The 144,179-nt window shown below is 31.6% G+C and overlaps 6 protein-coding genes across 9 annotated transcripts; 4 read left to right on the forward strand and 2 right to left on the reverse strand.

The window, feature by feature from the left end:
- Positions 1–20,186: 20,186 nt before the first annotated feature.
- On the reverse strand, positions 20,187–37,818 carry LOC143085241 (vesicle-associated membrane protein 7-like). 4 transcript variants are annotated; one of them, XM_076261480.1, is made up of 10 exons: positions 37,705–37,751; positions 35,933–36,016; positions 33,867–34,257; positions 32,405–32,462; positions 31,401–31,450; positions 29,997–30,084; positions 24,263–24,353; positions 23,666–23,733; positions 22,832–22,924; positions 20,187–21,653 (listed from the first exon to the last, which is right to left on the reverse strand). In XM_076261480.1, the coding sequence occupies exons 3-10, from the start codon at positions 34,010–34,012 to the stop codon at positions 21,585–21,587; spliced, it is 663 nt and encodes a 220-aa protein (XP_076117595.1). In that variant the 5' UTR covers positions 34,013–34,257; positions 35,933–36,016; positions 37,705–37,751; the 3' UTR covers positions 20,187–21,584. The 4 variants fall into 4 exon arrangements, with proteins under 4 accessions (XP_076117595.1, XP_076117596.1, XP_076117592.1 ...); XM_076261481.1 differs by lacking the exon at positions 35,933–36,016 and having other exon boundaries at positions 37,744–37,818; XM_076261477.1 differs by lacking the exon at positions 35,933–36,016 and having other exon boundaries at positions 37,705–37,803.
- Positions 37,819–51,515: 13,697 nt separating this feature from the next.
- LOC143085244 (uncharacterized) lies at positions 51,516–62,327 on the forward strand. The gene is made up of 2 exons (XM_076261484.1): positions 51,516–51,589; positions 57,808–62,327. The coding sequence occupies exon 2, from the start codon at positions 58,139–58,141 to the stop codon at positions 59,693–59,695; it is 1,557 nt and encodes a 518-aa protein (XP_076117599.1). The 5' UTR covers positions 51,516–51,589; positions 57,808–58,138; the 3' UTR covers positions 59,696–62,327.
- A 3,005-nt stretch (positions 62,328–65,332) lies between these two features.
- On the forward strand, positions 65,333–96,763 carry LOC143085246 (uncharacterized). The gene is made up of 20 exons (XM_076261487.1): positions 65,333–65,785; positions 66,874–66,996; positions 67,846–68,007; positions 69,868–69,940; positions 70,213–70,295; positions 70,914–71,099; positions 72,487–72,705; positions 76,174–76,293; positions 77,326–77,490; positions 78,747–78,862; positions 81,057–81,216; positions 81,578–81,654; positions 85,046–85,199; positions 86,073–86,242; positions 88,923–89,034; positions 90,788–90,983; positions 93,080–93,149; positions 94,073–94,302; positions 95,134–95,284; positions 96,298–96,763. Exons 1-20 carry the CDS (start codon positions 65,578–65,580, stop codon positions 96,529–96,531), a joined length of 3,009 nt encoding a protein of 1,002 aa, XP_076117602.1. The 5' UTR covers positions 65,333–65,577; the 3' UTR covers positions 96,532–96,763.
- Positions 96,764–106,516: 9,753 nt separating this feature from the next.
- LOC143085242 (uncharacterized) lies at positions 106,517–111,255 on the forward strand. Its single transcript, XM_076261482.1, has 2 exons — positions 106,517–106,609; positions 108,994–111,255. Exon 2 carries the CDS (start codon positions 109,014–109,016, stop codon positions 110,391–110,393), a length of 1,380 nt encoding a protein of 459 aa, XP_076117597.1. The 5' UTR covers positions 106,517–106,609; positions 108,994–109,013; the 3' UTR covers positions 110,394–111,255.
- A 758-nt stretch (positions 111,256–112,013) lies between these two features.
- Positions 112,014–114,276, forward strand: LOC143085243 (uncharacterized). Its single transcript, XM_076261483.1, has one exon. The coding sequence runs from the start codon at positions 112,035–112,037 to the stop codon at positions 113,412–113,414; it is 1,380 nt and encodes a 459-aa protein (XP_076117598.1). The 5' UTR covers positions 112,014–112,034; the 3' UTR covers positions 113,415–114,276.
- An 11,950-nt stretch (positions 114,277–126,226) lies between these two features.
- LOC143042979 (uncharacterized) lies at positions 126,227–136,729 on the reverse strand. Its single transcript, XM_076215480.1, has 5 exons — positions 136,650–136,729; positions 131,614–131,718; positions 131,261–131,365; positions 129,406–129,510; positions 126,227–126,272 (listed from the first exon to the last, which is right to left on the reverse strand). Exons 2-5 carry the CDS (start codon positions 131,685–131,687, stop codon positions 126,227–126,229), a joined length of 330 nt encoding a protein of 109 aa, XP_076071595.1. The 5' UTR covers positions 131,688–131,718; positions 136,650–136,729.
- Positions 136,730–144,179: the final 7,450 nt, after the last annotated feature.

Below are 144,179 nucleotides of genomic sequence, written 5' to 3' on the forward strand. Positions count from 1 at the left end.
TGGGAAATTTCGTTTTATTTATAAAAAATATAACTTTGTGTTGGTGAGATTTAATCACAACATAACTGCATCTTGGGATACCGTTCATGTTTGTTAAATTGTTTACATAAAGTTAATTATCTTAGATTAGAAAGATACTAACTTTTGTCACATTAATTGCTGATTATGTAATGTAATGTATTTATCATATGTAACAGATACTTTTTATTATGGCATACACATAAGTGTTTTTATTATCAATGATTCTTCAGATAGAAATATTAGGAGTAGATTGGAACTTGTTTTTCGATGAAAATATGAAACAAATAGCCATTATAAATCAATAAGAAATTCAGAAAAAAACTATATACCATCAATTGAAAATGGTTAAACACAACACATGAAATAACCTTTGTATCGTATGGCACTTTCAGCAATAAAGTGTAGGTGATTGATGTTAATATATTTCTAAGAATGAATTGTATTTATTCAGATGTCAATAATAGGTAGAACTTTTAAGTGTAAATTAAAATATCAATGGGGATGTATCGTTGTCTTATGAAAAGAATTGATAGATATATCACATATGGAGTCATTTTCTAAAAGGCATACATTCTTTACTAAATAACTGTATACTATAGCTTCGAACTTGGACTAAGAGGTTTTAACAACATTGTATGGGCTTTACAGAATTGTGATCAAACTTTTGATTCAAAAGATTTCTCGAAATTGCAATTTTGCCAAATATTTGCCAAACTATACTTATTGGACGAAAACAGTACTAGTGTATTTTAACCAACACCTAAAAATGTTGAAAGCAATTGTATTTGCAATTTCTTTTAGTATATAAAATTCTGTGTTACAAAAATATTTTGATTCTGATTTACAATTTCATTCTTTTGAAATATGTAATATAATCGACAATGTTTTCAAGTTCATTGTATAGCATCTTAAAATTTAGAATTTACATAGGTTTGAACGACTTTCTACTTAGACGATATGGATAAAACAAAGACAGGTGATATGGCCGTTCAGGTCCGTCATTACCTGTTTTGCGTCATTTCTTAGAACATGTTATCGTAAATGCGCATGATGACAAAGACTTACTGTTTAAATGTTGCTTTTAATATACGAATAAACTAGTCAATAACACATCAATCCAAAAACAATAACTACAAATAGACATCCACGTTTGGAGATACTGACGCCCCTTCGTTGTAATAACTCTGGGTAGCAAATCCACTAGAATAAAGGAAAAGTTTACAAGTTCTATGCTAGAAGTATAAAACAAATATAAAGTGAATACTATTCAGATATTGCAAATGATACTTTTCAGATATTGCAAATGATACTTTTCAGATATTGCAAATGATACTTTTCAGATATTGCAAATGATACTTTTCATATATTATAAGGTAAACTATGTTTTAGTAATACCAGTGAAAATATCTAGCGATGGCAAAGATGGGACAAACAAAACTCATTTTTGACATTTGAACATTCATTTGGTATCTTTTGTATCACTTTTTATGATTCATTTTTAAAAATTGAATGCTCTTTTTTGTAAATTTATTGGGGTGTAAAAGCGTTGACCGAAGTACATTTTGTATGAAGCGCGGAAGCGCTTTATACTAAAAATGTGCGCACGGTCAACGCTTTTACAACCCTATAAAATTACAAAAAAAAGCATTCAATACTTATAATTACATTTTTACCTATAGGATCATAAAATCACGCCTTTTATCAAGTTTTTATTTCATTTACCTGTGCACTTTATTGTGGGACCTCGTGTCATCATGAATGAATAGTTGCATTGTGTAATGCAATTGATTAAGGAAAATCACGAGACTGCTAGTTAGCCAATCAGAATAACGTATTATAATGAAACATACATCTAATGTAATTATATTACTATGAAACAAAAAAATCTAACGTTATAAAACAAGCAATATCTATAGAAGGTTGGAAATAATTGAAGACATTTTTTTCATTATTTACTTTTTTGTAATTTCAGATGCATCGACTAATTCCACGTCTAATATTACGATACGCATACTTTGTAATGATTTTGTATTCCTCTGAAGGCACCACACAAACACTTTCTAAAAATACACAAAACATGCAGGACCTTGGACACACAACGGTACCTATAGCAGCAGAGAACACTACTAGTACAGATAACAATCTGTTGTCTGGCAACGACACTATAACAACATCTCATTCAGGATACGAAGAAACTGAGGTCAGCAGTCTAAAAGGAATATATGAGACTCTAGAATTTGCACAAGACATGTATGTTTTACCTGTGGTTTGTACTATAGGTATTATTGGAAACACTTTAGTTGCTACATATTTGTACAAACGGCGCGGTACTAATTCCTCGTTCATCTACATGTTTGCTTTGCTTTTGGCTGACACGCTAAGTCTTGTATCTGATTTGTTTCTACCGTTTGCAACATTACTTTACATGACAAAGGTCGATTCAATTATGAGAACAGCAGCCAACGTATACTTCTGGAATAAAAATTTCATAACATACATATTGAAAGGAACTGCTTTTAACACTCTCTGTGTACTGTCTGCAGAACGTCTAATTGCAATAAAATATCCTCTGAAACTGAAATCATCAATAACAGTCACGAAACCTCATATATTTTTGTTTTTATCATTTGTAATAAGCGTCTGTACAAATATCCAAATCCCGCTGTTCACAGAAATAGGTGGTGTGACGGACAGTACAACCAATGAAACGTCGTATAAACGAGTGTATACCAGTCTTTACTTTGAAGATAAGTCAAAACATGACAGCATCGTCCTATTTCTTCATTTTTTTGCAGGACCAGTCCAAATTATCTTTTTCTGTGTCATGAACGTACTCATTGTTCATGGCATTCACCAAAACAGGAAAAGCCTTCTTGCAATGAACATGAACAACATCGATCATCTGAAGTCTATTAAAAACCTACAAATCAGGTTATGTAGAATATTTCTGGCACTGTGTTTCACTAATATCCTTGCTTTTCTGCCTAACTCAGTTACAACTATCATTGCAAAAATGTTCCCTGAACTAGGAATGAGTGTCAGATCGTACTCCACACAGCTTCTGCTCCATGGCGGTAATTTATTAAGAGTCTTGAACAGTGCTAGTGATTTCATTATAATGCTAGCTATGTCAAATGAAATTCGTCAAGACGTGAAGAGAAGAGTGATGTGTGTGAAATCATCGAGTATGTATGAAGAAAAAGAAAGTATGTCTAGAACTTTAAGTACAACAGTTGGGCGAACAGACGTTTCTGTTAATGGTAAATCTTTCATAAAGAAATTTTGAATACGAGTCATCTGCAACAAATGTGCAATAAGAGCCAATTTTGATTAAACTAAGCTAGTCTTCAGATTTAAATGACATGCTTCATTAATTTATTTTGATGTTAATTGAACATCTCTAAGATGTAAACAGTCGTTTGCATTACCTGTGTTAAACCATTTTGCAATGACTCAGACTTTACAAATACAATAAGACACATCTAACTTAATAAAATGCAAGTGTATGCGTGGCCTGCTGTGTGCGACGGCACAAGTATATAGGACGAGAAACTAACTTTGAAGCTAGAGTGAATAACAATGAGGCGCCTATATTATTATTATTATTGATATAGAACAGCAGTGAGATTTTTTTCTTATACATGAATACATGGAATACTTTGAGTTTTGACTTTTTGTTTTACTTATTCATCATCAAAATGCATTTAAACTATCTTATATTGTGGTTTCGTGGGTAGTCATTTCCGTGGATTGAGTATAACTTCATGGATGTCTAATTTTGTGGTTTCGGCAAAGTCTGCATTCACGCTATTAGAAAATGTGTAATTCGTTGAATATTTAATATCGTGGTTCTCCTGTACTCACGAAATCCACGAAAATTAGTATCCAACGAATATTAATGAATCCACAGTATTGCATTGTTAATAAACAACTAAAACAATCTAGAAATTTGAAGAATAGCATTTTATGTACCATCCGCTTAGAAAGGTATTTCATCTCAATAATGATTATGTATCCTTATTATATGTTATTTATATCCATCATGCTGCAATTGTGTTTCAAAGATATCTTAAAACTGTATCATGTCATACTGTTGTGATGAAATGGATACTTTAATGTCCAGTTTAGCTCTAATGTAATACCAACCTTTATATTGTTTTTGTTGTTGTTAAAATATGTAAATGCTACTACAATTTTTCAAAATCTGTCAAAATTGCAATTCTAAGCCTTGTTGTTCAAAATGTTATGAAACTGTCATACATTGAATATTAGGACAGATAGGAAGATTTTAAAAAACGGCCGTTGAATGAAATACATCCAATGAAAATTAACCGTGCCCTCACAATAATTAAATATATAAAATATTTATCATCTGTAAAAATGAATTCATATATTCATATTTAAATGATTTGTATGTGTTGCTCCTTTCAATTCTAATGTTAAATTATTTACAACTAGTGTATCATATTTGTTTCATATAAAATACGTTTTGATTGTTTAGTCAACAAAGGAATAGTTATAAAACAAGCAAATATGTGGGTGAATTTCAAAGAGGTAGAATCCAGAGCAGAGATATTCACAAAGCCGAGTCTCTCGAGTCTTTACCGGCTTTGCGTGATGGTCATTCGGATCAGTAATAATGTTCTCCTCTTTCACTTAAACTGCGTCCCTGTTTGATTTTGATATGATAGGAATATTAAGAAATATACCATTCCATACAGTGACCTATAGTTGTTAATTTCTGTGTCATTTTGGTTTATTGTGGAGAGTTGTCTCATTGGCAATCATACCACATCTTCTATTTTTACATTTAGAAAATAAAATGAAATCATTTGCTGAAGCAAACTGTCAATCACTTTTAACTTGTAAATACATCATTAGTGTTCGACATAACACAAGGTGTTAATGGTTTTTCAATGCAGTGTATCATATCGAGTGATTTCCGAAAATTGTTAAAAGATTTAAAACGCTTCTATTTGATATGTTCCGAGTTCCGCAATTTATATAAATTTATAGCATACCATACATAGCCTTCAAACGGGAAAAGTTAAACACAAATAACGTGCATAACAAGTATAAGAGGTAAATAGCATTTAACATGCATTTTAAAAAGTTATTAATTGCAACGGTTTCATCTAATGACGTTATCAATTAGATACATTAGAAATTGCACTAATTATAAAAACAATTTTAGAGAAGAAAAATTTCTCCCTTTGCGTGGTAACGTCAATATTTAATCTTTAAAGATCGTTGAGGAATAAAATCAAGCATTGGGTTTTAATGACATCAGACATTACTAAGGTAAGCTTTATTTATTTATCTGTAAACACTGACACAACATCTATGTAACAAATTGCTATCTAAAGATGCGTTTTAAAAATATTGTTCTTTAATTAATATTTTTATTTATTTGCTTTTATTTTCACCACAAACCTCAATCTGGTCTATACTTGAATGTTTTAATGGGCATTAATTGTCTTCGTCTTTTGTAATTGAAGACAGTTTATCTATTATCTCGCTCTGGTAATTTCCGTCCAATATAGTAGGTCTTTTCATTAACATTAACCTCCCAGAACGCCTGATGTATCTACCGTGTTTGATACGAATTTGCAGCTTTGAAAGTTTTAGTTTTTAAGGGCACTGTTTGAGGGTATCTTATCGTTTTTAATATAGTTTGGAATACCTTTGTCATCATATTATATAATTCCCTGACGATGGTTCTACAAATTTCAATACAATACAATGTTTGTAAAGCAGAAAAAAATGGTGTAGTTTTGTATAAACGACTTGAAATGCAATTAAAGACTTGAAATCATCGGTGGTCGATATTGACAAAATTGAAAGTCCACAGTGCTGGGCCAAGATATTATTCGTATTTCGTTTCTTAAAAGAAAATGAGTAATGTATATGTATCATTTCACCTATTAATTAAAAACCAATGTATATGTAAAAAAAAGAGATGTGGTATGATTGCAAATGAGACAACCTTCCACAAGAGACCAAAATTACACACAAATTAACAACTATAGGTCACCGTACGGCCTTCAACAATGAGCAGATCCCATACCGCATAGTCAGCTATAAAAGGCCCAGAAATGACAATGTAAAACAATTCAAATGAGAAAACTAACGGCCTTATTTATGTAGTCTCATTCATCTATATTAAGAAATAGATATGATATGAGCGTCACTGATGAGTCTTTTGTAGACGAAATGCGCGTCTGGCGTACTAAATTATAATCCTGGTACCTTTGATAACTATATATGCACAAACATCTCAGTCAATCACTGTCTTGGACTGCCTTTATATGGAATTTGATATTAGTTATGTTCATAAATATGTATGACACAACTTTATTTAAATGCTGTTGTTTTATTTTACTTAGTCTTATTATTTACTGTCTTTAAGGTCGATGGGGTGACTAAATTGTAATAATAATGTCATAATGTAGTTTATATCATGCTTTTTTCCAAAAAATAATAATTAAAAAAATGGGTCACGGGGCTTCTTTTCACGCTACAGGTTGTGCAAAATTGACAGAAATTGTATAGATTATGCATGGAAAACCCATTTTTCAGCCTTAAAAAGAAAACTGCATCATAGAATTGTGAGATAAAATATGAGAAGATAGCTCTAATATTAATCTTTCATATAAGAAATTGAAAAAAATACGGTCACGGACTCGTTTTCTTGCTTCATAATAAAATCGATAAATTCCTAACACATTCTATCGTAAAAGTAACTTTATCGGAATTACCTGCCCTTATATTTGAGTTGTCTCCTCTTATGTGGCAAATTTGGATAAATATTGAACCAAACAAAATTATTCTGTTTATATGTAAAATACAGTCATAATAGATTAAACATGTTATTTTCTTTATCAAAATGTGTTTTTTTTTTACACATGAACTACCTTCTTCTCTCGAAAGGAGTAGGTTCAGTAAGACCCCTTTTTGGCCCCAAAATATAGCAGTTTTACAAAATTGTTAAAATGTAAACCTTTAGTTATTTATTGGACAGTAGAATGCTTCTGCTACGTAAATATGGGCTGTTTTTGACAATACAATGCACATATATCCGGTACTAGCACCATTAAGTCATGCTAAATTACTAAAATCCTCATAATTCTAGCATTTTAGTTAAATTTTAGACGGTTTTCGTGTAAAACGAAAGTGGCCGCATTCGTGTTCATCCTTAATATTGAAATGTAAGTTGTATTTTATGATAATACATAACATATATAAAGGTTGAGGATGAACACGGATGCGGCCACTTTCATTTTTACCAAAAACCATCTGAAAAGTGACATTTTTCGGCATATTAGGTAGATATTTCATATTTGAGCTTGAATCGGATCGTTTTTAATGACTAAATTTATTAAAATCGTTCACATAAACTAATTAATTCAAATAAAATAGACACTTAAGTGTTTAAAAAGTGGTCAAAATCTTTCGTCAGATGAACCTGAAATTTGAGGCCAAAATCGGTCCTTACCGGACCTACTCCTTTGCACTTTTTATTACATCTAGACCGATTGTTTTCTGATATTTTAAAATCCATGATAGAGGAAGATACCCTAACTACCTTAACGTATAAACAATGTAGATTTTAAAATTATTTAGATGAAACTGTTACTACAGCGAAAGTAAATTATTACTTCCCCAATGTGGATAATAGCTGACATAAAGAATACCACAACGAGACACCAAGAAAAAACAAGGTCTAAAAGAAATAATTGAAAAAATAGTTTTTTTTTCATACTAAAATCATCTCGCGATGAACAAGCGTATCTACAATAAATCCCCTCATAACTCATAGTTTAGAACAGTTATCTTTAAAATAAAAATATGGTCAAAACTATATCATTTAATCTTGATGACAATGAAAGATAAACGAAGTAAATGCGCATAAAGTTGTATGACCTAGTATGCATTGCAGATTCACTGTAAGACTTTTCTCTTTGTGAAGACATGCCATCCAGTCATAATGACGTCCTCCGACGTTCTAAACCTTGATAAGGAATATTAATAAGAACATTTCAGCAGTATCAGATGATTATGAAATTGATGTCTTGTGAATTGTTATTCGTTCATACAAGTTATACTTCCGTGTTAAACCATAATTTTTTTACCAATCTAAATAACAATCACGTGGGAAGTGACAAGCATAAAAAATGAGCTAGTGCGGAGTTTTAATTTTAATTAAACTGATTCTTACTAGCTATTTTAGATAAAGAAAACACACTTTTCTTGCATGTTTTTCAGTCATTCTGTTGATGCTTGTTCATTGTATTGATTGATTAATAATAACTAGCGATACTCTTCAAGTACGTAGGAAGATAAAAAGACATATTGACTATATGCTGCACCTAACAAACAACAAACTTAATTTCTTTGTTCTCTCTACAAACTCAAGTTCATATATTGCAAGATGATTTTAAGCTTCATTTTCAACGACATCCTTCATTCTAATATAGCATTGTTAAAAATTCAACAAATGAAATATTTTATGGAAACTGTTTTATGCATTTGTTTAATGAAGAAAATATTTGCTTCTATTTCTTTAAGCCCATGTTGTATGAATAATGTACATACCTTTACTTTGGTACAAATGTAGCTCATAGCGACGTTTCTTCACACAAAATAAACTAATATGTATAATGCAGAACATCATCCTTTGTTGTAGTAATATAGTAACAGGATTTTGTAAATGCAAAATTGTTCAATACATGTTTATTTTTTGGTATGTTTTGAATACGGTAAGTGTGATAACACGCAATTTACCTGAAATCTACTCAATATATAATTAGATGTATAGCAAAGAAAGTATCTATTTTGAGTTATGCATATGAATGGAAATAATTTAACTTGTCAAACTATCTAAAAAGAAAGGATATTCACTACATTTATTCAATCTATATAGTTAAAAATTGATAAAATCTTCAAGCCGAGCCTACGGGATGTGACAAATCCCTAGATATAACTGGTTTTAAACTATTTTTGTTAAGGAAACAAAAGGAAATGGTGTAATTTATTCAGGACTAAAATTCACTACACGTACACGAAAGGCAAATAATGAGCTCTTAGATTGTTAATCATCTGATAATTTTGGTCGTTGTGTCGTAAGGTAGTTGTTCACAGCCTTTGATACACCTTATCGCTAATCCCGGCTGACCAGGCCGCTTGAACTTTTGACGTCAGCAACAATCACTTTTCCATTGTGGCGTCAGATATTTTGTTTTATGACGTCAAAATTTTACGGGAACCTGTGTGATTTCCAGCAATGGCGGACAAATAGCGATAAGGTGTATTTTTGACCTATAATATAGTAATCTTTGATAGGTAAAAGTGCTCGAAACTTACAGTAAGATATAAGAAGCCGAAAAGGCAGCCTTTGTATGTGATTAATGTTTATATAAGTGAAATAATTTGCTCCATTGCAAAAAGATATCAACAAAGCAGTATTCTGTGATAAGGGAAAAAGCTCGCGAATTACAGCAATATATTGTAAGGTAAGGTTTTAATTCTAATTAATGCAGTACTCCTTGATACATTGATGTGTTAGCATCTGTTGGTTTTGCTCACACATTGTTGTCAATATAACGAAATTCAATGCGATAATCAAAAGTGAGAGGTTTTGCTAGTTATCTAACCAAGTCTGAGCCACCATGTTTTTACATATAGAAATGCCCGTACCAAGTCAGTAATATGACTGTTGTTTTCAATTTATTAGATATGTTTGAGCTGTTGACTTTTTCATTTTATAGAGGCTTTCCGTAATTCTCCTTGCTATCAGTATTTTTGTTATTATATTTATTATCTAACAGCAATGTTGTCATAATTCGATGGGTTGGCGTAAGTGATATCGTTTTGATTGTCACTAGTTATGCAGCTGAAAAGACGTATATAAACATGGAAAAGTGATCAGCAAAGCATATAAAACAAATAGTGAGTTTGTTCTACGAAATGTTTAACAGTAAATACGTATTCGTGGAATTTATACTGGTATGCATTTATGTAAGAGATTTTCTGATTATATACAAAGAACAAAAGACCCTTATTATTGATATTTCATTAGACGTACGTTCTCAACCATTTGGGAAATTTCGTTTTATTTATAAAAAATATAACTTTGTGTTGGTGAGATTTAATCACAACATAACGGCATCTTGGGATACCGTTCATGTTTGTTAGATAATTACATGAAGTTAATTATCTTAGATTAGAAAGATACTAACTTTTGTCACATTAATTGCTGATTACGTAATGTAATGTATTTATCATATGTAACAGATACTTCTTATTATGGCATACACATAAGTGTTTTTATTATCAATGATTCTTCAGATGAAATTTTTAGAATAGGTTGGAAATTATTTTTGATCAAAATATAAAACAATTAGCCTTTATAAATCAATATGAAATTCAGAGAAAAACTATATGCCCTCAATTGAAAATGGTTAAACACAGCACATGAAATACAGTTAACTTTATATCATATGGCACCTTCAGCAATAAGTGTAATGTTATTAACGTTAATTAATTTCTAGGAATGAATTGTATTTTGTGCTAAGAAGTAAAGGTTGACTACATATATAGCAAAAATCAAAACGCCTTAGATTTATTCAGATGTCAATAATAAGTAGAACTTTTAAATTTAATGCTGAGTTCACACGTAATTCGATTTCGATTCGTATTAACTAATTCGAATAAGTTTAATTCACATTCGAAACGTTTTACGTCCTAACGTCAATTCTAATTCGAATTACAATGCGCGTCAAATTCGTTTTACTGTCCAAATGACGTTAACTTTTAATTCGTATTAACAAAAGCGTATTTCTAATGCGAATTGGTGAATTCGAATTAGCCAATTCGAATCAATTCGAATTAAAAAGAAGAGTGTGTGAACGAGATAAGCGAATTCGATTCGCATTCGATTCGAATTCAATTCGAATTAAATGTCCGTGTGTACGAGGCATACATAATAATATCAATGTGGATGTATCGTTGTATTATGAAAAGGATTGATAGATATATATCACATATGGTTAAAACAAAGACAGGTGAAATGAACGTTACGGTCTGTCGTGAATTGTGTTGCGGCCTTGCTTGGGAAATTTTGTCGTAAATGCTCACGACGACTTAGACTAACTGTTTATATGTTGCTTTTAATATACGAATAAACCAGTCAATAACACATCAATCCAAAAAACAAAAACTACACACAAATAGACATCCACGTTTGGAGATACTGACACCCCTTCGTTGTATTAACTCTTGGTAGGAAATCCACTAAAATAAGGGAAAGGTTTAACAAGTTCTATGTTAGAAGTATTAAACAAATCTAAATTGAATACCATCCAGATGTTGCCAATGATACTTTTAATATTATAAGGTAAACTCTAGTAATACCAATGAAAATATATAGCGATGGCAAAGATGGGACAAACAAAACTCATTTTCGACATATGTTTTTTTTTTGTGTACTGTTGTTTGTTTTTTGGGTATTTTGATATTTGTATGGCATTCTTATTTTTTTTTTCGACATTTGAACATTCATTTGGTATCTTTTGTATCACTTTTTATGATTCATTTATTACTATGAAACAAAAAAATCTAACGTTGGAAAATAAGCAATATCTATAGAAGGTTGGAAATAATTCAAGACATTTTTTTCATTATTTACTTTTTGTAATTTCAGATGCATCGACTAGTTCCACGTCTAATATTACGATACGCATACTTTGTATTGAGTTTGTATTCCTCTGAAGGCACCACACAAACAGTTTCTAAAAATACACAAAACACGCAGGATCTTGGGCACACAACGGTACCTATCGCAGCAGAGAACAGTACTAGTACAGGTAACAATCTGTTGTCTGGCAACGACACGATAACAACATCTCATTCAGGATACGAAGAAACTGAGGTCAGCAGTCTAAAAGGAATATATGAAACTCTAGAATTTGCACAAGACATGTATGTTTTACCTGTGGTTTGTACTATAGGTATTATTGGAAACACTTTAGTTGCTACATATTTGTACAAACGGCGCGGTACTAATTCCTCGTTCATCTACATGTTTGCTTTGCTTTTGGCTGATACGCTTAGTCTTGTATCTGATTTGTTTCTACCGTTTGCAACATTACTTTACATGACAAAGGTCGATTCAATTATGAGAACAGCAGCCAACGTATACTTCTGGAATAAAAATTTCATAACATACATATTGAAAGGAACTGCTTTTAACACTCTCTGTGTACTGTCTGCAGAACGTCTAATTGCTATAAAATATCCTCTGAAACTGAAATCATCACTAACAGTCACGAAACCTCATATATTTTTGTTTTTGTCATTTGTAATAAGCGTCTGTACAAATATTCAAATCCCGCTGTTCACAGAAATAGGTGGTGTGACGGACAGTACAACCAATGAAACGTCGTATAAACGAGTGTATACCAGTCTTTACTTTGAAGATAAGTCAAAACATGACAGCATCGTCCTATTTCTTCATTTTTTTGCAGGACCAGTCCAAATTATCTTTTTCTGTGTCATGAACGTACTCATTGTTCATGGCATTCACCAAAACAGGAAAAACCTTCTTGCAATGAACATGAACAACATCGATCATCTGAAGTCTATTAAAAACCTACAAATCAGGTTATGTAGAATATTTCTGGCACTGTGTTTCACTAATATCCTTGCTTTTCTGCCTAACTCAGTTACAACTATCATTGCAAAAATGTTCCCTGAACTAGGAATGAGTGTCAGATCGTACTCCACACAGCTTCTGCTCCATGGCGGTAATTTATTAAGAGTCTTGAACAGTGCTAGTGATTTCATTATAATGCTAGCTATGTCAAATGAAATTCGCCAGGACGTGAAGAGAAGAGTGATGTGTGTGAAATCATCGAGTATGTATGAAGAAAAAGAAAGTATGTCTAGAACTTTAAGTACAACAGTTGGACGAACAGACGTTTCTGTTAATGGTAAATCTTTCATAAAGAAATTTTGAATACGAGTCATCTGCAATAAGAGCTAATTTTGATTAAACTAAGCTAGTCTTCAGATTTAAATGACATGCTTCATTAATTTATTTTGATGTTAATTGAACATCTCTAAGATATAAACAGTCGTTTGCATTACCTGTGTTAAACCATTTTGCAATGACTCAGACTTTACAAATACAATAAGACACATCTAACGTAATAAAATGCAAGTGTATGCATGGCCTTCTGTGTGCGACGGCACAAGTATATAGGACGAGAAACTAACTTTGAAGCTAGAGTGAATAACAATGAGGCGCCTATATTATTATTATTATTGATATAGAACAGCAGTGAGATTTTTTTCTTGTACATGAATACTTTGAGTTTTGTCTTTTTGTTATACGTATTTATCATCAAAATGCATTTAAACTATCTTATATTGTGGTTTCGTGGGTAGTCATTTCCGTGGATTGAGTATAACTTCATGGATGTTTAATTTTGTGGTTTCGGCAAAGTCTGCATTCACGCTATTAGAAAATGTGTAATTCGTTGAATATTTAATATCGTGGTTATCCTGTACTCACGAAATCCACGAAAATTGGTATCCAACGAATATAAATGAATCCACAGTATTTCATTGTTAATAAACAACTAAAACAATCTAGAAATTTGAAGAATAGCATTTTATGTACCATCCGGTTAGAAAGGTATGTCATCTCATTAATGATTATGTATCCTCATTATATGTTATTTATATCCATCATGCTGCAATTGTGTTTCAAAGATATCTTAAAACTGTATCATGTCATACTGTTGTGATGAAATGTATACTTTAATTTCAAGTTTAGCTCTAATGTAATACCAATCTTTATATTGTTTTTGTTGTTGTTAAAATATGTAAATGCTACTACAATTTTTCAAAATCTGTCAAAATTGCAATTTTAAGCCTTTTTGCTTAAAATGTTATGAAACTGTCATACATTCAATAAGGACAGATAGGAAGATTTTAAAAAACGGCCGTTGAATGAAATACATCCAATGAAAATTAACCGTGCCCCTCACAATAATTCATTACTAGTAAACGTTGAGAATTGTGAAATGAAAAGTTGCAAAAGCTTATGTTTTTTTGGTTTTATTCTGCATTTACTTAATTGTGGTATTTGTTTCTCTGGGCCGATGTTATGACTTGTTTTAGAATAAAAATATTAAACATATATAGTGTTGCTATCGTTATTCCTTTAATCAACACAGCAAGGATGAAGCTGTGTAGGATACAAGAACAAAATACATTAAAACAAAATGGCAAATTTATAACCAAGAAAAAATATTCAAAATAGGTAAAACAACAACTACAAACCAAATGATACTAGGCACATAATAAGTAGCAACCTGAGTGCGGTAGGCGGAAAATAGACAGAGATCTATGCATCTGTCCTTATGTTGAATGAACCTTTTAATGATCTTTTTCAACAGCATTATGATCAACACAAAGTGGGGCAGCTTAAACTTGTATATCTTAATTAAACAAATATTAACAATAAACTCATCATAGATACCAGGATTAACATTTGTATTTGCACCAGATGCAAAATTATATGATAAACAAAATACAATATTTCATATTGCTGATTACTTATGTAAACGTTATTGCAATATCGATTTAAATTTAAGATTATCAATGTACATGTGTATTAAACGTTATACGTTACTTTCACTATAATAAATGACTATGTACTCATCATATCTAACACAGTCAGCATAGAATAATAGCAGAACATCTCCAAATTCAAGACAGGATCATCCTGTAACGTGAAAGTACAACTGATGAAATGTATAGATGTCAAGGAGAAATTCAAGCGCACTGTAATTCACGACGATATCTTTTCATCGAATTTCCTTAATTGAATGTAAAATATTGGAAATAATCATCCTAATCACAAAACAATCTTTTACACAAAAGCAAACCAAATACATAATATGCTACATTTCCAATCAATTTATTTAAATAACAGAAATTGAATTAAACCCTTCAATAGTGTAGCAAAACTAATTTGTTTATTGTGGATACTTAAAAAACTGTTTTGCTACACTATTGAAGGGTTTAATTCAATTGCTGTAACATTTGCGTACGATGATGGTATAGTGTAAGTATAAATTTTGTCGTGTATTAATTAACTATTAATAAATAACTCTGAAATATAGGCCTATATGCACTTTCGATAGAGGGACCGCAATCTTTTTAAATATTTTCTTTTTTCATTTCATGTTTTGACTTGTTGCAGATCATTGGTTGCCTCTTTGGACTTTTTATCGCGTTCTTATATGCATTATCTTATAACAAAACCAAGCTACTTCTTTTGATTCTATTACTTTTTGCAAGATGTATGTACTGATAAGAGGTCATTGGTTGTCTCTTTTTCATATTCAACTTTTCATCTATACGTGTCCTTGTATACGACAAGAAGTTAGATCTTAAATTTTACCTTTTATTACATTGTGTAGTCATGAAAACTTTATGTCATTTGTCTGCTTTTACGGTGTTCATGTGTCCAAGAACCCTTTGTTTTGAATTAAAGTTTAAACAACCTAAATATACATGTAAATGGTTGATAATTGCGCAGATTCCAATTTCATTCCAATTTCTCAAAATTAATTAAAACTGCTGTGGAGAAAAAAATGAAATACAACTCTTCCGACAATAAATATATTATACTAAAGAACCTTTGATAATATAAGACTATAAAGTAGATTATGAACTGGAATCGTTGTAGGCCTTGAACATACGGAAATCTGACACTATTTACACCACTGGGTCGATGCCACTGCTGGTGGACGTTTCGTCCCCAAGGGTATCACCAGCCCAGTAGTCAACACTTCGGTGTTGACATGAATATAAATAATGTGGTCATTTTAATAAATTTCCTGTTACAAAACTTTTAATTTTTCGAAAAACTAAGGATTTTCTTATCCCAGGCATAGATTACCTTAGCCGTATTTGGCACAACTTTTTGGAATTTTGGATCCTCAATGCTCTTCAACTTTGTAATTGTTTGGCTTTATAAATATTTTGATATGAGCGTCACTGATGAGTCTTATGAAGACGAAACGCGCGTCTGGCGTACTAAATTATAATCCTGGTACCTTTGATAACATGACTTAATAATTTTGCCAATGATATAGCAAAAAAGTCAGGAAATTTAAAAAAAAAATGCTGTGAAAATTATTCAATCTGTGTTCATATTCCAGTCGATTGGATTTGAATAAAATAGGTTATGATATTGTTTTTTGTTATCTGATTAAAAAAGATATATCAAATAATTCAAGCTTCAAAGTGATATCGATGTCAAGAAGCATATTGTTATTTTTTGGGTGATTTACTTCAAAGATCATAAAATTAGTAATTTACTGCAAATTTTCCATATGATGCAGAACGACAGGAGAGTGGCTTTGCAAAATGTTCCACATAGGATTAGCACGAAGGTAGTTTTTGGTTTTCCTTAATATCTTTGCTTCTTGCTTTAACCGTTTTTATCCAGATACAATGGCCTAACAGAACTCTCGTAGCAGAAGGATTTGCTTTGAATTATTTCATTTTTCAAATAAAACAGAGAGCTTCTTATTTTTCTCTTATGGTGTTTTTCAGCTTTTGTTTTATCTCTAAATATATTCTGCAGAATTATAACGAGACGTTTTCTGGCAACTCTTGATTTGAAATTTTGTGGTCCTTAACTACACAGCCATGTTCCTTGGCAAAATGTCAAAACTAGTAAGCAAGTTTCTAACATTATTGGGAGGATTTCCGATCGATTTGTTCTATTAAAAGTTACTGGCGATAAGTATCATAAGTACTGTGAAAGTACTTTAATTCGTGGGTATCAATTTTCGTGGATTGATCAATATTTACATGTTCGTGGGTTTTTTAATTCGTGGATTTTATTTTATTTTTTTTTAAATTGAAAATTAAATAAAGCCTTTAGAAACGAAGGTTACAAATGTTTTGAATGGTGGAAATTGCAAAGTAAGCATTGACCCCTGTAAATTGAAGTGATAACACTAATGAACCCATGATAAAGTGATCATCAAAGGTGTAAATTAGGCCATAAACATGTCACCTAAAGAAAATAGTAACATAAAAAATGATATAAACGTATCTTAAATTTTGAAATAATTCTTATCAAAATCAAGCCCAGTATGAAATTATTATTTCCCATATGTACGAGCACTATGAGGATATGAAATGAATACTTTATCATACTAGCATATCAATACCAGAAATCTGACTTTCATCGATCAAAAATATTTTTTATGAGAATTAAAAGATCAAAAGTTGTACAGTTTAGGCTATTAAAGATTAAATGAGTATAATCCTGCATGTGGTTGTAGTTCTGTGACTGCTATTAAAGTATTCTCAGATTTGGCGTTATTCAATATATTCTCAAGATTATATCAGTAGTCAAACCTACCGACGGGGATCTTTCCATGTCTTGATTTGGACAATGGTTGTTTTATATCGTTGGAAACTTAAATTCGTGGATAAAGTCATCCACGAAAACCACGAAAATTGGTACCCCACGAATAAAAGTACTTTCACAGTAGATCATATATAAAGTATGTACCATAAGAAGGATGGAAGTTTCTGGCAATAGACGAGAACTTTCAAATTGTACTCCGTATGAAACAAATGTGTTTTCCTTACAAAATTAATCCACCATCATGATTACTAATATTTCACAAAAAAAATTGAGAATGGAAATGGAAAATATGTCAGAGACAACTGGATAAAATAGCTGATAACAACCAAGGCCACCAATGGGTCGTCAACGCATCCGGATGTGGGCCTTAGGTAGCCCCTAAATATATGTGTACTAGTTCAGTGATATAGAAAGTCCGAGTCTGATGTCAGAATAGGTACAAAAAGAAACTAAGCAAAATGACAATGATACATAAATTAACAAAGAGTCTGTTTAAAGGTCTGGTAAGTGTTTGAGATGAATGCCGACATTTTTGTGTTTTGTAAATATGTCTCTTCCTGAAAACAGATATTGCACATTTTGTTCTGAATGTCATTCTAAGTTACATCAAAGGTACCTGGCTTATAATTTAAAAGGCCAGATGCACGTTTCGTCTACATTAGACTCATCAGTGACGCTCAGATCAAAATAGCTATAAAGCCAAACAAGAACAAAGTTCAAGTGCATTGAGAACCCAAATTTCCAAAAAGTTGTGCAAATTACGGCTTAGGTGATCTTTGCAAGTAAATCCTTAGTATTTGAAAAAGTGTAAACTACTGAAATAACATCCTACCATTTATAATTCACGATTAAATCGTTATCACCTTTATAAACCCAATTAAATGATCATAGTATTTACCAAGGATGAGTTTAAACACTGCATAACCTTGAAAATCAAAATAATAAGAAAAACACATAATGTATAGTAAGCTAAATTGTTACCTAAGAAATTTGAGAAACAATTTGTGAAAAATGTAATTGATAAAGTTTGTCCATTTAGGTCTACCACTTCTTATTCAGGTATAGATTCGACTTTAATGTGTATAATTGTAGTGGAAAATAAAGTATATTAACAGAATATTCAAATTATTTATTTCCAACAGTTTACATATTATATAACAAATATGGATGATCATGACATTTATATATATATATAATGCTATAACAAGACAAAGACACCAAAGCATGTCAAAATAAGTATCCTTCATATCTTGTTGTTAATTTGGATTGCAAAACATAGTAGTATCTTGAACTTTCAATAAGTTTTGATTAAAATGAACTATTTTTAATCAAAAATCTTATTTTAATCATTAGAATTAAGAAATTAGCACTAGCATGTTGTTATAAACAAACGAATTGTTTAACCTTAAGTTAAAATAATATGATCTATTTTAATGTAGTATTAGAAATATTGTACTATGCCAAAATGTATTTTGGGAATTTTTGATCACCAATGCTCTTTAATTTCATTCTTTATTTGGCCTATTAACCTTTAGGAATTGAGTGTTACTGGCAATCTGTAATTTATCATATTCAGCTACATACTTTTTATTATAAATTTAATATATGAATAAGTTTCTGTATAACTTTTACCTAATGATAAAACAAATTTGAATATATATTCTTATATTTGCCACTTTTGAAGACTACAAGATAAAATTTCAGCATTTAATCATTTAGCAAATGTACTAATCATACAAAGTCTATTACATGTATAACAAAGTTTGCTTGATTTGCAAACTATTTATATAAACCAAATAAAGCAGAAAGATGGGTAAGAAAATTAGAACCTTAAAATATAATGCAATGCTTGTTATGTCCTATTGCATATACTTACAAAGGGATATAAGAATATTGACATATCAGACAATCAAAAACACATAATTTGAAAAAAGACCTAATTGACCTTTCTTAAATTCATTCTTCTATCAAATATTTATATATAACATGACTGAATTCATATAATATATAAGGGATTAACCTGGACTTAAAACAAACTTAAGACAATAAAAAATTCTTCATTTCACAATTTGAAGCATTCTGGTTGTATTTTCAAGGAATCATTGTGACTGGTTAACTATTTCATAATCAAAGAAATCCCATTTATGATGTGATGATACTTTAATTTTAGGACACACAACAACAAAAAATGTAACTTAGGTATTTAGATACTGAAACTGCATATAAGTAACCATATTTTTTTTCAAAATATAACTTTTAGCAATCAGTTATTCCTTTATCCATTCCCATTTAAAACTAAATCCATAGGAAAACAATGAAATATGGTCTAGTAAGTGACCACAGTTTTGTAGCATGAATCAGCTAAAGGTCCTGACACACAACTGTAGAGAAGAATGAGCTCATGGACACTGAGAAAACTCAAAGCCATTTAAATTAAATGAGGTGAATTGGAAAATGTCATAAACATATATTATATGAATAAACTACACAAAAACTCCACACAAAATATACAAAAGCAATGATTTTAAGAAAATATATATTATTAACATACTGTCTTAGGATAAGAAATGTATGGTAATACAATGTTACACATTTCACTAATGCCAGTATGGTTCACATAATGCCCAGATGATGGGTTTTTCGGCATGTGGTATAACAGAGGTTGGTATATTAACATGTGGTATATCAGCTTGTCTGATTTCACTTCTGTTGAAGCCGCACAAATTGTTAGTTAATGTGAGTGTTCATTATTTAAGATACAGAAAAACAGTACATTGCAATCTTTTATCAAAATGTTGTGATTTATAATAAACAAAAATTTGTATTTATAACATGCAATATCAATATTTATTTTTTACACTCTGAACCTTCTGAAACTCAAATCAAATGTGTTGATATGAATTAAATTGACCCAATAAATAAACAATGATAATTGGTCATAAATAAAGAACAAATTGAATACATAAATAAATAAATAATGAAAAAATTGTTTAACTGAATCATAAGTGCCATACAAATAGACACATTGAAATCATGCATATAGCTAAATATTGAAACTATTCAGTAATGCTTCAAAAATATGCATACAAATTACTTCACTAGAGAACTTCATAACCTTTACTGACCATCACATATATATCATAAGCATATCAGAAACTGTTGAACAGTCAGAGATATAACTCTATAGGGTTATTACAGAAAATAACTAGCTTGTGTTATTATAGATATTTTCATGAGTTGTGTACTCTTTAATCCTTAAATTTACAAATCTGTAATAACATATGTTTGTTATTTGTAAAATAAATCAAAATTATTTTACTTTATAGTATGCTGTAGGGAACTCTTGAGACTTTGCACAGAAACTATTTTTTTAAAATTAAATTAATACATTTTTGATTAACCATGGTAAATCAATGAGACAAGGCTTTTAAGTGATTAACTTAGCTGTAATAACAAGGCTTAGTTATTAAAGAAATGAAACTTATTATATGAGCCACTTGGGAATTACTTGGAAGCTTGCACAGAACCTCATTACATGCTCTGGTCATTAATTCTTACAATAAATAAAAATACATTGTAATAAAGCATGAAGTATGGAGTGATATAAAGAAGCTGTGATAACACCCTTTAGTTATTACAGACATATTTTTTCTGTAATAACATAGGTGTACTATGCAAAATTGGCAAACTATGAACTGTTATATCTTTCTATAGTTAAGTATACAAAAAGGCAATAGTAATAGCAATAGAACTTTGTAAACATTTTAACTAAACTATTTATGTATAGTGTCCCTTTGAAACATGTAACATATACATATATATGTTATCACAGTTCTTTGATTTTTTAGTCCACAATAACAAATGTATGTTTTTTTTTTCTGTAATAACCCTATAGAGTTATATCCCTGACTGTTGAACACTACTGCTTTCATACACACTATATTGACAGACATCAATTTAAAGTTGGGTGTAAGATGATTATTACTATATTCATTTGATATTCATTGGAATATTTAAAAATGCACCAATTACCATTTACAATAATATATTTGTTCATGGCTGACAAATGATGAAAGACATGTGATATGAATATTCATGAGCTTCATTTCTTGGTACATCCATGCCAGTCTAATCCACCACAAGCAGCTGATATAATGAAATACAAAATGACCTGAAAAAAGAAAGAATATTAACCTTTTAATGAATGCCACATAATGAATCTACAGTGATAATGTTTTAGCTCCATCTTATACAAAACAAGAATGCATCCATTGGCGTGCTAAGCATACCTCCACTCATAATTTAAAGTATAAGAAAACAGAAAGTATATATATAACTGAATGGTCTAAAACAAGCTCATGGTTTCATTGTCAAGCTGCAGACAAAATATGAAGTCATTCTATTCACTAGCTGCTGAAAAAAGTGTAATGAAAATATTTGATAGACAGATGGAACGAATAGACTAATTGATTGCAAAAACAACTTGATTGTAGAATAGAAGATGTAACGAGATGTTCATATTGATACACGTAATATCCATGTTTTCAGCCTTCTTTTTTCTTATTGAATAAGTGGGAACATAACAACTTTGTTGGAAAGGGATTAATATAAGTTGCAAAACTTGTTTCCCAATCCACTATAAATAAATATGTTAAAACTAAACAACTTTGTTTATGTATTGATTACAGACATTTCAATAAATGAACCATTTAGATTGCAACAAAATGCCAAAAAGGTGCATTTGGGTTTTCCCTGAAGATCTTAGAAATGAAAGACTATTTGAGCACTTTGTCACCGCTTACTTGTACTTTTGTATGCTATCCTTGTGAGAACTCTAATTGAATTATTGCATTCAATTTACATTCAGCCAATTAAATTCAACTTGGACATATGCAAATACATGCATATGTTAAAATATCTACGAAATGATATACATAGTCCTTCTCACAGATAATGACGTTTTTCTCTTTGGAAAATTACATTGGGATAGACTTTATCATTTTGAAAGGACTATTTGAAAGTACATTTTTTTTATTTCACAATAATTTATAACATATGTTTTACCATTGATCAAATGTCTTAATAAAAATACATGGAAACATTTCTAAAATTTACAATAATTTGAGTGATGTTTTTCTTTTTGGAAAATTACATTGAGATAGATTTTACAGATATCAAAACTCTCCTTTATCATTTTGATAGGACTATTTTAAAGTGCATTTTTTTTTATTTCACAATAATTTATAACATATGCTTTACCATTGTTTAAGGGTTTAAATAAAAATGCATGGACACATTTCTAAACTTTACAGTATTCAAAATGACATTAATTATCTACATATTACTTACAATAACAACAACTATAACAATAATGGTGATCTTGACATTCTTCCACCACATAGACCTAGCTAGTGTACGACTACTCTTCTTAAATGTTATTGACTACAAGTACAAGAAAAATAAATAAATATCTAATAGCAAAATAAAACAAGATGATGTTTATGTAAGACATAGATGGCTCATAAATATGCTTATTTACAAAATCCTTGTTTTTTCTAATATGGAAACTTTTGTATATAAAAAGATTCAAACCAATGTTTTAGATGAACTGGGGATTTATTTTACAAGTATAACTGCTTCAGAGCTGAAATTTAGAATATTTTTGATTCACTTCCTAACAAATATATGATTATCAAGAAAAAAAGAAAAAACTGAATCTTTTTCTACCATTATAAGTGTTTAGAATGATGCTTAGCATAAAACTTTACAAAATTGGTTAAATTGGTGGATATTTGGCATTTGAAACCTATGTACAAACTGATATTCACACATACCTAACATACATAAGGATCACTTAATAAATAAAAAGGATAATAGAAAGTAAAATATAATAAAATATATTGGATAATACAATAGATCACATCAACCATGCTGACATGATTGCTCCCCAAAAAAAATATACTTAAACTTAGACAAACCGCAACAATAAGCACATGGTCAAGATAGCCTGAATCAGCACAGGTACAAAATAGGTTGGAGTAAGACATGTAAGACTAGTTTTAAGTGCCAAAAAATCTACCATTTTGTCTATATAAATAGATAGCTAGACCAAATATCTTAAAGGTAAAACACACAATAAATAACCTACACATTGAATTTCAATTAATTTTGTTTACAACTTACATTAGCTTGAAGGTCTTCTGTTTTATCCACTAGAAGTTCTAATCTTTCGCCTCTGTCAGCTATTTGATCTGAAAACATGAAACACTTTTAATTACAGTAAATATAATACAGAAAACTTTAGATTATATACACATTGTGCAAATCCAAATATAATCTAAAAAGATGTGGTATGATTGTAAATCAGACAAGTCTCAACAAGAGACCAAATAACACAGAAATTAACAACTATTGGTCACTGTACGGCCTTCAACAATGAGCAAAGTAGACTTCATTCTTATTACATAAATTCTCATAGGAAATTAATAATTAGAAGAATAAGCATTAGATAAGATAAATGGGTGAAATTTGTAAACTAATTGGTTGTTTGTTAAACACATGTTTGATGTCACTTACAGCACAGTATGCTATATTGAAGTGACCACTTTTTATTGGTTGGAAAAACTTTGGTTCCTAATGAATAAATGAGAGAGTCACCAAGTCAGGACAATTTATTAAAACCCTTAACTGGCAGTGCTATTATACCTTTCCTAATGTAATATTTCTTCAAAATTAAATGTTTTAAAATTCCAAGATATTGAATCAAAATATCCTATTTACCTATATTTCTGACCATGATTCCTTTCAATTCATCCACTTGACTTTCCACTTTCTCTATATTATCTTTTTCTTTGTGTTCTGTCAGTGATCTCTGAAAAGAAAACACAAACATTTTATATTTAATCTTTTGCAAAATAACATTAAGATAAGTCTATGGGAACCACAATCAAAATATCAAAGGGGAACATTTTCTTTGCCGAATATCAAAGATGTACTGGTTTGATAGGTCTTTTACAACCAAACATATTTGAGGTCATTAGCAAACAAACCTATTTAAGAAACTCCGTATTTTAAATAATTTGTTCACTGAATGGAAATTTGAATTTGTGTAATTTGCAATTCATCATAGTGCAAAAATGAGAAATATGTCATTGTCAAAACTTAACTTTCATGATAAAAAACCCAACTTGGTCAAGGTTAATTTCAAAACCTTTATTTGTTCTGTTTCCCAACAATATTTATAAATTGTTTAACTAGGAAGCCAAAGTAGTAAGAATGGACAAAAGAACAAGAGGCTCTCAAGAGCCTGAATCGCTCACCTTAATTTTTTTGGTTAAATCTCTCATCAATGATTATTTTGGCTTTTCAATTTATTTAAATGTTCTTTGAATCGTCTTATTTTCTTCAAAAGCAAAAAAAAAACATTTTCTCCTATGTTCTATTTTAGCCATAGGAGCTATGTTTCTGACATACAAGGAAATGAAATATAAAATTTATACTAGATACTCTGAAACTCATTTAGCCTAAGTTTGGCTGAAATTGATACAGCAGTTTCAAAGGAGAAGATTTTTTAAAGTAAGTCAACATGATGAACAAATTGTGAAAAAGTCTTTAAAGGGCAATAACTCCTTAAGGGGTCAATTGACAATTTTGGTCAAATTGACTTATTTGTAGATCTTACTTTGCTTAACATTTTTGCTATTAACAGTTTATCTGTATCTATAATAATATTCAAAATAATAACCAAAAACTGCAAAATTTCTTTAAAATCATCAATTCAGGGGCATTATACCTGAAAAACCAGTTACCCAATTCGGCTGAAAATTTCAGGACAGGTAGACCTTGACCTAATAAATACTTTAAAGGGAAACTTCGCAAAAAAATCAAAAATTGATATTATGTTCATTCTGTATAAAAATGTTCAAATTCATAGATATTGAAGTTTTATTCCGCTAGATAAGCGATCACCATCGATTTTAAATTTAGAGTATCAATTCTCCGAGATCCGCCATCTTGTCTTCTTTCCCGATGAATAAAAACGATATGTCTATAAACCACAAAGAAACAAAACTACAGTAACCGATGTAGTCGTAATTGCGTGTCGATATCTTGTCAATCGTACGGTTGTTTAATACGACTAACTAACTTGATACGGAAAATATTCTACTTTTTTTAAATTACCATGGTCTGTTGTTTTTAAACTGTTGATATTGGAATTAGGTGAAAAGTCAAAGTTGAAATCATAAATAAGTGTTCCGTGAAAATTGTTTTCGAAAATCTAATTTGTTCATAATTCTTTAAAGTAATAAACTTTTTTCAAATATATTTTGATCTTCCCTTATCTGATCACCAGCATGGCTAAAGGTATTACTTCCAAAGGTATTGTGAGGGGTGTGAGGTGACACGTCCAGGTATTCAAGCGATTTCCTGTCGGGCTTGCAAGTTCATGCATCGTTTCACTTCTGCAGGTATTGATCAGTGTACACGGCTGATAACTTATAACTTATAACTTTCCATTTTGAACTATCAGATGTATAATATACAACTCTGTCTTACTTGTCATTACTAAACTCATACGCTTGTTTATAAATAACATTTCTGGTGTAAAGAATATAATTCATAATATATAAATAATACCCAAAAAATAAGATTTGATGAAATTAAAATCTATTTAAATATTTTTTCCAAGGGTGAATTTGGGAAAATGTAATATATAGTCATTGTCAATAGTGAAGGACAGATTGGAACAGACCAGAAATATTGATTTAAAAAATGTACGCACTTGCCGACGATTCGTTTATACGACTGGATATAAAGTTACGGAACTATAGCGCAATTTAAAATATATACGTGTATACATTCAACATAAGAAAAAAACATATATTTTGAATAAATAGGGGTAAAAGTGTTGTAAATAGACTAGCCAACGTATGCCAACAGTATGTAATCATCGAATGTCGATAGACTACAGTTGTATACCAAAAGAAGAAGAGAACCAATTTGATTTAAATACAGGTCGATGTATAACTTTTGCTTTGGTTCATTGAAGCTGTGGACCTAGGAAAATCACAGATTTATATTTCAATAAGATTGTTCTCAAACAAAGGAAGGAATTCGTCATCACAATTGTTATATATGCCACTGGACGAACACTAATTATCCCCAGGGGATGTGAATATTTTGCTGGGAAACTTTTGAGTATCAAAGTTTCAAATTAATTTCGGGATTTATTTTCTTTCTTGGTATTCAATAACCGAAAAAAGAATAAATTACTTGTTCGCTAAATAGGGATATTCTTGTCAGATAAAAGAATTTTAGTTATATTTAAAAAATAGGGAAATATGACATTAAATTGGTTCTGTCTTTTTTTAAACATCGTTAAAACGATGTGTGTCTAAGGTGAACGCCACAAGAACCCTGTAATACTAGTACGAGAGTATAGCATGTAAACATTCCTTCTCAATAATATGGTTGTATTGGAAAACTTTTCATACAGATTGACAACTCATTGTCCGATATGCATGTAATATTTGCCACATGACGCCCATAGTTCTTTCTACCATCATCACCTTATTCCTTGATATTGCTGTAAACATCGATGGTTCACACCCAAACAAAATGGAAGTAATGAACCTTCAGAGCTTCTCCTTGTTATACACTTGTGAAATATATAGACGAAATTTCTGTATTGAAATGAATCTACATCTCACAAACAGGATTTTCAAATAACGATTTTGAGTAATCACCTTACAAACCAATATAAACGTATGGCAAGATATAACCATGAAGGAATTTAGTTTTTGTCAGAACTCATCACTATATCATAAACGTATACGTATATATATGCATACAGTTTCAAATATCAAGAACAAGCGTTCGATGTCGATAGTCTGTTCTCTAACTGTTCAGAGTTAGACATGTCACTTGTTCATTCTTGGAAGCCTTCATATTCCCCGTCTAACGATGGGAACTCTTTCTGATTGTGTTGACTATAAATGCTTGTATGGTAATTCTGTCGTTTATCTGTACAAGCGGTTGCATTTCCTCTCCTTTCCCAACAAACAAACGAACGAAACGCAACTAGTCTGATTTCTCTGGAGCTCATCCTCAATGGCTCTTATACGTCAGGAAACTTACATGTATACTAATAATGATTGTTTCATGAACAACGATGTATGAACGAACTATTATAAATTCGTCAATATCTGTAATGCATGACTAAAGTATAACTTTTATTACAACTACTGTATTACTTATTTGGATTAATGACGGCTATCATGTTCAACATTGCACAACTATTATCATAGAATTTTAAAAAAAATCCTCAAAAATCCTCAAAAGATATAATGCCTTAGCTTAGATAATTAGTATTCTTTTCACAAAAAGTTCGTGTAAATGATTGTCAAATGAATTTAATTATGTAAGAATAAAATGTTAAAAAGAAACTAAAAAAAAATTATGCATGTTGTATGTTGTATTTTTTTGTCAATTAAAAACTTTAAAATTGCAATAGTTTTATTAGCATTTAAACACAGCCAGATTTGACTACAAGTTAAGAAATTCCGGTAAAGTCAATGATATCAAACAGATATCAAATTGGGTAATATTGCATTTAGTTTTTATTAAAGATTAAAACTACTATTTTTTGCTTCATATTTGAATCTTTACGCCAATTGCCGCTAAGAAAGTAATCAAAAATTGTTTCCTTTTATTTTTATACACTTTCGGAATTACGAATCTGAATTTTATTTTCAATTAATTTACACAATTTAATTATTGTATCTTTATTCTCATCGTGTATTTAATCTTAGTGTATTAACATCATGACAGCATATACTCTAATCCTTTCTATTTATCCTTTCCAAATAACAACATTTATACCTGTGTACGCTTGAACTCACACCTGCGGCTAAATAGCTACAAGGTAAACGAATTGACCTCAAGCCGAGAAATATACAGTGACCTTTACAAAATAATATACACACTCTGCTCACACATTTGTTGCATTGAAATGATTATCAAAACAATAACGGTAAATAGAACTGAAATATTTTCAGTTCAATATCAGTAAAAATGTTCAATAAATATTTTATGAAAAAAATCTCAACAATAATTAATTAAATTTATTCAAAAACATTTACTAGAGATAATTTTATAGGAGTTTAATTCAATCAATACAAAACGGTATATATATGCATATTCACTTTCGTTCATTCTTATATTGTGGTTTATAACTTCGACCATTCGTCAGCTGTGCGCTTTTAATTACGTATATTGTCGATAAGCTATAAGAGTTAAACAGATTTTATTTTTTCCCAGAATTCAATAAATCGGGCTAATACGTCACGACCCACTCGAGAATTCAACCAAAAAAGTTACAAATACTTGATTTTCTCCGTTATTAGAAGGAATATAAATTTAAAACTTTGCAAATGTGTTTTTTATGTTAAGATGAACATAATTAGATGATAAGTAAAAAATCGCGGAATTTCCCTTTAACTTCTTGTCTTATTTGCTCTAAATGCTGGAGTTTTTGAGATATAAGCCAAAAACTGCATTTTACCCTGTGTTATATTTTTAGCCATGACGGCCATGTTTTTTGACGAAATAAAAAATAAAGCACAAACTTTATTTTATACACCCTACTGATCATTCATTTGAAGTTTGGTTGAATTTGGTTTATTAGTTTTAGAGGAGAAGATTTTTTAAAGTTAGCAAATATGATGAACAAATTGTGAAAAATTGTCATTAAAGGACAATAACCCCTTAAGGGGTCAATTGACAATTTTGGTCATATTAACTTATTTGTAGATCTTACTTTGCTGATCATTTTTGCTGTTTACAGTTTATCTTTATCTATAATAATATTCAAGATAATGACCAAAAACTGCAAAATTTCCTTAAAATTACCAATTAAGTGGCAGCAACCCAACAATGGTTTGTTTGATTCATCTGAAAATTTCAGGGCTGATAGATCTTGACCTAATGAACATTTTTACCCCGTGTCAGATTTGCTCTTAATGCTTTCGTTTTTGAGATATAAGCCAAAAACTACATTTGACCCCTATGTTCTATTTTAAGTAACGGCGGCCATGTTTTTTGACGGATCAAAAATCGAAGCACACACTTTGTGCAGGATAATCTAAGGAACAATCATGCTAAGTTTCATTCAAATCCATTCTGTAGTTTCAGAGGAGAAGATGTTTGAAAAATTGTTAACGACGACGACGACGACGACGACGGACGCCAAGTGATGAGAAAAGCTCACATGGCCTTTTAGGCCAGGTGAGCTAAAAACCTAACGTGTCCATTATTTTAGTGCCAGGGAATAAAAAGAACTGTCAAAATGTGGTACAAACATGATATTAATATATAAACTTCATCTATGCTTAGACCATACTTTGATCTAAACTGGTTGACTTTTACAACTTGTGACTGGGATGGAGAGTTGTCTAATCGGCACTCATACCACATCTTCTTATATCTACCTAAAGCTATCTGACTAACTACTTACCATTTGTGATGCTATCACCCTGGAGAACTCACTGTTCATGGAATATGGTAAAGCTGTTTGTGCCCTCACTCCATACTGAGTCTGAAATCTATAATAAAAGATATAAATTTCCTTTATTTTTAAGTTAGACTATTGAATTATGTATGTCAGTAGTCATAGTTATCAATTATTTTTTTGGAAATGGGACACACAGGATTTTGAAATTATTTTGTGTAGTGCTTTATAATAAGAATAAGAGAACAGTGTTCCAATATCAACTGCACAGCACATACAGATACTTATTCTATCCAAGGTACAAGGGCAATAACTAAAACAATTTATAGTTGTTCTTTAAAACTTCTATGAATACATTTGCATGGGGGAGAAAAAGTGTACACTGCTGAGGAAAATTATGCAAAAATTTAGTAGTTGCTGCTTGTTTTAAATTTTTCCATGGTGATGCTTTTATTGCTCATTGATGAAGGCCATATATATGTCTTGAATTAAAAAAGAATGGCATAATTAGTCGTTTTCAGTACAGAAGAGTCAGTTTTGATGTCTGACAGTCATAATTATTCCTTTTTTCCCAAAACCATAATTTTATGCATATAGTTTCTGGTAATGCTACTTTAAAACGAACAGTAACAAAAAATTACACATAACCCATATAAACATCTTCATATGAAAAATCTTGCAGCAATCATGAATGTGCATTTTCCATTTTGTTGCAAATTACTAGTGGCTTAATACATGCATGTGTCTACAGATGACTACCTTAAACATTTGCATTTATGATAAAAAAAGTAATGGAATAAACTTTCATTGGTTTTGGCAGTGCTCAATAATAGGGTTAACATTGCTTTTTGTTTTTCTTGGATAACATTTGTTTAATTTACAGTATGCTGTATTTTATATTAAAAAAAAATTCCGACACTGACTGCAACAAGTGTATTACAATATTTCTCCACTCGAGACAGTTAAATATTATTATTTAAAGCGTGAGGCTTGGCGAGCTCTTTAAATAACTAAAATTTAACTGTCGAGAGTAGAGAAATATCTTAATACATGAGTTATAGTGTCGAAATCTGTTTCTCTAATGATTTTTATCATTCTTTTTCAAAGATTTTCAGAAACTTGTGTTCTTTATATATATGCAACGTCATCAGGCATTGTCCCCTTTTTTCATGACGTCACAATAGGAAAATTCAGAAATAAACAAAACATTTAGACGTCATAATCAAAGTTCGACTAATCATTTGCTGAGAACAGATATTTTACTTCTGAGGAGAAATATTTTTCTTACACCGATCAAGAAATGTGAAAACAGCACAAAAATTAGAGAACCATTTTTCTTGTGTTTTGGCACTAGCCTGAACAAAATGCTTATACGTATTAATTACTGAAGTTTCAATTAATATAACAAACCTTCTCTTCACATCATTTAAAAACAGGAAAGCTTTCGATCTTTCAAAATCCTAAATTTGAGAAAAACAGAACAAATGTAACATTTTACTACCAATTGTTAAACATAATAATATAAATTTCTACAGGAATTTTAGGATCACTGCGGTTTGCACACAATATTTGACTAATTCACCTTTCATGTTGTGAAGGAGGTTGTTGGTTTAACCTGAGATTGGTCAAACTAGAGTTATTAAAACAGGAATTTACAGCTTCTCTGCTAACTCCTGGCATTAAGAAATAAGAGTCATGATTGGTTAGCTCAGAGGCATCATAATTATGTTAGGGTAGGCTTATTTGTCTTCCTGTCGACTGCTACCTGGTGAACTAGCACATAAGAAATGTGGCTCAACGTGTTGATCCACAGTCTAGTACAATGCAGGGTTAATATTCATATCACTTAAATATGTTCTAATCCTAAATATGCATTTAATTTTCCACTGGTTCTTAAGCAGCCGTCAATCATCATCAATAATCATCATAGTACCGCGGTAATGCAAATTTGTTGAATTCAAAATAAATTCAAAACTATTCTTGTATAAATATGCTCTTACAGAAAGTTACATTTTTATAACATTTAGTATTGATTAACATGCATGCAATTGTTAGTTTCTTGCATTAATTAGAATTGTTTAATAATTGTCATTTCTGGGCTATTTATACATGTACATGTAGCTGACTGTGGTATGGGCTTTGCTCATTGTTGAAGGCCATAATGTGACCTAAAGTCATGATACATGTAGTAGTAAATTTCTGTGTAATTTGGTCTCTTGTGGAAAGTTATCTCATTGGCAATCTACCATATCTTTTTATTTTCATATTTATGATAATCATTACATTAAAGAGGTCAGATTGCCTTTAAAATTTAAATGTCGAAACTATCCAAGAGAGTATTATATATCCTTATCTCTACCTGCTCAAGTATACATATTGTTTACCCACAATGCATTTCTATGTTATATACTTACATCATCTGTTATACATAGAAAGATTATTCTGTTTTCATTGATATAATGAAACAAGTAACTGAAAATAAATAAATGATGAAAAACTGAATTAGTTTGAATAGCAGTAGAAATCTGACATTGTCTGAAATATAAATTGCTTTGATGTGTTTCAATTTTTGATTTTGCCATTTGAATACAGACTTTCAGTTTTCAATTTTCCTCCAAGTTCAGTAATTTTGTGATTTTCACTTTTTTCTTTCTAACAACATCAGTCAGGTTTTATACTTATAAATGTAATATTCATGAAGAGATAATTAATAATAACTTGTGCAAGTATATTTGTAAATATTTTTTTTTTTTAAGTTTTAAGGTTTCAATAATCTCCCCATACATGTACATTGTACATGTACATATATATCATGTATATAATACAGTGCAATATTTTTCATTAAGCATTTTTTACATCCCCTGAAATTCTCAATGTTTTTTAAAGCATTTCCTTACTATTATATTTGTAAATATTTTTTTTTTTTAAAGTTTTAAGGTTTCAATAATCTCCCCATACATGTACATTGTACATGTACATATATATCATGTATATAATACAATGCAATATTTTTCATCAAGAATTTTTCACATCCCCTGAAATTCTCAATGTTTTTTTTAAGCATTTCCTTACTATTTCATATTAGAGTCTAGAACAGGGTTTCTTTATTTATTAGTTTAACATAGGTTTTCAGTAACTGCCAGAACTCTCAGTTGGTACTTGGCACCTTTTTGTATGTTTTTGTAAGGGTTGTTTGTGTGCTCCATGCCAACTGATGAGTCCAGACAGTTTTTCCAGATTTTAACGGATGTTGTGGTGTTACTCTGTAGTCTACTGTCTCAGGTAAAGCTTATTGGGAAGTTACATGTAAGTGTCCAAAACTTATTTTAACTGCCTGACTGCACAACATTCCTTACATGCTTGCCCAGAGCAAGGGCTCGCAATCAGGTGGTTGGTTGTCCTTGATATTTATTTTTCATTCGTTTTTCAGTATTAATCAAGCAGTTGGTTTTTCTATTTTGAATTGTTTCAAGTTTTGTTAACTTAGGGCATTTTTAGCTGACTTGCCATTTGCTTCAGAACCTTCTGTTTAGAATTTTCAGGGGAGTTCAGTATTTTTGTTATTTTACTTTTTACGTTGATGACAGTATGAGTTTTACTCATTGTTGAAGTCATTAGGTAACCTGTATTGTTCACATCTTCATCCTTTAGTCTTTTATGGATAGTTGTATCATTGGCAATTATAGCACATCTCCATATATTTGTAAAAGATCTTCAAAATATAATGAGTAAGATTTAATGAAGATAGTACTCGTCATGACTGATTCAATGCAAAAACATGCAATAATCAAAACATAAAATAAATGTATGGTTAGAACAGTCAGAGATATTGTTAATGTTATTACATGTACATTTTGTACATGTACATGTACTTACCTTCCATGAGAGTAGGTAAGTTTAGAATCGCCAGGCGATATTTTTGAAAGAATCTGCTCTGTAACTTCAGTAAAATTTCCAGCACAACTGGCATATTTTGCTAAAACAGTTGTTCCTCTAGACACAACACAAAACAAAATGGGCATCTTGTCTAAATACAGTTGTTTCAGTACTATACAAAAAATTTAGTCTTTCTGTTCTTCTATACAGAGGAAGGAATAGTCTTCCTGTTCTTCTATACAGAGGAAGGAATAGTCTTTCTGTTCTTCTATACAGAGGAAGGAATAGTCTTCCTGTTCTTCTATACAGAGGAAGGAATAGTCTTCCTGTTCTTCAATTCAGATGAATGAATGGCCTAGATACATCTTCCCTTGTATGCATGTATGTAGAACTACAATATAATTGTATATAATTTTAATACATTACACATTAAATTATCTGTTTAATTCTGCACTTTTATCATATAAGAATACAATCAATGCAAAATTCTGAATGTAATTTAATATTTATCATGTTTAAATATAATTATGTCTGAGGAAGTTTCCCTGGACCAAATTATATACATGGAAATGAGATGTATCAATCAATGATTGACATCATTTAGGGTACCACTTTATCTGACTTAATCATAAACAAATTACAGAAGCTATAGGAAACAGCATACATGTCTTAATTTAAAATTTCAAATTGAACTTGAGTAAAAGGATGCCTATAAAAAGAATTTCATTTAGGTTTTCGTCATTGTGTCAAGTATAACAAATATAAAATTGAAGAAAGATGCAAAATTAAAGTACAAATGTATGCTACAGAGAGTCAGAGATATAACTCTATAGGGTTATTACAGAAAATAAAATGCATGTGTTATTACAGATACTTTCATGAGTTGTCTACTCTTTATTCCTTAAATTTTCTAATTCTGTACATGTACAATGTAATAACGCATGTTTGTTACATTTTTTCTATTTGTTAAATATTTTAATTTATAATGGACTCTAGGGAACTCTTGAGACTGCGCAGAAACTAAATGCATAGCCTTGATAACTAATTTTTAATTAAATATATACATTTTTGATTAACCATGTATGGTAAATCAATGAGACAAGGCTTTTAAGGGATAAACTAAGCTAGGATAACAAGGCTTAATTATTAAAGGAATGTACATTTTTTTGTTTGTACATGTAACATTTCATATGAGACCTTTGGGAATTACTGGGAAGATTGCTCAGAATCTCATTAAATGCTCTGATAATTATTTCTTACAATAAGTTAAAATAAATTGTAATTAAGCATGATGTATGTCTGAGCAAATGCTTTGAAGTGATATAGAGAAGCTGTGATAGCACCCGTTAATTTTTACAGGCATATTTTTTCTGTAACATGTGTAATAACATCATGAACATACAATGTAGGTGTATTATGCAAATTTGGAAAACTATGAAGTGTTATATCTTTCTATAGTTAAGTATACATAAAGACGATAGTAATATCAATAGAACTTGTATACATTTTAATTAAAATAATGATGTATATTGTCCCTTTGAAACATGTAACATACATATATGTTATCACAGTTCTTTGATTTTTTAGTCCACAATAACAAATTTATGTTATTTTTCTGTAACAACTCTATAGAGTTATATCCTTAGTGTTGTACATGTACAACATGTATATAATGGTTTTTAAGCACTCATAGTTTGTGTACATCTACATGTACATGTAGTTGTATTAGATCTACACAATGTACTCAAGGTAAGGATCACAATAATCATATTGTACACAGTGGCTCATCCAGAGGGGGATTCCGGGGGTTGAAACCCCACCTTTTTTCTTGATGATCAATGCATTTAAACAGGGTCATATAGTTGGACCCCCCCCTTTTTTTTTTTTATCCTGGGTTGGTTTAGAAAAAGGGCTTGATGCTGCCTGGTTCATTCTATCAGCATGATTAGTTTCCAAAAATAATGATACGACTTTTTAATAAAACATGTAAAAGTTGACAGTGATATAAACATAATTATAATATCAGAATATTTTATTCTTTTTCTAAAAATCACAGATGCATGTACCATGTTGAGTCTTTGTCGAATAAGGGTTGTCGTTGCTTCTTTCTGCTTGTTGCTCATAAGTTAAGATAGACGATACATGTATTTCTACAAAGACATAATACTGTCATGACTGTAAATTTAGAAATTATTGCGAGGTTTTTATCATTGCGAAAAACAGTCAGGGGACTTACTTAAATAAGTGATTTTCTAAATCACTGATTTAAGTTACATTATTTCCATAAAGGTTGGAAGTTAGAGTTGTCTTTCTTTAATAATCACCTATTTAAGTAGTACAAATTAATTACTAGAAGAAGTGATTTAATTTTATTGTAGCTTTAAATATAGAATACTAATGATCCAGGGACTAATTATGTTTCTAAACTTATCATAACCAACATCTGTGTTGTCTAAGGATGACCAGGTCATTTCAGGTGATGACCTTGTACTGAATCTAGGATAATGACATAAAAATCACTTGTTTAAGTATGACCTCAATTTCCTTCCCAAAAACATTTGAAAAATCACTTCTTAAAGTATCATTCTTTTAATAATCCCTACTAATTTCAACACCCCTGAACAGTGAGATTTTTATCGCGAACAGTAGAATTTTATTACATAATCTGAAAGATGAAACATTGAACTTCACAGGAAAAATACTCCCACTGCTGGGAAAAGTCTTTTAAGAAAGTATCAGTTCATTATGTAAAGCCATTATTATAGCATTTTTTCAACTAAAATAGAATTTTCAGCTACATGTAAATGATAGCATCAAAGGTAGAAACCTTTCTACTTAAAAGAAGCTAAAAGTTTATTTTTTTTAAATTTTACTAATTAAAAAAATTATTATTTAACCCTATGTGTTTAAAATTTGGAAAAAAATACAAAATTCCAATTTGTGACAAAACCACGATTTTGCTACTCAAATAAGTGATTTAAAAATCACCTATTTCAGTAAGTCCCCTGACTGAAAAAAGCCACAGAGTTATTAACGCAATAATTTAAAATATATAGAAATATTTTGTCCTAATTAAACAGAAGTTTTCTCAAAAGCGTAAAAAATAAAATCACATTTTAGTCTAAATGGAAAAAATCACAATAATAAATGCACACAATAATTTCTAAATTAACAGTAATGTATTTGATTGTCTTGAAGTTTGTTTTGGTTTTGAAATCAAACAAGCTGACCGAAGCCATAAACAACATGCTATAAAAAAATTCATCAAATTCTAATTCAACCATGATATATTGAAAATGAGTTAAACTGTATGTAATAACCAAGAAAATAGGATACAACATACAAAATGTATACACCTTATCGCTTATCCTGGCTGACTCGAGAATCTGTGCCGCTTGAACTATTGACGTCATACATACAACAATCACTTTTCCACTGTGGCGTCAGATATTATGTATTATGACTTCAAAATTTTACGAGAACCTGTGTGATGTCCACTAATGGCAGACAAATAGCGATAAGGTGTATTTTCTAAGAGGGGAAAATGTTGCAATTTAGTATATGAATATTTTGATATTTGCAGCCATGTCAGCCATTATGATGAAATACAAAATGTGTTATCTTACTTATTTTGGTTGATTGTTACACGATATCGGGTATAATGCCAATAAATGAGGATAGTACCCTTTATGAGGATCTTCACCAACCTGTCAAAATGTGTCATGTGATTATTACTCATTCCCTCATTAGTTTCTTTCATTTACAAAAAACTTAGTTCTTAAAGAAGAACACTATCATATTTTTGCAATATCTATAAAATTTCAATATATTGTGTTACCCTATGTGCGTTTGAGGCAAATTTTGACAGAAATCTGACTGAAAATCTTTTTGTTTTGGTTAACCCACTTCCGGTTTATTCAAATTTTTAATTTACGAGGCCAAGTTCCGTTCATATTCCGGATTTTGAACCTCAGCATTAATTTCATAATATTTGCCTTTATTTTTCTATTTTTACATATTCTGACAGAAGTCATGTCTGGCAATCGTTTGATTAGAGTAAATCATAGATAACCACACACAATCGACCCAAAATATAATCAAACTTCTACCGAGCAAGCGGCAAGGATTTCACAGTAAACTGTAATTAAAGTACCACAGGCCGCAGAGCTCCGACATAACTTACGACTTTAGATTGTTATTCAAAATTTTTATGCATATCTCAGACTTTAATTCCAGTTCACTACCGTCAGACAAAGATTATATGAATCCGAATTTTCTCCACTGCATGGAGAAAACTGAGTATAAACCGGCTAACTACAGTGGCGGATCCAGAAATGGGGGCCCACTGACTGACCTAAGAGGGGGCCCGCTCCAGTCACGCTTCAGTGATTCCCTATATAAGCAACCAGATTTTTTCCCAAAAAGGGGGGCCCGGGCCCCCTGCCCCCCCTAAATCCGCCTCTGAACTAACTTATTTCATTCAGTGTAAAATTTAAAAAGATCATCGCTGAATTACATGACAGCACAGAAAAAAAACCTAGTCCGAGATTACTCTGACGTCCAACGGCTATTTTGACAGACAAGCTGGGACCGCAGCTTGTCTGGCAAAACAGCCGTTGGACGTCAGAGTAATCTCGGACTAAAACAAAAACCCACAAAACAACACATAAAGAGACAGCAATTGTGACACTTATAACACACAATAGACCGTTATCAATATATATTATGCACTAATTCCAACTGATGAATTTCTAATAAAAATAAATTTGTCTACATATAAAAGAAATCTGTTGACATGGTTGAGTACATTAGTCTTTACAATGTCATCATTAAACCTTTCCCTCTTCTCTTGATAAAGGTTACATTCACATATAAAATGAAACTCGTCTTCAAATTTGTTATTAAGACAATGTTTACATATCCTTTGATCCAAAGGCGTATTATTATATATATCTGCCTTTTTCGATCTGTAAATTGTTTGAATTCTTTATTTACATAACTGTCTAATATATATTTTTGAGATATTCAACTTTGTATAAGTCTTAGGCTTATATTCCTTTTTTTAACTTGTTAGTAATAGGTGCGTAATTTGTTTTGGTTTTCACCTGAAAAACATTAAAATTTTGTTTTCGATATCTTCCTTGTAATCTCTATTTCACTGCAGATATGAGTTTTCCTTCTGACAGAGTTCTTTTATTGTTCCAGACATGGTCAAAACCAATGAATTTTAGAAACTGAAAAAATGTGTTTATTGAAGGTACATGGAAAGGTACAATCAACATCTTTGATTGACTTATATGCTAATTTAGAAAAATTCAAAAGAGGGTCTTTATACAAATATAGCCAATATTTAAGAGACAGCAGAATAACAAATACAGAGATTGGATAACGACCAAATTCTGCCATACTGGCAATATTAGAAGCATATTTAGTGGCACCAAGTACAATATCGAATGTGATCCTTAAAGTTTTCAGGTGCAAAATTAAAAAAAAAGTTTTTTTCTAAATCATCATTTGAACCTGGTGATAATCTTTTTCCCGGATTAAGAATGTACAGACCCCACAATTCACTTCCATAAAGAAGGACTGGTTTAATACAGGAGTCAAAAAGTTTTAGGAGGAAAGGTGTATTATTATGTGTAAAATGACCTTTTATCATGAAAATTACCAGAAAAAGTAAAATCACAAAAATACTGAACTCAGAGGAAATCCAATCGGAAAGTCCATAATCACATGGCAAAATCAAATGACAAAACACATAAAAAACGAATGGACAAGAACTGTCATATTCCTGACTTGGTACAGGCATTTTCAAATGTAGAAAATGGTGGATTAAAACTGGTTTTAAAGCGCTATAAACCTCTCACTTTGTTGACAGTCTCATCAAATTCCGTTATATTTACAATAATGCGTGAACTAAACAGACATATATATATATATAATAAATAAAATAGTCAAAATATGGGTACAGCAGTCATCATCGTGTAACAATATTAAAAGGAACAATTTATAAACAGAACACAAAAAACATCTATCTACAAACAAATTCATTGATTCCCGTGTCTGATGTCAGAATTTTTTTTTCATCAAATTGGGAATCAGAATATTTTTTTAGGAAAAACAAGAATGTGTCCCAAGTACACGGATGCCCCACTCGCACTATCATTTTCTATGTTCAGTGGACCGTGAAAGATCATATCATAGGGAACATGTGTACTAAGTTTCAAGTTGATTAGACTTCAACTTCTTCATAAACTACCTTGAACAAAAACTTTAACCTGAAGCGAACGGACGCACATACGGACGAACGGAGGCACAGACCAGAAAACATAATGCCCCTCTACTATCGGAGGTGGGGCATAAAAAGATACCCCTTTGAAGTTAAATGGTCATTCCCTTATAGCCCGCTGTTCGGTGTGAGCCAATCATTCGTGTTGAAGACCGTACTTTGACCTATAATTATTTGTGACTTGGATGCAGAGTTGTCTCATTGGTACTCATACCATATCTTCTCTGTTATATATTAAATCCTTGTATTACCAGAGCTCCTAAATTAATTTAGTTTTACAAAACACCATTTCATGAAGTAATTGACTTGAAACATGTTATATCTTAATAAAGACATACATTTATACATGTAGCAAATGAATGTAACAAGCAATAATTTTAGATGGCCATACACTGTTTTCTTAAATAAATGTAATACTTTTGAGTGAATTTGGTTTTTGATTGTTATTATTGCATAATCTTCAAATACATGTACGCAGCCTATCTGGAGCTCTGAAATTAATTTACAAGATATTTGAAAATGAATCCATGATCATGTCGACGTAGATATGTATATATGTGCCACACATAACAAAACAAAGTAGTTAATTAGCATGTGTATATTAACAGCTCACGCCAACGTGAATAATTTAAATTTCGTACCTTTACTCATATTTGGGCTTCCATTATAGCCCTTTAAACATTGCTTCGCATCTTGTATACTTCATGCTAATTGATGTCTATCAATTTCAACAGTTTTTAATTTGTTTCATTTAAAATCACTATTTCTTAGCAAAAATGTGGTATCTTTTATATCAAATCTTTTATTGTTTTTGAAACAATAATTAAAAAACCTATAAAAAACATAACTTTATTTTTTTCCCACTTGTGTAAAGAAATTTCTTATCAAAACTGATTTAATGTATTATATAAGTATTGAAATTGCTTATCAAACTGAAGTCACTCAAATTCTTAATGGTTACCAACTTCGTTTTTGGTCTATTTCCAATTTTGAGATAGAATACACATTATCGCTATTTAGTCCAATCCTGGAAAAACAGTCATTTACACAACTTCCTGTTTGGGTCATGCCGCCGAAAATAGGGGTCATTAGAAGAGAGCTGAGGGAGGAAAACTTTAGAAAGCGATCATCAAGAAATTAATAGAGTATGATCCACTTTTTTCGAAATTAAAATTGAAGTAAACAAGAATGTGTCCCCAGTACACGAATGCCCCGCTCGCACTATCATTTTCTATGTTCAGTGGACCGTGAAATTGGGGTAAACCCTCTAATTTGGCATTAAAATTAAAAAGATCATATCATAGGGAACATGTTTACTAAGTTTGAAGTCGGTTGAATCGGATTGGACTTCGACTTCATCAAAAACTACCTTGACCAAAAACTTTAACCTGAAGTGGGAAAGACGGACGAACGAACGGACGGACGGACGGACGAACGAACGGACGGACGGACGGACGAACGAACAAACGGACGAACGAACGGACGCACAGACCAGAAAACATAATGCCCCTCTACTATCGTAGGTGGGGCATAAAAAAAGTATTTACGGTAGTTTTAATAGGTCTCATTAAAAAGTATCATGCTTGGTGAATTGCCGGTTTAAACAGGATCCTGAGAGGCCGAGTTCACTTGAAACTCTCGAGTTAACTTTACTTACTCGGGTTTCAACAAAACGATTTAAGTTGAACCACTCGAGTTAACACCTCGTACCCTGGTTCCAACCCTAACCGAGTCAGGGTTAAACTCGAGAAACTCTTGAATGACGTCAAACCAATGAGAATATTTTATTTTGTTATGCTTGGTCGGGGCCTTACCCTAGAGTGACTTTTAGAGTTGTTCCGAATATCAACTCTAATGCGTTCACGTGATAATCTTTTAACTCTGAATTCGATTGAAGAGTTTCAAGTGAACTCGGCCAGATAGCTTCAACTGGATGAAAAAGTTGTGTAATTTTAGAACTTATCCGGAATGGAATAAATAGCGATTAGGTGTATTGAGCAGGGTGGATTCAGGATCCGAGGAAAAGATAGGGACGTAAATGTCAAAAATGATAAACATCTATCCTCTTGTCTTGTATTACACTTCACTCAAACGTAATTTGATTGGTCATCCAATCAATTTCGACAATGAATAGATCTGATCTTATCGGTTGTCTATGAACAAAGTGCAGTAGAATAGTTAGCCGAGAACCAGTGGAAGCAAAGCTAAGAAAATATTTTGACGATCATTCAACGTGCGCCTTATATACGTACGACACGTCCCTTGAATTTTGACACTGGTGAGTTTAGATGAAATAAAATGACAGCAGGACCATGTGCAGTAACAATTTAATAGTATGAGCAGGGAAAATCCAATACTTGCTGCTAAGCTGACAATAAAACGAAGAATTGATCTACACGACAGAGTGCTCTAAGCCAGTGTGAGGTCAGAATACACATGAATATTGAAATGCTAATACATTTGTAACCGGATTTTTGTGACAAAAATGTCGGTTATTGATTTGGGGATGTACGGCGGGCGGCAATCAAATGTTGTCCGTGCATTAACTCATGAACCGTTCAACCAAAGCTTTTCAAATTTTAATATGTTATTACTGACAACTATACGAAGGTCAAGTTCAATAATGGCGATTTTCACTTCTACCGTTCAGGAGTTATGGTTCTTGAAAGATTGAAAAATGGAGTTTCCAGTCGTGTCCGTGCATTTATGCATGAACTGTTCTACCAAAGCTTCAGAAATTTCAATATGCTGTTACTGATGACAAAATGGAGGTCAAGTTCAATAATGACGATTTTGACTTTTACCGTTCAGGAGTTATGGTTCTTGAAAGATTGAAAAATGGAGTTTCCAGTCGTGTCCGTCCATTTACGCATGAACTGTTCTACCAAAGCTTCCCAAATTTTAATATGTTGTTACTGATGACAGAACGGAGGTCAAGTTCTTTAATGACGATTTTGACTTTTACCGTTCAGGAGTTATGGTTCTTGAAAGATTGAAAAATGGAGTTTCCAGTCGTGTCCGTGCATTTATGCATGAACTGTTATACCAAAGCTTCCGAAATTTTAATATGCTGTTACTGATGACAAAATGGAGGTCAAGTTCAAAAATGACGATTTTGACTTTTACCGTTCAGGAGTTATGGTTCTTGAAAGATCGTAAAATGGCGTTTCCATTCACGTTGTTGCATTTACTCATGAACCATTCAACCAAAGCTTTTGAAATTTTAATATGTTGTTACTGATGACAAAATAGAGGTCAAGTTCAATAATGACGATTTTGACTTGTACCGTTCAGGAGTTATGGTTCTTGAAAGATCGTAAAATGGCGTTTCCATTCACGTTGTTGCATTTACTCATGAACCATTCAATCTAAGCTTTTCAAATTTTAATATGTTGATACTGATGACAAAATGGAGGTCAAATTTGATATTGACGATTTTCACTTTCATCATTCATCAGTAATGGTTCTTGTGATATTGCCAGGACACAAATAAATGTTAATAAATCCGGTTTGCTGTCGTTGTGACAGCCTCTTGTTTAGTGTAAAATTGAAGAAAGTTTCCGTATTCGCGTTGTATTGATGCCGCATTTTAAAACCAATCAATAAGATTGATTGATTGATGATCATTGTTAATTGCTTTACAACCAGTGGAAAATATTTCATGCCTATTCAGAACAACTAATAAAAAAAGAAACTGGGGTTTCAAACTTCTTACAAAGGTGACCTTCAGTTACATAATTTCGCCATTCTTTTTAAATCCCTTTTGTTCATTAAACCGCTACAAAGTTTCTATATATTTATATATCCTAAGCTTTCAAATATAAGCCTTGCATACTTGCGATAAATGTAAAGCGCGAAATTTATAAAGTATTATTTTTATAATCATAATTTTTCTCTTGCTAAAAACGTGTACTCGACTTTCTTTTTCGATAAAATATTAAAAAAATTCTGAAGAAATATAATTGATTTATCTTTTTGAAGCAACAATTTGCATTTTTGCACCCGGTGAAATTATTTTTTGAAAAAAATCCCTACTGATAAATATAGACACAAATTTCATCGAAATAAGAAATTCGAGAACACATTTGTAGGTTCAAATGTGTTTGAGTTGACTATTCTATTTTGAAAACGTATGAAAGAAAAACAAATGATGCATCATCCCGCTTCAGGTTCTATTATTTTTTGTTTTGTATATTTAAGCTGTAGACTGATACAATAACGTGGCCACTGCTGGTGGATGTTTCGTCCCCGAGGGTATCACCAGCCCAGTAGTCAGCATTTCAGTGTTGACATGAATATCAATTATGTGGTCATTTTTATAAATTTCCTGTAAGTGTTTACAAAACTTTGAATTTTTAGAAAAACTAAGGATTTTCTTATCCCAGGAATAGATTACCTTAGCCGTATTTTGCTCAACTTTTTGGAATTTTGGATCCTCAATGCTCTTCAACTTTGTATTTGTTTGACTTTACAACTATTTTGATATGAGCGTCACTGATGAGTCTTATGTAGACGAAACGCGCGTCTGGCGTACTAAATTATAATCCTGGTACTTTTTGATATCTATTGACAAGTCATAAAAGATGAAATATATGGTTCAAGTGAAATACCTTCATGATGAGTCATAACAACAGAGTTGGTGTGTTCAAATAGCAATTATTTACTAAAAGTACTTGACAAGAAATTTTCCTGATGAATCTTATAATTAAAAATGCATATATTATTTTCATAAACAAATAAATTTGTGTGTGTGTGTTATCTAGGGTAATAAGTCTTAAATCACTTTCGAAAATTCTCCCGACAACCGATCAGACGTATTGAGTTGAGCAAATGCATTAAAAACATTAAATGATTCTCAGTAGATTGTACACACATTTGTCTTTTAAAATCCAACCAGCGTAATTATAAGGATCGTTATGATACATGTACTATGTGGATATATAAGTTTCAGTGGCGGATCCAGAAAATTTCACAAGAAGGACACAATGACTGCCTAAGAGTCATACTTCAGTGATTCCATATATTCAACCATTTCCCCCCGCAAAAGGTGAACAAGGGGGTGGGGCTGACCCCTTTGACCCTCAAACCTTTTGCGGTTATCAAAAGCTACACTGACAGCGCGACATCACTACAATGACTTCCATTTTAATGGGGAAATAATTTTGACGAAGTAGAATCCTAACTTTTCACATGACTCGCATATTATTTTTTACGCTAATTTCTATGTTATATGGACGTGTATTTTACATTTAAAGCGATTTGATGTATCGGACTTTTCCTTTTCGGTAAGCATATTATCCATTTAATTCTAGGATATTTCCCCAAAAACTGTTGCCGGGGTCAGAGATGCGAGTTAAAGCTACAAAAAGAATGTTTATCTTTTTTTTTCGATGGAATTCATGTTTATGCATTTACATCCACCATAATCTACTACAGACACCACTACATGCATGTATTGTGTGGAAATTTGTCAATGATTTAAAAGCATACACAATTCTGAAAGTCCTACTGCAGTATAATTGTAGTTATAGACATGATAGACAATGATATTAGATGCAAAGACACCGAAATTATGTTTCAAGGGTAAACTTTCAAGGCCATAGAAACAGATGGAAACATGAACTTGATTCGAACTATTTTACGTTCTTTAATAAAGAGTTACAATTCTTTTGTTTAACTCTATTAATTTACTTGATATATCCAGGGCAGGGCCGTAACTAGGGTTCGAATTCAGGGGAGGCAGGGATTTGGGGCCGCTGATTGAGGCCCCATAGAGAGGGGGTCATTGGGGGGGGGGGGCGCAGCCCCCCGCCGATTTTTTCTCTCTCAGTAAAATGGCTAAAAATTACCCGTTTTCCTTCGATTTCCTTATTTAAAGAAACATCAGTATTGCTTGAACCTGGAAGCAGTTTTTATGCAAAAACAAGCTGAGATTGCTGTTCGGGTTGAGCCAAGGCTGCGTCTTGAAGGCCGTACTTCGACCTATAATTATTAGAATTAAATACATTGTAAACGCGGATTTTTTTCTCAATATGGCTCAAAATGACCCGTTTTCCTTCGATTTCCTTACTTTAAGAAACATCAGTATTTCTGGATCCTGGAAGCAATTTTTATGCAAACAATTATTATCTGTATTTAAAGATATGTTTGTTAGAAATCAAACTGGTAAGTTAAAAAAAACATATAAAGCAAGATCATAGAACGCAAGATATTTTTTTTATCGAGGACCTTGAATTTCAATATTGTTGAAAGCTGAACAGACATGAATAAAACTACAACCAGGGACTTTCAATACTAGTATATATACTTACCAGTATAGAAAGTCCCTGCTACAACGAATGGGAGTGTTTAACTACATGTACTAAGGCATTGACTATAATGTTCTCGTACGATCGGGAGACGCGGTTAAATAAATGACCCAACAGCTGATTCAGCCGGTAACGAATTTCCGATGTCATAAAAGATTCACAATACAAAGGGAACTTCCTCTGCTTAATTGAGCCCCTAAATAAATGTGAATAGTTAAGTTTTATTCAAAATTGTCGAAAGCAAAGTTTCATATGTGTTCTCGTACAAATACTGAATAATAAACTGGAAATCCGCTTGTATTATCGCTACACTCAAACTATGAACAAAGTGTAGTAGTCAGTCGAGAACCAGCTTAACTGAATAACAGACGGACGGCCACACGGAAAAAAAAAATAAAAAAATACTGAAACGGTTCACTTTCGATCAAAAATCCGGAAAATGACAGATATATATCGCGTATCATGATAACACTGTTAAATCTGTAAACTTGTGTTGTTTATAATATAAATTCAAGTTCTTCTTGTACATATTGTCAATATTTCATTTTATTACTTAAAAAAAAAGTTTTGGAGTAGAAAATTCAGGGGGCCTCCCCTGCCTCATAGGTAGTTACGGCCCTGCAGGGACTTTCGATACAAGTCCCTAAAAATCAGTATAAAGTAAAGGAGAGTGCATCCGGCATGATAATAAGTTTGCAAACATATTAGATTCGAGCGTCACTGATGAGTCTTTTGTAGACGAAACGCCAGTCTGGCGTATATACTAAATTTAGTCCTGGTATCTATGATGAGTTTATTCCTCACTACGTATTTGTACGAATTGTTATAATTATTTGTAGATATGAGTGTCAAGTTATGACACTCGTAAAAGAAAAATCATTTAGTTAGTTTTAATTTACTAACCCTAATATGGAAACAAATTTAATTATAAATTCATCATCTTTAACGTAAGATAAGGTATCTTTTATAAGAAACATTTTCAATTTATACAACAAAAAATCTTAAAAAAACTATCAGTTTACTCTATAAATAGAAAACACATTTTTCTTTACTAATTGTATAAAGAACCTTTTAATATGTATAGATTTTATTTGTTTTATATATATTTATTTGAAACCAAGGGAAAGTAACTCAATTTACAATTTATGTTTAAAAAATTTGTACTATATTTATAATACCACGTAGGTCTACTTGTTTTTAAATAGAACTCGAAACTGAGGCCGTGTTCACATTGACCTAAATTCGGTGTTGTGTAAGTGTAACTCACACGTAAACTAAACAGAATTACGTTCCCATTGATAAAACTCAATGTTTACATGTAGTGTAAATCATGTTTTGTCTACATGCAGTCGATACTCGATGTAGGCCTTGTGTAGATTAAGTGTACACAAAACTGGGCATTTAAAACATTAGTTACACCGTGCATATTTAAGGAAGAAAAGATTTAAAAAAAAAAATTACATTTATAGCAATTATTTATGAAGTTCTTTACAGAAATATTTGTCTGAACTTGATATATTAATTTGTTTTGTTTAGAAATAAAACTTAACGTAGCTTTAATAAGCCCTTATCAAGACTCAAAGCAGCATCATTGCCGAAAACATAATTCATTTGAAAATTAAGGTCTTTCCGAATCGACTTGACTTACACAGAAATATTTGCCACTGGTCTTTACTCAAACAACGATTCACTCATAAATGCATTACTTAAAAAGTGTGAGGTAAATGTATTGCTTGTCTAGTATCTCGGATCCGTGAAATTACACTTAAAAAGTATAAAAAAAAAAAGCATTACCTCCTCCCTTTGCCAAATACCTCTTTTGAACATACAGGAAAGCTAGAAATATAGTGATCCCTAATATATCAATCCTTCTTCTTCGTCTGTAAGCACGCTGTTGCAGCCTACGTATTCTAATGCTTAATCGAGACATCTTTATTATTTTTAAACTACTGCAAATCATCAAAATGGCTTTCATAAAGAAGCAACCACTTAACTTCAAAAAAAAGAGGGGGGGGGGGGGGTATTTTGATTATTTATCTGAGTCAGAATTTTGCCGCGCAAACGTTTTATTCCGGTTTTTTTTCGATGCTGGTAATCATTTTTTTTCTTCAACATTTAACACTTTAATGTATGGGGAAACTCTTGATTCAGAATATTTTTTTGTCATCTGTAGAACCAGAATTGTTTTCTTTGTCCAATTGAGGTTCGGAATATTTCCATCCCTCCTATTTAGAGTCAAATGGTCGTTCCCTTACTGCTAGAAAAGTTGTCCGAAAACGTTTCATTCGATTCTACGTAATGAACATTTAAATGACATAGAGTTTACAAATGTGAACAAATCTTATGTACAGGTAATTAAACCAGGTGTATAGATGTGAACAAATTTAATGTGAAACCAATGTCCAGTTCATTAAACTAATTGTAAACAAGTTTACTGTACATGGAATTTGGTGTGAACACGGCCTGAGGTAAGTCCTTTATCCTTTGTTTACACAGGCACTTGTACGTCTCAGACAAAAAAATCTTATACCTTAATCCTTAATAATATTAAGGTATGTATTAAGATTTTTTTTCTGAGACAAGTGCCTGTGTTTGTTTATTATGGTCATCATAGTATTATGTAACCTTCCGGCAGATGTGGCTAATATGGAACGCCATCACTGCCTTATAAGAAGAAACTAGTATTTTGTACTGAGATCTGAAAACAACTCACATTTACATGTATTTCTCTTACCTTATTTAATTATGATATTATTATTTCACAATTACGATCTTTGAAATTACTTCTGGTTTTCTTATGTTTCATGATAATTTCCTTTTAAAGAATGATATATTGACTTGAATATTTCAGGAAATTTTTTCAATGAAAATTTGTGAAATTATTTCCCATTATAATACATTTTTTTTAACAATTTAGCTTTTTATATTCAAATACACTCATTATCATTTCATAGTATTTGTGAAGGATATATATTTTTTCTAATAACTATTCAATAAGTTTACTACCCAGATAGAATTTCACGACAAAGGAAAAAATATCCCAGGGAAATATTTTCCTCCGGATAAAAAATAACAACAACTACTATGACATTTTTTCCTCCGGATCAAATTTCACCCGGATATAATTTTGCTTTACAATTACTGTAACGTATTACTAGACGGGCCTCAAGGGATTTCAAATCGAAAATAAATGCAAAACATGTGTTTTTGTGTCTTTCAAAACACAAATAATATACAGAATTAATTGCAGGATAAAGACAATAACTGTTTCGTGTCTTTATATATCAGCTGTATTTGTACTCGGCTCTAAACAGGTGTAATAGCTCACTAAAAGCTCGCATACACCTTTTTCCCTAGCCTCGTACAAATACAGCTGATATTTTTAAAAAGACACTAACCAGCTGTCATTGTCTATATATATATATTAACCAATGGTAAGCATCAACTGAAACTTAGGTGTTTACATATACACAGAAACGCTAGAATATGTAATATGTGCAACTGTAATTCTGTTTAGGATAAATATACAATATATTAGGTCTATGTCAGAAAAATATCAACTTTTTTGTATGAGGCTGAGAAACTAGGGAAGGGCTCGACCTCGCCCTTCCCCAGTTTCGCAGCATCATACAAAAAAGTTGATATTCTTCTGACATAGACTTACTATTGTTTTTATACTTCAACTTAAATAAATAAATTCATAGCTATTTAAATTGTAACACAAATTTTAAAATTATTTTCATTCGTTCATTCAAACTGTCCATGATGAAATTGACATTGCAGGAAATATAGCATGTGTTTCTATATTTAGGAAATAAACACAAGAAGTTGCAGTATTAATATAATTTTATTTTGGAATGGATTAGATATACAGATATTCGTATAAAGAATATCTAACTTTATTATTGGAATAATTCATCAGTATTTAAACTGTTCTTAATATAAAAAAACAAGAATGTGTCCCAAGTACACGGATGCCCCACTCGCACTATCATTTTCTATGTTCAGTGGATCGTGAAATTAGGGTCAAAACTTTAATTTGGAATTAAAATTGGAAAGATCATATCATAGGGAACATGACTTGTGTACTAAGTTTCAAGTTGATTAGACTTCAACTTCTTGACCAAAAACTTTAACCTGAAGCGAACGGACGCACAGACGGACGGACGAACGGACGCACAGACGGATGGACGAACGGAGGCACAGACCAGAAAACATAATGCCCCTCTACTATCGTAGGTGGGGCATAAAAATAAATTTCGAAGGACTTATGTATCGCTAAAACACCCACCCATAGCCGTTGAATGTGTATATATATATATATCATACTTCAAAATTGGTAAATTATGTTAATTGGTTTAATACTTCTAGATTTGTTTTATTATATTGTATGAAATACATTACTTTTTATAGTGCATCTAATTGTTTTAAATTCCTAAATAAAATAACACAGATGTTTTTTGTGCACTGTCAATTTTATCATGGATCACTTTTTCTACAATCAAACGAACACCTGCTTTAACTTTATAAAAGCACCTTGTTATTTGGTTTTTTAAACATGCACAACTTCTCTGTTTTGAAACATATAAATACATGTATTTGGTTATGTAGAAGTGTGAACCTATAATGTTATTAAATCAATATTGAGCCGTCGAAAATATAAAAAAAGATCTGTAACCAAAACACACCAAAGTTTAAATGGTGTAGCCTACTTTCTGTTTCAGAATAATTATTTACATGTTTCATTATTTAAACAGATTAAAATGTTTCGAGAGAACACATATCAACGTGTTTATATATGTAAAATCAATCTTTTAAATGTGTATATACATGCTGTGTGTATTTGAACTGATTTCAATAATAAGCATTCATTTTTTTATTTAAAATATTCATTGTAGTTACATGTAAAATGGTTAAACATTGATCATTCCAATAGTGTGTACCTTTGTCCTAATTTGTTTATAAATGTTAAATGAAATTGCAGTGTGATTTTATGTGAAATGTAAATTTTCTAAAATTAGACTCCATATTTTCCAAAATCTAAAAATATAACAACCATGACGTATCGGAAGTAAACACATCTTCATATATTATGGCAAGTTATGCTGATCAGACATTTTGTCCAGGTATGTATATGTTATATATAAAATAATATATAAACGCTCACATGGAGACTTTGAAAAAAATATCAATTCGTAATTACCTATTGTTTCAACAATTCCATTTAAATGCATGCATGTGTGGTCCGGCTACGTCGCGGTTGGCATGGCTGGTCGATCTGTTGGTCTGTTCACGTTGAATGCTTTTATTATAATTCTCAGCCGATTTAATACCTAATATGTTTCTTCAGACGGTTATTTAGTATGCCCCATTTATGGGCATTATGCTTTCTGGTCTGTGCGTCCGTCCGTTCGTTCGTCCGTCCGTCCGTCCGTCTGTCCCACTTCATGTTAAAGTTTTTGGTCAAGGTAGCTTTTGATAAAGTTGAAGTCCAATCAACTTGAAACTTAATACGCATGTTCCCTGTAATCATTTTAATTTGAATGCCAGATAAGAGATTTTGCCCCTTTTGCACGCTCTACTGAACATAGAAAATGATAGTGCGGATCGGATGGTGCATCCGTGTACTGGGAACACATTCTTGTTTACCTAGTATGTTATAAGTAATCAATTTATTTCAACCTGAAATTATTTACAACCCATCATTGGTAAACGGGACCTAGCTACGACTTTGTATAGCATAAAAATTAAATCTATATTGGTATTTTGAAATAAACAAATCAAGATACTTAATGTTTTTTAAAAAGAAGAATGACTCCCTGTGAATCCGTTATTCTCCAACTTTTGAGCTTTTTTCATATTTCTTGATCGGTGTGAGAAAAATCTGTTCCCGCCAAATGATTTGTAGAAGTTTAATTGTGACGTTTAATTTTCTTGGTTTCTTTTGAATTTTCCTATTGTGACGTCATGAAAAAAGGCAACCATGCCTGATGACGTGACATTAAAAAGTACACAACTTACTTCAAATGTTTGAAAAGGAAGGACAAAAATCATTAGAGAAACAGTTTCCACCACTATAACTCGTGTATAACGATATATATCCACTCTCAACAGTTAAATTTTAATTATTTAACAAGCTCGGCAAGCCTCGCGCTTTAAATATTAAAATTTAACTTTCTCGAGAGGAGAAATATCGTAACACACTTGTTGCAGTTGTGGAATCTATATTTTCATTGCTCCTCATACTTAAGGTTTAAGTATACATAAATAAAAGATATCAGGCAAAATGTTTTTCATCCATGATAGTCCAGTGATATTGTTGGCTTTTTTTCACCCATGATAGTCCAGTGATATTGTTGGCTTTTTTTCACCTATGATAGTCCAGTGATATAGTTGGCTTTTTTTCACCCATGATAGTCCAGTGATATTGGTGGCTTTTTTTCACCCATGATAGTCCAGTGATATTGTTGGCTTTTTTTCACCCATGATAGTCCAGTGATATTGGTGGCTTTTTTCACCCATGATAGTCCAGTGATATTGTTGGCTTTTTTTCATCCATGATAGTCCAGTGATATTGTTGGCTTTTTTTCATCCATGATAGTCCAGTGATATTGGTGGCTTTTTTTCACCCATGATAGTCCAGTGATATTGTTGGCTTTTTTCACCCATGATAGTCCAGTGATATTGGTGGCTTTTTTTCACCCATGATAGTCCAGTGATATTGGTGGCTTTTTTTCACCCATGATAGTCCAGTGATATTGGTGGCTTTTTTTCACCCATGATAGTCCAGTGATATTGGTGGCTTTTTTTCACCCATGATAGTCCAGTGATATTGGTGGCTTTTTTCACCCATGATAGTCCAGTGATATTGTTGGCTTTTTTTCACCCATGATAGTCCAGTGATATTGGTGGCTTTTTTTCACCCATGATAGTCCAGTGATATTGTTGGCTTTTTTCACCCATGATAGTCCAGTGATATTGGTGGCTTTTTTCACCCATGATAGTCCAGTGATATTGTTGGCTTTTTTTCACCCATGATAGTCCAGTGATATTGTTGGTTTTTTTCAAAACTACCTCTACCCTTTTTTTTATTTAGAAAATATGCGTCATTTTTATCGAATAGGGAAATCTATAATAAACCATGAATATGACCGAAACTTCAATTTGCAGACCCCCTTTGAAGAGTCAAACCCTGCTTTGAAATAAGACCACTTTTTGTCAGTGATAATAGATTATACATAAATAGACCCTCATATTTGCACATTTAGTCATTTTAGGCATGGAAAATATAAAATGAGTGTGTTTCCGTTTGTATTCATGCACAATTACTTCTGAGACTGTATTGTTTTGGGAAAACATTGTCTCCTTGGGAATTATTTTAAGCCATTTTTTTTTTCAAATTGGGATTCTTCTCCAGGGGGAAAAGCCTGTATTCTCTGGTAACTTTTAAAGGCAAACAATATCACTGGATACAGTATAATGCATAAATAAAAGGTATACATTTTTCCTTCGATACAGTATGCTTAAGTAAATGATACAAGAAAACAAAGTTCAATTATTCGTGCATAAAACAAAGCTTTGAGAAATAACTCTCTTTTCTCGTAAAACACAGTATGCATAAATAACACTGAAGGAGTAAAACGTTCTCTCCTATGATAAAGCATGCATACCTAAAAGATCCAGTGTAAACGTTCTCTCCTATGATATAGCATGCATACCTAAAAGATCCAGTGTAAAAGTTCTCTCCTGTGATATAGCATGCATACCTAAAAGATCCAGTGTAAAAGTTCTCTGCTATGTTAAGCATGCATACCAAAAAGATCCAGCGTAAAAGTTCTCTCCTGTGATATAGCATGCATACCTAAAAGATCCAGTGTAAAAGTTCTCTGCTATGATAAAGCATGCATACCAAAAAGATCCAGTGTAAAAGTTCTCTCCTATGATATAGCATGCATACCTAAAAGATCCAGTGTATAAGTTCTCTCCTGTGATATAGCATGCATACCTAAAAGATCCAGTGTAAAAGTTCTCTGCTATGATAAAGCATGCATACCAAAAAGATCCAGTGTAAAAGTTCTCTCCTATGATATAGCATGCATACCTAAAAGATCAAGTGTAAAAGTTCTCTCCTGTGATATAGCATGCATACCTAAAAGATCCAGTGTAAAAGTTCTCTGCTATGATAAAGCATGCATACCAAAAAGATCCAGTGTAAAAGTTCTCTCCTATGATATAGCATGCATACCTAAAAGATCCAGTGTAAAAGTTCTCTCCTGTGATATAGCATGCATACCTAAAAGATCCAGTGTAAAAGTTCTCTGCTATGATAAAGCATGCATACCAAAAAGATCCAGTGTAAAAGTTCTCTCCTATGATATAGCATGCATACCTAAAAGATCCAGTGTAAAAGTTCTCTCCTGTGATATAGCATGCATACATAAAAGATCCAGTGTAAAAGTTCTCTCTTATGATATAGCATGCATACCTAAAAGATCCAGTGTAAAAGTTCTCTCCTATGATATAGCATGCATACCTAAAAGATCCAGTGTAAAAGTTCTCTCCTATGATATAGCATGCATACCTAAAAGATCCAGTGTAAAAGTTCTCTCCTATGATATAGCATGCATTCCTAAAAGGTCCAGTGTAAAAGTTCTCTCCTATGATATAGCATGCATACCTAAAAGATCCAGTGTAAAAGTTCTCTCCTGTGATATAGCATGCATACCTAAAAGATCCAGTGTAAAAGTTCTCTGCTATGATAAAGCATGCATACCAAAAAGATCCAGTGTAAAAGTTCTCTCCTATGATAAAGCATGCATACCTAAAAGATCCAGTGTAAAAGTTCTCTCCTGTGATATAGCATGCATACCTAAAAGATCCAGTGTAAAAGTTCTCTGCTATGATAAAGCATGCATACCAAAAAGATCCAGTGTAAAAGTTCTCTCCTATGATATAGCATGCATACCTAAAAGATCCAGTGTAACAGTTCTCTCCTGTGATATAGCATGCATACCTAAAAGATCCAGTGTAAAAGTTCTCTGCTATGATAAAGCATGCATACCAAAAAGATCCAGTGTAAAAGTTCTCTCCTATGATATAGCATGCATACCTAAAAGATCCAGTGTAAAAGTTCTCTCCTGTGATATAGCATGCATACCTAAAAGATCCAGTGTAAAAGTTCTCTCTTATGATATAGCATGCATACCTAAAAGATCCAGTGTAAAAGTTCTCTCCTATGATATAGCATGCATACCTAAAAGATCCAGTGTAAAAGTTCTCTCCTATGATATAGCATGCATACCTAAAAGATCCAGTGTAAAAGTTCTCTCCTATGATATAGCATGCATTCCTAAAAGATCCAGTGTAAAAGTTCTCTTTCCCCATGATAGAGAATACAAAAATAAAAGTTAGAGGGTAACACAAATGTTCTCTCATGCTACAGTATACAAAAATAAAAAAAATGCATGGAAAAACTGAGTATTCTCTCATGATACATTATAAACATTAAAGATAAAGGGTAAAATATAAAAGTATTTATCTTGTCGTACAATGCAGTTTAAATGATATAAGAAATAACGTGTTCTGCTCACCTTATACAGTATGCTTAAAGAAAAACAATAAATAGATTTATCTTTCCTTATGATACTGTATGCATAAATAAAAGATACACGTGAAAAGTTTTTTTCTCCCATATATAGTATACATAAATGAAGATAAAGGAAAACATGTCTCTTTTCTAATTATAAGAGTTTTATTTAAATAAATGATATAAAAATAATATTCTCTTCACTCATAATGCATCATTCATAAATAAAAGATATCTTACTACTCCAATGTTACAGTATGCATCGATAAAAGTTTAAGGAAGACAAATTACAAGATAAAACATCTCCATAAACAATATGTATAAATAAAAGATAAAGCCTGAGGGTAATCAGTTTTCTCCCCCATGATGCAGTAGGTATGAATAAAAGATATAAAAATAAAAGACTAGCGTTTTCTTTTTCAATGATACGGTATGCATAAGTACATGTACTAGAGACAGACTTTTTATAGTTCGTTCTTATGTTGTACTGTTATACCACTGTCCCAGGTTAGGGGAGGGTTGGGATCCCGCTAACATGTTTAACCCTGCCACACTATGTATGTCTATGCCTGTTCCAAGTTAGGAGCCTGTAATTCAGTGGTTGTCGTTTGTTTATGTGTTACATATTTGTTTTTCGTTAATTTTAAAAAAAATAATAAATAAGGCCGTTAGTTTTCTCGTTTGAATTGTTTTACATTGTCATTTCGGGGCCTTTTATAGCTGACTATGCGGTACTACGGTATGGGCCTTGATAATTGTTGACGGCCGTACTCTCTTTTGGAGAGTTGATGAATTGGCAATCATACCCCATCTTTTTATAACACGCTTTCTTCTCTAATGATACATTATGCATAAATATATATATAATATTAAAAATAAAGTATTTTTCATTGTGCATGTATAAAAGATAGGCGTAATAACGCTCCCCATAATACAGTGTGCATAAATACAAAATGCTTGGTAAAACTGTTTTTTCTTCCTCCCATGATACAGTATCCATAGAAAAAATACATATTGTACAACTTTCTCCTCTTCTACTTTACAGATTGTATAATTAAAAGATACAGGGTTAAGGTATCCTTTCTCTCACGATAAGCTACACATCGATTTAAGTTACATAGTAAAATATTTTCATCTCCTCTGATACAGTATGCATAGATTATCGATATAGTGTAAAACGTTTTCGTTTATATTTTCCTTGATATAGAATGGTTTATACTTTTCCGTAGACAGCATGTAAATTAAAAGATGTGGGGGATGAATTGGTGAGTTTTGTTTAACAATGTTCAAATCATTAATACCGTTTGAGTAGCTGAATGATACCAGAGTAAAACATTCTACATAGTTAATGTTTTTATCATTTATACATAATGTACATATGACAAATTCAGTGAAAAGGGTAAAGCCTAAACAGCATTTTAAATTCAAAAGAAATCTAGATATCAAATTCATAGATTGTTGCTGCAATTAGTTAGCAAAGGTACCAGGATTATAATTAAATACATCAGACACGCGTTTCGTCTTCATAAGACCCATAAGTGACGCTCAGATCAAAAAAGTTATATAGCCAAACAAGTACAAAGTTGAAGAGCAATGATGAATCAAAATTCCAAAATGGTGGGCCAAATACGGCTAAGGTAATCAAAATATATTTTGATGTTTTTTTTCAATTTGTTTTTTAAGATATGTGTGTTTGTTTCCCATGTTAATTAAGCAAACACATTTATTCATTAATTCATATCTATTTTTGCCTTCTAGAACGCCATAGAAAGATGCTCAACAAATCATTTCTATATTATTCCGTGAATGCTGTAATAACATACATAAAATTATCAGTTCATTCTACATGGATATTTTATATATGTCAAGAAATGAACCAACTGAAGATAGTGCTGCAGTGAAATCTTGGTAAAAGGACAAAGTTTTTTAACATGTAACATCGACTGTTATAACTTAAATGACGGATCAGACATTTTGGGTAATCTTATCAATCAACGACAATATGTCAAGGCCAAGCCAAAGGATGCCCAGCATAGTTCAAACTCTGTAAACTGTAGCACATTCAATTCTTCATTCAGACAAACAAGTTATGTCGGGACAGACTTTACCTATTAATGATTCTGTCGAACATGAAGAACAGAAGAAACCAGAATCACACACACATGTAACAATTGTATCTGCAGATAAAGAGAAGTTAATGTATAGATGTGATTTGGACAGGAAGATGGATGATGCTACTGTCCAAGACGAACAGCTTCATCCAAACAAAAGACTTCCAACTGATGTTGATTTAACATCTTCCGACCAAGACAAGACGACCTCATATTCTTTAGATGATCCAAAAATATTGATTGACAAAGATCACCAAAAGACACATGAGTCAGGTTCGTCACGCATAGCCAATTTTTCAGCAGTCAATAGTTTACCACGCCGACAAAGACTTGACTCGTTCTTGTCGATTCGAAAAAATATGCAACATGACGGATCATCTGTAGCTCCTACGCCTGGTGATTCTGAATCACGTGATGACTCTGAATCACATGATGACTCTGAATCACAAGAGGACTTCGAATTTTACAACAGTTCGGCGTTTAACACTACAAATCGAAGGACAGAAGATAACACGTCTGCCTTACACATAAGCTGTGAGGAATTATCAGAAATGAGTGGTTGTATTGAATGCGTAAAGGCAATTCCTGTTTTCTCTGCAAACGAAATTCAAGAAGGAGACCATATCGTTTTTGCAGGTACAGTGTACGATCATCATGCAATTGTAGAGTCTAAGCTTCCTGACAAAAAGTTTGAAATAATAGAAGCAACAAATACAATATTTGGAGTAGCAACGGGTCTCTTTTTAGGCAAAAAAGCTCTCATTGGAAAATCCGCCAAATTATTTAACTTTGCAACACAAAATCTTCGTGTCATAGCGTACAGAGTAAGACCGTTCACGCGAAAAGAAACTGCGCAACGAGCAAGGGATTTTGTTGCAGGTGATGGGACGAGTGGAAAGTACGATTATGATCTTTTAGATAATAATTGCGAACATTTTGCAACATATTGCGTTACAGGACGAAAATTCAGTATTCAAGTAACAAAATTCAGATTAACGAGTAGTTTGTTTTGGAAAAGTGGGTTTATTGGGATAAGTGATGAATCGGTCAGGAATGAAAAGCAATATGAACACGGAATAATATGTAAACAGTGTTTTGAAATCAATAGACAATTATTCAACGTAAATGTTAAACCAATAGTACAGGCAGGAGATGTTCAAAAGGGAAACATCTTAAGGTACAGTTACTGGAACTTGTGGCATGATGCTGTCATCTTAGAGATTAAAGATGTTAAGGAATCTCATGTTACCTGCTTCATTGCACATTATGCGTTTTGTGGCATATTTTCTCATAGGACAATTTTACGAGAGGAATTGATAGTTTATTTTGATAGTGGCTTCAAGATTTTGGATTATAGTCCACCAGACTTTAACGTCTATGACGTCGAGACTGTCATTGAAAGGGCATCGGGACGACTTGGTGAACAACAGTTTATATTCTTTTCTAATGATTCAAGTCATTTCTCGCGTTGGTGTAAACTTAAACGGGAAAAAAGCAACAGGCGAGGACAGGTTGTAACATTTGAAACCACTTGATACTGATGTTTTAAAGCTTTAGTTCGTTTTGCTTCCTTAATCGTTATATGTAGGCTGAGTAGTTAACTTTCAAAGAAATTTATACTGCAGATAGATCTATTTCGTGGGTACCACTTAATGAACGTTGATTAAGAAGAAAGAAATAATTTTTCGTTCAAAGGTTTTTTCGTTGAATATAAAGATTCTTGGTTTGCCTATTCTTATGAAATACACAAAATTTCGAACTCTACTAAAAGAAATAACTAACAGTACATTGATTTGGATGTTTTTTTTTCTTTCCGACGCTTTCAAATATTAAACTTATATCTATATTCGTGGTCGACTCATCAGCTATTCATTGTTCCAAATGTGGTTTAGGTTCTTAAATATTTTGACATGGAGCATCACTAAAGAGACAATAATTGTCGAAATGTGAATCAGGTGTAGTACCGCTGGTTCTGTTTTAACTTATATGTTAGGTTAGGTTTGACGGATTCTTTTGCTTACTCGCTGAAATAATAATGTGAAATGTATTATCCTATTTCTCGTCTATGGAATATAAAGTGTTACAAAGTTATTCGAAATGTTTTCAATATTGCAACAAACATGACAAAAGTCGTGGTTTTATAGGAGTATTAAAACGGAATAATATTTTACTTTGTCAAATTATAGTTTGAAATATGATTAAATTAAGATACATTTGTAGGTCACCATGCTTTTTCAACCAAAAGGCTGTAAACATTTACACAATCGATATGAATGGTTTTTTTTTCTGTAATTCGATAGAATTCTTCCCTTTTGTGATTTTCCCCATAAGAATGAAAGAAACCAAGAAAAAAAAACTCCCAACAAGACCAAAGGCATACATTATCTTAGTGAATTAACCACCCCCCCCCCCCCCAAAAAAAAAAACCACAACAAAAACAAACAAAACGATCATTTGCGGTGATTTTCACTCTGTGGTGTTAAAAGACTAATATATTATCTTAGTTTACTACATAAATTTGAAAAAATCAGCCAGTTAATTAATAGATAGAAATAAAAATATGTGAAATATTGCAATATAAGAGGGCATTAATATATTAATAATTATGAGGCATTACACTCTGTATGTAGTGGATAAGTTTAAAAATTTGGTAAATCATTAATATTTATCAAAAAGTTAGTATACTAGGTGTAGTATAAAATTAAATATTTAACATGATGTTTAAGAAATAATACCAAAACGTTGATGCGTTAATATTTAGCTATTGTTGATTGATATTTGTAAAAAACTGTACTTGTTATATTATGTTATGTTATGATATAATTTTTTATGTTTTTGTCCAATGTTCATCCGAATATTGCGTAATTGTATATACTGCCACCTTTATTTAGACTATTAGTATATTTTTTACTTTTTTTTTATATATAATACTTTAGTTTAAAACCTGACTTTGTTATTTAGCTACATATGTGTTTAAAGTGTTGGTAATATGTGCGTTGTGAGATTAGTTTTACACGATCATTGTAAATGCTTTTTTAATTGTACATTTTGTCGTATTAAACTTATAAGGCTTTTGATGCCAGACAAATGTTATTTGAGATTTTCATGTTTATCGATATAATGTTACAAAAGTAATTTCGTGCTTAGACAGAAACAAAACGTAAGAAAAAAGACTCTCATATAATTATGTTTTATATTTAACATTTATTTGACCATAGGTGTATTTGTGCTTTCAGTTTCTGTTTTTGAAATTAACAATTTCTGCTAATTTGATTTCGTTTATAAACTAAAGCTTAACCAATCATTAGACATTCAAAACTATATAATGCATTTAAGTATCAAATATATGTTGTTGGATTTTTTGGGGTTAAAAGTACAAAAACGAAACAAGACTGAACTCCGAGGAAAATTCAAAAAGGAAAGTCCCTCAAAAAGCAATATCAAAAGCTCAAACATCTCCCACGAATGGACAACAACTGTCATATTCCTGACTTTTTTCTTATGTGGAAAATGGTGAATTAAACCTGATTTTTAGCTGGCTAAACCCATCAGCTGTATGACAGTTGCATCAGATTTCATTATATTGATAATAATGTGTGAACAAAACAAACAGACATAATAGGTGAAGGCGAAAATAGCGAAGTTCACAAACTAAGGAGGAACCGATAACGCTTTGGCTTAAAATACAAAGTTTTTTTTAAATTTGCATGACTAATGTTTAAGGATAACTGAGGGATATATAATACTGTAATTTGGATGATAGATAACAGTCTGACTTCTACTATTTATTCTGTAATAATATTTCATCTATAAATAACTGTTCTGAACCTCAAAAAGAAACCGAAGATGTAGGATATTATATATGCCAAGTCATAAATGATACTCTGATCTTATAACATGATTATGAACTGTAACATAAGACATATTGGTTTTTATCTGGTGTTTTCCCAATTTAATCAACGAACGTCACTCACCACAATTTAAAGATGTAATACGCTTTGGCAGATTAATTTATCTTTTAGATCTGAATGAAAAACTTAATTATTTTCGACTGCTTACCCCTCCGGATTACCTTAAACCACCCTAGTTTTTGGTTAAGGGTTCGAGATGGTTGCTCAATATTCATAACTACCGTGTTTAACAGTTTTAAAGACCTTTGTTGTTATTGTTGTTAAATACCTTTGTTGATATTATTGTTGTTATTCGTTTTTTGCCATGACCTTGTCAGTTTGTCTTCAAACAGAGGCAACAATTCACGTGATATTCACCTCAAACTAGGTTATATATTAACCTCTCGAGACAATTTTTATGTGAATTTCACGAGAACTTTAAAAAAAATTAGTATTTTTCATTATTTTAATTAAATCAAAAATTTATATGTTATTGTCCTGTACCAAGTCAGGAATATGACAGTTATTATCAAATAGTTCGTTTCTATGTTTTTTTTGCATTGTCGTTTGTTTTTGTGTACTTCAGTGTTTCTGTTCTTTCTGTTGTTTCGTTGTTTTCTTCTTATAGTTGATGTTTTTCCCTTGGTTTAAGTTTGTAACCCGGATTTGTTTTCTCTCAATCGACTCATGACATTTGAACAGCGGTATACTACTGTTGCCTGATTTTTTTGGAAATACTGTACTTGAGATTCACTTGAAATCTACATGAACGTATTGCACGTGAGTTTAACGTTTAGGTTCGTTTGAGGGAAAATGCAGTTGTATTTCACGTGAATTTCACATGAATTTAAATTCACGCGAACTTGATGTGAGTGACATTTCTCTGTGTAGGACTTTGAGTGTCCCTTTGGTACCTTTCACCTCTCTGCTAAGTATAAAGTGTAATATACATGTGTTGTAGTGTTATCATCTTATAACTTCTTATACAGAATATACTCCAAATTTTGTAGTTATGTAATTATTGTTTTTCTTTTCATAACTGATTTCTATCAAGGACTTGATTATTAGAAATTAATTTTTTTTACAAAATATTGCAGCTTGTGTTCGTAACATATTACTTCTATGTGTACTGATCTGCTTGTTACCGACATAAATTTTATATTAAATACTCGTGTTTTATGATTAAATTTGATAAGAATTACGTTTCTAAATCAAAATATATGTGCTGAGTATATGAGCACCCCTTGTTCTAATAAACAGTTTTTAAAATGTTTGTTGATGTGTTAGTATGTTGTTTTCTGTCAGCCGGATCTATGCTGTTAAATTAGAAATTTAAATAAACTTGCCTTGAAGAAGACACAAAAAAAAAAATTAGCTAGCAAACTTTAAATGAAAAAACTGATATATAGTTCCTGTTGTAACACTGATTAAGATTGGAGTCGGATTCACCTGCTGCGTGAAGGATTCTATCTCAAAACCATGAGTGTAGGAAAGGATAGAAACCAAGGAGTTTGACTTCTGTTTGTTTTCATGATAATTCGACCATTCAGACCACTCGGCAACCTAGACCACCTAAAAGATGAAAATATTGTCAAGTACGAATAAAACGAGACAGTGTCACTCTCATTGCGAAAGCCAGATGATATGTAGAAGACAGACATCATTTTATTTCTTTATTGCATGTCCTTAATAGCAACTTAAATTAGGTTTTTGTCTCCCGTCGAAATCGGATTTGTTTTTGTAAAAAGTATTATGTAATTTAAATTAGGTTGCTCAAAACTTAGAATATTTCAAGACAGAGAGATAATTATGAAACATCAATGATGTCATGTTTTTATAATGATTCTAGCTATTCATTATATTTTCGGACCGAGGACAAGCAAACAAAAGAATGCGACAAAAATGTCGCAAGTTTCTATAATTATTTTGATATTTTGGATAACTTTGATAAAATCAAACGGGAAAATCTACTTCCTCCTCTAACGAATAAATTAGACGCAAAAAAAACCCCTCAAAAGTTGGTAGAAAAGATGCTTATATAAAACATGTTGTTATATAAAAGATTCACAAGGACAGAAAACAGCTGGAACCACTTGACTGATTTTATTTTTTGTATGATAATAACAACATCATGAATAATTCTCGATAAGATAAGTCCTGTTCTACTTTGTTAAAAAAGAAGTAATATAACTATAATTAGATGCGTTCAATTAAGTTTAGTTTTAGTTACATATTTAATTTTCCTTTGTAATCTAACTAGTTCTATAAAAAGATTTTAATATGTTTTAATTATGTATGATACATTTACTTCCTTGCTGAAAACAGAAATGCATTTTTAAAATAATCATTGACATTGAAAAAAATACCAAGTCTTTTAATTCAAATAGTTTTTTCCATAAGTGAATGCTATATTGTTATAACTTAGACATTTTGAAAGAAGGACGAAAAATACCAGAGTGACAGTAAAACTCATACATTAAAAATAAACTGACAACTCCATGGCTAAAAATTAAAAGACAAATAGACAAATAATAGTACAGAAGACACAACATAGAAAATAAAGACTAAGCAACACAAACCCCACCAAAAACTGGAGGTGATTTCAAGTGTCCCGGAAGAATAGGCAGATCATGCATGTGACACCCGTCGTGTTGCAAATCCGGTAAATAGTCTAATTATTGATCATGAAACGACAGACAAAATTATTTTACCATTTTACCATGAAAACACCTATACTGAGAAATTCTGTATCAAATTAATTATATTTATGTGTGAGACCTTGACACATACAAATATCTAAATATTTAAGACAAATAAGTCTTAAATGAGGCTTAAAGTTATTTGCTGTTTCCCCCCCCCCCCCAGTTTATATTGCAATCTGAATTTCTGAAGCCCGTAATCTGATTTGATTGATATGTGACAAACTTCGGTCTTGTGAACATCGGAAGGATATCATTTACTAAACATATTTTGTAATTTGTGATCTTTTTTTTTTGTTTTAAAAGTGACCTCATCAAACTGACTTCTTTGAATCTCAAGGTATTAAAAGGACATCGTGTGAGGTAGAACATTTCAATTTTTTACCTAGAAAAATATTTTAATTTTGAAAATACTTATTGTTCATAATCATGAGACTTTGGCGCACCTTATTCTGCGAAACAAAACCATGTGCAATTTGTATAAATAGGAGATGGGGAATTACGTGTCTAACTTGACAGGGATAACGAGATCAAATATCGTATGTTAATTAATTTGAGCCGGAAGTCATATTTGCAAATTAGTATCATTAAACTGTAATCTGACTTCTGTTGAAATGCACATTTGCTGTTCCGTAGTATAATTTATGACTGTATCTAGGTCATATTCATGAAGCATCGTAATACGTTCACAGTTTAAAGGTGCAGTTGTTAATTGATGATTTAGATACTGGTTGGGAATTTTCAAAAGTTTAAAGAAAGTTCTAAAATGTGAAAAAAAGTAATATATATTGTGACAGCTTACCAATTGATAATAGTTAAGACGTGAAAATGAAAGGATTTGGTGTTTTGATATTGATTTTAATATTGAATAGTACAACCGCATTTTATACGCGTCAGTCTCCAGATAAAAGTCCAAATACTCACGAAACAATAACCCTAGAAGGAACAAAGCAGGCACTGTCAAGTTACATTTGGGAAAAGAAATTAAAAAAAACCGGCTCTAAAAACACAGCTGTGGATGACTTCTTTAAGAACGGTAAGCGTATTTCACCTTAATGCGTATGTCAATACTTTCATAAAGACATATTGTTTACGTCAGGTATATAACACATAAACTAAATTAATTGGGCTATAACTTTTCAGCATGCATCCTCTGTGATAGTGGACTTTGTAGAGTTGATTTAAAACAGAGGAAGATGTTTTCGCATGACAATTAAAGAGTTTTTTTTGAAACTTTGAGAAAGTTTTGAGAGAAATAAAACGAATGAAAATTGATAATATACCCCTCTTACACAAATCGAGGTTTTATAAAAAAAAAAAAAAAAAAAAAAAGCATCAGCACGTCTGATTTGTGATCAGCTTACGACCAGAAAGACACAAAATGTAGAAACTCGTGAAAATTGTCTTTGCAAAATTAATAAAGTGTTATTTCGTTTTCCTAGCTGTACGTCGATTGCCGAGCCTGCAAGTTATATCTTCGTGTGTAGATTAATAAAGGACATTCCATTTTGAATTTCCTATGAAGTTTGGTACTTTGGTTTTTTTTACTTTTTGACAAAATTAGACATTAGATGACAAAATCAGTTATCTTTTTTAAACACTAATAGCGGACAATTTTCAAGTCAAGTTTTTAAACGATTTTACAAAATGAAATAATCACATTCTATTTACTACTTTAATTTCTACTGAGATAACGATGAAAGGTTGCACAAAAAAAACCCCATTGCACAAGCTTAAAATCAACTTCATTGAGATTTTGAAAAGAATTCAATAAAAAGTCAACTTAACCTTTAATTATTGTAAGACAACAAAACACAAAGACTCGAATACAATTATATATATATGATAGGTTCAATGTAAACATCAACGTATATATATAAGCCACTCTATCAAGTTATCAGAGACAAATTAAAAACACACACATACATGACACTGATGTTTCCACAAGCTTTATTTGATGTAGAAATTACGTTATATGTAATCAAAAACGATGCTATGTTTTTACTACTGTTACTATCTTCCTGATATATGATAAAGTCTTAAGTTGAAAGGTTATACCTGAAGTGATACGTCATTGTAAAAGTTTTCAAGATTTCATAGTCTTTCTACATTTTAAATTTCTAGATGCCATCAGTAAAATAGAAATGAAGAAAGCAATAAATACTATTGTTCAGGCAATTACAAATACACAAGTGGACAAGGAGAAGATAGCTTACGTACATTGCCATGCTGATCAAATATCACTAGGTAATTCAAATTAATGATTAGTGATAAAGAATTGCAGTACTGGTATCCCTATTATAATGCATTACTGTTGTGATTTTCTGAATTAAACATTTCAATTATTCCGAAAACATCGACTGCGATTGCATAATAAAACATATATACTTTAAGCAGTAGTTTAACTATGTTTGGTGCAAGGAATGAGTGTAAGGAGTACATGTATGTATGTCATATACCATCCGACCTTTCCCCCATTTTATATCTTCATTGGCCAATGTAAAGTTTTTTTTCACAGTTTGATGTTATTCTTTAAAAAGTTAATCATAGTTTTAACTATATTTGTTATGAATGATTGTAAGATGGACGTGTCTCTCTATCTGAGCACTTCTAACCTTGACCGTTTTGTTATTAATTATTGATGTTTAGCTTATGTGATACTTGTAGTAAGACCATATTATTGTAAACTTTTAACCCTTAATCAAGCATGGTCAGTACATCAGGCAAATAATTTCAGGGTATGCTAACTTAAGCTTGCCAGTTTTATTATGCTAGTATAAATTCCAATTTCTGGATTTGTCTACCTTACCAAATCTTATCAGGCCCTTTTGCATGGATATATGTAAACACGGTCCAATGGAAATGTTTATCTTTAGGTCGATCGTGCTCGTGCCACACACACATTTGAATCAATAACCTTGTAAAAAAATACTAAGGTTAAAAACTTAATTTTTCATGCGAGACTCAAAATTCACTAAATATCACTAAAGCATTACCCCTTAGTTCTACTGACCTGCTGACTCAAGGAGACCAGAACCCTTTTAGTGATTAAGCATGAACATACATTTATTGGTCATTCATCAATCTTTTTTGTAGCTCATCATCATGTGATATCGTGTAAGGATAAACTCATCCAATTAAAAAACGATGTAGTGGAGCTTCGAAAACAGTTGGGAGAATGTCTTTACACTGTGCAGTCGTTTTACAGCAACACCAACTGGGTCGAAATGTACGGTTCAGTACCTTATAAGGATTTTGGTAAGTGTTTGAAGAAAACAATTGAAAAAAAATTTAGGATTGACACCATACATTGTAAAACTCTCATACCACATTATACTCCAAAAGCATGCTAGCTATGATTTAATAAAAGGAATGAGTGTCGATCACACAGAAATTTAAAAAAGTCAAGTAATAAAATATATATTTCGATTTTGCTACTTTTATTGTCCCTACCAGAATGAAGCATTTAAAATTATTCTGAAGTATAAAAATGTTATGCATTCTTTTTTTTATTGGTTTGATGGTGCTCAATCGTCAGTTTTCTGCGTAATGTTTTGTTGAAGTTTTGTATCTGTTCCTTTTTTTTTCTTTAGCTTAAACAAATTTATTTGTCATCATTTTACACATACGTGTATATCATACAAAAAATATACCAGAATAATAGGATTTGGAAACAAGCTGTGCGCATATAATGTTAATCCGTTTCCTTCAAATACAAACTTTGATAAACGAAAACATAAATATAGTATGCAATTTTACATGACATGGAACAAAAATAAATGAGTAACCACATGACAAAGAAAGAAGAAAACACAAATATTTTGAAAATAGTGCAAATATTGAAAATACAACAAAAAAACTAAAAAACTAAAAACAAAAAAATACACTAAAATACTACAAAAAGCGATAGACCTTGTAATCCGATTACAAATAGGTTTGTGTTCAGTATGACTGGATAATTATTTTTTTCTTAAGCCAATCTTATTGTTAATCTTCCTGTGAATTTAGGTAAAACATGGAAGTAGATGATGTTTAAGTTAATAAGACATTTATATCTAGCGTACAATATATGTGTTTAGTGTATAGTTGTGGGTTTAAACCACAATTATTTAGTGTGACTTTAACATTGATACCTTCACAATATAAGATCAAGAACAGAAATAATTAACTAACTGAATTTGATGATGCAGCAAGCATTTCTTTCTACATATCAGTACATTGTATATCAGTTATGTGTTGTGTTAATAAACATTTGAAAATACAAAAGTGCAAATAATGCAAAACCTGTGTTAAGAAAGCTACCCTATGTTAAGACTAGAATTTTGACATGGCTCTTGGTGCGGGAATTTCTCGCTACATTGAAGACCTGTTGGTGACCTTCTGCTGTTGTTTTTTTTCAATGGTCGGGTTGTTGTCTCTTTGGCACATTCCCCATTTCCATTCTCAATTTTATTATATCAGCGAATGCATGTCATATTTGATTGTAATTGATTTGGTATAGTTTTTTAATGTTATTATTTTTTCTAAAAGCAAGTTCTCTCCAATGTAAATTTTTTGTATCTTTGTTATTTTACTTGCATAAATTGATTGTGAAAATTATTTACTGTTTAGACTTTCAGTATTTTGTGTCATCATGTACATGATGGATGTTTAATATATTTGTAATTTTGTTTGTAACAGATTGTCGTAATTTCCCATCTGACTGAGGAGAAGCTGATGAACTATTTGAATTATTTGCTTTTTAAAAAGACTCTTAAGAATCCTGCGCACTCCTTTTCTTTTCATGAGATCATTCATCATTATATCATCACAAGCAATTGATTATATATCTGTTTGTTATCAATTTCTGTACGAAGACTACCATGAGATTTCGTATGTAAATACGGTATATTCAGAGCATCATTCACTACATAATTAAAGTTCGTATTATAGCTTTTACAAATATTTACGTGTTCTAGATTGCTTCAAATTCTGCATTTTACCCAAAGCGCTTGCCTTTTCTACACACGTATGATCTGTTATCCTATTGTCTGAAATAGTGGGGTGCAAAATTATCTATTCAAACCTAGATACTACATATACCAAATGTTTAATTTATACGTATGTTGTCTTGCACAGGTATAAAAGGAAAGACACTCATGACAGTAGCTTCGCCAGATGAAGATACATGTAATGATGTTACAAATATAGAGTAAGTCCTTTTATATAAAGAGGATAAAGTAAAATGTAGACAAATCATGTTAGAGGGAGATGTAAAAGTTGCTTTGCTTATCGTTTTCATTGTTAAACGTTGTTAAACAAAAGTGTTAATCATTTACTTGCTTTAATAAAATTAGAATCACAGAAATACGTAGTTGTCCTTTTTGATTTACAAGAATCGGATGTCGGATTTAACCAGGATCTTTCATATCTTTTATTCATATATCAGTCCATATTACCGATGTAGTTAACGTTTTGTTTTAGTTCTGATTGTGGACAAAATATTAAAGTACGAAACAAGTTGACCAGTGGTTACCATCACGGAAGAGGAAATACAAAACCTACAAGTAAGATTAGTTCAAAACAGCATGATATATTATATTATATTCATCCTTTTCCATCATAAATTGAATAAATGTAGATATATACATCATACGATCGAAATATTAATTTGTCAACCAAATGAAGCATCTTTTAGACTTCATGATAGCAAATAGATTTGCAATAAGGGTATTTTCCCTATTTCTGAAACACAAATATGTATGTGATGTATATAAACACAGTTTTGTCTTTTTTCACACAATTATTGTCACATTCACCTATTATGTCTGTTTGGGACAACTGTTCAATTAATTTCAATATAACGGAAATAAAATCAAATGTCATACATGTCTCAGATTAAGCCACACATAAAACCATTTCTAACAAACCGTTTCTTTTCGGCAAATGCTTGTAACAAGTCAGGAATGTGTCAGGTTGTTTTCCATTTCTTCCGTCCGTTGGTTTATAACGTATGATTTTGTCTGTTTTATTGACTCCCTCTATTTGCATTTATCTTGGAGTTTAATATTTCTGTCATACTTTGGTTGCCTGAGCAAACAAATTAAAATAACATCAATATGTATGTTGAATCGACCATATGATATCTTATAGATTTAAAACGCGACTGTATCATCATTTTATAGAAACTCAAGGTGCACCCACTGGAAAATGTAGTCATGGTGGACCCGACGATGAGAGTCGTAAAATGGTAGCAAAATGTGGAATAAACAAAGAGACACCAACAGAAAGTTTATCTCCCCATTTTTATCTTCATGAACAGGCCTATTTAGCTGCTATTGCTGCCACAACAGACTTTCTCACTATGAACGGTATTTGAAAATTATTCAAACATTTGAAAGTTCGTGGCGGAATTATATTGTTTTTTTTAAGGTTTTCAAATCGGCAAATTGTAGATATTAGATAACACACGTTGACATATTTTTTTTTATCACTTTAGCTATATAGGATGTTTGCTCCTCATGGTTTTCAAACTTTTGCCAGATATTCGGAATCCCTCGGTTGTTTCAATGAAGTGTCATTAAAAATGAGCTCACTAACTGCTCCTTTTTTCATAATTTTATTACATATAGTTTAAAAAAAAAACATTTATGAAATCTTATAAAATCCTTGTTATTTGTTTAGAGGAAAAAGGCGCCAATGTTAAATATATGAAAAATCCGGAGTGAATCATTTACCGCCAAATTTTCAAAGGCTTACAATGTATATCCCCAGAACAACCGCACTGACGGATCGAAATAAACTGACAACATCATGGCTGAAAAGACCAAAAAAATCCAGATAAATAATAGTACACAAGGCACAACATCGAAAACTAAAGACTAAGCAACACGAACCCCACCAAAAATTGGGGGCAATCTCAGGTGCTCCGGAAGGGCTAGCAGATCCTGCTCCACATGTTGCCCTTTCGTGTTGATCATGTTATTACAAGCCCGGTTAAGAGCTAAAGTTATATTTGGTAGGTCACATTCGTGAAAAGGGAACGGGATTGTAGTCACGACATGATAAGGCAAATATCCCCATTTAGAAATATTTAAAAACATGTCACGCAATGCGCTCCTAGGAATATCAGCTGAATGCATCAAAACATGTTGATTAAAAGTTATGAATAGTGTTTGTTAATAAATCAAAAGTATAAATTTTATTATCAAAACAATAGAATGTAGATAAAATTCCAAAATGTCGAAATAATGAATTTCAAATTAGAAGTCCAAAATGACGTTAAAAGCAACTTTCAGCTTCCTCACAATAGGCGAAGAAAACCCAATCGATTAAAAATATCGGTATTATTAGAGTTATATTTTGAATAAATATGTATTTAACTTAATCAATAGCAAACAAATTAAACTATAAAATTCTGAAAACAAAATAAGTTCACCAAACGGAATAATAATTAATTAAAAATCAATTTTAAGAAGTTGATATCCAAGGTCGTCTGAAGCACACCAAAAGCTAGCACGTCACAAGATACTTGACAAAATGCTAGACGTCTGTAAACAAAAAATGGCAATGAAAAGAAACCTAACAATTTTTAATAACAAGCTGTCCTAACTAGAAAATCGTGCCGTAAGTCACATGTTTGTAGTAGCTGCAATCAAATTCAACATAACCAATTGTTTTCATTTACTACATGTACTATTTTGTGTGTGTTTATTCTCCATCGATATATGTAACACATATAATATGTATATATTATAGATACAGGTATTCTAAAAAAGCTTGGGAGTAAAACTTTCGACGAAATATTCAACATCAAAACAAGAGAGGATGTATCACTAGCGTTTGTTATAGATTTCTCAGGTTCCATGAAGGAAGAAATTGCTGCTGTTAGAGAAAAAATAATTCAACACGTGACTGCTACAATCGGTTCTGACAATGAACCAGCTGATTATGTTTTATCACTGTTTAGTGATCCAGGTTTGTAAATGAATATCGCAAGTTAAAAAAGTGATTCAAATTTATTCAAAATAGTCCTTATATTTTTTTGGTATGTGAATTAATTTGTTCCTTTATTATTAGTTATATAGAGTGTTAATGACCTAATTCGATATAAACAAGGTCATTTAATTAAGGCAGCAACCATTTGATTTTCTGGGGGGGGGGGGGGCTATGGATTTTTTTTCTGGACAAACTTTTTTTTTCGCCTTTGGCGAAAGACAATCTATCTTATTTTTTTATCCAAAAACTGGAAACAATCTTTTTTTCCCAAAAAAATCCATAGCCCCCCCCCCCCCCCCCCCCCCAGAAAATCAAATGGTTGCTTCCTAATTCGATATAAACAGGGTCATTAAACTAATTTATCGTACTGTCTATCTTAACATGTGGAGATAAATTCAGACTAATAGCCTTTTATCTCTTTGTGTTTAGAACCTAATTTCATTGGTCTTTACAAAAATAAAATTATAAACAACAACAACAGGAATGTGCTAGCCTTCATTGTGTTTTCTGCATTTATTGTCAATCGTTTACCATCAATTTCTTCATTTGTGATCTGTGTGCAAAGTTTTCTTCCATGTCATTTTTTGTCGAGCCTGCAACTTTTGTTGCAGAAAGCTTGACATAGGGATAGTGATCCGGCGGCGGCGGCGGCGGCGGCGGTGTTAGCTCACTTCTTTAAAGCTTTATATTTTAGAAGGTGAAATACCTGGATGCTTCATACTTTGTATATAGATGCCTCATGTTACGAAGTTTCCGTCACTCACATGTCCAATGTCCTTGACCTCATTTTCATGGTTCAGTGACCACTTGAAATAAAAAGTTCAGATTTTTTGTAATGTTGAATTCTCTCTTATTATAAGTAATAGGATAACTATATTTGGTATGTGTGTACCTTGCAAGGTCCTCATGCCCGTCAGACAGTTTTCACTTGACCTTGACCTCATTTCATGGCTCAGTGAACAAGGTTAAGTTTTGGTGGTCAAGTCCATATCTCAGATACTATAAGCAATAGGGCTAGTATATTCGGTGTATGGAAGGACTGTAAGATGTACATGTCCAACTGGCAGGTGTCATCTGACCTTGACCTCATTTTCATGGTTCAGTGGTTATAGTTAAGTTTTTATGTTTTGGTCTGTTTTTCTCATACTTTATGCAATAGGTCTACTATATTTCTTGTATGGAATGATTGTAAGGTGAAAATGTCAAGCGGACAGATGTCATCTGACCTTGACCTCATTTTCATGGTTCAGTGGTCAAAGTTAGGTTTTTGTCGAGCCTGCAACTTTTGTTGCAGAAAGCTCGACATAGGGATAGTGATCCGGCGGCGGCGGCGGCTACGGCGGCGGCGGCTACGGCGGCGGTGTTAGCTCACTTCTTAAAAGCTTTATATTTTAGAAGGTGGAAGACCTGGATGCTTCATACTTTGTATATAGATGCTTCATGTTACGAAGTTTCCGTCAGTCACATGTCCAATGTCCTTGACCTCATTTTCATGGTTCAGTGACCACTTGAAAAAAAAGTTCAATTTTTTTGTAATGTTGAATTCTCTCTTATTATAAGTAATAGGATAACTATATTTGATATGTGCGTACCTTGCAAGGTCCTCGTGTCTGTCAGACAGTTTTCACTTGACCTCGACCTCATTTCATGGATCAGTGAACAAGGTTAAGTTTTGGTGGTCAAGTCCATATCTCAGATACTATAAGCAATAGGGCTAGTATATTTGGTGTATGGAAGGACTGTAAGGTGTACATGTCCAACTGGCAGGTGTCATCTGACCTTGACCTCATTTTCATGGTTCAGTGGTTATAGTTAAATTTTTGTGTTTTGGTCTGTTTTTCTCATACCATATGCAATAGGTCTACTATATTTGTTGTATGGAGTGATTGTTAAGTGTACATGTCTAGCGGGCAGATGTCATGTGACCTTGACCTCATTTTCATGGTTCAGTGGTCAAAGTTAAGTTTTTGAGTTTTGGTCTTTTTATCTAATGCTATATGCCATAGGTCAACTATATTTGGTGTATGGAAATATTTTATGATCTTTATGTCACTCATGCATGTTTTATTTAACTGTGACCTCATTTTCACGGTTCATTGTACAGTGTTAAGTTTTTGTGTTTTGGTCTATTTTTCTTAAACTATAAGTAATGTGTCAACTATATATGTTGTATAGAAGCATTGTTAGCTGTACCTGTCTGCCTGGCATGGTTCATCTGACCTGGACCTCTTTTTCAAGGTTCATTGGTCTTTGTTTAGTTATCTTGGTTAATGTTATGTTTATGTGACAGTTGTAATAAAGCTTAGCTTTATACTTAGGACTATCAACATAATATCAATGATTAGTATAGAAGGCGAGACATTTCAGCGTGTGCACTCTTGTTCAGTTTTGGTCTTTTTATCTGATACTATACGCCATAGGTCAACTATATTTAGTGTATGGAAATATTTTATGATTTATATATTAGTCGCGCAGGTTTTATTTGACCTTGACCTCATTTTCACGGTTCATTGCTCAGTGTTAAGATTTTGTGTTTTGGTCTATTTATCTTAAACTATAAGTATTAGGTCAACTATATTTGTTTTATGGAAGCATCGTTAGCTGTACATGTCAGCCTGGCATGGTTCATCTGACCTTGACCTCATTTTCATGGTTCATTGGTCTTTGTTTAGTTATCTTGGTTAGTGGTACGTTTAAGTGACAGTTGTAATAAATCTTTATACTTAGGACTATCAACATAATATCAATGATTAGTAAAGAAGGCGAGACATTTCAGTGTGTGCACTCTTGTTTTATATAGTGGCGTAACACTGCTACTAACCTTTAATTTTAATAAAACACACAAACTAACCCAATAATAATTATACATGGTCTCTAGGAGATCGCGTTTCACCAATACTATTCCTAGAAATGTAGAGCAAGTATGATGAATATATTTATACATAGATTCTACCACATCATCGAGTGTAATACGATATTTATCCACTCGAGAAAGTTAACTTTTTAAATTTAAAACGTGCGCCTTACAGAGCGTTTTAAATATTCCAAATGTAACTGTGGAGAGTGGATAAATATCGTATTGCACGAGATATGTTGGTGGAATCTGTTTCTCTAAAGAGTTTTAGACGATTTGCAGAATATCTTAATCCTCCTTTTCGAACAACTCGCAAAAGATGTGTTCTTTCCATGCGGCATCATCATGCATTGTCGCTTTATATATAAAGCTACAATAGGAATTTCAGAGAAGAGAAAAGCAAGAAAATTTGACGTCATAATCAAATTTTAATCAATGAACAACTGAGATCAAACAAACCACACATTGATTAAATAAAAATAATCAACAAGTCAGGAAAAGGATAAATCGAGTAAGTATTAGAGAAATATACTTATATATGTTTGTTTATGATATTGGTGACAACTTGTGATTAAGTTTATTTGCTTTCTTAGTTACATTGAATAAAGCATTCGTCGAAAGAGATGGATACGAAATGATTAAGAGAATCAAAAACATCACAGTAGCTGGAGGTTATGACTGCCCCGAGTTTGCATCCGACGGCATAGCTAGAGGTAAATAAAGTAATAAGATACATTATACTTATCTATCTTTTATAGATAGAACACAAGGACAAAACATTCATAAACAGAAAAAAATCTGGTTTTTTTTGCAAATGATTTTGGAAAATACATTCTTGGGAATGTTACATGTGTATTAACTGGATGGTGTGATATTTTACTTGTAGGTACGGTTATTCCTTAAATATGGTAAATGCAATACATTGGCCACAAAATCAAATACTACAGATAAATTCAAATCATTAATACTTTTCTATGACAAATCTATAGTCGCCGTCACGTAAAATTGGCACCATGTTTTTTGTCAAAATTTTCTTAAATATCGACCGCGTTTACTAAAAATCATGTTTTTCAATTAGCGGAACTAAAATCCTGTCCAAATATCCACTACTGTCCTACCTTTTATTGTGTTTGCACTGTATAATCCTGACCTTCACATAATCCAAGATTAGTTTGTATGGTGGAATCCGACATTGTTATTACCGGAAGTGTTGTCGTGGAGTTCCACGTGCTCTCCATTTTCTTGTGTCTCTCGGAGCTTTTCGTCATCTTTACGTAAAAAGCGCGGGAAATTGTAGCATCATTGACAATGATATTACCGGAGAGTAACGAATGTTATGGAAAAAGGGATCCTCATAGAAACCAAGATGGCGGTTTTACAATGTAAATAATCTTGAAAAATGTGAAGGTCAGGATTATACAGTGCAAACACAATAAAAGGTAGGACAGTAGTGGATATTTGGTCAGGATTTTACTTCCGTTAAATGAAAAACATGATCTTTAGTAAACGCGGTCAATATTTAAGAAAATTTTGACAAAAAACATGGTGCCAATTTTACGTGACGGCGACTATAACCAAATAAATACCCGAATTTTTTTTTTATTATATTTTACTTGTAGTTTGTAAGAACTACTGAGGATGAGTTCCTATGCGAGAAAAAAAATAGATATTAATTATGATCACAAGAAGTTATTTATAGGAAAAATATGTGCATATAATTATTTTCACAGTTTTATTCTTTGTAGCCATCAGTATATCTCGAAACGGTTCTACAATATTTGTGTTTACTGACGCCGACGCAAAGGATGCACATAGACAACAAGAGTTAACAGATGCTGCAAAAACTAAACGTATTATTATAAGCCCATTTATTACGGGAACTTGTGCAAGGGGACGACGGGCGATTCATGGTAAGTAAGTAAAAGATACAAAGTCCTACCTTTGAAAATATCTAAAAAAATCTTTAATTCAACGAATACTGCAGTTATAAAAAATTAAATATCAGTCCCCTATTACTTATTTGCCGTATGCGTAAAATGAGATAAACCTAGGTATATCTGATATTAAACACCACTGGTTAAGGTACATTGTCGGTGATTCATTGAAGACATGAGACACTTACACTTTGGACGCATCCGGTGCAATTCCTTCAGTTTATATTCTGTATCTTGATTTGTCTTCGTAACCTTTAATGAGATATGCATATCGGTAAACTACTGTTGTCCTAATTTTAGTAACACGGCATATCTTAATTGTAACAATCAAAACCATCATACCTGTATAGGTATATAAGGGTGTGGGGCAAATAATAATTCGACTGACCATTACTATCACTGACCACAACCACGTACATCAGTCCGGGAATGATTTTGGATAAGCAAATTAAAATCGTTGGCTTCAAATCAAAACATGAAAGGGTTAATATGTTTCAAATCGTGAAGGGATAACCTATCAGCTGGATGTGTTCGTACCATTTGTGATGTATATATATGCAAGCCTTGTCTTTCATGAATACTAAGTTTGTGCTTAGTTCAAGAATTTATGTTATTCAAATGTTTTTTCGATTATAACTTTTAGATAACGCTGAAGATGTTTGCAATAAAAAGTAAAACAGCACAGAGTATTAAGACTATTTTTAACATTATGCTGATGGTGATAATTGTTATCCGAAATATTTGTTGATAATTATATTTATTTTAGTTTTCCTGTTTAAAATTTTAGTGTGTTGTTCACGTTTTAGACGTATAAAACTTACATATGTTGTACAATATCGTTATTTTAGATCGTGCGTGAGAAATACCGTTGTGATAATCTAGACATATTGTACTAAAAAAATGTAGATGTCTCAAAACATACATAACAAACCAAAATAAATCATTTAAATTATTTTTGATTGGCTAAAAAGAGTTAATCTTACTGTAGATAAGCAGGATATGTAACTGAAATTTATTAAATTGTTTTCAGGAATCATAATATGATCTATGTTTTGTGCATATACTAAGTAGTGTTGATCATACTCAAGTAATCATTCATTAGATATTTTGCTTTTTATTTATATTTGTCAACGCATGTTTGAATCGATTCTATTATATTTCATCCCAGTATTTTTCTTCATTATACATATAATTTGCCAACCTCAATTAATGGTCTTCTTTTTTATGGTCAGATGTAAAGAGAAAAGACACTGCGTCATTCTTTCAGCGTCTAGCTAAGGCAACAGGAGGAAAGGTCTATCGAACAACGAAAGAAGAAATAACTGCTGTATTGAATGATGTTATTGAGGTAACATTTAAAATCACTTAAAATAAAAATGGAGAAGTTTGAAGTCTTTTTTTTTTAAATATTTTAAATTTGACAATTTTATCGGAGAATCGTAATACTGTGTGTATTTTACTTCATATTATGAAATATAAGCCATAGCTTCAAAATGTTGGTATTCAGGTTGTGTAGATATATTCCTCACAAAAAATGAAAACTTGCTTTCTTCGTTTTGTAGTTATCATTGATAAAGTTCACACATTTATCGTCAAATTGCTACGGTAAAGTCAGCCTTTTTATAAATAAGGTCGTTAGTTTTCTCGTTTAAATTGTTTTACATTGTCATTTCGGGCCCTTTTTATAGCTGACTATGCGGTTTGAGCTTTACTCATTGTTGAAGGCCGTACGATGGCCTAAAGTTGTTAATTTCTGTGTCATTTTGGTCTCTTGTGGAGAGTTGTTTGATTGGCAATCATATCACATCTTCTTTTTTATCTTTACAATATTTTCGTCTCGTAATTCTGTGTTCAATAAGGCAACAGTGGTATACCGCTGTTCGAAACTCATAAATCGATAGAAAAAACAAATCCGGGTTACAAACTAAAACTGAGGGAAACGCATTAAATATAAGAGGAGAACTACGACACAAGATTAAAATATGACACACACAGAAAAGAACTAGGCATTATACAAAATCCAATGAGACTAAAAAATATAACATCAAAACTAAATACATGAAACAAATGACACAACAGAAACATAACGTTAGAATGTAACACACAAACAAATACGAACTATAATATAACAATGGCCATATTCAAATGTTTTGAAGTTGTTATTTATTCTAATTTTTGAATTTTATAAAACTGTGGCAAACCACTTTTACCTTTAATATTGAATGTATTCTATTTTCATATTGATAACAACAAAAAGTTAAATTACTTAAATACTTAACTCTGAGGAAAACTCAAAACGGAAAGTCCCTAATCGTGTGACAAAATCAAAAGCTCAATCACATCAAACATATGGATAACAACTGTCATAGTTCTGGCTTAGTACAGACATTTTCGTATGTAAATAAAAGTGGATTGAACCTGGGGCCGTGTCAACGAAGCTGTCCTAGGACTGGGACATGTCTTAGGATGGTCTTAGGACACGTCTTAGTCCTAAATCAGGTTAACGAAAGTCTCCTAAGATAAGATATGTCCTAAATTAGGTCCTAAAGTTAGGACATACAAATAGGTGTCTTAGGATAGTCCTAAAGGTTACAAATGTCCTAAAACGTAATAAAAACAGCAAATATGGCATTAACTCAATACTAAAAATACTAATACAATGTTAAACTATCAAACTGTTATAAGAATTAAATTAATAAAACAATTTATTTTTTTCAATTTTTGTTAAAGATTCAATTGTATTACATTAAATTATTTCGTGCTGCCTTTTTTGAAGCCTAAAAAATACTATCAGTAAAGCAACATTTTTGCGACTTACCAAAACGGTGCAATTAAAAATTTGAATATGGGAAAAAAATTACTTCTTTTTAACTAATCCTCATTTGATACATGTAATGAAATCGAGTGGACCTATGGACAAAACTAGTTTCCGTACTAAAACTGCAGCACGAATATCGTACTTAACAAAGTTTTGTGACTATATACTTTTGTTTTCGTATTAAAATCATTTATATCTTCCATCATATTTTTTAATAACGTATTTATTAGTATTACGTAAAATCTTTAACTTTTATTTTGCCTTAATTGTTTTCCATATAAAAGTCATCTTCTCTTTCTCTTTACATATACAAATATTAAAATACAATAAAATCTATGTCATAGAAATCTCTATAGATTTTTTTCAATTAAATATATATGTGTTAGGATGGTCCTAGGACCATCGTAGTTAGGACTGTCCTAAGACAGCTTTGTTTTACATCCTAAGACATGTCTCAGACACGTCCTAAGACCATCCTAAATAATGTCCTATGACCTATCTTAGGACATATCCTAGGATACTTTCATTGACACGGCCCCTGGTTGTATATCCAGCAAAACCACTCAGTTGTATGACAATTGCTATCAAATTCCATTGTATTGAAAAAGATTTGTAAACAAAACAAACAAATGACAGTATTGATACTCTTTAATGTGATATTTATACTTAAATTATTCCAACATGCTTGTGTATAACATGGCACTGAAATCTTCACTCTTACCAGAAAACTTTCCCAGTTGGTGGAGTTATAGTAGATGCATTTAACTGGTCACGGACATCAAGTAACAAGGTCATTTTTGCTGTTGATAGTTCAATAACAGTCCTTAAAATTGCTGTGTGCTGTCCAGGTGCAGACAGTGGAGTAGATTTGTTTTACCCAAATGGTAATTTATGAGATTGAATATTTAAAGTATCCTCAAATTAGATTTGTACAATCATCTATAGCAGGATTCATACAGATTCTTTCCAAAACAAAACGAAAATGCATGTTGTAAAGGATTTTAGTTTCTTTGCAGATTTATTGATGATATACTGCGAGTTGATAGTTCTCATGTCAGTGAGTGCTTGCATCTCATATATTCCAATGAACTTAAGGTTTAAGATATCCGCTTTACTGGTACTTATATTCAAGCAAGCAAAACAAAAATATAAAACAAAACAAACATAGCAGTCTTTTTTGTTAGAATTAATAAATATTCCTTATAATACATAAGATCTAAAATAATAATATATAAATGTTTACAGGAACAAGAGAAACATTTGCAAGTAGAATATCACGAAAGCTGTTCACTACAAGGCACGAAGTAATAATGTCTCTGCAAGTATGTACTTTCTCATTTTCTATAAAGAGGGACAAAAGATACCAGAGGGACATTCAAACTCATATATTGAAAATAAACTGACTACACCATAGCTAAAAAAGAAAAAGACAAAAAGACAAAAAATAGTACACAATTCAAAACCTAGAAAACTAAAAACCAGGGGTGATCTCAGGTGCTTCGGAAGGGTTAGCAGATCCTGCTCCGCATGTGGCACCCGTCGTGTATGTCATGTAATAACAAACCCGGTAATTGTCTAATTTGGTATGTCATAAAACCAGTAATTTAATTTTTGTTACATAAATGTTTAATAAAAAAGACTATGGTTGGAAAACTAGCTATATATCAAACATACTGGTTTTGACAACTCGATACAGTTTTCTTTACACTCTGACTTTTTAATTTAAAGCAGACGCCTTTATTTTAGAAAGCAGAGAGCGCAAGGTAAAAGACTGATATCCATTAAGTACTTCACAAATATATTCATTCATAAATTTTGCAATATAACAGAAGTACGGATGAAAATTTCCACAAGAACATGTAATTGCAAAGTTTATGATATCGATATAGTAATGCTTATTATCATATACTTAGACTAAATAACATATGATTTTTACTGTATGATAATAGCATTAAATTAACGTAAATTCCATATTGTTTTGAATTGGCGCTTAGCGGGCTGATATGAAAAGTTTATCACATGCCTTTCCGTAACGTTATCGCATGGCATTCCGGTGATACTCGGCAAATTCCGGAAAATACACCTCAATGCTACGTTTTCCGTGAAAAACATTACAAAGTAGTGTACAAAGCAATTATTTGGATACTTGAAAGTATATTGTGTAAAATAATAAAAAAAACCACAAACAAATTATTAAATAAATGCATTTTTTAAAAGTTTCAAGCATAATTTAGAAAGTTACTTTAAAAAAAGTTGAACTTTCCAAACAGTGTTCATTATGTATATTGTTGAATTATTTTTTTGTAATTTCGTCCATACTAAAATGTTTTTCCTCTCTGAAGAGGCATATTATAGAAAGATTTCATATCGAATGTACTAAATTTGGGGTCCGACGTCCATGAACTTTTCACTCTTTGAACTTCTATTTGGGAACCACGTAAAAGGATCAATATATGAATCTGTTATCTTTCTCCATTGTTGAAGCATATGATAAAAAGATCATAACATGTCATTTTTCATATCGCATGTATTATTAGCCCTTGGTTAATATCAGCCCTTGAGCCATGCGGCTCTTGGGCTGATATTGAACCTAGGGCTGATAATACATGCAATATGAAAAATGTCATGTAATAATCTGATAGTATAACAAATATACTGAACTGATAACCAGATAAAGACGCCACTAAACGATTAATTTGGCATTATTAAGCTTTGGTCCGTTAGAAGGAAACCTTCAATTGTTTTATTAATACTGCTAGATCTTTTCTATAGTTGATAATAAATGTTGATCTCTCATCATGTGACTTCAAACATGATGTAATTGTAAATTTACATACATTTACCTTGAAAGTAAGTAAAATTTCTATATGGTATGGTCACACATTCCAACAGTATAGAAGTTTTCTGATGGAAATTCAAATATCACAAGCAAAGCAACATATATTTGCAAAACAGTCATGGTAGAACGTTTGTTAAAATAGCATAGTACTAGGGATATAATAGAGAATTAAAATTATACCGTTAGGTGTCGTAACACAAAATGTGAGTGTGTATAACCCATTTTCCTTAGTTATTGTCAATGCTTAAGTATTATCGAATGATAAGGAATAAAACTGTCTAATGTCTTAGGATATTTCTGCTGCAAAAAAAAATGCAAATTGTCAAATTAATATACTGTAAGAAAGTACTGTAAAGACCCCAATCTTTTCTAAATTAGGCAGGATTCCTAATCCTCATTATGCCCCGCCTAGAGGCATTATATTTTACGGTCTGTGTGTCCGTTCGTCCGTCCGTTGTCCGTTTGTCTTTTCAATTTCAGGTTAAAACAAACAGTCAAGGTTCAGGTTAATGTTTTTCCAAAGTAGTTTTTAATAAAGTTGAAGTGCAATCAACTTAAAACTTGATACACATGTTCCCTATTACTAAGTGACAACATTCTGCAATTTAATTTTCAAAGTCCCTGTATCGATCGCTTTCCAATTTCTTTAACTACACGACAAAGCATGATATAACGTTTCCTAAGTTTCAGTAACAAAGGAAATAATTTATTGTACCATAATTTGTTAGATATTCACATGTATGATAACCAAAAAATATTAAAACTGCATCTGAATATTATCCTAAGAATTTATATGGCTGTGATGAAGTCAAAAGAAGAACCCACAAATGAATTTCAGCAAAATAAAACAGATTGGAGTTTTTGATATAACTTCAACGTCTTTCTTATTCAACACACAAATTCACATGCAATATAATAATTCGATACTTACAATTTTACGCTACATTGACATTTCATTCAAAACTGATTTTTCAAAACAAATATAGTGGGGTCAATACTGGTTTGAACGAGGAGGATAAGACTAAGCAAAATTGTCACTGGTTTATTATGTTATTCGGTTATATTTTTTTTTATTTTGCTGTTATAACTCGTTTTACATTCTGTTGAAATAAACAGAACCTGCTTAATCAAAAACAGTGGTAAAAGAGTCCGCACTAGAATACTCAGATTTCTGATTGAAGTTATTATGATGGTTTCTATGAAATTTTGAGATAGCATATAGGAATACTTGTTTTGATTCATGATATACCACCCGTAGTCATCTGTATATCATATGCTCTTTTTTCCTTACTTGGAGTAGGGGAGATATATAGTTATCAAAAGTACCAGGATTATAATTTTATACGCCAGACGCGCGTTTAGATAACTCGCGTAGTTAACTACTCACGTTGGTAATCCCAAATTCCGCTAGAGGCGTGCAATAACGTACACTTCGCCTTAATACTAAAATTTCATTTATGTTCTTATGTTGATTGGTATCTTCTGTCTCTGTCAATTATATGATAATTTACTCAATAACTACTCAACGCAATTTCTATCGATTGTACAATCAGAAATTAAGTAAAGATAGGTATGAACTATTCATAATTAAGACATTTATATTAAGACACTCCACTCCTGCAAACCCACCCTATAGTCAAATACCAATACATGAAGATAACTGGTTGGTTATAATATATTACAACTGTAAGTTAAAGTACGTTTACAATACTTAAAACGATTATAGTTATTGCAGTTTGGATGAAAGGTGGAAATTTGCTGACGAAAATAAAGTGTCCGTGCATTGGTTAAGATAATTTGTGTATTATCATGGGTTGCATTTTAAACCGAGTTCAATACATTATTTGATATCTCTGATATTTGATTATTTTCAGCGACCGACCCCAGGCAGATATAGTCTACAGAGAAAGTCATCGAGTAACTGGTCAGGGTCGGTAAATATAACAGCACAAAGTCTAGTTAAACAAGAAACAGAAATACTTGAAAATACTGGTGCCTTACCTACCCTTAAAGGAAGTCCTATTGCAGGTAAATCTATTCAACATTTAATATTCATTTTTTGTCTGTTAAAATATTTATTATTATTTCTATGTGTAATCTAACTGTATGCAAACTGTTTTTATTTAGATCACAAACTTCTTAATAATGATTTCATCATTATCGTATACATTTTCTATTTACTATTATTCGTTGGTGTGTATTATTAGTTACATAGTGTGCTAGTGACTACTACGATATAAATGCGGTCAGTAAATTCCAGATGAAGTGAAAGCGAAGCTCGAATCCCCATATGGATTTTACTGACCCCATATATACCGTATTACATCACTAGCACACTATATAACGATTTTGTCTTACCGAATATCTTAACATGTGACATTTAGACTAGTGACCTATCAAACAGAGTAAGTGTAATACCTTTATAGCATTAAGAAAACTTGTTCCATTGATTATACAAAAACATATGCCAACAATAACCACTTGTTAGCTTTAAATGTGTTTTATGAATTTATTTCAATCTTCATCATCAATTTCTTCGGCTGTTGAAACTTTTAAGATTTTTTTTCTCAGAATCGTTTTGTTTTATAAAGGGATGAAACTACTAACCGTGTATTGAAATACGCCCCGCCGCCCTATTAACCTAATATGGAATATACACGGTCTCCACGCAGATACTTTTAACCAATTATATTCCTAGAAATGTATAGGAGGTAAGATAAAATAATATAAGCGGAAAGTTAAAACTAGGAAGATAGATATTTATGTAATACGTAGATCGTCATTAAAAAATCAAAGAAATCAAGTTTGGAAAATGGTAATAACATTATTGTTTCCTTGATGTAAAGGCACATTATCAGAATATATTTTTGATACAGTTATCACTTTTTCTTTGATTTGTAGGAAAGAACTATACATTTTATGTTAACATATATAACCTTGGAGAAAACGGGACTTGTAATGACCTTATTCTTACTGATATGTTGGGCAATGAATTGTTTAATGTTCATACTATTCAAACAACAAATTTTATGACAGTAAGATGTGCCGCCATATTCATTACTCCAAACCAGGTATATACAAATAAGTAGAAAGTTTTTATTTTGTAATGAACTGATCTTAAAATGGCTGAAAACTAACTAATTAAGTCATTTGTAGATTGCAGTGGATACTTAAAGGCTGTAATATTTGTTTTTCGTCTATTTTTTGTCATATATCTGGCCGTTGTTTTGTGTTGAGAGATACTACATCCCGTCGTCGTCGTCGTCGGCGGTGTCGTCTTCAAATATTCACTCTGTGGTAATATGTTTGAAATACTAATAATTTTCTTAAACTATTGGATTTGTACCAAACATGGACATAAGCTTGCTTATGATCATACAAAAGTATCCCGACGTAAATTTTGTAGGAAAAAAACTGTTTATCCGTATTTAATTATAAATGGACTTTGTTTTTCCTCCTGTGAACATTGCTTACAGTCTGCAGTTAAGGTTTTTAAAACATTAATTAGATTTGTAAAACATCCTGGATTTTTACCAGATGCTTCTTACAATTAAAACATACTATGTAGAGGGGACATTTTAATATGTTTCCCCATAGACAACAGCAAAAGTAGGCAAAACACTCGGTTCCTCGGCGTAGAGGTTTAAACGTATTCGGATGTGTCTATTTTTGGGTTTCAAATGTCTGGTTATGTAAATGTATTTAAGTTGTTTCCTGTAATTAGTTAATACTTCAGCTTTATCATGTACATCTTTTGTATATTCATTTTATTAAATTTACTGTTTGCAAAAGTATAAATTACTCTAAATTATAGGGATTTTCTGGTAACTTAACAGAAAACCCTTGCCGTTTTTGGCACAACCTTTTTGATCTTTTGGTCCTCGATGCTGTTCAACTTCGTACTCGTTTCGGCTTTCAAACTTTTGTATCTGTGCGTCACACATAGGTCTTGTGTGGACAAAATACACTTATGGCGTATTAAAATTTTGAACTTGTTGCCTTTTGTTGGCTGTTGTTCGTGTGATTCTTTGTCAATTGTGTTCTCCAATTTATTTATATTGTAGTCCTGTGTTGTCATTTTGATGTTATATTTCACATGGCCATAAAAGTGCGAGGTTTGGCATGCCACAAAACCAGGTTCAACCCACCATTTTTTCCTTTAAAAATGCCCTGTACCAAGTCAGGAATATGGTCATTGTTATATTATAGTTCGTTTCTGTGTGTATTACATTATAACGTTGTGTCGTTTGTTTTCTCTTATTTTTGAGTGTAAATTCACATTGCGATAAGACGTGTCACGGTACTTGTCTATCCCAAATTCATGTATTTGGTTTTGATGTTATATATATATGTTATATTTGTTATTCTCGTGGGATTTTGTCTATGTGTGTTACATTTTAGTGTTATGTCGTTGTTCTCCTCTTATATTTAATGCGTTTCCCTCGGTTTTAGTTTGTTATCCCGATTTTGTTTTTTGTCCATGGATTTATGAGTTTTGAACAGCGGTATACTACTGTTGCCTTTATTTTCCGCCGACACCTTAGGATTTTTTGTTTGTTTGAATGGTTTCACATTTTGTTCATTGTACGACCTTTTGATTCTTAAATCCGCGCATTTTGTTGTGATTAAGATTATAACACAATGTTGACTGCTGTACCCTAATTATTGACATCTTTACCTTCAATTCTATTTGTGTTGTTCGCACATCGTTGTCAACATAATATAATTTGATGGGACTATCATAAAAGTTAGAGGTTTAGCTAGCTATAAAACCAGGTTTAATCCATCAAAAGAAAATGCCTGTACCAAGTCAGGAATATGAAAGTTGTTATTTATTCGTTTGATGTGTTTAAGATTTTAATTTTTCCATTTGATTACTGACTTTCCGTTTTGAATTTAGCTCGGAATTAAGTACTATTGTGATTTTTACTTTATTTTGGACATTGGTAGAAATTTGTTATATGACAATCAAACCATTTCTACTGATTTATTATACAGATATATCAAGCAGTTCCGATCACAGACGAAGCATGGTCAGTTTACGCTATATGCACAGGGTTACATGAATGTTTTTTTTTACCGTTGATATGCAATTGAACATCCCTCCCGAAGAGAATTAAGATTTCAAAACGTTTTCGATATAGAATTTAAAAATATGAATGTATGCGACGAATATCTAAATGCAAACATAACATGGATGCAGCATGAAATTGATAAAAAGGCGAGCCAGATGAACCAAAAAGTGAACATTTTATATCAACAGATCAAAACTGTGCATTCAGAGGCATATTCAAAATATATGGTCGGAAATTATTTATTTGATTGGTCTTTGGTGTTTGACGCCACTCTCAGCGCAATTGACTTTTATCAGGATCGACATATTTCACCATGTCATGTTCTATTCGAAATTTAAAATGATAAGGCATAACATTTGGAAACGTTTAACAACTTGATGTCGCTCGATATTAATATTTTAATTCCTAGCCATAACAGTAAGCAGAGAGCATGCAACGAGAAAAGTTTCGTTTAAATGGAAATGGATCTTTACATATATCAATAGACACGATCAAATCATATGTTTATTTCACCGGAAAACATGTGAATTGTAGCATATTGTCATACTGTAAGCCTGTTATGACACCTATCATGTTGCCCAAAAAAGACATAGACTGATGCTCCTTTTTGTATCTTATTTCACATGTATGTGTGTTTTCAGTAACTGTGCGTATTGATATATAATTTTCGTTGTAGTTTTTCCAGTTAAAGTTAAACGGGACTGACAACAATGGATTGGAATTTACAAGAAAAAATGCCCTTGTATTTAAACCAACTAACGTCAAGTTTAGAATTGTGTCTCCTGAAAGTGAGTAATACGATTTTTTTGTTGTAGATATAAAAAAATGATTTCAATAGTGAAACCGAAAAAGATATAAACTGAACTAGTCTGCATGCCTAAATATTTTTACAAACTGTCGTATATAAATAATTTAAAAAAAGCATCTTTTTTTTTTATTTTTGAGATATGACTATGAGTTTCCTTTCAGTATCATCTGCATCTCTTTCATGAACATGTTTCTTAAGATTTATCATAAAACCGCAAATAGACATTCCCATAATCACTAAAAGGTTTCGGGAAAATATATTGTTTATATGCGCACTTAGTGATAACGATTAATATAAAAGCAGAGGACTCGAGAATAAAAGTAGAAATCTAAAATATGACACGTGTAAATGGCCTAGAAACCAAATAAACTCATCATAGATACCAGGATTAAATTATGTATTTACGCCAGACGCGGGTTTCGTCTACAATACTCACCAGTGACGCTCGAATCCAAAAAAGTTTAAAAGACCAAATAAAGTACGATTGAAATAGTATAGATTTCAACTATGGCGACGCTGTTTCAATCTTATTTATGAAAAAATAACAGAATAAATAACGGTGTCGATTTACATGTCAGAGTGTTGAAGTACACGATCATTTATTAGATGATTTTATGTATATCTACCACATATTAAGGTAAAGATTAATGTCATGTACTTTTTCATTTTTTTATGATTTGGTGTAAGACTGTCGATAATCTCTATTTTAATCATCGACAAATGAAAATGAAATAGTAATCATTTATAACGAATATACTGAGTGATAAATCGCAAATAATTATACAATTGAATAAGGGATGGCATGTATGTAAAATTAAGACAAATACGCAAAATAAAAAAACCTATAACTCAGAAAACTTTACGATAAAAACCTAGATCCCCATAAAAACTCGTGAATGAATTCGCGTGTTATGTTAAGGTTACCAAATATAGTTAGGCATCTGACATACATAGACGAATTCATAATAAGTAAATACACTCATCATTAAGATACCAGGATTGAAATTTCATATTAACGCCAGACGCGCGTTTCGTATACAAAAGACTCATCATTGACGCTTGAATAACGTAAGTGATAAATCTTAAGCTACGAAGGAAAGGGACAACTAATATAAGTGTGAGGTGGACACCCCTTACATGTTTAACCCTGCCACATTTTGTATATGCATATTCCATTTCAGTAGTCTGTAATTCAGTGGTTGTCGTTTGTTGCTGTGTTACATAATTTTTTCCGTTTAATTTTTGTACATAAATATAGACCGTTGGTCCTCGTTCGAATTGTTTTACATTCCTCTTGTACAGCTGACCATGCAGCATAAACTTTTTTTTTGCTTATATTGAAGGCGGTGCGGTGACCTAAAGTTATTGATTGATGTGTAATTTTGGACTCATGTGAAAATTGGTCCAATTGACGATCATACCTCATCTTTTTCATATTGTATCTTGAAGAATCTGCGAGTAAGCTATTTTGTAAAATTTAAATGACTTATTTCGGCATCCGTTAAACGTTTAGTATTGGTGACTTCAATATTACCATAAACCTTCTCCGTGTATTCTATCTTCATGTAAAAGCTATTAATATAAAAGTTGTATACACCATAGAAGACGCAAGTCGAATGGTTATTACATTAACATTGTAAACCAATTTGATTTATCTTGGTGTTAATACAATTAAGAGTGATTCTACCTTAAAAACATACAATTTGCATCATCTTGTTTATATATCAACACAGGTGCAGTTATCGGAAAAAAAATGTTAGTATATTATGAAGTTGAGAATACAGGTACAATAAATGAAACATATGAAGTAGCAATAACAGACGACGACTCTGCTGCAGTATTACCAAAAAGAAGACAGCATACAGTTTTGGCGGGTGATATAAGTAATGGATCATTTACATTGAAGCCTACCTCTTCATCTGTTATCTTGTAAGTGTACTCGTAGTTTATATACTATTTTTTGTTGTTTTATGAAGAGATATTGTCTCATTGTAAGCATTTGAAAATTCTTTCTAGAAATTCAATTGGAAAGCTTCGTTCACACAAAAGTTGACAAAATGTTATCTAGAATGTAGTTGTATAATGAATTTACGTCAAGGTGGTAACCTCTTAACTGTTTCATACGATGTTTTAGTTTTAATGTATTTTTATGTAGAATAGTAAAGAATATTATTCAAAGCTGATATGGTGAGGGGAATACTCCTCCTGACTGAAAGGAGTGTTTTGAAATCATACTAGATTCTTTTATTCTTTTATACTCATGATTTTGTTTTCAAATTACATAATAATAGATTTAGTTCGATGTTACTAGACCAAACAAAATCATAAGTATAAGATCAAGAGGGATAAGATGATAAAATATAAATGCATTGAGAAAAATAACATCGGAAAAGTTGTACTTAATATGACTGAGTTTATATAGATATATCTCTTTTGGCCAAATGAGGTAAAAATGATAATCTATGAGTCATTATATTACCTTTAACCGTTTGCTTGAATGCCAAATTTAAGCGCTATCACCCCAAGAGCTTCTTGAACCTTGAGCGTCCATTTATTTCCCTGTCGTTAAACATCAGAACTTTTTCTGTAAAGTTAATTTTTTTAATAAGAAATTCAAAAGGCACTTTATGCAATTTGTATTTTGCTTATCAGATGAATTCTCTGATCTCATGTACACCACGACAAAAAAAAAAAAGACGGATAAAAATTAATCGACAGTTTAATGCATGGAATTAGCTTAACCTTTAGTTTATTACCAAACAGTTGTATTTGAAATAAAATAATGCCAGCACATTTGTTCAAACCACTTGTAAATGTACGTCCAAAAAGTGTTTGGCTGGTTAAATGTACGCAATAAGCCCGAAAACTGGTAATTCTATTCAAGTGAAATTGCAGTCTAGCTCGTCTATACGAGCGAAGTTCGCACGCACAATTGCAGTATAAGGCAAGTGATGATTGTACATGTAGGTGAACTACTTAGACCACTCGGCTCATATTTTAGAAAAAAATGCATGAATTGTTTCAATATTTTCCTTAATAATATATTTACAAGAAAATAGTTTTATATACTAAAGGTTGTTACCCAAGAATTAATGGAAACAGTTTTATTTATGTTTAAAATAATGATGCTATCGAAATCAGACTGCATGTATACTTAATATATTAATGTATTTCTAGATATATCTACAAATAAGCCACTTCAATCTAGAATCAGTCAAATATGATGGTTTGAACTTTTTAGTTTGTCATCTTCCTGTTTTTCACAGATTATACCCTCTAAGACTCATCTTATAACGTTACTTCATATATTTCAGTTAATACGATTCTTACAAAATAACAAAATTATTGGGGAAAATGACTGAAATCTACACTTCATATGTTGCTAGATGTAGGTCATAATCACGAATTGTTTGATCGATACGATGTGTTTGCGTCCCAATTAACAAGCCACATGTTTTTGCGTCTTAAAACTTTAGATACCAGTAATAATGTCTGATCTATAATTTAACCAATAGTGTTCTGTGTTTCCGAAGTTGGTTAAGTGTCAATTTGCATGGCTGTGATGCATTCATAGCAGAAGACTGACTGAACCAGTTGACGTATCCAGTCAATCGTGTGTTGAAGTTTACAAACTTTTCTTATGTTTTGGTTGTTAGCTTAATTGTCATTTCATAATTGAATTAATGAGATGTGAACAGCGATGAACTGCTTTCGTCTTTATTAAGCGCAATTTTTCATATAAGTCATATTTAATATGTGATGCACTTGTTTTGTGTGAATGCGAAAAATATAATGCCTCACTTCTTCAAAGATATACATTAATAAAATTAACCGACAAAGGTAGCATTGGTGAATGAAATGAAATTCACTATTCATAAAATATACATTTGTTCCGAGGTATCTTTCAATTACAATACATAAACATGTATGCGTTCATATAACCAATATAGACATGGATAGACGAATGACATACATATATATTTTATGAATAAATGTCTCCCTAATTAATCCACCAATAATTGTAGGAAATTCAGCATAACAGTCTACATGGGTAAGACCTCAGAAATGACTCAAAGAATTTCGAAAACTGTCCTCGTAAGTATAAAACACGGTGTTTGAGGTTAACCATATTGACCTAATATTCTCTGCTGACAAATTTCAATGCCGAATTTATTTGTTGACACCATTCTCGTCTGGCGTACAAAATTATAGTCCTGGTATCTACAATGAGATTATTAACGACAACGCGGTCCTTGCCAATGCTGGTTGAGGAAGATATCATGTCAAAAGATCTCATATCAATAGTTTATATTAATCAAGTGTTCAGTAGTTGTCGTTTGTTGATGTGGTTCGTAAAGTGTTTTAGGTATTTTATTATAGGTTTGACTTGTTTTTTTTCTGTTTAAACTGTTTTACACTAAGGTTTTTTGGTACTCATTAAACATTTATTCATTTCTGTATATGGCTAAACAAAATTATTCTACAACACAGATTACCTGGATTATTATAGTGGTGACAAGTACCATGAAAAGTCATTAGAACACTTTGACTCAAATTAGGAGGCGCCATGCTGCAACTTACAGTTTGCCCGAAACCATTTGTAGATAGCTGTTACGGTTTATGAAGAGTTGCGCTAACAAATAAAGTTCAAAGTTCCTGCTTTTTGAATAAGGACCTCATATCAAAAGCTTCTAGGTATCCCACATATTTTACTGGAAAATAACTTCCATATGAAAAATGTTTTGTTAAAAGGGGGGGTTGAAACGCAAAAACTGTTTGACATTATATTCGAAATATTTTACCAACATATTGTGAAACAAAAAAGACATTTCACAAACAAAAGTGTCGGTAAGAAATATGATAATCAGAACAAGATTAAAATATCTTTCTATGGGAAGCTTGAAAGTACAAATTTTCAAATTTTATAGTTAGAATGGGAACAAAATAAAATAAATACTAAAATCTTATCATGCTCGGATAGCTTTATTTGACGCATATGTGGACATTTATCTTTTAAGATGACTGACATTGAAAGACCAATATGCACAATTGTTTCCTTGAATGGAACTTGTAATCGTTCTTCATTGAATACAGCACAATGCCATAACTATCCCTGGTTCGTGGATGCCGATATTACATTCAAAGGAACTGAGTTAGAAAATATTACTTCATCTGTTGGATCATCAACCGAATTGTCATTTGATGATATTTCTGGTCTGAGGCATGGTCCAGTGAATATCAGTATCAGGTATGTTTTTGTATGTTGAGAATGTACACATTCAATATCTAAGCAGTGAATGCCATACGTGTTTGTCTTTATTGCTTAGGTAATCAAAAAACAGATTTTACATGTTTTTGTACTTCAAACCTGCTGCCAACTAAAACGTGTGGATTTATTGCTAACGTTGGATACTACATGTATTAGCGTTGAAGAACATCACATTCGCATAATGTATAATTTAATCCCTATGTGTTTCTTTCACTCATTGTTGTTAATATAAAGAAATTTGATGCCACCGCCGTACACGTTTGAATTTTTGCTAGCTTTTAAACCATGTTTAATCCAATTAATTCAAATTATGGGTTACAATGAATTAGAAATACATCCTGTTCCCTTTTTACGGATATGTCCTACCAAATTAGGGTGCCACATGTGGAAAAGGATCTGCTTACCCTTCTGGAGCACCTGAGATCACCCTCAGTTTTTGGTGACATTTTTACCTATTGTTTCTGTTTGTTTAGTTCACACATCATTTTGAATAAAATGGAATTTAATGCAACTGTCATACAAGGAAAGGTTAAGCTAGATTTAAAATGATGTTTCAGAAATATGACTTTTGTTATCCATTCGTTTGAAGTGTTTGAGCGTTGATTTTGCCATTTGATCAGGGACTTTCCGTTTTGAATTTTCCTCGGAGTTCAGTATTTTTGTATCTTTACTATTTAATAAGGAGCATTATATGAAAACAAACCTAAACTCGTATTTAAAATTATAATGTAAGATCCAGTGCATGAAACCCAATTGCCGACGTTCAGCAATGATTAAAAGCTATTGTTATCTTTTTTTATTTTAATTCAGAGGAAGTTGCTGTACGCCCTCAGTCATTATTGCAGCTGTCGACACTAATGGATACATAACATTGTGTAGAATAGAATTGTCAGGTGGCGAAATTGTCACAGCAATGGAATCTTATGACATAGATGTGTCCATAAAAGATAAAGACAAAACGGTAATTTAATGATCTGAATATCAAAGAAATAGATTATCTTGCTCCTATTACCAATTTTATTTCAACTGATCGAGCGAGGCTTACGTTTCAATTTGACAGTCTATTTGAAGATGGGTGCGATAAGGATGATTGCCGTTATAATTATTATAGATTTCTAATCACCTATCAGTGTCACCAAACGGATATTCTTAAAAATGAGTGTATGATAAGGGACCAATAACTCGACAATTCATTGATGAGTTTATCCCAAAACTCCTGTCCGTAGATGGACTGGTCTTTAATAAGCGAATCGGTTAAACTCCGCCCAGTCAAGTGAAATAAATCAAGTAATACCAATGAAAATATGCAAATTGAAGATGACCACAAATACATAATAACTACAGAACCCATATTTACAAAAGGTAGGTTTTGCTTGAACCTGAAATCCATAGAGACGTGAGTAAAATTGTTCAATTACTCTTAGTTTCACGGATGATAGGGACAATAGAAATTACAAAACACAAAAGTATAGACCAAAAATTAAAAGAGGAATTATCTACAGAACATTATGCATTGTTACAGATGTGTACATAGTTGAAATGCCATGATCAGCAAGAAAGGGCAAAAATGTCAACGTTAATAACTGTGTAATATCTTTCTATATATTTTCAAAACTAATCACACAAAAAACTTTAAAAAAATGGAATGTCTTGGATGAATTACCGGTCGATAAAAAATGTACACAAACGCCAAGTTCTAAAATCTTACTTCTTTTTGTTGTTGTATGTTTGACTTTTAAAGTATCATTACTGTTCTTAATGTATATATATCCACCAATAACAAATGCTATAAATCTTACAACATTTAGAACATTTAGAACTTATTGCATTTAGAAAATAATGTAACTGTTGGCCATCTAACTAACGTGTCTTCAACATATCAGAAATTATATTTCAACACCTTTTACATAGCATAAGATTATTTGCATTCAAATGTAATTTATAATATTTTCAAATATGCACATTTGTTTGTAGGATGTTAGTTATACAAGAATCGTCATAGCTGTTGTAGTGTGTGCTATTATTGTTGTTGTTGTGACGATTTTGGCATTCATTAATTACAGAAAATTTAAACAATCTTCACGTGGTAATATAAATTATAATGTGAGCCAAAACACTACAAGTGGAATCACAAATCAACCAACGAGCACTGTAGAATACCATTCAGTCAAGTCATCCGAGATCAGTGACAATAGAGACAACATGTGAAATGAATTGGAAACCTATTTGATATGTTTTAATAACTATGGAATTTTGCTTAACTATGTATATTTAGATTCAGCAATTACATTGTCTTGTTTTATTTTAATTGCAACACTTGTGTATTTGTTTCATATGTACATGGGTTCTGTGCTTACTGTTTACATTTTCACTTTTTGATCACATTTGTATTTTTTCTTAATAAATTGTGTTTAATTTTTAAAATACAATTGAAAGTGTTTGCAAGTGCGTAGCTTACCGTTTTTCCTACATCTATCATTAAAGGAGAGGCGAAAGATACCAAACAATATCAAAGGCAAAAGTTGACAATAACCTGACATCGCTATGGAAAAAAAAGACCAAAATTCAAACAGACAAAAAACAGTACACAAATCACAATATAAAACACTAATGACTAAGCAACAACAACCCCACCAAACAAAGGCATATCTCAGGTTGCCCAGAAAGACAAGCAGATGCTGTTCTAAATATGAGAACCGTCGTGTTGCTCATGTAAGTAAAAACCAGGTGATATATCTGTTTTGGTATGTCACATTCTTGGAAAGAAAACAGGATTGTAGTAAAGACAACAATAATATATCGGCAATGATCATTGAAACCGAAATTTCATAACGGTTAACAATAAATGTGATGGGGTCCGTGAAGTATACGAAGGAAGGACTACAACTTCAGACCGTCTTCACCTTCAAATTATCTTAAACAAAATGTTGAATGTGCTACATGTATTTATACTGAAAATATGATTAATTGTAACTTTGACGTTTTGCCAGTAATCCAAAGCATGTGATCGTTAATTTGGTGTAAAAAGAGACGACCTTAACAATGAGTATAAAGCTCCATAATATGGTACTATAGATTAAACCCATATTTCATATATGACACCTTATTATCTGAAGTCTTTTGTCAGACATAAACAAGTTGACCTTGTAATCAAATTGATAGTTCAACAAGTTATCTTTATCACCGTCTTTATTCCTGCTGTGATCAACAAGACATTTGTACTGAAGTCCTTTACTGAGTTGCTACGAGTTTTGTGTAACATGCATTTGATAAATAGAAGAAGATACCAAAGAAGCAATCAAACCAGTTATTCAAAGGAAAACATATAACACAAATGCCAAAAGATAAAACACGATCAAAGGTATATTAAACACAAAATAATCTAAACATTTAGCAACACGAACAATATGAAAAAAGTATCAAGGTTTCACATTTGTTGAGGTGTAAAACCTGCTCTGACCTTGGACTATAGTATAACGGCATCAGAAAAAAGTAGATTTTTTTTTTGTTTGAATCAAAGCGAGATTTTACAAAGTGCGAGTTATCCCTCCGTTAGACAAAATACTTGTATCTACGTTGATCCATTTCTTTCATTTTGTCTAATAGTTTGGAACGGGAAATACTTTCGTAAAATGTAAAAAAACAATCAAATGTTTTGATATCATGGCAAGATGAAAGAGTCGTTGATAGTATGTACTTCAAAAAATATTTCGAATTATTCACTTCTGCATCTGATTAACGCAACCTTTTTATACGACCCCAAAATTTTTTTGGGATCGTTTAATGGTATGATGTCGTCGTCTGCGTCGTCTGCGTCGTCTACATCGTCTGCGTCGTATACGTCGTCTGCGTCGTCTACGTCGTCTGCGTCGTCTGCGTCGTCGTCGTCCGAAGACACATTGGTTTCCGGATAATAACTTTAGTTTAAGTGAATAGATCTTCATGAAATTTTTTCAGAAGGTTCAATACCACAAAAGGAAGGTTGGGATTGATTTTGGGGATGATGGTCCCAACCGATTAGGAATTAGGGGCCCAAAGGGGCCCAAAACAAGCATTTTTCTAGTTTCAGGATAATAACTTGTGTAGAAGTATTTCAATTGCTCTGAAATCATATCGCAATGTTTAAAACCACAAGTAGAAGGTTTGGATTCATTTTAGGGGTTATGGGGCCAAAGTTTAGGAATTAAGGGCCAACAAGGGGTCAAAACAAGCATTTTTCTAGTTTCAAGACAATAACTTATGTGTAATTGTATGGATCTCTCTGAAATTGTACTACAAGGTTCAATACTGCAATGGAAAGCATGGGATTGAGTTTAAGGGTTATTGGTCCAAGGGGGTTTCAAAAAGTTGGGGGGGGGGGGGGGGATTTTTTGTCTACGATTTTTGAAGGGCTTCCTTTTTTTCAAAATTTTTCAAATTTCGAATTTTGAAAAGTTTCAAGAAGAAATCTTCAATTGCACAGTTTTGTGCAATAGATTTGTTAGATCTTTGACCACATTAATTATTTTGTGACAAAAACCTATATTATGTCAAAAATTTGATCACAATCCAAATTCAGACAGAATCAAGCTTGAATATTGTGACCAAATTTGCCCCAACTGTTCAGGGTTCAACCACTGGGGTCGTATAAAGCTGCGCCCTGCGGAGCACCTGATTAATAGAGAGTATCACAAAAATCTGTAGCCCGGCTTTGATTGCCGATGAAATTGATGTTAAAGAAATTTCGATGAACAGCTAAAAAAAACAGCAATAGAACGTTGTTCAATTTGTAAGGACACTTGTGTAGTTTAGGTATTCAATACAATGAAGGAAGTTCCAGTTCTTCATCTGTAGTTAAACTGATTAAGGAACATAGAACTGACCTATTCATGATTTCCTACCTGGTAAGTGCCGTGAGGGTAAATATGCAGTTTTCATAGATTACCTTAGCCGTATTTGGCACATTTTTTTTATTGAATTCTGGGTCCTCAATGCTCTTCAACTTTGTACTTTTTTGGCATTATAAATATTTTGATCTGAGAGTCACTAATGAGTCTTATGTAGCCGAAACACGCGTCTGACGTATTAGATTACAATCCTGGTACCTTTGATAACTATTCTAAAGTAAATAAATACCTAATTCATTTACCAATATAAAAAAAAGTGGTATGATTGTCAATGAGACAACTCTCCACAAGAGACCTAATGACACATAAATTAACAGCTACATTTATAGCAATAAAGTAGTTAATATAATGTGATTTACTCCCAAAAAATGATGCTGTTTGGGGTTTTATTTGACGTGATAACATCATATTTGTCCTATTTGTAATGAAAGTAGGACAATTGTTTTACACATTTCGGTCTTTAAATGATTATGTACATGTAGCATGGATATTCATGGACCAATGTCTTTTTTCAAATTCTGAATGCTATCAAAGACCAAAAACAATAAATCCATTCGGAAAGAGTGTCCACGTCTTTGTTTCTGCTTTAAACCGTTGCCTACGGTTATTTTATTGAACTATGAAATAAAATTCAGCACATATTAAAGTTTTCAACAGTCTGCCTAGTATTGATATTATTATTGGTTATTTTCGTTTAATTATTAAATATTTGGTCTTGCTTATACATTTTGTACAATATAGGTTGTGTTGTTTTTGAAGGACAATCGATGATATAGATATAGGAACATGTGGTGTGAGTGCCAATGAAACAACTCTCCATCCAAATAACAATTTATAAAAGTAAACCATTATAGGTCAATGTACAGCCTTCAACACGGAGCCTTGGCTCACACCGAGCAACAAGCTATAAAGGGTCCCAAAATAACTAGTGTAAAACCATTCAAACGGAAAAACCAACGGTCTATTCTACATAAAAAACGAGAAACGAGAAACACGTATAAATTACAAAAAACAGACGACAACTACTGTACATCAGATTCCTGACTTAGGACAGGTGCAAACATTTGCGGTGGGATTAAACGTTTTAATGGTACCAAACCTTGTCCCTTTTTCTGAAACAATAGTATAACATCACAACATAGAAAAGCACACGATAAAAACGATATGTACTTTTTCACATCATTGGCCTCCGATTTTTTGTTGATATTAGTCTTAAATTTATATTTCGAAGGAGACAATAAGAGTCAATAAAAAAGCTACTAAATGAATGGCACAGGTGTAATGACCTCTTAGTTGCTTTAAATATGGCGTAGATATAGATACGATTACATAATGGCATAAGGTAAAATTGCAAAAATACTGAACTCCGAGGAATATTTTTAAACGGAAAGTCCCTTATCAAATGACAAAATCAAAATCTCAAACACATCATACGAATAGAAAACAACTGTCTAATTTCTGACTTTGTACAGGCATTCTCTTATGTAGAACATTGTGTATTGAACCTTTTTTTTATAGCTAGCTAAACCTAGCACTTGTATGATAGTTGTTTAAAAATCCATTATATTGACAACAACGATGTATGAACAGAACAAACAGACATAATAGTAAAAATGTCAAAAATAGTGGTACAGCAGTCAACGTTTTGTTATTATCCTAATCACTATAAAACAAACAGATACATACACAAATATCTACCATGACACATTAAAACAATGACGGGTTGTACAAATATAGATCAGAGGCACGTCACATACAAGAAACAAACACAAAATGGCACACAAACAAAGCACATTAGCAAAAACGAATGACAAGGTACTGAAATTATCTTAGAACAAAAACACAATGACGGAATGCTTTGGTGTAGAGCCACGGCATATGTAACCAAGAAACACAAAAAGGCATACAGAAAAAGCTTATTAGCAAAAGATGAAAGATAAGAATACAAAAGTTATCAAGGACAATTACATACTGACGGGATGTGTAAGTGCAGAGTCACGTCAAATTGATACCATCAAAATAACAGACTAGACAATAAAAGTAAAATATAAAAACATATGAAGGAACATTGTAACACCATCAGTACCAAGAATTTATACATCAAGACAATCGTGTATTATTTGTGAAGTTGATACAAGTTATTTATCAACAAGGTATTGGTACTTCCCGAGAATTTTATTTTAAAAGAAAACGAGACGTTCTTTGACAAACCCCAGGTTTATCAGCTTTCTGCTCAGACAATGGTGAGTATTTGCTACATGATACTGAATACCGAATAAACTGGGTAATGTATATCCCATATGTAGGTGAAGTTGGTACATTGCTACTGACGTGGGGGAAATTGATTATTTAAAAATTAAAATCGTCTCGTTTGTAATAGATTCTGGTACTATGAAAAATTCGAGGTTATTATCTAAACATGAGTCGGAGGATGTCGTGTCTGTTGTTTCTGTTGTTTCTAATTCGTGAGGATATATTAATGGACCCATATTAGAAAAGTTTGGATTGTTAATGGACAGAACATCACCCAAATATCTGAACGGGAAATTAAATGACCTTGCTTCTTTGATCTTTTTGTTTTTGACAAGTGTCTGAAGAAACTCTGATTCATATGAAAATAAAAAAGAGGTCGACAAAATGTTGTCAATGAAAACTCCTACATTCTGAACTGTTCCACTGTGTAACATGATTTAGCTTTTTGTTCTCTTTTAACAAAATATGCCATATGCCATATGATTTCTCAACTTCTACCGACACAGATAAATCAGCTTCATATTTAGACCTTTTTCTCGAAATGACTACTGATGGTAGGTTAAATACCACAATTTATGAAAAACGCGATGATTTTAATTTTCCTATAGTCGACTTTCCATTTCTGTGTAGCAACATCCCAGCGGCACCAGCATATGGAGTATGTGTGTCTCAATTGATACGTTACTCTAGAAAGTACGTTGATTTTGTTGAACGAGGAATACTGCTCTCTCAAAAGTTGCTAAGACAGGGCTATGAATCAATCAAATTAAGGTCATCAATTTTACGGTCGCCATCATGAGCTGATTGGCCATTATGACAAAAGTTTTTCAGAAATCATATCTGATATTCTTCCTCAGTCATAATAACCTTCCATCTTTACCGAACTGAACAAAGAAATAACACGACGGGTGCCGTATACGGTGCAGGAAATGCTTACCCTTCCGGAGCACCTGATTTCATTCCCGGTTTTTAGTGGAGTTCGTGTTGTTTCTTATTTATTATTTGTAACTGTTGATGTAAATGTCTTTTGGTTTGATGAGTCTTTGTTTACTCCTTGGCTTTTCATTGTTATTGTCTTCTCACCATACATATTTATCTGAATGGTTAAACCTCACAGATATCTTAATGTTTTGGGGAATTGGAACTGCAGGTTAGCATACATTACTAATTGGTGCAGAATAGTGGAGTACCGTCTTTTTGCCATCTGTCAATCAATGAATTGAAAAAATAGATTATAAATAAATATGTATTGATACAATGTATATGGGTATAAGATTGTAAATACATATTATAAAATGAAAAACTATTCTCTTCTTATAACCTCTTATCCCTTGACATGATATATAAAACTGAAGAAAAAAAATAATCATTTTACTATGTATAAACAAGGGTTTTCATTTTTACTTTTTATCTAGGTCGTTTTTTGGCTTGTGTGAAAGCCGAAAGTCGTTGATATACATTTGTACTAAAAGTAGAATGATTTAAGTAGTTAGTGTAAACAACTTTTAAAAACGCCACTTTGTCAGGAGATAAATATGTTTTATCAAAATATCCGGTAGAAAATTTAGTTGGCGAAGACAAAGCAGGTACATTTTTACTTGCAAATTTTTATAAAATCATTGCAAAAGATATAATCCTTTTGTTTTACCACACACTGGAATGCTTTCTTTTTACATCGGTCATTATAAAACAAATTTGTATCCTCTCTATGGACGGTGTTGGAACTTCCAGACAAGTATTTGCTCTCAAATGTTTGGATCAAAGTTGCTCTCAATATTGTTTAAGATATGGGTAACAATTTCAGATACTAGTATTTGAAAAAGAGGGAGTTTCAAACTTGATTGCAAATAAATTGGACATAGAAAAAATAATGGCTTTTCATGTTGTCAACATAGGGGAGATGGGCAAAATTAGTTTTCTGGTATATCTCAGTTGTAGGCGAGGAATCCCGGTCATTTTATAAATTTCCTGTTTCAAAGCTTTGCATTTTTAACTAAGGATTTTCTTATCCCAGGAATAGAATACGGTACCTTAGCCGTATTTGGCACAACGTTTTGGAATTTTGAGTCCTCAATGCTCTTCAACTTTGTATATGTTTGGCTTTATAACTATTTTGATCTGAGCGTCACTGCTGAGTCTTATGTAGACGAAACGCGCATCTGGCATATTCAATTATAATCCTGGTACCTTTGATAACTATATACTGATGTCTTGCTTACGCATATCTTTTATACATCCCTCGGATTTCAAATGTTTGGCTTCGAGTGTTCCTGTTGAAGGTTAATTCAGAAAAGCGCGTCGAACGCATGACATGTATTGTTTTCAATTTGTTAAATACAGTACCATAAGTAACATGCTTCTTCTCAATAAAAACCAATTATGTCAATGTTTCCGCCCTCAATATATCCATAACCTACAATAATATACCCATTGATCACAGACATGTAATAAGGTTCATATCCAAATATATATAAAAAATATACACACCTAAAAAATATTTTTTTATTACAGTCAAAAACTTTCAATCTAAAAATGTCTGAAATTAAATATTGAGACATTTCATGCATGTTTTGTTTTGGAACCACAATCCTAGATTTTGATATTGATTTTATTTATTGCATTAGAAGAGGACAACAATAAACTGGATTGTTAATGAAACTGAGGTGAAAGTTTGTGACCAATGAATATAATCTGAAACTTAAATAAAGGAAAGGCAACAGTAGTTCGAATGTCAAAAATCGATTGACAGAAAACAAATCCAGGTTTCAAACTAAAACTGAGGGGACAGCGTCAACTATAAGAGGAAAACGTAAGAAATATTAATGGCTAAAACCTATAAATATTCTACTCAAATAAAATTGAGAATGGAAATGAGGAATGTGTCAAAGAGACAACAACCCGGCCATAGAAAAAACAACAGCAGAAGGTCACTAACAGGTCTTCAATGTAGCGAGACATTCCCGCAACCGGAGGCGTCCTTCAGCTGGCCCCTAAACAAATATATACTAATTCAGTGATAACGCCATACTAATTTCCGAATTGTATACAAGAAACTAACATTAAAAAAATACAAGACTAACAAAGGCCAGAGGCTCCTGACTTGGGACAGGCGCAAAAATGCGGCGGGGTTAAACATGTTTATGAGATCTCAACCCTCCCCCTATACCTCTAGCCAATGTAGAAAAGTAAATGCATAACAATACGCACATTTAAAATTCAGTTCAAGAGAAGTCCGAGTCTGATGTCAGAAGATGTAACCAAAGAAAATAAACAAAATGAAAATAATACATAAATAACAACAGACTACTAACAGTTAACTGACATGCCAGAAAGTCTGTTCAACATAAGTATAAGGGAATTTGCATCAAGGTACTCGAATTGCATCAAGTACTAGCTCATATTTTGCCAAAACAAAATCAATGGGAATCTTACAGGCTTTCTTACATATTCGTAATGAGATAATTTTTCATTATGTACAAAATACCCAAATGTTCATCAATATACACATGACGGTCACATTTTATAAATGCAGATGAAGTATCAGGTGGAAAAAGTAAAATTTTCTTATATATCGCATTGGACGTCCGCAAAAAGTTTCCTTTTTAAATGATTAATTCAAATATGTCAGGTGGATTCACTTACAAAAGAATAACAATAAGGCCTTCTTACGTGAATGCAGGATAAAAGTAACAGTCACAAATAGATTACATATATTCTAAAATGTGAAAACTTGCATTAGAACGCGTACAAAGTATATATATTAGTAGGAGTAAAATGTGGCAGGGTTGCATGAATTATTAATAAAAACAAGAATGTGTCCAAAGTACACGAATGCCCCACTCGCACTATCATTTTACATGTTCAGTGGACCGTGAAATTGGGGTCAATTCCTTAAATTTGCCATTAAAATTAGAAAGATCATATCATAGGGAACATGTGTACTAAGTTTCAAGTGGATTGGATTTCAACTTCATCAAAAACTACCGTGACCAAAAACTTTAACCAAACCTTTAACCTGAGCTTCGCACTATCTTTTTCTTTGTTCAGTGGACCATGAAATTGGGGTCAATACTTTAATTTGGCATTAAAATGAGAAAGATCATATCATAGAGAACATGTGTAAAAAGTTTCAATTTGATTGGACTTTAATTTCATCAAAAACTACCTTGACCAAAAACTTTAACCAAAACTTTAACCTGAGATTCGCACTGTTTTTAATCTTTGTTCAGTGGACTGTGAAATTGTGGTCAAAACTTTAATTTGGCATTAGAAAGAGAAAGATCATATCATGGGGAACATGTTTACTAAGTTTCAAATTGATTGGACTTTAAATTCATCAAAAACTACCTTGACCAAAAACTTAAACCTGAAGCGGGACGAACGGACGGACGGACGAACGAACGGACGAACGAACGAACGTACGGACGGAAGGACGCACATACCAGAAAACATAATGCCCCTCTACTATCGTAGGTGGGGCATAAAAACCTGAAAAATGAGGTCTTTATTGACGAACAGTCAGTCACTGAATGAATGAATGAATGAATGAATGAATGAATGAATGAATGAATGAATGAATGAATGAATGAATGAATGAATGAATGAATGAATAAATGAATGAATGAATGAATGAATGAATGAATGAAAAAATTATGAAATGTATAAATGAATAAATAAATGAATGAATGAATAAATGAATAAATGAATCACTCAGAATGAATAAATGAATGAATGTATGAATAAATGAATGAATGAATGAATGAATGAATGAATGAATGAATGAATGAATGAATGAATGAATGAATGAATGAATGAATGAGTGAAAATTAATCAAGTTAATACTGTAAACGCAACATATGGTACGGTAAAATCTAACTCCTGTAATCTTCTTATATTCCCAAACACTCAGAATATATCTTAATAACGATATCATGTTTTAATGTTCCGAATTAGGGGTTTTCTCTGTTTAATCAGGTCATTATTTGGCTTCCGGGTATACTACCAGTCATGGTTTTCCATTTGTTCTAAATATAGAATTTTGTTCAAGTAGCTAGTGTAAACAAATTTTAAAAACGCCATTTTGTCAGGTGATACATACAGAATTTTAAGAAGTTTGGAAGGAATCTTTATTGTTATAGAGATAAAAGGTACGTGCTTTAATGCAACTTATTGCCATAACCAAAACAATCTTTATAAAATCAACCAAAATGGAGCATCCGCGGTCTTTTCTTACTATGTAGTAGAATAGGATTCTGTTAACCAGTAAAACTGGCAAATTTATAAGTCTGTATTGCCCTATGAAGAATGTTAGAACTTTCAAACAATGATTTGCTCTCCATTTTTATGGAGAATGGTAGCTTTCCAAATCTTTAAGAAATTGAAAAAAAAAATCGGTCATTCAAAAGGTTGAAATATAGATATGGTTTCAAAAACTGGAAAAAAATAGTCACAGAACAAAAGAGATAATTTATATTTTCTATTTAGGGGGGGGGGAACGAAATTTGTTTTCTGATTTAGTTAAATAGAAGAAAATTAAGGATGCAAAAAAAATTACATTCATAATAAAATTTTGCTCTCCTTTGGTGCATCCAAACATCATTGAGGTTTACTATTAACATTTGATATGAATGACTGTGTTTAAAAATAACCTTATAAGCTCCTACAGCAGAAGAATCATTTATTTCAGTTGTAATTACCAGGGATATGATTTTTTATGACAGTCATATGCTCCTTCACAATATAAACCGTTTATGTCATTGTCTCCCCCTCAATAGAAAGTAAAATCACAAAAATACTGAACTCCGAGGAAAGTCAAAACGGAATGTCCCAAATCAAATTGCAAAATTAAATGATAAAACACATCAAACGAATGGGCAATATCTGTCAAATTCCAGACTTGATACAGGCATTTTCAAATGTAGAAAATGGTGGATTAAATAGCGCCAAACATCTCACTTGTATGCCAGTCGTAGTCATAGCTTACCGTAGTCTTTCCAACAATTTTATGATCATTGAATTTTATACTTGTTCTTTTTAACAATCTAGTTTATTATTTCTATCTTCTAACGAATACAATAAATATACAAACATAGAAATGTATTTTGTTTGTTTCTTTCAAAAACATTGAAAGTCCAAATATTCAATTTCAGCCATTTGTTCAATAGCACAAGTTTATAGATATTACAAATTCTCCATATTGTGGGCATTTGTTTTGGTTAAAGTTTGAGAAAAGACAGCTGAATGAAATGAGTTTTAGTTTCTATCAAAATTGAAACGTTGGAAATATTAGACAACAAAGAGCTGGAAAAACCTTTTTACTGAAGGCTATTGGATATTTATGTCAGTGAAGAGATTTCAAATGTTATGCTAAAAGAAATATACGAATGTCTAGTGTAAAACATAAATCGTTTTTTAGATACATTTTTCAAAACGTATAAGGAAATTTACCGTACCCAAAAAGCACAGGCTAGCAAAGCTCCAATTTAGCCAAGATGAAATATGTGGAAATTTTATAGGTTTTCTTACAGACTAACAATTCGAGGTTTTATAATTTGCCGTTATGTAAATTGATAACACATAACCGTAACATCATATATCAGCAGATTAAGTCTTTAGTGAAAAAGATAAAAATGTACGTAAACTTCGTAGTGAGTGAATTGTAGAGCTGACTTTACAATTTTGATCATTAGTAAAGACCGTACGTTTATCTATAATTGCAAACTTTATCATTACTTGGTATTTGGTTGATATCTCCATGGCAATCATTCAATATCTTTCTTTTATCATTCTCGTCATAGATGATCTTTAAAATGCATCAGCGAAGCCTTTGTATTCTTTCATACAATGTCACAAGGTAGTTTTGAATTTAATGCATTTTTTTAACGTTATAGATCATACAATGTGTATGCTGAGCGCAAAATTTAATCATGAAAAAATGTAAATAAACATCCAATTATATCACAAATGAATAATCTTAAATGATAACTATTTCTTTTTTTGAATTATAATTATGAGAAGGAAATGGTTTTCCTTTATCGACATTTGTTCAAGTTCTTTCTCCTGGAAATCCTCCGTTGTTCTGTTCATCTACAAGGACTTTCATGCGGTTGGAGTGACCGAGACTGTGGCTTTAAGATTGTATCATTGTTAATTGTAAAGAAAAATATCAACCCTGATGAAAGACGTCTGTCTTATGTAAATATTTGTCTTTTTATACGATATTATTTTATCTTATATCCTTTAGAATTTAAAGAAGAAATGTTAATCAATGATTCTAATATATTCCAGAAAGATATCTTTTCTGAAACATTTGAATTCTTTCATAGCGTATTCTTTTTTTTTTTTATCTTCTGTCGAAATCTGCAAAATAAAATATAAACACATTTAGTTGGAACACTAATATTGTTTTATATTTGTATCTGAAGACGAACTATTCAAGATAAATCTGACAAATCTTTATCTGCTAATGATCATGTCTTTGAATATTATTCATTCACTTATATTTCAAATTTCTTTCTATTATTCGAAATAGGTATGAATCATCGCTGATCAATGACGGCTCCAACCGATAAGACCGTTGAAAAATGTTCGTCCGTTGATATTCCATTAAAGTATGAGTTGTCATCAGAAATCAATGATGATATTACAACAAGGACTGACATTGATAAATCTGAAATTAGCTCATCGACGAGAATTCATAGAAGTACATCTTTTGATCAATCGTTTTTACAACGGACTCCTTCTTTTTTATCTATCAAAAATCGTGAACAATTTATGCGTCGACAAAACACAGTTGACGGATCTGATTTGACCATAAAGCCGGAAGATACTATAACAGAATTAGACAACGAAAAACAAGTTAATGACAATTTGAGCAATATCATTGTTTCTGAACAAAAGCATATGACCGAAGTCAAGCAAGAAGACTGTGAAGGTGGCTTATCTAGTACCGATCTGGAACTAAGTGTTCAAGAAGTTACTGAAATCAGTGGATGTATCGAATGTGTTAAAGCAATACCTGTTTTTTCATCCGATGAAATCGATGAAGGAGATCATATTGCATTTGCGGGTGCAATATATGATCACCATGCGATAGTTGTTGCAAAACTTGAAGGTGAGAAATTTGAAATAATAGAGGCTACAAATACAATTTCAGGTGTGGCTATTGGCATGTTCCTTGGCAAAAAAGCTCGTATTGGGTCATCAGTGAAATCCTTTGATTTTGCAAAACAAAATCTTCGTGTCATTGCGTACAGAATAAGGCAACATTCAAAAAAAGATACCGCTGAACGTGCTAGGGATTTTTGTGATGGTGGAAGAAAGAGTGAAGCATATAAATATGATCTCTTCGACAACAATTGTGAACATTTTGCAACATATTGCGTTACCGGAAGAAAATTTAGTATTCAGGTGACGAAATTTAGATTAACAGGTCGGTTGTTTCTCAAGAGTGGGTTTTTAGGAATAAGCAATGAAATGAAAAGAAATGAAAAGGAATACGAAAATGGGATAATTTGTAAAAAATGTTTCGATATAAACAAAATATTATTAGACGTGAAATTAACACAAATAAGAAATGCGGAAGATGTTAAGAAAGGGGACATAATTAGGTACAGTTACTGGAACTTGTGGCACGAAGAAGTTGTCTTAAGCGTTAACAATATCAATAAGTCTAACCTTACATGTAACATTGCTCATTATGCGTTCTGTGGATTTTTTTCACATAGAAAAATCATTGAAGAACAACTAAAAATTAATTTTAATGGTAAATGTGCTATGTTGGAATATGGACCTCCGAAATACCACATATATGATCCAGACACTGTCGTAGAGAGAGCAAAGAGAAGAGTTGGTGAACAGCAGTTTGTATTCTTTTCGAATGACTCAAGTCATTTTGCTCGCTGGTGTAAACTGAAACTAGAAAAAGAATGATTATATAAAATGTATAATAAAACAATCTCAGAAAGTCATAATGCACATGGAGTAAAATAAATGATAACTAATGTCAGACAATTCAATATTGTAAATTAAACTGTTTTATCCATGCACAAGATGGTGCCTCAATAACTTCGCAATGGTATGGATAAATTCACTGATTTGAATTAAATAACCGAATACTTCTTTTATAAATAAGTTCATGATGATTAACACAAATAAACATTCCCGTTTGAATGGTTTTACACTAGTAATGTTTGGGACCCTTAATAGCTTGTTGTTCGGTGTGAGCCTAGGCTCCGTGTTGAAGACCGTACCTTGACCTATGGTTTATTTTTTTTTTATAAATTATGACTTTAATGGAGAGTTGTCACATTGACACTCATACCACATCTTCCTATATCTATAACAAGTTTTTGTTTGCGAAGAACGTTCAACGTTCAGCTATGTTTTTTTGTCATTTACGATTAAAATTATATAGGGTGTTTTTTGATAAGAAGTACGACTTAAGAAAACATTATAAAAAAGGAGGATGTAGTATGTTTACCATTGAGACGACAACTATCCTCCAAAATCAAGATGACGAAGATAAAAGCAAATGCAACGCATCGTTTATCCTTCAACAATGAGAAAAAAATATCGTATAGTCAGCTATTAAAGGGCCGGCCATAGTCATAAGTAACTGTCTATCTGAAAGGTTTGAACGCTTGAATACGTATTAAAAAACATATGAGCAACTTTCAAAATGAAATTAAAAAAAAAATGCATTCATTTGATTTTCTTCTTTTATAGCATGATATATCTCTTAAAATCAATACAGGTCTTTTTTTCAAAACAAAATAAATACTTTATTAATCTATTGTGTAGACCACAGTAATTTTCTTATAAGTTTATAATTTTGGGACAGTTTTTGTTGGAAAGTCAAAGGGTATCACAAGCCCAGTAGTCAGCACTTTTTGTGCTGACATGAATTGTCATTGATATGGTTATATTTATAAATTTACTGTTTACAAATTTTTAAAATTTTTGAAATACTAAGGCTTTTCTACCTCAGGCATAGATTACCTTATCTGTATTTGGCAAAACTTTTGGGAATTTTGGTCCTCAATGCTCTGCAACTTCGTATTTTATTTGGCCTTTTTAACGTTTTTGGATTCGAGCGTCACTGATGAGTCTTTTGTAGACGAAACGCGCGTCTGGCGTATATATTAAATTTGGTCCTGGTATCTATGATGAGTTTATTTACAACCACTGGGTCGATGCCACTGCTGGTGGAGATTTATTTCCCCGAGAGTATCACAAGCCTAGTAGTCAGCACAAAAAGTTTTAGAATTTAAAGAAGAAATGTTAATCAATGATTCTAATATATTCCAGAAAGATATCTTTTCTGAAACATTTGAATTCTTTCATAGCGTATTCTTTTTTTTTTTTATCTTCTGTCGAAATCTGCAAAATAAAATATAAACACATTTAGTTGGAACACTAATATTGTTTTATATTTGTATCTGAAGACGAACTATTCAAGATAAATCTGACAAATCTTTATCTGCTAATGATCATGTCTTTGAATATTATTCATTCACTTATATTTCAAATTTCTTTCTATTATTCGAAATAGGTATGAATCATCGCTGATCAATGACGGCTCCAACCGATAAGACCGTTGAAAAATGTTCGTCCGTTGATATTCCATTAAAGTATGAGTTGTCATCAGAAATCAATGATGATATTACAACAAGGACTGACATTGATAAATCTGAAATTAGCTCATCGACGAGAATTCATAGAAGTACATCTTTTGATCAATCGTTTTTACAACGGACTCCTTCTTTTTTATCTATCAAAAATCGTGAACAATTTATGCGTCGACAAAACACAGTTGACGGATCTGATTTGACCATAAAGCCGGAAGATACTATAACAGAATTAGACAACGAAAAACAAGTTAATGACAATTTGAGCAATATCATTGTTTCTGAACAAAAGCATATGACCGAAGTCAAGCAAGAAGACTGTGAAGGTGGCTTATCTAGTACCGATCTGGAACTAAGTGTTCAAGAAGTTACTGAAATCAGTGGATGTATCGAATGTGTTAAAGCAATACCTGTTTTTTCATCCGATGAAATCGATGAAGGAGATCATATTGCATTTGCGGGTGCAATATATGATCACCATGCGATAGTTGTTGCAAAACTTGAAGGTGAGAAATTTGAAATAATAGAGGCTACAAATACAATTTCAGGTGTGGCTATTGGCATGTTCCTTGGCAAAAAAGCTCGTATTGGGTCATCAGTGAAATCCTTTGATTTTGCAAAACAAAATCTTCGTGTCATTGCGTACAGAATAAGGCAACATTCAAAAAAAGATACCGCTGAACGTGCTAGGGATTTTTGTGATGGTGGAAGAAAGAGTGAAGCATATAAATATGATCTCTTCGACAACAATTGTGAACATTTTGCAACATATTGCGTTACCGGAAGAAAATTTAGTATTCAGGTGACGAAATTTAGATTAACAGGTCGGTTGTTTCTCAAGAGTGGGTTTTTAGGAATAAGCAATGAAATGAAAAGAAATGAAAAGGAATACGAAAATGGGATAATTTGTAAAAAATGTTTCGATATAAACAAAATATTATTAGACGTGAAATTAACACAAATAAGAAATGCGGAAGATGTTAAGAAAGGGGACATAATTAGGTACAGTTACTGGAACTTGTGGCACGAAGAAGTTGTCTTAAGCGTTAACAATATCAATAAGTCTAACCTTACATGTAACATTGCTCATTATGCGTTCTGTGGATTTTTTTCACATAGAAAAATCATTGAAGAACAACTAAAAATTAATTTTAATGGTAAATGTGCTATGTTGGAATATGGACCTCCGAAATACCACATATATGATCCAGACACTGTCGTAGAGAGAGCAAAGAGAAGAGTTGGTGAACAGCAGTTTGTATTCTTTTCGAATGACTCAAGTCATTTTGCTCGCTGGTGTAAACTGAAACTAGAAAAAGAATGATTATATAAAATGTATAATAAAACAATCTCAGAAAGTCATAATGCACATGGAGTAAAATAAATGATAACTAATGTCAGACAATTCAATATTGTAAATTAAACTGTTTTATCCATGCACAAGATGGTGCCTCAATAACTTCGCAATGGTATGGATAAATTCACTGATTTGAATTAAATAACCGAATACTTCTTTTATAAATAAGTTCATGATGATTAACACAAATAAACATTCCCGTTTGAATGGTTTTACACTAGTAATGTTTGGGACCCTTAATAGCTTGTTGTTCGGTGTGAGCCTAGGCTCCGTGTTGAAGACCGTACCTTGACCTATGGTTTATTTTTTTTTTATAAATTATGACTTTAATGGAGAGTTGTCACATTGACACTCATACCACATCTTCCTATATCTATAACAAGTTTTTGTTTGCGAAGAACGTTCAACGTTCAGCTATGTTTTTTTGTCATTTACGATTAAAATTATATAGGGTGTTTTTTGATAAGAAGTACGACTTAAGAAAACATTATAAAAAAGGAGGATGTAGTATGTTTACCATTGAGACGACAACTATCCTCCAAAATCAAGATGACGAAGATAAAAGCAAATGCAACGCATCGTTTATCCTTCAACAATGAGAAAAAAATATCGTATAGTCAGCTATTAAAGGGCCGGCCATAGTCATAAGTAACTGTCTATCTGAAAGGTTTGAACGCTTGAATACGTATTAAAAAACATATGAGCAACTTTCAAAATGAAATTAAAAAAAAAATGCATTCATTTGATTTTCTTCTTTTATAGCATGATATATCTCTTAAAATCAATACAGGTCTTTTTTTCAAAACAAAATAAATACTTTATTAATCTATTGTGTAGACCACAGTAATTTTCTTATAAGTTTATAATTTTGGGACAGTTTTTGTTGGAAAGTCAAAGGGTATCACAAGCCCAGTAGTCAGCACTTTTTGTGCTGACATGAATTGTCATTGATATGGTTATATTTATAAATTTACTGTTTACAAATTTTTAAAATTTTTGAAATACTAAGGCTTTTCTACCTCAGGCATAGATTACCTTATCTGTATTTGGCAAAACTTTTGGGAATTTTGGTCCTCAATGCTCTGCAACTTCGTATTTTATTTGGCCTTTTTAACGTTTTTGGATTCGAGCGTCACTGATGAGTCTTTTGTAGACGAAACGCGCGTCTGGCGTATATATTAAATTTGGTCCTGGTATCTATGATGAGTTTATTTACAACCACTGGGTCGATGCCACTGCTGGTGGAGATTTATTTCCCCGAGAGTATCACAAGCCTAGTAGTCAGCACTTTTTGTGCTGACATGAATTGTCATTGATATGGTTATATTTATAAATTTACTGTTTACAAATTTTTAAATTTTTTGAAATACTAAGGCTTTTCTACCTCAGGCATAGATTACCTTAGCTGTATTTGGCAAAACTTTTGGGAATTTTGGTCCTCAATGCTCGTCAACTTCGTATTTTATTTGGCCTTTTTAACTTTTTTGGATTCGAGCGTCACTGATGAGTCTTTTGTAAACGAAACGCGCGTCTGGCGTATATACTAAATTTGGTCCTGGTATCTATGATGAGTTTATTTACAACCACTGGGTCGATGCCACTGCTGGTGGAGATTTATTTCCCCGAGGGTATCACAAGCCCAGTAGTCAGCACTTTTTGTGCTGACATGAATTGTCATTGATACATTGATATGGTTATATTTATAAATTTACTGTTTACAAATTTTTGAATTTTTTGAAATACTAAGGCTTTTCTACCTCAGGCATAGCTATAGATTACCTTAGCTGTATCTATGATGAGATTATTCATATAGTGCTGAAAAATAATGAAAAATGTATTTATTTGAACTTTAATGAGGGGTCCGGACAAAAAAGAGCATCTTGAGAGAATTAAAAACTTCAGACGTAATACAACATCTTTAAGTAGTTATCCTTTCACATGTTAAGTATCTCTTTCATTATTTGCCGATTCATCACTAAAAATTTAGATTGATCCCTTTTACCCAAATCAGTGTGTTATCATCATTTTTGTTACTTTGGATTCTATGTACTGTCATACATGCATGTGTCTTCCAATTTTTACTTTAAACCATATTGTATAGATATATGCACTGTGCATCATAACGAAACATTAAAGGAGTACTAGCTACATATTGACAAATTCAATATATGAAATTGTTTTGCTCATTCATTAATGAAATGCACATAGTGAAATATTAATTCGCTTTTAGCAGCCAGTATGGTTCAATTTTGTCAAAATACGCTAAAAGACCTGATTGAACCCTTATTTAAGTGAACTTTAATTTAAATTTACCCCTCAGCTTGAGATGGATAACACGTGAATTGTATGTGTAAAGTTATTTAAAGTAAAAAAAAGGTCAACATTGAAAGTTAAACAAAGGTATATCATTTGATTGTCTGATTCGATCCACAGACAATTATTCTTATACAGGAAAAAACGATGATAAATATTTATTTTTCATCTATAATAAAAGATTAAATAGACCTAGAATAATCCAACAGCATGAGGATGCTCAATCTATTTTTTATCTATATTTATGTTTGCATCGCTTATATGGTCATCGGGCCCTGTTAATTGTTTATTAGAAACAAGTAAATGTGCATGCAAAAATAGCAGGGCAAACATGCAGTTGTCGATGCATTAAAATTTAGTTTGTAAAAATAAATGCTTCTCTAGAAATATTGTGCTTTACATTTCAAAATATTGTGTATAATGCCGAACATTCTAATATATTTATATACTGTGCTTATTATTTTAATACATTGTGCTTATCATTAAAATTAGATATATTGTGCCTAACATTGTAATATATTAAGATTATCATTTCGAGAAATTGTGCTTAACATTTTACAATTTATGTGTACAATGATGTTTTGATATGATTCTGTAAAATGAATTATTGAATTTTATTCATTTTTTCAAATAAAACTAATTCTTCATTTCAGTTATTATGCATAATTTGATTTTTTTTCTTGTGATTATACTTTATCTCTGAAATTTTTAGTGATTATATAATCACTAAACTAACCAGTGATTCTGCATTATCCTTGAGATTTCAGGAATTCTACACAATCACTGATTATACAAATTCACTGTAATATGTTTTAAAATTCGATAGTATAGTGATTTTCGTTTTCCAAATTATTTAAAAACTATAGATTTAGAGAGATGTAAAAATTTGTGTACCTTCGAAAAGTCATATTTTGAATGGGCAATTCCCTAGGAAACATAAAGTTTCTGGGTGAAAACATCTTTATATATCTCTCAGGTACGCAAATGAAAGTATAATATTTTCCCAAATTACTCAATTGATATAGTATACTTCTGTGTATTAATCCATTATCATGGGTATCTATTTTCGTGGCATAACAAAAAGTTGTATTTTTCGTGGATATGTAATTTTGATATTTGGCAATCTCTCCATACAAAAACATATACAACTTATGTAATTCATTGATTATTTAAATTTGTAAATCTAAAGAATAATTATGAATTCAGGGTAGCAAAAATTGATTCTGAGTTATAATACATAAAAAATAAATGGCTACCAATTGTAAGTAGGCTTTAATTATCTAATCGGTATAGTTAATTTGTAGGTCTAGATAATAAACAAGTTATAACGGACAAAATTCATCTTGTGATGACATTGTGTTAACTATTAAGCGTAAGTTGAGTTTTGGTTATCCTAGCATGTAAACGACAGGATCTGCAAAGTGCTGGAAGTTAACGAAGAAACATTTCTATACTTGTGACATGGATAAGCCTTTAGTAACTAACACTGTCAATGACAAACAGTTTTATCAACAAGCGTTCTGAATGATTAGAATACAACATCTTTCAATCATGAGAAAAATACTTCATATCGAAAAACAACGATTGGCAAAGAATTGCTTAACACACCTGACTAGAGTTTGTCACGCATTATACATGTTCCTGAACACATTTTGTCACATCCCCGACAAAGAATATGCGACCCCCATTTGTTCAAAATGCTATTGACAAATCATCTGTAGATGCAAATCATAAAGACAATGAATCCCCTAATGAAGATGACCCCGGATTTACTACAACAATTCAAAGTACAGCCGACAACACGACTGCGTTACATTTAAGTTCTGTGGAATTATCAGAAATGAGCGGTTGTATTGAATGTGTCAAGGCATTTCCAGTTTTCTCTGCATGTGAAATTCAAGAAGGAGATCATATCGATTTTGCCTGTAAACTGTACGATCATCACGCAATTGTGGTAACAAAACTTCCGAACAAACTGTTTGAAATAATAGAAGCGACAAACTTAGGAGCAGCAACAGGTGTTTTTCTTAGCAAAAATGCTACCATTAGGAAATCACAAAAATCATTCAATTTTGCAAATCAAAATCGTCGTGTCATAGCTTACAGAGTGAGGCCGTTTGCACCAAAAGAAATTATCGAAAGAGCCGAGACTTTAGTTGTCAATAAAGGGACGCACGGGAAATACAAATATGATCTTTTTGATAATAATTGCGAACATTTTGCAACATCTTGCGTTACAGCCTGTAATTCAGTGGTTGTCGTTTGTTTATGTGTTACATATTTGTTTTTCGTTCATTTTTTTACATAAATAAGGCCGTTAGTTTTCTCGTTTGAATTGTTTTACATTGTCTTATCGGGCCTATTATAGCTGACTATGCGGTATGGGCTTTGCTCATTGTTGAAGGCCGTACGGTGACCTATAGTTGTTAATGTCTGTGTCATTTTGGTCTTTCGTGGATAGTTGTCTCATTGGCAATCATACCACATCTTCTTTTTTATATTTAAGTATTCAAGTCACATGATATAGATTAATCAGAAGTTTGTTTAGGAAAAGTGGTTTCAGGGAGATGCGTGATGAAACAATAAGGAATGAGATGCAACTTAAACATGGAATAATGAATCAACAGTGCTTTGAAATCAACAAACAATAATTAGATGTAAATGTTAGTCCGAAAAAAAAGGCAGCAGATGTTCAAAAGGGAAATATAATGAGGGAAAGTTACTGGAACTTGTGGCATGATGCTGTCATCTTAGAGATAAAAGAACTTGGCGAAAAATATATAACATGCGACATAACCCATTTTGCGTTTTGTGGAATATTTAAGCATAAGACAATTAAACGGGAGGAAAAGAAAGTCTATTTTGAAGTCCAATATAAGATATTGGAATATGAACCACCAAATAATAATGTTTACGACGCTGAAACTGTTATGGAAAGGGCATCATGTAGAATAGGTGAACAACAGTTTGTTTTCTTTTCTAATGATTCTAGTCATTTCTCACGATGGTGAATTAAAGCTGGAAAAAGCATGAGACTAAACCTTATAAACCACTCTATATTGATGTTGTAAAGTTTCAGTTCAAAACATGAATTATTTGTTTGAACATCATTTATACAAAGAACATTTCAAAGATGTTTCAACTGACTCACTGTAATGTTAAGCTTTATTGATATTCCACTTCAGCTTCACTTTTGATAGTATGTTGTTATCACATCTCCTATTCAATTGTTTTATTATTTTTTGCCTTTTCTAGCATTTTGGCCGCAAGCCTCTCGTCTCGTATTGGGAAGTAAATAACATTCATAAATATTTCATTTCGCTTACTTATTGATTCCCAGATGTGGTCTCTGAGTTTCATCTCATAGAGACAAACTTGAGAATATTGCCAATACAAAAAAAGAACATCAATAGCGAAGGCCTTGAATTATGATGAAGACACAATGTGAAGGTAGTGGTAGTACAGAATTTTAACATATGTTTAACCTATTAAAAGTTTGGGGCATATAAATGTTGAAAATATGATTACGACTACCTTAGAAAACAGATGTAAGTCATATGTATTGTTTTATCAAAATACAAAACTCATAACTAGTTAATAAGAGCTGCTCTTGGTCTCACCTTTCACTCTCCTTTTAATGTTTTATTTTTTGCATTTTCATCCGATAATGTAATTTTGTAAATGTTACATCCAATTTACGTGCATTTTTGTCTGTGCTGTTTTTCTACGCTTTAACCAAGCTAAGCAACATGTTCTTTCAAATTTAGAATTTTCAAATTCAGATCTATTTCCAGCTGTTTTATCCGATCTCAGTGCTAACAATATGTTTCTGTTAATTTGCGTATAATGAGACGACTTTTACAAATTTAAAGATTTAAAGATTTCATACTAGTTGATTATCCTTCTTTTTAGGGGTTAATTGTACATCAGATTCAACACTCACAACCAAATCATACAGTTACTGAATGCTGAAAATTGTCGAATACAATGAATGGATAATATGGTGTATTCATGATACATAAAAATATAAGTATCAATTAACATGTCCTTTGTTTATCATCTAAATAACGTGTTATAGTATTCTTTTATTGTATTCGTGTATATTTCTTTTACTGTTTATATAAAAAAAAAAAGAAGATGTGGTATGATTGCCAACGTGAAAACTCTCCACAAGAGACCACACGACACATAAATTAACAACAATAGGTCACCGCAAGGCCTTCAACAATGAGCACAGCCCATATCGCATAGTCAGCTATAAAAGGCCCCGAATTACAGGCTCCTGACTTGGGACAGTAACATACAAGGTTTTTTTTGTGATATCCATTAGAAGTGACTCTTTACTTTTACACCCCGTCATTGTGTTATTGTTTTATCATAATCTTTGTATTCTTGCCTTTCATTGTTGCTAAATTTAATGTGATTTGTCTATATGAATTTTTGTGTTTCTTTGATACATATGACGTAGATCTGTGCTTATACATCCCGTCATTGTGTTATTGTTCTATGATCATTTTTGAGTTTAGTATTTTTGTGATTTTACTTTTCACAAAATCCTGGCTCATTGATTTTTTGCTCATACACTGAAGACGTTTTACAAAGAGAAGATGCTGCAATCTTGTTAATATCCTTTGAGTTCAGAAATTAATACTCTATACGCAGAAAAAGTTGGTAAATTGTTGTTTAAATTGAGGAATATTTATAAATTTCAAAATTGAAATTATTTCGTTTGTAATAGACTCGGATTCGGATGTCCGCTGTAGTCGAAGTATATGTCTATAAATGAGGATAGGGAAGCTGAATTTGTTGGGTCTGTAATCTGTGGTCAAGGAATATTAGTGGGGCCCAATCAGAAAAGTTTACAAACACAAAGATATTTATTTGTCGATAGTTTACGCTCCTGGAGATCTTAGCTTATTATCCTGAAAGCCTTTTCAGCATTACCTCCGAACAAAAGGTCTACATAAGGGTCTATACTAGTATGTATTAATACATTTGTATAAATGTTTATAGCATGTAAATACTTACGTTCAGTAATGTTTGAATTTGCTTCAGCCAATTATAAGCCCTGTTAGGTATATACCAATTGTAGGAGGAAATATTGATTAGAAAAAAGTTATCAAAGGTACTAGGATTAAAATACGCCAGACGCGCGTCTTGAAATCTGATCATGAATTGTCTTTTCAATTTTCAAATTCAGATCTACTTCCAGCTGTTTTATCCGATCTAAAACTGTTATGGTTTATGAGGAGTTGCGCTAACAAACTCAGTGCTAACAATATGTTTCTGTTAATTTGCGTATAATGAGACAATTTTACAAAATTAAAGATTTAAAGATTTGATACTAGTTGATTTTCCTTCTTTTTAGGGGTTAATTGTACATCAGATTCAACACTCACAACCAAATCATACAGTTACTGAATGCTGAAAATTGTCGAATACAATGAATGGATAATATGGTGTATTCATGATACATAAAAATATAAGTATCAATTAACATGTCCTTTGTTTATCATCTAAATAACGTGTTATAGTATTCTTTTATTGTATTCGTGTATATTTCTTTTACTGTTTATATAAAAAAAAAAGAAGATGTGGTATGATTGCCAATGTGAAAACTCTCCACAAGAGACCACACGACACATAAATTAACAACAAAAGGTCACCGCAAGGCCTTCAACAATGAGCACAGCCCATATCGCATAGTCAGCTATAAAAGGCCCCGAATTACAGGCTCCTGACTTGGGACAGTAACATACAAGGTTTTTTTTTGTGATATCCATTAGAAGTGACTCTTTACTTTTACACCCCGTCATTGTGTTATTGTTTTATCATAATCTTTGTATTCTTACCTTTCATTGTTGCTAAATTTAATGTGATTTGTCTATATGCATTTTTGTGTTTCTTTGATACATATGACGTAGATCTGTGCTTATACATCCCGTCATTGTGTTATTGTTCTATGATCATTTTTGAGTTTAGTATTTTTGTGATTTTACTTTTCACAAAATCCTGGCTCATTGATTTTTTGCTCATACACTGAAGACGTTTTACAAAGAGAAGATGCTGCAATCTTGTTAATATCCTTTGAGTTCAGAAATTAATACTCTATACGCAGAAAAAGTTGGTAAATTGTTGTTTAAATTGAGGAATATTTATAAATTTCAGAATTGAATTTATTTCGTTTGTAATAGACTCGGATTCGGATGTCCGCTGTAGTCGACGTATATGTCTATAAATGAGGATAGGGAAGCTGAATTTGTTGGGTCTGTAATCTGTGGTCAAGGAATATTAGTGGGGCCCAATCAGAAAAGTTTTACAAACACAAAGATATTTATTTGTCGATAGTTTACGCTCCTGGAGATCTTAGCTTATTATCCTGAAAGCCTTTTCAGCATTTCCTCCGAACAAAAGGTCTAAATAAGGGTCTATACTGTAAACCAACTTAATTTCGCGAGCGATTTATTTTCGCGATTTTCGCAAGTAGAAAAATAACGCGAATATAAATCGTCGCGAATATGTAAAACTTGGATCTTTCCTTATTAAACTTCATCAAGTAAATCAGAAAATCGCGAAATTAAATAGCCGCGAATTGGTCAAGAAAGGGTAAAACGCGAAATAAAGTATTCGCGAAAATAAGTTGGTTTACAGTATGTATTAATACATTTGTATAAATGTTTATAGCATGTAAATACTTACGTTCAGTAATGTTTGAATTTGCGTCAGCCAATTATAAGCCCTGTTAGGTATATACCAATTGTAGGAGGAAATATTGATTAGAAAAAAGTTATCAAAGGTACTAGGATTAAAATACGCCAGACGCGCGTTTTGAAATCTGATCATGAATTGTCTTTTTAATTTTCAAATTCAGATCTACTTCCAGCTGTTTTATCCGATCTAAAACTGTTATGGTTTATGAGGAGTTGCGCTAACAAATCAAGTTCAATGTGTAGACGATTACCTTGACCTAAATGTCTTGCCTTTTTAATAAGGACCTCATTTCAAAAGCCTATAGGTATGTCGTGGTTTATGTGCTTCACCAAAACTCATTTAAATAAAGACAACAGTAGTATACCGCTGTTCGAAATTCATAAATCGATTGAGAAAAAATACAAATCTGGGTTACAAACTAAAACGGAGGGAAACACATCAAATATTAGAGGAGAACTACGACACAACAGAAACACAACATTAAAATGTTACACACACTGAAACGAACTATAATATAACAATTGCCATTTTCCTGACTTGGAACAGGACATTTTAAGAAAAAAAATGGTGGGTTGAGCATGGTTTTGTGGCATGCAAACCTCCCACTTTTATGACAATGTTGAATATAACATTAAAATGTCAACATTACTTGACAAGACTACAATACAAATAAATGGTAGAACATATAGGACAGAGAAACACACGAATAATAGCTTACAAAAGGTACCGGATCTAAAATTTAATACGCCAGACGCGCGTTTCGTCCACACAAGACTAACCAGTGACGCTCAGATGAAAAAAGTTCGAAATCCAAAACAAGTAGAAAGTTGAAGAGCATTGAGGACCAAAAGATCCAAAATGTTGTGGGTTTTCATACTTTTGCAAACAGTAAAATTTTATAAAATGACTCTATAATAGAAATACATGATAAAACCGAAATGGTGACTAACTACAGAGTAAAACCAAATATATAAAACAACCTAAACCAGCACATAAAAGAAGATTCTGCTCCGCATATTTCACTCGTTGTGTTGCTAATGTAAGAAAAAACCCGACCATGAGTCTAGATCGATATAATTATGTTTCTTTAAGAACCTAAAATAGGCGGTGAAAGATAACAGAGGGACATTCAAACTCATAGCTTAAAAAAACTGACAACGCCATGGCTAAAAAAGAAATAAAGACAAACAGACAAATAATACTACACAAGACACATTATAGAAAACTAAAGACTAAGCACCACGAACCACATCAAAAACTGGGGGTGATCACATGTGCTCCGGAAGGGTAAGCAGATCCTGCTCCATACGTGGTACCCATTGTGTTGCTAATGTTATTACAAACCTTGTAAATATTCTAGTTCGGTAGGTCATAGGTCATGAAAAGGGAACGGGTTTGTGGTTATGACAAAGGAAACATATTCGATATCATCTGTGAAACGGATATTCAGTAACGGTCAAACTACTCGTGATGGCGTTCGTAAACGAAGGGATGATTTCAACTTCACCATTAGACATGTGTTGGTGGTAAAGAGTATAATGACATCTCCAGAGGGCAATCTAAGACTTTAAAATGTTTATGTTGAAATATCAATAGCCGAACATCAGTTTATGAAGATAATGAATTTTTAAATCTTATAGAAAAAGAACATTTTATTTGTTTGTTAAACCTGGTTACAAGAACGTATCTTAATAAAGATTGAAGGGTTTGAACACATTTCTTTCATTGCAAAGATATAAATATTTGTAAAAGAAACGTATTCAAAGTCATCCCAGTTGATTTGATTTTTCGGTATCCCATGGTGTTTTCTTCTTTCATAAATCATGTAAATTGCAAAAGGTGAAGTATCAAAAATGGTTAAGCTGAGTATAAACAATATTCATGAAAAGGTATAGTTGATGCACATCATGTTATGCTATTTTAATTTGAATCCTTTTTTAATAGAAATAATTATATATTTTTATAAAAATTTATTTCATGAACGCCTTTACAATATTGCATAGTCCATTGTAGTTCAAATAATAAATATATGTATACAATTTACATTTTCAAATAAGTTATTCAGTATGTTAATGTCTGCATATTTATAACAATAACTATAATAAAAATAAGAACTTATGATGACTAAACAAAAACCGTGAACATATTCGTATATTTCTAATCTAAAAAAAACAGATAGGGTAAGATACCTTTCTTAAGTAATAACTTGAACTAGAAATATTTATTAAAATCAAAAAGATACGTTAGCTAATCATATGAATACCTAGTTATAAACAAAAGAATATTTGACATATTTAGATATTGTAATTCGATTCATAATAAGTCAGAGTAAGGAAGAGTGTATAATTTAATCACGTGCATTTGTAAAATTATGAAAAAGGGTGTCAGTAATCGATAAACGTATGTATCTTTGTATAATTTTATCATACAATATTTACAAAGAACTGACTGAAAGCACGTTTAAAAATACAAAAATAATTATGTCAATTAACAAACTAACTAATGACACAAAAACCATAAAGATTTACACAATTGCCTTTTAAATTGTAACGAATAGGTACAAATATAGCATATTTAGATGAAAGCAATGTCAAAAACTTGGTTATTTTCCGAATTCCGAGATAAGATTAAAAAAACATATGATATGCCAGTCAAAACGATAAATTTTCAAATTCTTCTTAAAGATTTCAAGCTTTTGTTCGTTGTACAGGTTTCAGGGTAGGTTATTACAGATACTTGCAGCCGCTTGGAATTAAGTTGAAATATATTAAAATACAATAAAACGTTGCACTAGACCAGACGCCTGCAGTACGAATATTGAAAGTTATTAAGAGATGAAACGGAATATTATAGAGAAGACAAACACTCATAAGTCATATACCCTGTAGAACAAATACCATTTGGATGCTCTTTTAAAAGCGAATGTAAATTGTCATAATTTAAGGAGTCCATAGACCTAAATGACAATTTGAGGAATGTTTAATCGCTTATGCAGATTATTTCTAAATAAAAATAAAACCGATAGTGTACCGTTTCAAATAAACTGTACAGATCGTATTCAGCAGAATGTATTACAAAAACACAATGATGACTTTTAAAATTCATGTAAGTCCTTTACTATCGAACATCAAGAACAGTGTAAATAACATTTTCGAATTCCCTTATCAGTGTAAAAATTTTAATCATCAATGAGAATATATATACCAGAAATGAAAGCTATGTGTGAAAAATTGACTTACGTTTGATGGCCAGTCTAGAAACTTTTGAACGCTAAACCCTTTCCAAAAGGAAAGGCTTTTTTTCCTAGATTCAAATATATCATAAACATTTCCGGAAACTAAATAAAATTATTACTTTGCCATTGTACAACAAATGAACAAATAAATAAAAGTATGGGCGATTCTATATTTTAGATTTTGATTTTGATGATTTACCTAAATATATATTGTATGAATATTTATTCAGGATTTTTTACATGTGGTATGGTAAAAGCAATGCAAAACTAAAAACCAAAATTAACATTTTCCGATAGAATGAAACACAAACCCCAATAAATCAGTTTGATGAAGTATAAAATTGTCATATTTCGTGTTCATTGCACTACCCATTCCATACATATATGCGAATGCAGTCATGGTTTGCTTTTCCGCCAATGTTGCATACATTCTGCATCAATTGTTTTGAGCTTGCTTCGTAAAAATATGGTGACGATTGGTTTGTCTAAATGTTCTGCTCCATAGAATTTTGATGACGATTCAATTATAAATTCTGACACTCTTTGGATTGATAATTGTGTGTAAACTGTAACGTAATAAATATATAAAATAAATAATCTTGTTGTCAATATTATGATTTTAAAGTTAAGAATAACGTCTAGTCCTCTTTCTAAAAAAGTTCATTAGAAGATACCAAGACCTTGTTGATGATTATTACGTAGCAACTTCACAAGTAGTACACAATGGTCTAAAAGTATAGATTCTTAATTACTTGTAAAATTTTATTCTTATATGTCTTAATATATTTTTAGATTTACCTGTTTAGTCCATTTTTGGTAATATTCTTTGACATGGCTCGGTAATTTTAAATCCCCTTTTGTTTTATGGTGCTATGGTAAATTTTTGTATTCTTGTCCTTTATTTTTGCTCATGTGATTTGTTTATATGGTGTAAAGATGCCATATTGTGCTTTCTTGTTGACATAGTTGTGTAGTTTTATAGTGGTTAAAGTCATAACAGAATGTTGACTAATGTTCCCATTTTTTTTGGACATTTTATCTATTATGTCTAATTGTTTTGTCACACATTGTTGTAAATATATTATTTTAGAATCACACAAGTGAGAGGTTAACTTAGCTGATTTTCAAATAGTTTTATGTGTTAGAGCTTTTGATTTTACTATTTGTTTAGGGACTTTCCGTTATAATTTTTCTTCGAGATCAATAGTTTTGTTACTTCACCTTTTGCAATTTACATGATTTATAAAGGAAGAAAACGCCATGGGATACCGAAAAATCAAATCAACTGGAATGACTTTGAATATGTTTTATCTTCGTACATCTTTTGTTCATTTTTCTTATATGTTGAATAGTTGACAAAAACCGGTATTAAAACGTTGCCCCTTTAAACAATATTCTTGATTGATATTCAGTCATTTTACACTCATAATATTTTAGTTAAATTATTTAGGGTTCAATAAGTATTTCTTGGTAATGACGTCACTTTTAAAAAGTCAATGAATCGTGTAATTATGTCATATTAGGTTGTTTAAAAGCAAACAGGCTAGAAAAACTACTTTGATCCCAAAATGCAACTGCCAAACGACATTCAAAAAGTGTACAAAAACCTACAGGAACACTAAATTATTTAATAGTTTGAAATTTAAAACTAAAGAATTCCGGAATTGTTTTGTTTCGTGTTAAATTGCATTTGGCTTGTAAAAAAAATGGTTATTGTCGCTAGCAAAAGAATACACAAATTATTCAGATTGTGTTCAATACAAAAAAAGTAAGATAAGAATTGAAACTTACTTTTTCCTTGTCTGATGTTTTTCTTGCCTCTGTTCTTCCCAATGCGTTGACAAACTCTCTTCGCTAAATGTAAAACAGTTTATGGTAATACTCATACCAAGTTTAACATATAATGAATTGATTTGTCTCAATTGACTGAATGGGGCCTCATCGGTTACGCATATAATTGATCACTCAATATATGAACAGTTTTTTTCGTTAACTCTTGAACAAATTGTCCAGTAATGTTCATTGTTCCAATTAATAAATGAAACACTTAATATGATTTCGATAAGTGAAAAGGATGAAGTTTTAAAACATGTTCAAATTAATGTTGCATTATGGAAATATAAAACTGAATACCTATAATTATGATTAACGCATTTGCAAAAGATTTATGTGCAAATCGGTATTCTATAATGATTTTTTGTGGTTTTATTCCTTCATGCATTTTGGGAGAGAACACGGTTTACATCATTTCAAAGCATATACCTTTCATTTAATAACCGTTGAAAACATTTAAAACTGTTGAATTTGTCTCATATCTTTTAATCATTTAGTTTGTTATGTTGTTTGCAAACATTGATATTTGATAAGAAATCAGTGTCAATGATAACAAGGCAATCATTCGTACACCTTCACATATACATATTAAAAAAGGCAAACATCTGATAATTGTTTTTTTTAATAACTGTATGTTTAATCAAACCAATAACTAATTACATGAATTTATGTAGCTATCAACGGGAGTTTTATTTTTGAGCGCATTGGGGATAAATGTGCTTTAAGTTTGCGCTCAGTATTTAAAATGTTTGCGCGCATTTATTTTACAAGTACCAGAGAAATTTATGATCGATATGTCGATAGTTTATTTATGTTAGTTTTATAAATCGATTATTAATGCTATTTTTGAAAACAAAAATCCTTCTTTTTAAATATCTTTTTTTCATATTAAAACCTTCACAAAGTATTCCGTAATAATGAGGAATCGCTATAAGGTATGCTTATCATTCAAATGAGTATATTTCTGAGTGGATTTTTTTTTTCTGTTCCTAAACTAAGAGGGATTGATACACAAGCAGGAACTATTAAATGTAGAAGTGAGGAATAAAAATGTGTACGTGATTGAACGTTTCCGATAGAACGAAAAAATAAGAATTATATATTTTCTTAAAGTGGTGGGCATTAAATATGTAGCATGTTTGATGTAGCTCCCGATGCTGTGCATATAGTTGCTATCAATATTTTTTTTAAATCCTGTATACTACCAATTGACTTACCTGTTACTCATATATTTTACTTACAACGTAATTTGTACTTCATCGGGATAGTGTGCATGTCATTATGTTTACGTATGCCGTATGCGCTATCAAACTTTTTTGTGTTGCCGTTTTTTTATCAGATAAATTAGGATTTTTGTTTGGATTTCTTACGTCACAAACATTGCGTATCTGTTATATATGTTTACACATTTTGAGGCGATGAATACCGATCATGGTTATGTTTACCAATTATGTCTGTCAACATTATACAACTGTCACACAAAATTTAAGTTTAGTGTATCGTGTTTCTTCGGAAAATTACAGTACCAAGTCAGGAATAAGACAGTTGTTTACATTCTTTCCGTTATTATCGAGCTTTATGTGTGTATATGTGTTAAATGCAGTTGTGTCAAGTGTGTTTTAATGTGGGTTTTTTTCAAGAAGGCACTTCAAATTGAATGAGTCTATCATGCATTACAATTGTTAACGTTAATATTTATATCACCAACTTTTGAAACCTTTTTTTCTTATATGTTATTATCATTTTTTTTTAATAACTAACAGCGCAAAAATATCGAGACACAAGTAAAATTACAGATTCAGTCATATATTTTATAGTATTACATGTAGTACTGTAGCGATATTTATAAACGTAATTAATACAAACATTTTAGACATCCGCTTTATTTCACCCATTGTATGTTGCTGTTCTTTCAAAAGCTTATGAACTTTCCTTATTTCTTGATCTTTTTGCTCGATTGTAACTTTCATTCTACAATGACAGGTTTCATATAGCTAATTATATATGAAATCATATTACTGATATCTAAAATCATATAACTGATATCTGAAACCATATAACTGATATCAGAAATCATATTACTGATATCTGATTTAACATACATGTAACTGATATTGGAAATCATATTACTGATATCAGAAATCATATTAGGAAGTATAAAATAGACGCTGAAGACAAGTAAGGAAGTATAAAATAGACGATGAAGACAAGTAAGTATATGAACATTAAAATATAATGTTCGATAAATAGCTTATAAACAATTTCATTTCTTTGTTTTATTGATTATTATAAATTTGTATATCGTTTTTAAATGCCTAGCATAGCTAAATATATTACACGTTAAACTATTAGCTTTTTTTAATAGATATTACCATTCAAATATTGACGGTATAAAAAAAAAGATGAATAGTTTGTTAACATATCAATTAAGCTCAAGAGACATTCACATAGGCTTGTGATGTTCTTTTTGTTGTAAATTGCATGATCAGCTATTCATTTTAAACGGACAATTCCTGATAAAACCTACTGTGTTTTTCTCCGTTCTTTTCTCAGTGTTCTCTTGTTGTGGGAATGTATTAGTAGCCTGTCACGTTCTCTATTTTGTTTTGTTAGTTTCTTTCTTTGCATCGATCTGATAAGGCAAGCCTTTTTCAACAGATTTTTATAGTTTGTTCATATGTTGTACTGTTAAGCCACTGTCTAAAGTTAGGGGAATGCTTGAACACCCGCACAGATGTTCAACCTCGCCTCATTCTGTATATGCCTGTTTTAAGTCACGAGCCTGTAATTCAGTTATTGTCACATCTGTCCTTTAATAGCTGACATTGTTGAACGAAAATTATGTATCAACAACATATATATATTTTTTTTAGCAAAATCTATGAAGTAAAATAAGAGATTTGATTATTTAAAGAAATTTTTTTTGTATGCCAAATTTTACTCAAATCTGTAACATAGCCAATTTACTGTAACTTGACCTTAACTGAGCTGATATCTACATATAAGATAAAAGAAAATGTACTAAAAAAATCAATTAGATGACGAAATAGTCTTATATATATCATATATGTTTAAATACACTAGGGTATATTTTTAATGAAAGCTATGAAGAATATTGACAACATATTTTTATAACTGTAAATATTCGATAATCAATTCAAATTTACATTTTAGACGAAAACGTTTAACGATTTTTTTTAAATATAAATACATGATTGTGAAAACTACTTATTACGTTTTATTGTTATAAGAATTGACATTGTTTAATTATTACTTATCGACAACCACACAGCTTAACCTCTTTTATCAGAGGTTTCGCAAAAACAAAAACACATAAAAGCCTTTTGTTTATAAGGTTTTGCATCGACAATACCTGCAGAATGTTTATTACAAGACAAATGGTTCGTAGAGATGGCAAAATATCAAACTTGTTAATTCCTCACCTTTTGCCTTCCTCCAAAACAAAAGAAGACAAAATCATACAAACTGTTATCTGGATCTGATACATTATTGTTTCGTCGGGAAAATATTGATCAACCGATAAAAGTGAGAACAAAAAGGTAACCAGACTATATGTCAACAACATTTTAAGTGTTTAATTTATCTTTGTGTATTACTTTATATCTATATTGAGTTCTTGATAAATTTTGAATATTCGTTCGTTAGCTGAGAGGTCAATTTGAAGCAACAAACATTATGTTAACAAAGTTGATATATTTACTGTTTTTCATTTTCGTCAAACACTCTTCTGTTTTCTTCAAAAGATTGCTGCAGCAGCTGTATTTTGGTTATCAATTGACATTCACGTTTGTCTGCTTCTTCTAAGCTGCAACGAATAGATACGAGTTTAAAATTTAAAAGTCTGAACGGTTTGTGTAAATAAAAATAACGCCATATGACTAACAAAGAAAAAGACAAATTTATGCTAAAAACAATGAAAGAGATAACAAACCCTGGCGTTAAACAAGCACAAATGCAAATTGCAGGGTCAACATGTTGATAGCGCTAACCTCTCTCCTATCCTATAATAGTGGTGTATCAACAAAATCAATAACAATATATTTGCTGCTGTACCGTGTTTTTGTTTCGTCAAATTCTTTCCGTTCGTTTTCCAAAGATATATACAGCAACTCTATTTCCCTAGTCATTTCATTTTCTTTTGCTTTTGCAGCATTCAACCTGAAATAGAGACATTTAGAATAAAACAATCTACAAAACTATGACTACTGGTCAAAGTCACCACCATATGCAGCAACTATGTTCTAGATACGGGACTTCAGAGAAATTAATCTGTATTGATTTTTAAATTCAACTGCTTTTTTTAAAAATTATAAATGTCAATTTCCATATTACTAATATATTAATTTTCAAGAGGAAAAACTATACCACAATCTATGAAATAAGGTAAAATAACAAAATAATAACATCGAGGAAGATTCAAACCGGAAAATACATAATCAAATGGCAAAATCAAACGCTCAAATAGTTATCAAAGGTACCAGGATTATAATTTAATACGCCAGCCGCGCGTTTCGTCTACATAAGACTCAGCAGTGACGCTCAGATAAAAAAAGTACAAAATTGAAGAGCACTGAAGACCCAAAATTCCGAAAAGTTTTGCCGGAAACGGTCAAGGTATTTTATGCCTGGAATAATAAAATCCTTAGTATTTCGTTTATACTTTAGTAAACCGGAAATTTATAAAGGACCACATAATTGTTACTCATGACAACACCGAGAGACTGACTAATGCTGGGTTGATGATGTTTTGTATCAAACGAATGAATAACTTATGTCAAATTCCAAAACAATTGTGGTTTTCTGCTAGCTCAAGGTAGCACTACAGTCTTACAATGATTTTTTGAAAAATATTTGTTTTATCCCATAAGTTTGAAGTAAGTATTATTCTGCACAGTTTGTAAAAATCCCAAAGTCATTATCATATCACATTGATAATGAACTTATGTAAATAAAAGCACATGTAATTAAACTAAATATTTTTTATATAGGCATTTAGAAATGACTTATATATCAATTTTCTGTTGATACCAATGTCCAGCTGTTAATACCTGACCGCAAGATAAATATCTCATTGCATTGGTACAAAACTAATTTATAAAACATGGACGTTTAGAATAGAGAAAAAGAAAAAGATATGAAAAGGAAAACATCTTAAGGGAAAAAGTCTACCAAAATAATAAAAGAAACTTTGGAAAAGAATGTGAAAGTACAGCCCGTAACAGAGAAGTGATCGAATTGATGTTTCTTTACCGTCAAAATTAGCTACGTTATCGACAAACTTAATTGAGTAGTGACCGAATTATTGGTACTTTAACGTTAAAAAGATTGACAAAATGCTGACAAACTTTCATGTGTCGATGATCAAGTTTAATACCGATAATATTGAAAATAATTCTAATAATATGAAACAAAATATGTCCATGCACCATTTCGATTAGGCGAAAAGAAGTCATTTCTTCAAAGTCAGAACAGAAAAAAAAATTTATGTACGTCTTGATAGTGTTATTTACCCAAAACTAAAAGAAATATACTGGTAAACAATTAAAAGGGTGTTTGATAGGAATGAAGTCCTTTATTTTTTCGGACTACAATGTGTACTGTATGTGTGATGGATTTGAATTCAATCAATAACTTTAAAATGTTTTCTCATATGTATGCACAAAAGGGAGGACTGGTATTTGTACTTCTGTTAGAATATGTCTTCGTCCGTTTCACATGTCAAACTTTTTTCTAGTACAGTTTAAACGGGAAAATTTTGTTGAGAATCTTTTTTAATATGACAAAATAACGAGCAAAACGATTTCTTGCAATGGCACACACAGAGAATATTTTTTTAGTAAAAGTCAGTAAAAAAAAATTTCTCCAAAATATATCATGGCCAGGACCTGACAGTTTTTAGCAGTGTACAAATGAACATCATCCGGAAAACTGCGCTTGCTGTCATTTTGAGGGATCATGCAACATTTCACCTATTATACATAAACAACATAGGTTCTCAATTACTAAAAAAAGTTCTAAAAGATAATTTCAAATCAGAGTAAACATATTAACTTTCTTACATCCAGTCGAATTTGTCTATAGGTTACACAAAGCTGGTTCTTAAAACGTTTGTATCAGGGAAAACATTTTTCTTTGACTTTTAAAACATGTAGGGGAAACGGATTTCCTAACCATTCACATATAATATTCCGTATTTCTGATTTTTTGTTCGATAACGTAAATTATATGACTTTTTTATAACTACGTGAACTTGTGCCATTTATTTTTGCTAGTCTTTAGCATGCAGTAAAAAGTGTACTCTTACGTCGGATACCGGGCAGTTTCTTTGTTATATCTGTACTTTTTCAAATACATGTACATGTTAATATTTACTTAATATTAAATAGGTAGAAATTATTGCTGAAAGCCTGTTCAGGGTTTCTTTCTTGTGTATGATTATATAATTTTTCACATGCCTGAACTCATTGACGATAATGTAAGGTGCTCTATTAGAAAACAATGGATTTCTAGTTCGGGTTTGAAAAAGAAATTTCGCCCTTCGGTAAATAGGAAAATGAAAAGATATTCGGTAATTTACAGAGAGACCACACTCCATCCATGAGAAAAACGGAGGGAATTTAAAATTCTAGAGGTCTCCACAAGGCTTTCAACAAGGGTAGAATCTCACTCCTTCTGAAAAGCTCTGAATCGCCCCAACGTGTACATACGTTTGGTCATCAAGAGATTCTGGTTTCTCTTTTTGTGTGTCATAAACATTCAATTCGGATTTGAATTTAATTTACCGAAACATTTCCGTACATTAAATCTAAGGACGATCAGAACATTTTAAGGACGCAACAGATCGAAGTACAATTTTAAGTAGTACATAGATGTGCAATAATTCAGCTTCCTGTACATGTTCATGAAGTTCTAAATTTTGAATGTTGATTTCTTTAAAAAACACCATTTTTTTACAATAAAAAATCTCAAAATGTCCCTTAACAATGAAAAAGTTGGACCATGAAAAATCACATATCTAAGAAAAGCAGTTGTTTAATTGATTATAAGAAAGTTTCAGTATATCATGTCAAATTTCTTTAATTTGAGAGTTTTCCTTTAGTTACAAATGTAGCTCCATGTCTGATGGTGAAATAAAAATGAATGTCTCAGAAAGTGGTGAATTAGTTTCCATAAATGACAGATGAATCGGGCAAAGCTTAGTAACTTACAGTAAACAGACTACATAACATTGACGCACTCGTCGAACTGTTTAAAAGATTTGTGTTTATGACCAAAAATTTATATACAACTTCATTTATAAATTATTCTGAATTTCATAGCGCGTCGTCACAATAATGAAAGTTATAAAAAAAAATCTATAACCAGCAGATCTATACTTCTATAAAGAAAGTATTCTTGTACAAAAGGGTATTTATTATAAAATGATCCTAACTATAGAATAGATAGTTTACCACAGAAATCTTTAACGGAAGTTTCGACAATTTTAAACAGAATAGATTTGAAAATAAATTTAACTTTAAATAAACACTGAAATAATTTTAATACCTCGAAGGTGTAAAGAATAAACCAACAATCTCAATCTTTAAAAGTGTCTTCATTGCACTAACCGACGAGTTCGTGTTTACAGTACAAACAGTGGATGTGACTCCAATAAATTCATTATCATTGTAGTCATCAATATTTATCTCTTATATTAAATTGATAAAGATTTTATCGAGGTCGCACCAACTGTTTCTACAGTTAAGATCAGTTACATGTATGTAATATGATCTCGTCGATTCGTACGACGAAGCCATTGTTTATGACAGAACACACATTCTAGATTATGTATTTTTGTTTCCGTCAGTTCGAAAGAATTTGATCATTTCAACTCCTTTGTATTTCATAATATGTGTCATGAACAAAGACATATGTTCGATTGAATAATGATTTCCTCGTAACAAATGATAGAAATTTCGGAGATCCCGTATTTGATCCTTTACCGTTAAAATGAAAATGCCAATGACAGAGGTTGATTATAAAAAATGTTTTACTGTGTTAAAAAAACTTCGACTTAAACAATGAAAACTTACACGTTGGACATGAAATATTTTGTCGATGGAGAAAATTAAATTATGTCACTTCTGAAATAAGTTTGTCGATAACGTAACTTATTCTGACGGTAAAGAAACGCGAATTCGATCACTACTCTGTTACGGGCTGTATCTTTGAAAGCCTCTGACTGCATGTATAAATTTCTCGTCTTTGGTCTTCTACATTTAAAAACAAAATTAGGAATTTAACTAATTGTTAGCTTGTGTGAAACTTTTTAATTCCATAAAACTCAAAAATCATTTTGTACAGTCTATTTTCAAGAAGGGGTTGGTCGTGATGTCTTTTGATGCACAATTTTGATTGTCTAGCTAATTCCATAAAACTCAAAAATCATTTTGTACAGTCTATTTTCAAGAAGGGGTTGGTCGTGATGTCTTTTGATTGTCTAGCTAATTTCAGTCATCATGGTCATATTGTATTTTTTTTTTTTAAATTCTAGTGAAAATAAGTCTTTATAGTGAGAATAATGATGTTGAATATTGCGTATATGCACCTAGTCAATCCTGTTATTCTCTTATCTTAGACTTCCTGGACAGTGGCGGAACTTTGTCTATATTTAATAACTTCATCACAGATCTTAGTCAAATCTGTGACGTCAAACTTCCGCCAAGTAAGTGTTATACAGTGCACAGAAAATGCAAATTTTACAGCATTAGAGCATCAAAGACACAAGGTGTGTATTGATAAAGAAATGGTGTCAGAACGCTCATGGGTTGTTCCCAATGGCGGTTTGGATTTTTGTGGCATTTATAGAGTGGCATCCCGTTTACCATGGATTTTAATATATTACAGAATAATTTTGAATAAATTTTAGTAGCCTTTCATTTAGAAAAAAATGTGGTTTTCAACTTTTTGTAAGCTGCAATACCAGATAACAATAAAACATTTTTGTAAAACAATCAATTAAATTCAATCCATATTACGGAAGTACAAAACTTTTTATGCCAATACATTAACTAGATTAGATATTAAAACAAAATGATAAAGATACTTACTGTTTTTCTTGTTGCACTTCATTCTCTGTTTGCTTTAATAATAGAGACTTTAAGAAGTCATTACTTGCATTAATGTCAGCGTTGTCATTACGCCCTGTCAAACTGTAAAAGTCGGAATAGAATTATTTGACAATTAACTATTATCAATAATTCATTTTAAAATACATTCAGTTCAACTTTTTTCTTTGATTTTTTATATAGTAATAAACGTTTTATACGCGTATCTGATAATAATTAAATCCAAACATGTTAAAAGTAGTTATTGTTTTTGTAGTATCAAATATGTGATATTTTAGCTGTTACATTACAACGGTTGATTGAACAACAAAACGAAACATATTATATTCATATATGGAACATTGGGGACAGTTTTTATAGAATGTTAGCATAATATACTCATACCAGTGAAGATTTTCATTATCTAATAAATATGAAGATTCTCGGAACGATTTGTAGTGTCGTTCTCTATCCAATATATGTAGATTTTTTATTGATTCCCAAGACTTTTTAATATACAATGTATTTGATTTGTTCGTTCAGGTCGTAATTTTTTCTCTCAGAACGTTCTTTTTCCCTTTGCAGTTCAATCACAGTTCCTTTGTATTCTGTTATCTCTTTAAAATATCTGCAATAAATATATGAAATCAACATCATTCAGTACTGATGTCATTACATTTTTAAAACTTCTGATCTCAAAACAATATTACAATAATAAGTCAATGTTTTCAATTTGCTTGCATGATCGAGTATTCGGTGTACAAACGCAAGGACTACTTTGTTGGTGGAATTCAATGTGTTGGGTGTGGGTAAAATTTGATATGAAATTTCTCCAGGCTTTGATGTTCTTTATCTACTCATGCATGTGTAATGTCTCACTCAAGTACTAAAATAAATTTAAATGAATCCTGTATTCTTCTTTTTATCATTTACGGAAGACAGAGTATATCTTTCTGTTCTTTGATGTTGAACTTGAAAAATGATGAATATGTGAATAAACGTTACTGCTCTATACTGAATACCGAAACCGCACACATATCCTTTTAAAAATAATATATATAGCTAGGTCGTCTAAATGTCCGACTAAATATCGTTCTAAAGCTCTTATAAGACTTGATTCTGCATAATAAGGTGGCCTTTAGAAAAACTGCGTTGAAGTATATTCAGCCAGAAGGGTCGGTAAAATGTAGAGTCTCAAAAAATCAAACTACATGTATCTAATCAAACATTAAAATCATAGTTGTTAAAAAAATATATATTTCTCTTCACTTTTAACTCATTTCCCCAATCTCAATTGAGACATGATCGTGTTATCATACAGAACTCTTTCTACAAAATTTCTGCATTGAAGACCCATTGATTACCTTGGGCTCTTTTGTCGGGTACTTATTTTTTGTCACTTTCCAAATATCCATTCTCAATGTTATTATTTGAACAACTACTAGTCGTTTTATTTTTGTACTACAATGAAGCAGATTTGATATAGAAACTTATCAAAGACAAGGAGGATAGACATATGCATCTTGCAAAGTTTATTAATATTAATTTCAGATATGTCAATGAGTAAAAATGTAGATTCTACATTAATGATAATACCGAAAGTAGAAGGTGTGTTTCATATCGTGATCTTTTCTTTGATACTGTCATACGTAGATGAAAGGTCGAAAATTATCAATGAATAACATGATTAAAGCTTTCGAATTATCATGTTTCCATTTGTCAGCATTAACATATTTGCTCCATCGTATAGCGTTTAAATGTGTAGTTTGATCGTTAAGGTCATGTATTTTCTAACAGCGCTGACCTCATTAACAGGGAGTAGTGCCTTACATTAACACGGCTCGAACAGATGTTGGTAAAGATCCACTTAAAAGTTTTACAGTCAACATCCCAAATTTTGTTTCATCGATACGATGGATAGCTGTCTCAACTGACTAACAACATATTGTCAAGACAGCTATACATCAGAGCATACACAATGGACACTCGTTGTTAAAGTCTTATTATATAAGACCCACTTATTATGAATATCTCGTGATTATGGGGATACGACATTAATTGATGCGACTGTAGTTTACCGATGTTCCGATCTCGTATCTTTGCTATGCATTCATCCCTATCCATGCTAGTTCATACTTAGTCAAAATGTCATAATCTTATATAGGATAATATCGATAAAATTATGATGCAGGCTCTGTTGGTGTAAAGAAATCACGTTATGTTAACTCCAGCATGTTGCGTTATGTGTAATTTTTAAGTTTATCCAGTGTCATGGTACCGGTGGGTTCTTTTTTAAACCTGCAATGGCGGTACCTGTCTTAGATTAATGATTACTGTAATGTAAAGACAGACAAAGTGATACAGATAAACTGCATAAACTTTGAACACATTTCTTTTCAAACCATGAAGCTTTTATATATGAAACGAACAACTATATTTACTGAGATCCTAAAAAACCCAAACACTCGTCCGAACAATTACCTTTCCATCTGTCTATCGCTATGCTTTTCCAATGCTATAACGCGAGTTATCAATTGTTCAGTGGTAAAATTTCTGTATTCCATTTTCTACTTGAAAAAAATGTGATACTACGTAACATTATTTATTGAATGGTTTTGTGGTGGACTTTCATGAACAATAATCATCAATATCTATCTCTAAATAACAGTTGCAGAGTAATGATATGATATAATCATCTAGTACATATGAGAAATGTATCCTTAATATGAATCGATAATAATTAATCTATAAAAACAGTTTAACATTAATAATATTTTATCTTTCATGTACATAAGAAATATATGATTAATATGAAACGAACAAATTTTTGAATTCAAAATTCAGATCCAATATATGAAATGACACTTTGACGGTAAAAAAAAGGAATAATTTCTGCATTTGCTGGTTTTATGCTTATCTGTTTAAAGTAATTGCTTGCATATTGAATGTTGTCAGTTTATTTTCAATCTATGAGTTTGACTATCCCTTGGTATCTTTCGTCCCTCCTTTCGTGACGGCAGGTTTTTATTGGTGGAGGAAGCCGGAGTAACCGTCGATAAGAAAACTGACAATCTGAGTTAATTAAGATAGCAGTCGAATGCACAAGCACGAGAGAGGTTCGAACTCACAGCCTTAGTAGTGACTAGCTAGCGATTATAGTAGTAGAACTACATTGACGACTTGGCAACCGCGGCCCCGTTTATATATTAATATAAGACACTCAATATAAGTCAGATAATCAATGATATAGAATATTTCATATACCTAAGAGTTGCAAGTTGAAATTATAATTAATGTGTTGTCATCATAACTCAAAAAAGAAAGGAGATCATAAAACTGCCTACATTACTGTAAAGAACAAAATCAAACAAAACATATTTAATATCAATGCGATTTCATGAAAAATATTTATTAGTTACGTGTTAGGCTTCGAAGTAGAGAGTTTGATGAACGACAAACGACAAAATGTCACAAAAAATAACGATACAAATATAACAAAAGATTGGTTTTACGACAATTAATGCCTTATCGGCGCCAAAATGATTGTGCATGAATAATATAATGCAACGTTGAAGAATTGATTAAAACAAAAATGGACCAAAAGTAATGTCAAATCTTGAAAGAGATCCGAATCGTCTGATATTAGTTTTGAGTACGAAGGATGTTAATGTTTGAGACTCGTTAATAAACAACTTAAAATTTGAAACATTCGTGACTCACGTGCAATAATAATAATAATAAGTAAAGCAATGTATTGTACTGAAACAGCAATACGCGAAGACTCAAACGTAAGACATATCGTTATCTACGTTGTCGAATGTCATCGATAGTTATCGCTAGCTTGTCAAGTCTAAGACTGCGAGATCGAAATATGATCTTAAATGACAAGTATTTGTAGGTTTTCCTGTCAAAAGTTAATGATGTTTACGTCAGTGCCGCTCACCAATAAACACTGGATGTCATTATAATTTTAATGTCACTGAAATTATATAGCACAAACACATAAAAATTAAAACCAAAGACATTTACAAATGAAAAAACTATTTGCTTTTCAACTTTATACTCGGTTGGCTTTCTAACTATTTGTATCGATGAGTCTTATGAAGACGAAACGCGCATGCCATGTGTAATGAAATAAATCACATTAATATAAGTCTAGAGAAGAATGAATAGGTATACTAGATATTGATTGACATTTACCATAAAATCACAATCCATAAAAAAGAAAAGCATATGACAAAATTTAAAATCAATCAATGACCACAGGCAAGGCAACTGAGTATAGCGCATATTTTTTTTGTGACGTCAGGACGATATTCATAATAGGCGGAGAATGAATACAAAGGGAAATGATTTAATGATAGTGTCTGTGACAATATGATGGGCTTAAAATATATATATAAATATATATTATGTATATTTATATTTATATTTATGATTATATATTTTCAAAATGTTTATTAAATTGAATAAAATAAATACAGGGGAATATCTATTAAGAAAAACATGACCTTGTAAAAGGTTGTTCAATTGACCTTTAGGTTGCATATAACATGTTTACATGCAGACCAGGTGGTGACATATAGCCATTACAATTAGTTAGTGACACTGGACATACGTGCATTCTTTGACCGTCAATCTCCAGGTTGGTCAAACCATGTCATTAGAGACAACTTAATAGATATTCATCCCTGTATCTTTTGATTTAAGACTATAATGATCAAATTGATAGAAACCTTGACACTGTTTATATTCTGTATATATACATGTGTATTTTATGGTATCGGACACATCGGCCCATGCAGGTTAATAAAATTATAGCAAATTCCATCTTGTTATAGTGTCAAGAAAATAAATATTCAAACATTAGTAAGTATGCAATGCCGAACTTGATGAAATAGGAAAAAATCTGTAGCTCTATGGCCAACAAATAGGGAAAACATCTCATAAATAGCAAAGAGCTATAGTTCCGCAGCAAATATCACTATTGTTCCGAGCCTTTGATAATTATAGCTATTCTATATTTAACAGGCTATTATTTGAACTTTGAATTATTTCTGATTATGGAATTTGCATAATTTCTTTTCATACAATGTTTTTCGTATAGATAGTGTTGTGCGCGGCACAGTACATTCTATTGAAAATGTACTATATTCTTTGTAATAGAAAGTGTTGTACACAGCACAGAAAAAGTACAGAAAAAACATGGAATATATTAAAAATTTCAAGAACAAGAAATTCCATAATGAAAAATAATTCCAAGTTCAATTAATAGCCTGCTATTTGTAGAAATTTAGTAGAAATTGTGGTATGTATTGGAATTTAAATTAGAAAGCGTATTCGCCGGTTCAAATAAGTGTATTCTAAGCCCATAACGTCAAGTGCGTTTACGTGTATAAATATGTTGAAATCGTTTAAAGTACAATTAGATTTGAGTAACTAATTGTCATTACATACATTTATCTCGGTACTCTCTCAAAATATGTAATTAAATAATTACCGTCTTATGTTTCAGCAAATATGTGGTTTTATTGACTTTAAAAAAATCATATTCATTTCGGACGATGACCTCCTCGAAAATCAGTTTTCAAAAGTCAATAAAATCACATATTTACCTCATCAAAAGTCATTTATTGTATATTATTTACCTTGTCGTAAACACACACCAAGTAGAGGGACAATATAAACCGTTGTAAAGATAGTGAATTCCCCATTAGGAGTCAATACCCGTGTTTTACTGAAGTAATTTTTTTCACTGTAAAGTTTTGTTAACGTTAGAATTGTAAAAGAGGGGCAAAAGATACCAGAGGAACAGTCAAACTCAAAAATCGAAAAATAAACTGACCATTCCATGGCTAAAAATGATAACGACAAACAAATAAATGATAGTAAATAAGAAACACCATAGAAAACCAAATACTGAGCAACACGAACCCCACCAAAAAACTTCGGGTGATCTCAAGTGATTCGGAAGAGTTAAAGATCCTGCACCCGTCGTGTTGCCCATAATATAACAATCCGGTTCTTTTATATTTTTCAGGATAGCAGAAATAGGACAAACAAATGTCCGTGGTAACGTTTACTGGAAAATTAATATCCCTTTGCCCGCCCAAACATTGCTTTTTTTTTAAAGTCGGTGAAATCACATAAATATATCAACTCAATCCCTCAACTAAAACTGAGGGAAACAAAGAAATAGCAGAAATTCTAAAGTGCAACAAAAAAAAAACGACAATGCAACACACACAGAACCGAACTATAAGATAACAATATTCATTTTCCTGAATTGGTACAGGACATTTAAAAAAAAACTGGTGGATTAAACCTGGTTCTATATCTAGCTAAAACTCTCACTTGTTTTACAGCAGCATCAAATTCCTTTATATTGACAATGATGCATGTACAAAACAAACAGACATCATTAGTAAAAATGTCATGTTTACTGTGTCCGCGAAACTAACCTAAATAAAACGGTTTCAAAGTAACTGCGTTTCGACTTAACAAAGTTGTAATTATTCTGTTTATAACATTTATTCAAATCAATTATTTAAAAATATTACAATTAATTCCATACCAAAATGTAATGGTTTCTTGCTTTTTCTTATTTGAAATTATATCTCTTACATCGGATTAGATATTCCTTTCCCATTTTAGATGATTTTTTAGGTGTCTTGTAAGGTCTAAAATGAATTGACGGAGGTTTAAATAGCAATTCTTAATATAAGAAATTGTAAGGTCATGTATAAATTAACAAGCTTGCTACAAACCTGAAGAAAAACTATGTCAATTTTTTTTTATTTTTTATACTTTTCATTTTAAAAGTGCTAGAATGATATATGATTAAAGTTGATTGACAGACACAATAAAGAGCTTTAAATTGCAATAGGATGTACGATTTTCCGCTCTACAGAAAGTATTTTAAAGCTCTTTATTACGTCAATCAACTTTAATCATATATCATTATTACAAAATCATATCTAAAGTTAAGCATATTGATTAAATGTTTAAGCCACCTTTATCATGTCTATATCGTTATTTAAATACCAACATTTAATTGACAAAACATAATTTACACCTATGAGTTGTACTTTGTAAATATAGCTGATTCCCCAACCACGCCACTTTTGTTGAGACAAATCATAGATATTTTGTTTTGTAAACATACTGTTCCCAGATATGATCTCAAAGTTTCATCTCATTGTAACATAACATGTGAATGTTACCAGTATAAATCATGGCCACCATCCGTTTTTTCTTTCTTTCATTTCAGTGAATATGTAGAATACAATTGATTAATATATATCTATTACAATGTTTTTAGACCAAGATTTTAAGATTTTTGTCAATAGAATGCATTTATAGAATTGAGAATGGAAACGGGAAATGAGTTAAGGAGACCATAACCTGACCAGGAACAGAAAACTGTCCATGGTCACCAAAGAGTCATGAAGGCAGAGCGAAAGCTCCGCGCCTGAATTTGTGGACAAGCTGCCTCTTTAATAATAATGTGTATTCAGCGAAATGGACGCCACA

This window comes from Mytilus galloprovincialis, chromosome 8 (assembly GCF_965363235.1).
Source record: "Mytilus galloprovincialis chromosome 8, xbMytGall1.hap1.1, whole genome shotgun sequence".
Lineage (NCBI taxonomy): Eukaryota > Metazoa > Mollusca > Bivalvia > Mytilida > Mytilidae > Mytilus > Mytilus galloprovincialis.

Coding starts and splice junctions, on each gene's coding strand:
- LOC143085241 (XM_076261481.1), bottom strand. CDS start 34,012: ATGCCCATTTTGTTTTGTGTTGTGTCTAGAGGAACAACTGTTTTAGCA. Junction 32,463..33,866: donor CTTACCTACTCTCATGGAAG/GTAAGTACATGT, acceptor ATTTATTTTCAG/TTACTTGTTTCATTATATCA. Junction 23,734..24,262: donor AATCATGGTCAGAAATATAG/GTAAATAGGATA, acceptor TCATGTTTTCAG/ATCAAATAGCTGACAGAGGC.
- LOC143085244 (XM_076261484.1), top strand. CDS start 58,139: ATGTCGGGACAGACTTTACCTATTAATGATTCTGTCGAACATGAAGAA.
- LOC143085246 (XM_076261487.1), top strand. CDS start 65,578: ATGAAAGGATTTGGTGTTTTGATATTGATTTTAATATTGAATAGTACA. Junction 77,491..78,746: donor GGGACGACGGGCGATTCATG/GTAAGTAAGTAA, acceptor TTTTATGGTCAG/ATGTAAAGAGAAAAGACACT. Junction 95,285..96,297: donor TAAAAGATAAAGACAAAACG/GTAATTTAATGA, acceptor ATTTGTTTGTAG/GATGTTAGTTATACAAGAAT.
- LOC143085242 (XM_076261482.1), top strand. CDS start 109,014: ATGACGGCTCCAACCGATAAGACCGTTGAAAAATGTTCGTCCGTTGAT.
- LOC143085243 (XM_076261483.1), top strand. CDS start 112,035: ATGACGGCTCCAACCGATAAGACCGTTGAAAAATGTTCGTCCGTTGAT.
- LOC143042979 (XM_076215480.1), bottom strand. CDS start 131,687: ATGACTAGGGAAATAGAGTTGCTGTATATATCTTTGGAAAACGAACGG. Junction 131,366..131,613: donor TTTGACGAAACAAAAACACG/GTACAGCAGCAA, acceptor TATTCGTTGCAG/CTTAGAAGAAGCAGACAAAC. Junction 129,511..131,260: donor TTTGACGAAAATGAAAAACA/GTAAATATATCA, acceptor CTGTCATTGTAG/AATGAAAGTTACAATCGAGC.